This window comes from Magnolia sinica, chromosome 14 (genome assembly GCF_029962835.1).
Source record: "Magnolia sinica isolate HGM2019 chromosome 14, MsV1, whole genome shotgun sequence".
NCBI classification, from domain to species: domain Eukaryota; kingdom Viridiplantae; phylum Streptophyta; class Magnoliopsida; order Magnoliales; family Magnoliaceae; genus Magnolia; species Magnolia sinica.
The window spans coordinates 33,744,739-33,888,917 of record NC_080586.1 but is presented as its reverse complement, the minus strand read 5'-3'; the positions used below and the strand labels follow the sequence as shown (position 1 = coordinate 33,888,917).

Below are 144,179 nucleotides of genomic sequence, written 5' to 3'. Positions count from 1 at the left end.
CGGGTTGTTGAAATTCGTCGGGAAGGATCGCGAAAGTCCACAGAACGGTATGGAATAGGATACGAGCCTTACATGTGGCCCTTGAGTGAGGCCCATGGTGATGTATATTAAGCCCTTGTATGAGGCCATGGGCCCACTATACGTTTGGCTCTATGTGGGCCACTCGTTGAGAGCAATGTTGGTTAAATGTCCACATTGATGGGCAATGATGGTTAAATATCCACATTGTGACCTTCTCTTAGGCCTTTGTTAGGCCCATTCTCATCATTCTCTAAGTGGGTCAACCCAAATTACTAGGCCCCATTGATATCGCATGATTCATCTATTCATATTGGGATATCCCAAGATGTTGGGCCCCCATTGGTTGTTAATAGGATTATTTCTTTTACCTTAGAGCCCACCTTGTGTATGTATTGGGCCCCATAAGGAAGTTCAGTTTATTGTGCGATAAACAGGGTAAGGAAGCTCACTTATCGTACTCAGACTCGGCTCTGCCCTCGGTGGGGGATATTATGACACTCCGTCACTGTTGCACACGTGGGTGGACACTGATGTGAGCGGGGCCTAAGGGCCTAGGCGAGCTACCAGTGACTGACAGGCTACTATACTGGCAGACTACTGTGCACACAATGAAGGCAGAACTTTGTCCCACATCGAAAGCATCGTCCGATGTTGTAGTTGCCATAAGTTAAATTCCTTCCTTAACTGTCGTGACGCGTGTTAAATTAGTGAGCTTTTGTAAAGCAGTCTATATCACCCCTTACCATAGACGGAAGGATATGTAGTATGAGGTTTGGCGTATCCACTGTTTAAAGCCTATCTTGATATTTGGACTAGATCCGCCATCCTTTTGTGGACCCCATCATTCGTATGCATGTTGTGAGGGATGATTGATTAAAGCATATGCCATTGGGCTGAGATGTTTATGGGACTCCTTGTGAGATGGAGTTGCCCACACATAATCGGGCGATACGCGTACGTTTGATGCATGGCTTAGATATGACTAACGGTATTCATGGACTCGTCAGGATTTGCAAATTGCATTTTATCCTCAATATATGATATTTGGCTTACTATGTCTCCACATTGCGTAACAGATCTACATTGCTTCCTTAGTATAGGATATTTGGCTTACTATGTCTCTACATTGCATAACTGATCTACATTGCTTCCTCAGTATATGATATTGGTTTATTATGTTTTGACATCACATAGCCTGGATAAGGCTGATGATAATTATGGACTTACCAATATGTTTCCGCATTGCTCTCATAATGCATCCTGAGCACATTTATATTGCGCACACACTTACACCACCCTCTAAACTTTCTATAGGCTTATGCACGATAAATGCGTGCAGGTGGCGTTAGGTTGTAGCAGCGTTGAGGTTGGAGCATGCAGTGGACTTCTGGAGCTTTGATTTTCGATATATGTATATTTTCCTTTCAGTACTGTATTCAACTGTTTATATTAGTGGATATGTGATGATGATGTTGCGTTTGTGATTTGGGTAAGCTTATGGTTATACTTCTTACGAGATAAATGTACGTTGGAAAATCCTCTTTGTAGGATCTCAGGATCAGAATATGGCGTATGGGCACTGGGAGCCAAGAATGGGATACTACGGAGGCTGTCGGCACCAAATTCGGCGATCGAGAATTCTCTGAGCCTAGTTTCCAAGTTTTGGGCGTGACTTCACTTGGTTTTCTTGGATCTTAGACTCTTGAATTCTTCATTCTTGCCCTCCAAAGATTCATCCTTGCCTCTTGAGTATCAAAAACAAACTTTTAGCATCCTTTTTGTAAGCTTTAGAAATCACCTTGTAGGACAAACCATGCATAAAATAAATTGATTAAACGCTATCATGTTCATAAAACTAAGGTATAAACAAGGTGAATTATGTAATATTTCACACTCAACACCCACCCCCCCCCCCCCCCCCCCCCAAACCAGCATTTTGCTAATCCTAAGCAAAACTTGCATGAAATAATATTCCTAAACTTCTAAAATTCAAATCTTTTCCAGAAAATAAAAGTCTGCGTATTTATGTAGGAATGAGTAAAAGTTCAAGATGAAAGAACGATACTTTGACAATCCAAAGCCTGATCTCGTGAGTAAACAATTGAATTAAGTCTTCCTGTATCAATTAATCAATAGAATGCGTTCATACATCAAGTTCCTAGTGTGCTCAATGAGTCTCAACTCACTTTCCATAGATGATATTATTGTTTCATAATGTCAGCCAGGCTCATCACCTTAAGGTGGATAGATCGACACAAGTACTGATTCCAAACCTATTCCCTTTTCACTTCTTTTTCCCAGCTTCTAGATTTTATATCAGCGGCATTTTTCATATTATTTCTAGTCTTTTCAACAAAATTTCATTGAAACACATACATGTACAGCCTTTTTGTCGATCTTACTATTTTCTGGTTGGTTCTTTTATTCTTTTTCATTATTTTTAAGGGAGATAAGGATCTCCGAACTTGGTTCCTAACACTTTTCAGTGATAAACATGCTGAAATCAGAAATTCTAGTATTCCTCATAGAATATGAGTTAAGTGTGAATGGTGAACTAGATTCAATTGATGTTTAAACTTTCTATTAATCAAATCATTGGGAGAACTTAGCTAATGGTTTACTTAGTTGATTAAACTCAAAATTTTCAAAAATTAAACTCTCTATCTTAACGTAGTGTTGAGTGTCAAATATTGCATATTTTCCCCCATTTATATCTTGGTTTATGAACATGATACTGCTTGATGATATACTTTATGCATGTTTGTACTGCAAAGTGAATTTAAGAGCTTAAATTCAAAAGAATGTTAAAAGCATGGATTTGATGCTTAAAGAACACCAAGACAAAGAACGGATCTATGGAGACCAAGATTGAAGATTTTAAGACCCCAAGATCTAAGAAAACCAAGTGGAGAAGGAAGGAAGGAAGTCGAAAGAACAAAGTGTTGAAATTCACTTCATTATCGTGTCATCGACCACAGTTTGATGACATCAAACACAGGTCGATGACATCAAATTTTTACATGAAAATCAAGTTGGTTGTTGGATATATTGGATACAATTCTCGATGAATCGAAGTCTTGTTCGATGACTCAAAGAGGTTCTCGATGACATCGAAGTCTGTTTGATGGCATCAAATTTATTGAAGAATTTTAAAGCAACTCACTGTATTGTTTTGGACACTTTTTCAATTACTCGAAGATCATTTGATGACATCGAAGGCAGTTCAATGACATCGAAGGAAGGTTCGATGACATAAGAACTTATGCACTGCAGAAAATTACATAGCGTGTAAAGGCGCGACTTCCGAAATTCAACTTACGTTCAATGACATCAAAGGTTGTTCGATGTCATCGAACGAGTTACGCAGAGTTACACAGACTATGTAAATTGAGGCGATTTTACGATCTAGAGTTTTGAGGAGCAGAGCGAAGGGGTAGAGCTGTCATCCAAGAGTTTCTTCTTCCATTTTTCCTAGTTTTTAATGCTTTCTTTTAGGGTTTTGATTTCAATCATGTCTATGATTGGCTAAACCTCTTAGCTAGGGCTAAGAGGTGAAGCTTATAGCGTGTTAGGATGTTGTTCTTGTTTGATTCTTGTTCTTGTTGAACTTCTTTGATTTTAATTTGATATTTAAGGAATAATTTCAGTTTTTAATGGTTTGTTGTGACTCAAATTACAATAGATCTGCAATAGCTTTGAGTATCTTTGTAACATCCTGGATTTTCATTGTTTTGGATTTCCAAAAATCCTCAATTTTTTTAAAATTAACTTATATTATCACTTACTGACCATTAGCACTCAATGTTAGTTTATACACGGGTGGAACTAGTAAAGAACCACACAAGTCCGATTAATCAACCGTAGGAAGCCAACGAATCCGTCCGATCACTTGAACATCAAGTTTAGCCCCATGATTTACTCACATAGGGCCCAAATCTAACCGACACATCGCTAACTAATCAAGACAATCATAATTAAATTAAAGATCTAACCGAAGCCGAGTTAGATAAGGCCCGAATCTTGACTAACAGACCAAATCAACCACGTTACTTTTTTAGCCTAAAACCGATGATTTAAAGTAATCATAACCAAATCTCCACTTTCACTAGTTATAAATAGGCCACACTATGAACATAGTTAATCTAAACCCTAATCATTGCCCACGAGAAATCTCAATACCTAATTTATTCTAGAAAAGCCCTGATTTTCCGAACAAGTTCTAGACGGCTCGTTGGCAGGCCACTAGTTCCAAAACTATAGAATAATGTCCGTCTTATTGGGCTTGACATCCATCACAGAAGTTGGACCTGGGTACTGTCTAGAACTACTCAACTTGAACCAAAGGACAAGTGCATGAGAAGTGCAAATACCCTAAAGAAAGGAGCTAGAACTAAAGTGAATTGGGTCGTCCACTCTTAAGTAAAGTTGAGGATTTCGGACTGTCGGTTTACGACCAAACTTCACACGTGGAGTAAGGATATTTTCCTGCTCATATCCGTATAGCCGCGGCCCCGATCTACCATCGGTGACCGTTGAACAGACTTTTTATCATATCCGTCGATCGGCGCATCCAAATAGCGGGCCAATCATGTCCATACGTGGATCATCATTAGGGCTAACTATTATATGGTGTATATTAATAGGTATGCCCCATAGTGGGCCCTAGAAAAACCCTCCCATGGGGCTAGTATAGTAAAAACCTAACCCATAGGGCCGTTTACACCAACTTTGGTATTATAAAAGGGCCTCATCTGGGCACTCCCTTCTCCCATATGAATTTCATGCCCTACTTTAGGTGGAGGAGAAGAGAAAGAGAAAGAGAGATTGGAGAGAAGATGAAGAGAAAGATAAGAGAGAGAGTGTTTGCCATGAGTGAGGGGAATCTTGATGCTTGTAGGGTTGGTATTTCCTCAACCAAACCAGTGGCTACTACAAAACCTCCACCAAACCCACCCATGCTAAGAAGCAGAGGTAAGAATGGTATATTTTCCCTTCAATAGAGCAACCTAGTGTAGATTTCTAGGCATTAATGTTGTCTTTCTTGATTTTAATTTAGGAATTGGTGGTTTTACCCAAATCCCCAAACCCTAAGATCTCAAAGAATGGAAATCTCCTCTTAAAGTGCGGACTATTATTCTTAGGTGGCCTAGCACCAATTTTAGTATGAATCTAATGATAATGATTGTTTGGTGAAGTATTTGGATAATCTAGAGAAACCCTAGCCAGACCCTACATGATAGATTCCCCAAATGATATGAAATGATTATATATTGCTTGTTGTTCATTAACATGATAGGGCATGAATTTGGTGAATGCATGTTCATTATTGCTTGATTCTTGTGTGATGATTCCCTATGGCTTGTATGTCCTATTAATCCTTGTTGTATATTATGTGTGCTCGCATAAGTCCTCGATATATATTATGCTAGCATTACTCCTTGTTGCATGTGAGTGCTTGAAATGATTTATAGCTCTTGATCCCTCTGCTAACCCCCACAACACACATGCACATTTATTTAGTAATATTGTGTAACGCCCTGAAAATCAAGGGTCGAGCATAGGCCCAACTCCCGAGTTCCAATACATCACTTATGTAATATAGATAATGATGATTAAATGTTGTCTGTATTAGTGCATTAAACATGAATGGGATTATACCAAAACAACATATCATACTCTAGAGACAAGTGAGTTTTGCAAGCGGAAGACTGTAATACATATATAAGATATATGAACTGTAGTAGGTCTCCGAAGTGTGATCATGTTACCAGGTTAAATATATATATGTATACTCCCAAAATGTACAAAATGAATATACATGTGTGCTCCAAAATACAAAATAACAGTGTAAGAGCATCTAGTCAGTGTCCCTGTAGCCCCGGCGATCAGGACACAGCTCACATGAACCCGCCTGATAACTGCATATAGGAGAATGCCTCCTCGTCATCCTCGAAGTCTGGCTCCGCCTCATAGGCATCGCCACCACCTGCAGCTAAAACAGAGTCTAGTTGGTGTGTACAACACCGTCCCAGAACATGGGAGTGAGTGATAAACTCAGTAGAGCTATAAAGCAAAGGTTAACATGTTATCAATTCAGTCAAGCAGTAATGATAAAGCAATACAACAGCATTCCTAAGTACTCTGGTTAATGCAAGAATGTTATGTATTAATGATGTATGCCCTCGCCTACACTCCTTCTGTAAACTTCATCTCACGGTCGCGGCATGCATCCCTTTCACAGTGCTCAATTCCAACGCCAAAGGCACATGCAATGCGGTGCATGAACATGATTACCGAGTTCTTATTAGACCTTTTCATACAGCAAGATTAGGAAGCTAAGGTACCTCCCTTATATCATTTCCCGAACAATGATCCATTCTAGGGTCGTCAGTCCTAGTACATCTCATACAATATTGCGGTTCTAAGTCACTACAAAGGGCTCGTCACCTGATCAGCGTAGGCCTAGTTTATACTCTAGTTGCTACGGAAAGGCTCGTCGCCTCAACGCAGTCTCAAATATGCTCGAGGTCACTACAAATGGCTCGTCACCTGATCAGTGTAGGCCGACAGCTCGAATACAGTGTCCCATACCACCGTATTCGGCTCACAAGGCAGTGTTACTCAATGGTCACTACGGGGAGGTTCGTCGCCCCAGCATAGGCCGACAACTCGACCACGATGTCCCATACCACTATGTCTGGCTCATGAGTCTTGACGGATTGAGGTACCAAGGTTAATGGGGTTTTCACTGGTGAGTTTGGTACCTTAGGTTCAAGCAATAGCGTCCATACATGGTGAACATACATCGGGTCAATCGGGTTACTTTACGAGCTCGACTAGTACGAGCGTACGTTGAGCCGATCGACATGGAGTGCGTAAGCACTCCGTGTGGCCTAACCACTATCGACAACCCAAGTATGACTCGGATTCATCGAACACGTCCGGTGTGGCGAAACAACCTCAGCCACCAATCCAGGACCTGTTACCGATTGCCTGGACTATACCATAGTCCCAAACACACTCCAAATACAATAGGAATACGTATGTGCTAGTCCAAAACAGCATGTAGCAATCAACTTAAATATAAGTCTCATTTGAGCATTTTCATGAACACATAGTGTGCATATTAGCATACATAGGCATTTCAATCATAAAGCATGTAGTAGTGTATAGGATACATAAAGGAAAACTATAACCATGGTTAAGGGAATTGAGAATCCTATCTCAACACCCTTATTACTTGTATTTTAATAAGTAGTTCCTCATTGAGGCATTTTATCAAACACTTAGACTACAGATATTACATACATGTAATAACTTAGTTAAAACGCATGTTATAGCAAATCCTTTCACAAGGAGATGCCACGTATACAACGATCATACATCAAGCATATCAATAAACACATGGAGTTCACTATTTTCAACATAGTTCATGTATATGTGTAAAGTGCAGGAAACATCGCATCTAAGCATGTGGTATCATTCAAGTCAGTCATAAATCATTAACTGACATTACAAACCTTGAAAACCATAACCTAAACATTTATAGTCCATACCTTTTGCCGATAAACTCGTAACAAACTCAGTTTAAAAGCTAAGTCTTTGTCTACGGCACCACAACAACCTATAACAGGGAATAGGTTAGCTATTCCACCATTTACACTATTGAAAACCCTAAAACAGATTAGGGTTAGGTTTTCTTACCTAAGAACGGAATCAGAATCGCCGGAATAGTGACATGAGAAGGGTGGTTAAACACGTGGAGTAAGGGGATTGAATCCCAGGAACAACCTCTAGCTTTCTCTCTCACTTTCTCTCTCTTTCCTTCTCTTTTTCTCTTTTCTCTCCCCTAGGGTTTAAAAATTCATATGGAGTGAGAGAGAGGGGGTTTTAAGCCTTTATATAGGCCCAGGACTAATGGAAATGGCCCTAAGGCCAAGGTATACTTAGGTTATATCTAAAGGGCGTCTGTTTCAGTCCAACGGAGCACTTTTAGTAGCCGCCTTTCAGCATGCGGTCGGACTTAAGCCCCCTAACATTGGATCTAGGTCAAGCTGAGTTTTCAGTCCGATCGGATTTACAGATCGACCGTGGCGGACCAGTTTCAGTTCGACGGTCATCGGTACTCGATCAGGGCCACAAGTGCACCGACATGAGTTGGAAATTTTCCCTGCACCGAGGGTGTACTTGGGTCAGATTCCGATGGTCTGAATCCTTAGATTTAGCCTGCAAGTGAAACGACTCAATTCACTTAAGTCCCAGTTCATTTCCTAAGTATATTCACGTTTCTCACACACTTCGCCCTGGGCTCAAGTTATGCGTTTCTGGGTACTGTTAGGACTTGATTTTCGAGGTGGTGGTCAAGTCCAATAAAGTAGTCATAACCGTATGGTTTCGTAGTAGTTGGACTTTCGACGTGCGGTCCAGGTCCGATACAGAGTCTCAAGGTGCTCCCGAGAGCAACCGGGTTTAGAGATTGATTCTAGATTTCAAGGTAAAGTAGCGTCAATGATTCTACACTTTTTGGGTCTTGCAGATCATATTTAAAGTAATTAGTGCTAATTTCACAGGTACTTTAGTTTAGCACTAGCTAATGCTGGTCTAATTTCTAAAGGATTTGGTCCTTAGTGATTTCTGCCTGAGGTGGTACTCGGGTCTCTGTACAGATTTTTTCGAGACGTTACATATTGTTAGGACTTGCATTTATAGAAAAAATCTAAATTCTCATGTTGATGTATGAGTGCATGACATTATTGAGTTTAGATGATGAACTATGAATTGTTGAAGTGTTACTGAATACCATTAAATCCCTAGGTTGGTCAGGAAACTGAGGGAGTGAAGGTGGTCCCATTGGTAGAACCATCCTATGGCTAAAACGGCAAGTTTGGGCAGATGCAAATGGACGACAGTAGTTGGACTACGTGAGTCGCTTGCGCCGATGTCGTCCGTCACGTACTCACCTGGACTCGCATGGTCTAGCCCAATTACTAACCAACTATGATTGTCAACCATGTCTACTCACACCTGAATGGAACCTCGAACACCCTTCGCCCACTGAAGTCCATTGATAACCATTTAAAACTAATCCACCATCTTGAGAGCCGGGCATGGTGGAATGAGACACTGTGTCCGAGCTGTCAACCTATGCTGGGGTGACGAGCCTCCCCGTAGTGACCGCGAGCGATCCCTTTCCCAGCACTCCCCATGTGCTTGAAATCGGGGATGGGAAACCCAATGGGATCAAGGGTCGCGGGGTCTTGGCCTCGTGCATTGAGGGGCCTTGGCCTCACAACTAGTTAAGGGCATTGATATCGTGGGGTGTACCAGTTTCCACAATCTGTTGGATGAACGGAATTAACTAAATACTCTGTTAACATTATTCATGCATTGCACTAGCTAGAGTTTGGCGACTCAGCAGTTGAGATCGCAATGAGGGAGTGCTGGTCATGTGCGATCGTTAGACAGAGTCGCTCGATGGAGGGTTTTGGCGAGGTCATACATCATATCATTTATCATACATATGCATTAAGAAGATTAGTTAAGGATTTATGAATGTTTGCCTTTTATTAAATTCATAATATAATTGATGTTTGATGCAACTTAAGATTAATAGCACCCACTGAGTTGATCACTCACTCCCACTCTGGGATGGTGTTTTAAAACACCAACCCAACTCTTCAGTAGTTGCAGGTGACGTGGAGTATGAGGAGCCTTTCGGCGCGAGCCTGGATGAGGAGGACGAGCTATCCTATTTCCAGTTGATGGGCAGTTCGCAGTAGATTTCGCAGGCGGACTTGAGTCGCTGAGTAGTGGACTCAGCATACTATTCTTTTGGAGATACTATTCTTTGTATTTTTGTTAGGCGATGCCTTGTGTGTCCTATCGATATTTTTGGACATTGTATATATTTAGCCTTTTCCCTTCCAGTAGACTAGTCGTAAATTATGATTCATATTTCAAGTAATTCCATGCTGCTCATTAGACTAGATTAAATGTAAAATAGTAAAAATTGGCTATAAGTGATACCCAGGAACTTGGGAGCCAAGTGTATACATGACCCTCAATTTTTATGCTGTTACAATCTTCTTTGTCTTATTTTGAGATTGTAGGATTGGTAAATCCTGTTGTTAGCCATTGTCTCCTAGGCATGGTTTGGTGATGGAATCCCTTCCAACCTTCACAATTCTCCTCCATTGAGAATTAGGTCCATGAAAGTTCAAGTTTGATTTTATTGATATATCTTCCAATTGGATAGGATAGGACTCCAATTCCAATTGTGTTCCTTGAATCAAATAAGGAAACATCCTGATAGCTGCAAGTGGATCCTTGGCACCCTAGTTCCCACTTTTTAAATCACTAGTTTTAACTATTTTTTTCACAATTACTCTCTCTACAATTTCAGATTTAGATTCACATCTTTCTCTAATTCTACTTCTAGTTACCTTCAAAAGCGTACAAGTTCAGTCCCTGTGGATTCGACCCCGGTCTCACTGAGATTATTACTACATCGTAACCCCACACTTGGGGTTGTGAATAATTTTTGGTGCCGTTGTCGGGAACTAACGATTACGTTTTTCTGAAACTAACTAGTTTTGAAATTAGGTTAAGATTAGGATTTATTTACTTTCTATTTCAGGTTAGAATTTTTCTTGATTTATTTTTAGAAATTAACTTGTTTTCTGTTTTGTAGGATCTTAACATAGAAATTTCCAATCTAGTAACCTCTTTCTAATTCCCTCTCTTTCTTTTCTAAATTTCTTATTTGTCTTAGGTTTTTTTCTTTTTAGGGTTAGGTTAATTGAGGGCTAAGAGTGTTTCATGCACATGTGGGTCCGTGACAACACTCGACATCTCTTAAGTGAAGGAAGACTGATCGAAGGGTTGCCTATCCATTGCCGGATTAGACACCACTTAAGATCCCCAGAGTTAATTGAAGCTATGGCTGCAAATCAACCTGTAAATCCTCCAAATCCTCCTCAACCTCCAGTTGAGGAAGCTTAGGATGAGAATAAGGTGCATCAAGCACCCTTACCTCATACTTTAGGAAATTATTTACAGCCGGCAGGGGTGAGCGCACCTTCCTACATGATTTTTTCAGAGAATGCAGGAAATATGGATATCAAGGCAGAAGTGATCCAACTCTTTCCAAAGTTTCATGGACTTGAATCTAAAAGTCCATACCTACACATGAAAGAGTTTGATGAGATAATAGCCACTTTATACTTTCCTAATGTGACTGAAGACACAGTCAGGCTGAAACTCTTTCCCTTTTCTTTGAAAGAAAAAGCTAAGACGTGGTTACATTCACTACGTCCATGATCTATTAGTAGATGGAATGACATGACAAGGGAGTTCATAAAGAAATTCTTTCCATGCCATAAAATGAAAATCCTCAGAAAGTCAATCACGAACTTCGCCTAAAAGGAAGATGAAACATTCTTCCAATGCTAGGAGCGGTTCAAGGATCTTGTTAGTTCATTCCCATAACACGGTTTTGAAACGTGATGCATAACAAATTTCTTCTATAATGGACTAACATCTTCCATGCACCAATTGGTCGAGACAATGCACAATGGGGAATTCATGAACAAGAATGTCGATGATGTGTGAGATTATTTTGATAGAATTGCTGAAAATGAACAATCATGGGACATCGCCCCAAAACCCAATACCACTTCTAAGCCAACTCAACCAAAGGAGAGGAGTGGAATTTATATTCTGAAAGAGGAATATGATATAAATGCTAAAGTGGCCAATCTCACAAGAAAACTCGAGGCCATGGAACTTAAGACGGACAAGGCTAAGGAAATGGTTTGCGGTATTTGTGCTTGCAATGTGCACTCCTGAAAATTGCCTAACTATACCTATTTTTCAAGAAATTTTGAATGAGTAATCAAATGCCATAAACAATTACTAGAGGCTTTTCAAAGGGACCACTTCCAATACATTCAACTCCAGCTGGAGAAACCATCCAAATTTCAGTTGGAGGAATGGACAAACTGCTACACCTCAAGGAATCCTTAACCAATTTTTAGAACAAAGGAAACCTCAAGAGGATTCGGTTTCAAAACACATCTAAAATCACAAGCTTTTCAATCAAGGCACATTACAAGCCTTACAAGACCTCACCAGGGCCATTCAACGAATTGAGTCACATTTAACGACTGGGGAGAAAGGGGTGCTTCCAGCCCAACCTCTCCCCAATCCTAAACCACAATGTAAAAATTAGTGACCCAAGCTCTTCAAATTAAATAGAACAAGCTAAGTCCATTACCACTCTTACGAGTGGGAAGATAATTGACAAAACTATTCTACTAAAGGCTGAAAAGCCTAAAGATCCGGAAGTAGATGGGAATGATGGACCTAGCACTACTCCACATGGTTTAAAACCGGGACCTCTAGGTAAGCCAATTGCTCCATTTCCCCAACGGTTGGTCGCACCAAAACCTTTGTCTAACTCTCAGGATATTCTAGAGATGCTTAAGTAAGTGAAGGTCAACATCCCTCTACTGGATGCTGTTAAACAAATTCCTTCATATACCAAATTTCTGAAAGATCTATGCACTACTAAAAGATGATAAAATATACAAAAGAAGATCTTTTGGACAGAAAAAGTGAGTGCATCTTAAATCAAGATGTGCCACAAAATATAAGGATCCGGTAGCCCAACCATTGCTGGTGTAATTGGAACTATCGGATTGAGCATGCATTTCTTGATTTAGGAGAGCGTAAATCTGATTCCTTACTCGGTTTACGAATAACTAGGTCTAGGTGAATTAAAACCTACCAAGACCATCTTACAACTTATCGATCACTCAATTCATGTATTGAGAGGGATAATAGAAGATGTGTTGGTCCAGGTTGACAAATTCTACTATCCAGTAGATTTTATCGTCCTAAACACTCAACCCATCATGGATGTGAGCACTCAAATCCCTGTCATACTAGGTCGTCCATTCCTTCCTACGTCAAATGCAATTATTAATTGTAAGAATGGGGTCATGAGCTTATCTTTCAAGAATATGATATTGGCGCTGAATATATTTTTCAATACAGGCAAACAGTCAGAGGATGATGATGATTCACACGTTATTAACATGATCGATTCTTTCGTGGGAGATAGAGCACTCCTGACTCTATACTCTGACCCTCTAGAGACGTGCTTGGCCCACTCCCCTGATTTAGACAATGATATGATTAGGGAGATGGATGCCTTGCTTAATGCTACGTCAGTACTTGAAGTTAACCAGTGCAGGCCACAATTTGAGAAATTGCCCCGAACCGATGTAGTCCCTCTACCGTCTAGCTTTAATGCACCGAAGCTTGACCAAAAACCTTTGCCCTTTGATCTTAAATATGTGTATTTAGGTTAAGATGAGAATACCCGGTGGTGATTTCTTCCCACCTGGAGCAAGAACAGGAGAGTATGCCTATTTCTACTCTTATTGAGCACAAAGGAGCCCTTGGATGGTCGATTACGGACCTTAAGGTAATTGACCATTTGATTTGTACTCACCACATTCATCTTGAGGATAATGCAAAGACCTCCCGGCAGCCACAACGTAGATTAAATCCAAACATGATTGAAGTGGTTAAGGTCGAGGTTCTTGAGCTATTGGATGTGGGTATCATATACCCTATATCAGATAGTCAATGGGTGAGTCCAACTCGGATGGTTCCTAAGAAGTCAAGAATCACCATCATAGCCAATGTCGAGAATGAACTCGTGCCAACTAGAGTCACTATCGGTTGGAGAATGTGCATTGACTACAGGAAATTGAATACCGTCACAAGGAAGGACCACTTTCCTTTGCCCTTCATTGATCAAATTTTGGAAAGGCTAGCTGGTCACTTCTACTACTGTTTCCTTAACGGGTATTTGGGCTACAATTAGATAGAGATAGCCCTTGAAGATCAAGAAAAAATCACTATCACATATCCCTTTGGCACCTTTGCTTACCGAAGGATGCCATTCGGACTGTGTAATGCCCCCGCCACATTTCAGCGATCCATATTGAGTATTTTCTCTGACATGGTGGGGCAATCTTTAGAGGTCTTCATGGATGATTTCTGTCTTTGGTCTATCCTTCAGCAAGTGTTTAGATAATTTGAGAAATATGCTATAGCGATGTGAGGAAAAGAATTTGGTACTAAATTAGGAGAAGTGTCATTTCATGGTTCATAAGGGAATCGCTCTTGGACATATCATCTCGTCCAAGGGAATAAAGGTAGATGAGGCTAAAATTGACCTTATCTCTAACTTACATCCACCTAAGAGCATACAATACGTGTAATCCTTCTTAGGACATGCTAGATTTTATAGGAGATTCATAAAGGACTTTAGTCACCTCTCTCATCCTTTATGTAATCTACTTCAAAAGGATGTACCATACGAGTGGACTGAGCAATGCTAAGAAGCTTTCTCTAAGCTCAAATGCATGCTAACTATTGCACCTATCATGCAACCACTCGACTGAAACATTTCTTTTGAAATTATGTGTGATACGTCTGACTATGCTATTGGGGTGGTGTTAGGTCAGCGAAAAGAAAGGAAGCCCTACGTCGTTCATTATGCAAGTAGAACTCTAAATTCTGCCTAAGTGAATTACTCTACTCCGAAGAAGGAGCTCTTAGCTATAGTATTCGCCTTAAACAAATTTAGATCCTACTTGATTGGGTTCAAGATCATCATCTACACCGATCATGGGGCGCTCAAGTATCTTCTTTCTAAGAATGATGCTAAGCCCCGCTTAATAAGATGAATCTTTTCACTCCAAGAATTTGACCTAAAAATAAAAGATAAAAAGGGAGTAAAGAATGTAGTGGCTGACTGTTCACACCCCAAGTATAAGGTTGCGATGTAGTAATAATCTCAGTAAGACCGAGGTCGACTCCACAGGGACTAAACCTTGTATGTAATCTGAAAGTAACTTGAACTAGAACTAAGCAAAGATGTAATCTAAATCAGGGAGAATTTAAAGGGAATAATGATGAATAGCTTTAACTAAAACTTGTAAGATTCAAAGGTGGGAAACTAGGGTTTCCAAGGATCCACTTGTAGAGATCAGGGAGATCTATGCTTGATTCAGGAACACAACTAGAAGCAGAGTCCTATCTTCATCCAGTTGGAAGATATTTCATTAAAAATCAATCTGAACATCCTTTGATCTAGTTTTCAAGAGATGAGAGGTATGAGAATTAAAATTGATTCCATCACAAAACCATGCCCATGAGACAAAGCAAACAAAAGAACTTTAACCAATCCACATCCAATCTAAGGAATGTATAATGTTAGGAAGGATTCCATCATCCAAACATGCCCAGGAGACGATAGTGAACAACAAAGTTCCCAAATTTACAAACCCTATAATGAAAAGAACATACTGAAAGCTATCGCAGATCTATTGTAATTTAAGTCACAACAAACCATTAAGAACTATGAATATTCCTTATAATCAAACTATAATCAAAGTCAGTTCAGTAAATGATGAATCAAAGACATAGAACCAATCCCATCACATTACAGCTTCACCTCTTAGCCCTAGTTAAGAGGTTTAGCTCATCACAGGCATGATGAGAGTAAAGTCTGAAGGAAAATGACAAGAAAACTGAAGAAGAAAGACAAAAACTCGTTGCTGGTCCCACGTTCTCCACGTTCTCTCTCCCTTTCTCCCATCCATTTTTCCTCCTTTTTTTTCTCCCCTTCTTGGCCGTGAGAGGCCTCTCTTTATAGGTGTCTGCAAGTCGGTCGAGTGGAGTCAATTATGGCTTACGCACTCCTGCGTAGTGAAATTACGCAGCCAGACTAGATGTTACGCAGTCCCATTTACGGAACCGAGGAGACAGGAATTCCTATCTACTCGTGTATTTGCACACAGGTGCCCTCCTAAAAAGAAACAATGTCCCTCAGTCAATTTTGGACGGCCATTAAATGGACGGTATGGATTATTCAGATATCCATTCACGGTGGCCCACAACTCTCTCCAACAGACGCTGTCTGTTGCGGAAAGAATCTTTTGTTTTGACGCAGGATTTGGTGGGGTCCACTTGTGATGGACTCTTAGCAGATCCACTCCATTTATCTATTTTACAGGGTTATTTTAGGCCATGGGCCAAGATATGGGTTGGATCCAAGCTCCGGGTCGCCCACATATGGAGCAGGTGGATGGGGTAAAACCATCTTTTAATTCGGGTTTTGTCGCCTGCTATCGCAGCATGCGGAAGGACGTTTGTTTAGGTAGTTTGTTCAAAAATAGGTGGGGCCCACTTCTGATGACATTCTGAAAAATCTACTCCACTCATCATCTTCTTCGTAACATGTAGGCCCATGTGTCAAAGTATGAAGTAGATCTGAGCTCTAGGTGGGCCACACCATCCACTTGTGATGAGACAATACCCATCGTTGAAGCAAACCTCTGTTCTCACTTACGTGCATTCATATGGAGTTCCTTAAATTACAGATTTGCCATCATTCTAGCCACCGTCTTCCAAAATGCGTTTTGTTGAAATGCACCATCCGATTTCCTTGAAATTGAGCGGGTATTCCTCATTTTCCGTGCTCTTTTCATCGGTCAAGTTTGGGCCCTAATCTCTCAAGGATGACTAAGATACTCTCTTAATGGTTATTGTCTGATCTTGCCCATCGGGTCACTTATACACTGACCCAAGGACTGAATTTCGACGTGTACGGTTAATTTGGGGTTCTCAGGTTAGATATAAAGTTTCAAGCCGAACAGAATGTGGGAACCCTGTGATCTTGAATTCTAAACGATTTTCAGGCCTCTTTAGTGTGAATGACTTGATTTTCTCAGATCTCTGGCATGTAAATTCTTTGATCTCGGTCCCCTGGGGTCCGTCCCTTGCCTTGGTGATTTATGAGTGTTAAATCCATGCTTTTAGTACCCTTTTTCAATCCAGGCTCTTAAATTCACATTGCAATACAAACACGATTAAAATAGGCCGTTAAACAATATCATGTTCATAGAATCAGGTAATAACTGGGATCTAATATGCAATATTTGACCCTCAACACTAACTATCTTTCATGCTTTGATCTCCCTAACTACCTTGAGACGGCACCCATAAACGACATATTCCCTGACGAACAACTATTTAAACTCTCTCACTTACCTTGGTTTGACGATATTACTAATTATCTTGCTACAGGTTTCACGTCGACACATTAGACTGCACAAGATAAAAAGAAATTTTTTGCTGAGGTACGCAAGTTTTTCTGGGATGATCTATATTTGTTTCAATATCGCCTAGACCAAATTCTGAGGAGATGTGTACCAGATAATGAACACCAAAGTGTCATCTCCTTCTATCATTCTCAAGCTTGTGGTGGTCACTTTTTTGTTAAAAAAACCATGGCCAAAATTCTGCAGTGCGGCTTTTACTGGCCCATTATATTCAAGGACACTCATGAGTTTTGCAAAGCTTATGAGCGTTGTCAAAAATTGGGAGCATTGTCCCATCGAAATATGTTGCCTTTGAACCTAATTCTTATCATTGAAGCTTTTAATTGCCAGGGCATCGATTTCATGGCACCATTCCCCCAATCCTTTAGGAATTTATATATTTTGCTAACAATAGATTATGTTACTAAATGGGTTAAAGCAATCCCGTGCTGGAATAATGACCATCAAATGGTCATTAAATTCTTAAAAGAAAAGATCTTTTCCCGGTTCAGAATGCCTCGGGCCATCATTAGTGATGGAGGCACATAGTTTTGTAATAGGCCATTCAAAAATTTAATGAAGAAATATGGCATCTCTTATAAGGTGAGCACTCCATTCCACCCACAAACAAGTGGGCAAGCTAAGAGTTCCATCAAGGAAATTAAACACATTCTGGAGAAAATGGTTAACCTTGACCGTAAGGATTAGTCAATTCGATTGACCGATGCTTTATAGGCTTACCATACAGCCTTTAAAACCCCCATTGGAATGTCTCCCTTTAGACTTGTCTATGGGAAAGCCTGCCACATGCCTATGGAGTTGGAACATAGAGCCTATTGGGCTGTCAAGAACCTGGACAATGTTGGCTCCCTGCGAAAACATTAGTTAAATGAATTCAAGGAAATCCGAAATGACACATACGAGCACTCGAGAATTTACAAGGATAGAATGAAGGTGTTCCATGACAAGAACATCCTTCAAAAATCATTCTTGACTGGTCAAAAAGTCCTTTTGTATAATTCTTGATTACATATCTTTCTAGGTAAACTCCAACGTCTTTGGACCAGCCCTTTCACTGTTACTGATGTCTATCCTCATGGGGCCGTCGAGATAAAGAATCCAATGAATGGCAATCTTTTTAAAGTTAATGGGCATCGTTTAAAGCCATTTGATGAGAAATTTGATTCAGAGGACATATCCATACCTCTGATGGATCTTATTTACCAGGATTGACCTCCTAGTCTGATGGAGGTGTAGTTAGGTTTATTGCTTTCATATATATTAGGTTTAGGATAGTTTGCTTTCAACTTGTTTTAGTATTCTGGCTAACCCACCTTGACGTAGAGATCCTTGGAAAAAACCTTAGAATTCCTTCTTCAGGTACTATCTTTCCATCACTACCCCTTTCTTTTCGTTACCACTATTGCATTACATGGTTATATATTGTACATTGACAACAATGTAAATTTTAGGTTGGGGGTGTGGATTAGGTAAACTAATCAGTACTTTCTTAGTTTATGAGCAAAAATTGTTGAAACTTTTGAATTTTTCAAAATAAAAACCCATTTGGAAAGCAATAGTTGTGCGCTTAAGGATGTTTTGAGCATGATAATGGGACAGAGAAGTGAATTTTGAATTGTTGGAGTTTGATCAACTAAGTAATCCATCATCTAAAGTTCTTGCATTTAATTTACCATGAGGAAGTTTGATATCATGTTAATCTAAATCATGAGACACATTCAATGTAGCTTCTGTAAGACATGATAGAATTTCTTATTATTAGCATGTGAATCATTGATAGATGGTGAGAATCAATTCTGGAGAATTTTATCCACCATAAAAGAAGAAAAGAACCAGTTAAAAAACAGTGAGATCGATAAAGAGGTCATGAAAAAGAATGAAAAATTTGAAAAAGAGTGGAAGTGAAAAGAAGGAATGAAGATAAATGACCGTCGACATAAAATCAAAAACTGGAAAAAGAAGGAAAAGGGGATAAGTTCGGAATCAGTACTTGATTTTTTAACCAATCTTGAAGTGATGAGCATGGCTAACATTATGAAAGGATAGTATTATTATGGGAAGTAAGTTGATTTGCACTAAGCACATTGAGAAACTTGATATATAAACCTAGGCTTTGATTTAATCGATAAAGAACCTATTTGATTGATTGCTTATGTTATTCAGCTCTAGGTTTTCAAAATCTCACTTTCTCGTCTTAATTCTACTCATTCGTACTTGATTACACAAAAGATTGTTTTCTCAAAAACAAATTTTGAACTTTGAAGATCGAAGAACATTTCATGCATGTTTTGCTCGAGACTACCAAAATGCTTGTTGGGGAGTGTGTTGAGTGTCAACTATTGCATATTTCCCTCATTTATATCTTGGTTTTATGAGCATGATACTACTTAATGGTATACTTTATGCATGTTTGTGTTGCAAGGTGAATTTAAGAGCTTGGATTGAAAAAAATGCTAAAAGCATGGATTTGATGCTTAAAGAACACCATGGCAAAGAACGAATCTTTGGATACTAAGATTAAAGATTTTAAGACCCCAAGATCCAAGAAAACCAAGTGGAGAAGGAAGGAAATAGAAAGAATAAAGTGCTGAAATTTAGTTCATTATCTGTGTCATCGACTATAGTTCGATGACATCGAATTTTTACATGAAAATCAAGTTGGTTGTTGGACATATTGGATACAATTCTCGATGAATCGAAGTCTTATTCGATGAATCGAAGAGGTTCTCGATGGCATCGAATTTATTGAATAATTTTGAAGCAACTCGCTGGACTATTTTGGACACTTTTTCGATTACTTAAAGATCATTCAATGATGTCGAAAGCAATTCGATGACACAAGAACTTACGCAGTGCGAAAAAGTTATGCAGTGTGTAAAAGCACGACTTATGGAATTCAACTTACGTTCAATGACATCAAAGGCTGTTCGAGTCATCGAACACGTTACGTAGACTATGTAAATTTAGGCAGTTTTGCGATCTTACGCGAACTAGGCTATAAATATGGGTTTCCTACAGACTTTTTAAGATAGTTAGGGTTTTGAGGAGCAAAGCAAAGGGGTAGAACCGTCGTCCAAGAGTTTCTTCTTCCCTTCTTCCTAGTTTTTAATGCTTTCTTTTAAAGTTTTGATTCTAATCATGTCTATGATTGGGTAAACCTCTTAGCTAAGGCTAAGAGGTGAAGCTTGTAGCATGTTGTGATGTTGTTCTTGTTAATCTTATTTTATTCTAATTTGATATTTAAGGAATACTATCAATTTTTAATGGTTTATTGTGACTCAAATTACAATAAATCTGCAATAGCTTTGAGTATCTTCTTTGTCTTATTTTGAGATTGTGGGATTGGTAAATCCTGTTGTCAGCCATTATCTCCTAGGCATGGTTTGGTGATGGAATCCTTTTCAACCTTTACAATTCTCCTCCATTGAGAATTAGGTCAATGAAAGTTCAAGTTTGATTTTATTGATATATCTTTCAATTGGATAGGATAGGACTCTAATTCCAATTGTGTTCCTTAAATCAAATAAGGAAGCATCCTGATAGCCGCAAGTGGATCCTTGGCACCCTAGTTCCCACTTTTTAATTCACTAGTTTTAACTATTTTATTCACAATTACTCTTCTACAATTTCATATTTAGATTCATATCTTTCTCTAGTTCTACTTCTAGTTACTTTCAGAAGCGTACAAGTTCAGTCCCTATGGATTCGACCTCGGTCTCACCGAGACTATTACTACATCGTGACCCTACACTTGGGGTTGTGAACACGTAGTACTCAAAACATGCTCAATTACACAAATTCTCTCTATCCAGACAAGTTTTGAAATTAAAAATTTTGAAAATTTTCAAAGATTTTTGCTTAAAATTAGGAAAGCACAAATTAGCCTACCTCATCTCACCCCCCCCCCCCCCGCGCCTAAAATCTAAATTGTCCTCAATGTAAAAGATGTGAGCGATCAATGCGACATAAGATAACAAAAATAATAGAGTGAGGAGAAGATAATATCTGAAGAAGGAGAATTGAAGCAGTTCCAAAGTTGTCATCAAGTAAAGGGAGTTAGCATGAAATCTAAACAAAATAAATTATCCTAATCCTAAATCCTACGAAAGCAAATAATCTACCTGTACCTCCATCAGAATAGGAGGTCAATCTTAGTACACAGGATCAATCAAAGGGATAGACGTATCCTCTTAATCAAACTTCTCAACGAATGATTTGAGATGGTGACTATTCACTTGAAAAACATTACCATTCATTGGATTTTCAATCTTGACAGCCCCGTGAGGATAACTGTTTTGACAATGAAGGAATTGGTCCAATGAGATTTCAGTTTCTCCATAAATAAATGAAGTCTAAAATTGTACAAAAGGACTTTTTGATGTGGTTCGAATGTTTTTTGAAAAATGTTTCGATCATGGAACTTCTTCATCATGTCCTTATAAATTTTGGAACTCTCATATGCATCGTTCCGAATTTCTATAAGTTCATTTATTTGCAATATGCGCAGCAAGCCAGCGTTATCTAAATTAAAGTTTAGATTTTTTATTGCCCAGTAAACCTTATGTTTTAGCTCCACAGGCAAGTGGCAGGCTTTCCCATAGATGAGTCTAAAGGGAGACATTCCTATAGGGTTTTGTATGCAGTACGGTATCCCCATAAAGCATCAATCAATCGAATAGACTAATCTTTATAGTCAGGATTTACCTTTTTCTCCAAAATCTGTTTGATTTCCCTATTTGAGATCTCAACCTAGTCGCTTGTTTGTGGGTGATAGGGGTACTCACCTTGTGTATAATGCCATATTTCTTCATTAAGCTTCTGAATGGCCTATTACAAAAGTGCGACCTGCCATCACTGGTCATGACTCGAGGAGTACAAAACTGAGAAATAATGTTTTCTTTTAGAAATTTAATGATCATGCAATGGTCATTATTTTGGCATGGGATCACTTCGACCCAATTGGTAATATAGTCTACTGTTTGCAAGATGTGGATGCTTCCAAATGATTGGGGGAATGGTACCATGAAATCGATGCCCTAGCAATCAAATGCTTCAATGGTCAGAATGGGGTTTAGTGGCATCATATTTCAACGAGACAATCCACCCAATTTTTTACAGTGCTCCCATGCTTCGCAAAATTCATTGGTGTCCTTGAACAAAGTGGGCTAGTAAAAGCCACACTAAAGATTTTTCTCTGTGGTTTTCTTGGCCAAAAAGTGGCCACCATAGACGTGAGAGTGACAGAAGGAGACGACACTTTGATGTTCGTTATCAGGAACACATCTTCTTATGATCTGATTTGGGTAATATTTAAACAGGTACAGATCATCCTAGATGTACTTGCGCACTTTAGAGAAGAATTTCTTTTTATCTTACTTGGTCCAATATGTCGGCGTGATACTTGCAGCAAGATAATTTGCAATAGCAGAGAACCAGGGTAATTGAGATCCTTTAAAAAGCCTTTCATCAAGGAACATGTCATTGTTATGAGCCGTCTCAATGGAATCAGAGATAACAAGCCTAGATAGGTGATCAGCTACTACGTTTTCTACTCCTTTCTTATCTCTGATTTCTATTTCAAATTCCTAGAGTAGGAGGATCAATCTTAATAATTGGAGCTTAACATCCTTCTTATAAAGAAGGTACTTCAGCGCCGAGTGGTCCGTGAATACTATGATCTTGGATCTGATCAAGTAGGACCTAAACTTGTCCAGTGCAAAGAATAAGGCTAGGAGTTCCTTCTCCGTAGTAGAATAGTTCATCTAAGTAGAGTTTAGATTTCTACTAGTGTAGTAGATGAAATATGATTTTTTTATCTTCGTTGATCAAATATCGCCCCAATAGCATACTCACTCGAAGGCTCCAGTTGGGTAGCTACATGATCAGAGTGCTAGTCAACATGCCCTTAAGCTTGGTAAAATCTTTGTGGCATTCTTCAGACCACTCGAACAGGATATCCTTTTAAAGAAGATTACATAAAGGACGAGATATGTAGCTGAATTCCTTTATGAATCTTCTATAAAACCCGACATGTCCTAAAAAGGAACGCACATCGCGTATGCTTTTGGGTAGAGGTAGGTTAGAGATAAGATCAATTTTGGCTTTATCCATCTCGATTCCGTTGGACGATATGATAGGTCTAAGCACAATTCCCTTACAAACCATAGGTGACATTTCTCTCAGTTGAGCACAAGGTTCTTTTCCTCTATCTTTTCAGCACGTGTTTTAGATTTTCAATGCAAATGTTGAAGGATGAACCAAATACAGAGAAGTCATTCATGAAGACCTCTAAAAATTGCCCCACCATGTTTGAGAAAATACTCAACATGCATCGTTGGAATGTGGCGGGGGTGTTACCTAGACCGAATAGCATCTTTTGGTATGCGAAAGTGCTAAAGGGACATGTAAACATTGTCTTTTCTTGGTCTTCAAGGGCTATCTCTATTTGGTTATAGTCTGAATAACCGTCCAGAAAATAGTAGTATGAATGACCAGCTAACCTTTCTAGAATTTGATCAACAAAAGGCAAAGGAAAGTGGTCTTTCTTCGTGAAGGTATTTAGTTTTTGGTAGTCAATGCACATTCTCCAACTAGTTGTGACTCTAGTTGGCACGAGTTCATTATCGGCATTGGATACGATGGTGATCCCGGACTTCTTGAAAACCACCTGAGTTGGACTCATCCATTGGCTATTGGATATTGGGCATATGATACCCACATCCAATAGCTTATTAAGCACCTCTGCTTTAACCCCCTCTCTCATGTCTGGATTTAATCGGCGTTGTGGTTGTTTAGACATTTTCGCATCATTCTCAAGGTGAATGTGGTAAGTGTAAATCAAATGATTTATTCCCTTGAGGTCTGCGATGGTCCATCTAAGGGCTCCTTTGTGTTCTTTCAAAGTATTTAGGAGCATACTCTCTTGTTTTTCATCTAGGTGGGCAGAAATTATCACCAGATATGTCTCATCTGGACCTAAGTAAGCATATTTAAGATCAATTGACAACGGTTTTAGGTCAAACTTCGGTGTCTTGATGCTTGACGGTAGAGGCTCTGTCTTGTTAATGGGCAATTGTTTAAATTGTGGCCTCTGTCGGTCAACCTCAAGTACCAGTGCCGCATCAAGCAAGGCATCCATCTCCATAATCATGTCATCATCCAAATTAGGGGAGTGGGCTAAGCACGTCTCCAAAGCATTAGAGTATAAAGTCAGGATAGCTCTATATTCCATGAATGAGTTGATTAGATTTATTTCGTGGGCATCGTTAACTTCCTCGGGTTGTTTGCACATATTGAGAATGTTAATCTATAATGTCATGTTCCCGAAAGTTAATTTCATAATCATATTCCTGTAATTGATGATTGCGCTTGATGTGGCTAGGAATGGACGGCCTAAGATGACTGGAATCTGAGTGCTCGTATTTATAATGGGCTATGTATCTAAAATGATAAAGTGTATTGGGTAGTAGAATTTGTCAACTTGGACATGCACGTCCTCGATCATTCCTCTCAATATACGAACCGATCGATCGGCTAATTGAAGTGTGGTCCTGGTGGGTTTTAATTTAACAAGGCCAAGCTATTCGTAGACCGAGTAAGGAATCATATTCACGCTTGCTCCTAAATCAAGAAGTGTGTTCTCAATCAGGTGGTCCCTAATTACACAAGAGACAGTTGGGCTATTTGGATCTTTGTGCTTTTGTGCCACATTTTACTTTAGGATGGCAGTCAGTTTTTCAGTTAAAAGGATTTTCTTTTATATGCTTTGCCTTCTTTTGGTCATGGAAAGGTCTTTCAGGAACTTGGCGCGCATGGATATTTGTTTAATGACATCCAATAGAGGAATGTTGACATTCACCTGTTTTAGAACCTCTAAAATATCCTGGGAATTAGATAGAGGTTTTTGTACAATCAACCATTGGGGGAATGAAGCAATCGGCTTGTACCTTCTTTCTGGTTCTTTTTCTTATGGAGCAATGCTAGGTTCATCATCTCTCTTAGCTTCTTCCATGTCCTTAGGCTTTTTAGTCATCATCGAGATGGTCTTATCAATCGTCTTACCACTTCTGAGAGTGGTGGTAGACTTAGCTTAGTTCGTGTGGTTTGAAAAGCTTGAAATTGTGGTAGAACCGCTACTGTAGAAGTACAAGATGTATGTCCAAGTGTCTTAAAGGGGGGAGGGGGGTGAATAGGACTTTTAAAACTTTAATCATACTTAAAAACTAATGCTAGCAATTTAAACAAAAGTAAGCAGGATTAACATAAAATTATTCATAATCAAAAGACAAGATAGTGAAATATATATGTGTTGCATTATATCAAACATGTAGTGTGCATAAATTAAGGATATCACGAATCAATCACACATGACCAAGAGCAAGCATCACAAACACAATGATATATAGTGGTTCAACTACATGCCTACTCCACTCCCGGCTGACACACTCCACCCTAGAGTGTGCCGGATTTCGCTATCCAATAGTTTTAAGTCAGGTTAACCATAAACCTTCATAACCTACACAAGGTTAACTAAGGAGCTTATACAAGACAACCTTAGGTGCCTACTCAAGGCAAATACACTTTCCTACACAAGGCAATTCAGCATACATAAGGACACAATGTATTCTCCCGTCAGAGGCCTCCGAAAGATCTTGGTGAGTTTGTATAATCAAACTCTGAAACCCTATCCTACATAAGGAAGGGAGTTCAGACACAATGGACTCTAAATACTTACTTGAAAGTAAGTGAGCCCCTTTTTAGCACATACTGAAGATGATCTTCCTTGTTGATGAAGAGTCTTTAGCTCCCTTAATCCGCAACAGCAATAGATGCTCTAATAGAAGTCATCGGGTGTTGGGTCAAGCTATTTTGGTGAATCTTATCTATTGAATGTTGGTCTTTAAGTTTATATAAAATTCTCAAAATTTAGGCATTCACAGGATTCCAACTCAATGATTTGCCAATAAATGAGCTGCTGGAATATCCTCGAATGGTGGAGTTCATTCTTCAATCCAATCCATTGATTTTCCAATGATTGCATTTAAGATAGGGTTGAATGATGAACTCCCATGAGAAAAAGGGATTTAAGATGGTAGGCGGTATTCTTCTAGTAATAACTCTCTCAAATCTCTCTCCTTTTCTCACTTAAGAACCAAGAAGACAAACCCCCAAATATATAAGCAAAAATCCCAACGATAAAAAAATGGGTAGAAATTCATCAAAGGGCTTCGATGTCATCGAGTTTCCTTCGATGTCATCAAATCTCCTTCGATGTTATCTAATCCCTGCACTAAGATTTTCCTATAAGTGTTGTTCAGTTCTGCTCGATGTCATCGAGTAACGTTTGATGCCATTAAAGATGACCTTTGATGTTACCGAATGCTAGCTCGATGTCATTGGGATTTTCTCTAAAATGCTTAGAGCTTGCTGAACAATTTGGTTCACTTTTTTAAAGATTTTATGATTTTCTTTTTAAAAAACTCCCTAGATAGAACTGTCCCTATTTCGATGCAATAGATCAGACCTTCAATGCTGTCGAAATTTGAATTCTGATGTCATCGAACATTCGTCGATGTCTCGAAATAAATCGAATTTTCCTTAAAAGCTTGTTGGACAAACTGGTTCATATTACGATGCCATCGATAACTTACGTTTAATGCCATCGAAAGAGGTTTGATTACATCGAGAGACCTCTAAGGAATTTCAAAGTTGCTGGAGAAAATGGCCAGGGTCGATGTAATCGAAGTGGGTTCGATGCCATCGAACTTCCTTCGATACAATTGACTATTCCCAGCTAATCTTTCAGTTTATTGTTGGACTATTAGGCCTGGTTTTCGATACCATCGAACATTGTTCGATGCCATTGAAGTTTCCCTTGATTGCAACTCGATGCAATCGATAGGATATGAAATTTGCGAATTTGTTTCAATTCTCCAACAACTCTAAGATAACTTAAGACTAAGCTTACCAACATTTTGTAAATACATTTTTGGGTAAGATTAGGATCATTTTAATGGGTCGTATACCTCATAGGGTTTGGTTAGGGAAGTAAGGCTTAATTTACCTATGTGGTGCACTCAAACTTCTACATCTTGATGAGTTTTGGGCTTGAAGTCTTCAATTTGGGGGTCACTTGACAGACTGAGTCAATCATTCACGTATATTGACAAATAAGGGCACTTTCAATCTCCCCATTTGTCAATTACATGACAAAACACTTATCAAACCCTAGACAGTCATACAACTTCAAGTTTTACAAAATTTCATTGTTACAACTCGATTGTTGACATATAAATAATGTTCTTGATGCTCGAGTTGCTGACTTGAGTTGTTATTCTCTTATCTTTTTACTCCCCCTATCTTCTTGCATCACCATTAGCATTTAAAAACAACAAACACGCATAATAGTGCAAGGATTGTTCTTTCCCTTTTTGTCAGTCATTGGTAAACAGTTAGTAAAGCAACATGCCATATATAATTGAAGTTGGAGAAACAATTCACATACAAGCATAGTTGGAAGATAGATTAAAGAATCACATAATTTGAAATAATAAAATGAAGGACAATAATTATGTGAGAATCAACTAAAAGCATGCCACATGTATATATGTATAAAAAACATGCCCAAAAATGGCATGAATATCCCAAAAATATTATCATCCAAAACCCGTAAGCCCAAGTAGGGCACAAATATCCAAAATCAAATATCCCAAAAGGAAACAAACACACACACACACCACCAAACATTTGGTTTAATGATATACAAGGATGGATAAACCAGATGGGCCAGAACATCCAAAAAGATAACTAATGTCACAGGCCTAAGACCCTAATGATTCATTGCTGAACTGGCTTCTAACTAGACGGACCACCCTCAGTTGGGGTGGTATCATCCTGACGACATGTGAGCAGCTCCACAAGATGTTGCGTCGTGCGCTGTAGGGACTCCAACAGTTGCTCCATAGCTGAGAGTCGCGTCTCACACCATCCGAGCTGCTCCTTCATGCTCTCCTGACCATGGAGAAGAGTGTCAACGCAGTCATGTGGCACCAATGTTGATATATGTGCGTCAAGTATAGAGTACTGGGATGGATGGGCCGGGTGTTATCTATCGTGCGTATCTCCTTGTCAGCTCCCTCCGTTTCTCCCTGGATGTCAATGTCCTCCTGATGTGTTGATGTCGAGGCGGTGGTCAGTAATGCAGTCAGATTCATTCAATGAATGTTGAGTTGCGTGAATTTTGGTGCCAATCGAGGATGGTCTCCTATAGGTAGCAGTTCGCATTCCCAAGAAAGAAAGCAAAGTAGATGGGGAAATGGAATATTTGCAGACCGGGTACCAAAGACAACAATTGCAATCTGATAAAGTATAATAGATGAAAGACATAAAGGATGACCCGAAATGACACAATAGAGGATACCTACCATGAATGGGGTCAAATCACTACGATTTGTACCCCTAGGGTACACATTTGAAGATAAAATGGCATGAAGGACTTTATACTTTACTGCCAGGTCTTTGGAGCATACGGCGTTCCCGTCACACTAGGGAACCTCCTTACCATTGCACGGAGCTTTGGTCATGGTGAGACAGATAGTAGGAGAGTCGATGTCAAGGTCCCCCAAACTAGCAGGATAACCTGGTACACGTAGGAGCTATGCAATAGTCCCAGTGGTGATGACCTTAGTGGTTAGTCCAATAGTGACTGAGATGAAAGGGGGTCCCAAGACGGGCGTGTGGCAATATGCCACAATTTGAAATATATGTCCACCATGTATCGTCCCCCCCCCCCCCAAAAGTAAGAAGTTTGGTCCAGCCCATGGCCTCGAGTAGTGCTTGGATTCTAAAAGGCTCAATGCATGCCAGATCCACCTAGCACTTCTGAACGATTAGCTGCCCATGTATTTTTGCAATAGTGTGTCGCTAGGGGGTGGAATCGTTGGGATAGGTATCTTGACTTGCGGGTGCTCTCGAGTTGGCCTTTCGTACTGTGGAACAGGAGATGTGGGTATCAAGGAACTCACTGGAGTCGTTGCCTTGGGCGCAGGGATCATTTTTTTAACCTTTAGGGTTGGGGTTTTTCCTTTTAGACCGGGGCTTCACCTCTCTCCTTAGGCATGACGTACGACTAGGAATACACACAATTTTTTAGGAAAATTAGCCAAGAAGTGCACAAGGGCAAGAAAACCCCAAATTGACCCTAAATACCCTAGAAAAACAACCTAATCGAAAGAAAATGAGAATAGAATATGTAAATAGGATTTCATACTAAAATGGAACACAATAGAGGACGAAGATTAAGTGGAAAACCAACCACTGGACTCCAAGGAAGGTTAGAAGACGACCAGATGCGCAGAGGAGGGAGGAAGAGATGAAAAATGAAAAAATCTCGCCTGCACAAATTATATAGCCCGTGATGTTTCGATGCCATTGAAGCATAAGATTTGATGTCATCGAACTACCTTCGATTCCATCGAAAAGTGTCCAGTTCGGTCAGTGAGATATGAAGGATTCTCGATGCCATCGAACCACCTTCAATGCCATCAAACGGATGTTCGATTCCATCAAAGAACTGTTCGATGCCATTAAAAAAAATCTTTCAGACAATAATATACCAGTTCAGCTTACATCGCCCTATACACTGAGATGTACACTAATATTTACCAATAAATTACCATTTGTAACCCAACCAAAATTCATTAAAAAAAAATGTATATATTTAAAAAAGAATAATGAGGCCAAAAATCCTCAAATATAGCATTTAAACCAAATGGGCCATAGACAAGATTAGACTACACATACTCCAATAGATTTTTGGAGATCTCTGAATCTATTGGCATCCAACGATTTCGTTAAGATATCGGCAAGTTGTCGCTCGGTAGGCACATGATCTAACACTATCACATTTTCCTCTACAAGCTCACGTATAAAATGATGTTGGATGTCAATGTACTTTGTTCTTGAATGTTGAACTGAATTTTTAAAAATATTAATGGCACTAGTGTTGTCACAAAATAGTGTCATTGTTGATTGATCAATCCCATAGTCCAGCAACATTCGCTTCATCCAAAGAAGCTGTGCACAACAACTACCAGCTGCAATGTATTTGGTCTCGATAGTGGACAAAGATATTGAGTTTTACTTTTTTCTATGCCAAGAAATAAGACAGTTGTTGATATAAAGACAACCACCACTGGTTGATTTGCGATCATCAATATTACCAGCCCAATCGGCATCAGAATACCGAGCAATTATGGTAGATGTGTCAAACGGGTACCATAAGCCAAAATCAGTAGTCCCAGCCACATATTTCATGATTCTTTTAAACGTGGTTAAGTGTGAATCTTTAGGATCGGCTTGAAATCTCATGCAAGCTCCTACACTAAAAGCAATGTCCGACCGGCTTGCAGTTAGGTATAGTAAACTCTCTATCATGCTGCAATACAAGTGTTGATCTGCACTCTTCCCATTTGCATCTTTAGAAAGTTTGACTGTGGTGCTCATGGGAGTGTGATGAGTGCAACTAGATTCAAGTCCAAATATTTTTACCAATTCCTTAGCATACTTGTACTGGCACATAAAAATCCTATTTTGCAAATGTTTCAATTGCAACCTCAGAAAGAAGTTGAGTTCACCTACCAAGGTCATGTCAAATTCAAATTTCATTAGTATAGCGAATTCATGAGCAGAATCTTCACAAGTGGATCCAAATATAATGTCATCCGCATAAATTTAGGTAATCAACAAGGTATTCTTGATCTTTTGTGTAAACAATGTTTTATCAACACTCCCCCTACAAAAGTGATGATCTAGCAAAAATTGTGTCAACCACTCATACCATGCACGGGGTGCTTGTTTAAGACCATAGAGCACTTTACTCAATCTGTATACGTATTGAGGATATTTAAGATCAATAAATCCTTTAGGTTGCTCAACGTACACTTCTTCGTCATGTACACCATTGAGGAAGGCGTTCTTCACATCCATTTGAAATAATTTGAATTGCAATGAACATGGGAATTGTTATAGACTTAAGACGTGCTACAGGAGCAAAGGTTTCATCAAAATCAATGCCCTCAATTTGATAGTAACCTTGCGCAACGAATCTTACCTTGTTCCTTACGATATTCCCAGATTTATCGGATTTGTTCTTAAAGATCCATTTGATTCTAATGATATTCGTTTCTAATGGCCTGAGAACTAGCTATCACACCTTATTCCTTTCAAACTATTGCAATTCATCTTGAATTGTGGCAATCCAACATTCATCTTTAAGTGCCTCTACAACATTTTTCTGTTTAATGTTAGAGGTGAAGCATATATGACTAAATGAGGTCTCAAGTTGTCGCCGAGTTTTCACACCAACTTTAGGATCTCTAATGATTTGATTGAGAGGATGATCCTTAATAACCTGTATGTTATCCAACGGTTGAAATTCAGGTAGGGTGGGATTGTTATCAAGTTTACCTATAATGCATGTCTCCACATCATCCTCCACTTCAATAGTAGGACCCTTTTTGTTATGTGGTTGGTCATTAACAACAACATTGATTGATTCTTGTATTGTGAGGGTCCTCAAATTGTAGACTCTATAAGCACGACTATTTAATGAATATCCTAAGAAGATGTCATCATCACTTTTTGAGTCAAATTTACCTAGTTGTTCTCGGTCTCTACGAATATAACATTTGCTACCAAAGACAGGGAAATATTTTACACTAGGTTGTTTTCCAGTCCACAATTCATACGGAGTTTTGTTTAGCCCCACTCTAAGATTACGATTAATAATATAGCAAGCAGTATTAACAACCTTAGCCCAGAAACTTTTTGGCATGTTTTTACTTTTAAGCATTATTGAGCCCATGTCTTGCAACACCCTATTTTTTCTTTCCACTACTCCGTTCTGCTATGGAGTTTTTGTAGCTAAGAATTCATGCTGCATTCCATTTTTGTCACAATATTTCTAAAATCGTTCATTCTCAAATTTACCTCCATGATTACTCCTTATTCTGTCAATAACATATCCTTTTTCAGTTTGGAATCGCTTTGCAAGTTTCTTAAATTCTTCAAATGCGTCCGATTTTTCACAAAGAAACGCGACCCAAGTGAGTCTAGAGTAATTGTCAACTACTACCAAAAAATATCTCTTACCTCCATGGCTCTCAAATCTGGTGGGACCCACTAGATCCATGTGTAACAAATCAAGAGGTTTGGAAGTTTCTATGGTGGTTGCCTTCTTATGTGCAACTTTTGTTTGTTTTCCTTTAAGACAATCACTGCACACAATCTTCTCTTTCTTCCTAATCTTAGAGAGTCCTCTCACCAGGTTTTTGGTGTTGAGATGAGATAAGTTTCGATAGTGTACATGCCCGAGTCTTTGGTGCCACAATCCAAATTCATTATCTCGGGCCATGTTACATCTTATGGACAGGGTATTTTCTCCACTGCTTTCTATCACATAACAGTTATCACTTGTGCGTAGAACTTTTATAATTAATTTAGTTATATGGTCCGAGATCTCACACACATCCTTGGAGAAAGTGACTGAATGTTCTTTCTCACAAATTTAGGAAATGCTTAGGAGGTTGTGTTTCAGTCCCTCAACACAAAGAGCATCCTCAATCTTGGGCAATCCAGGCCCAACTATTGTTCCTCGTCCAATAATCTTGATGGTGCTCCCATCTCCAAAAGTAACTGACCCACCATCAAATTCAGTATAATGGAAAAAGTGGGTCTGGTCACTAGTCATGTGCCCGGAGCAACCACTATCAAGATACCATTTAGAACTACTGCCCGCTTTAAGTGCGGTATGAATCACAAGGCAATTAATTTTATTTTTCACCACCCATTTGATGACAACCTTCTTTGGAGATGAGGTATTCCTTTTTATTTCTCCCTTTGACTGGTTGTTCATGGGTGCTTTGGATTTTTGGGGCAACTGATTCAGATTCTCCTGATTCATCATTTCTTTGGTTTTCTAATTTAGTTGAGCCACTTGCCTAAGCAACTCCTCCATCCTCTTTGTCATTATAAGAGCAGTAGGAAACTTTCCCCTCTCATTTGGAATTTTCTTTGGAGGACTCTTTGGTTTCTGCATTATTCCTCCAGTCGGTTTAAATTTACCTATATTGCCTGAACCGATAGTGGAATGGGGTTGTCTTAATGTAAGAAATTCAAATTTGTAATGCTCCATATCACCATAAGAATGGAAGATGGGAGAAGGTTGTCTTTAGTTCCTAGATGCAATTGTTTTCTTGATCATAGGAGGTGCATTAGAGGAGCTAGCTTTACAAGTTTCATAGCCTAGGCCTTTCTTGTCCCTTAAGTTTCTTCCCATAACTAAGAGTTTTTATAATTTCTTATTTCTTTGGGAAAACCTATGATGAAGTTCAGTTAAATGTTTGAACTTTTCAACATCTAGTTTCAATTTTTCATTTTCAGTCTTTAGTCATTTATTTTCTATTTTTAGTTTTTCATTTTTTGATTATGGATGATTGATCTTTTTGTTCAGGTCTTTTATTTCAAAACCATAAGAAGTTGCTGTCCTTTCAAGTTTGTCATTGTCAACATAGTATTGTTGTAAGTCAGCAACCAAATGTGTATTTACAACAAATGCTTCATCCAAATCTTTTTGCAGTTGCTTGTTTTCATTGTCGGCAATGCCAAGTGTTTAGAAGACATTTATGTTGTGAGTGTAAAGTTGGTCATATGCATCATGTATGCTTTCTCTTTCTTGTTCATTTTCTTCTTCTTCACCTGTTGAGGGAGCCTTTTCAGTTTGATGCTCATCCATCTCCTCATTGTCCCCTAGATTCGGGATGACCGTAGTGGTGGAGGCCATAAAAATTTTCAATGACCTTTGGTCTCCCTCACTTTCAGACTCACTAGTTTCTGAATTGGAGTTTTCATGTCATCCCATGTGGCTGCCATAGTCTTTCCCTTTGATTTCTTTGTGGCACATTCAGTGGATAGATGACCATACTTACAACAATTATACCATTGAGACTCTTTAGACCTTCTAGATGGTTTGCCTATTTGGCGCTTATGGTCTGGGAATCTCCTCATTGAGTTAGAAGTTCTTCCACAGTTCTTGTTGAAGAATTTTTTAAACCGCTTGGCTAAAAGGGCCACCTCTTCATCACTCTCTTTTTCAGATTCAACTTTGCTTTTAGAGCTCTTGAGAACATTATGTTTGGATTTCGATGGGGTTTTGAAATGCAATTTGAAGGTTTGTAAGGAACCTATTAATTTTTCTACTTTCAGTTCATCAATGTTCCTACATTCTTCGATAGTGGTGACTTTTGAATTGAAGCGTTCTGGTAAGGATCTCAAGATTTTCTTATAGATTTAGGTACCGAAACTCTCTCTTCAAGTCCCCATATGAAGTTACATATGTCAATTAACTTAGTATAAAACTCCATGAAGGTCTCATGTTCCTCCATTTTTATGTTCTCAAATTGGACTCTTAAGAGTTGTAGTTTTGAGCATTTTATAGTGCTTGTTCCTTCATGGGTGGTTTCCAATAAGTCTCATGCTTGTTTAGATGTTTCACACATACATATCCGTTTAAATTCTTCTTGTGAAATAGCACAGTAAATCACATTCATTGGCTTAGCATCACACATTTTCCTTTATTTCTCATAATCAATCCAAAATGCTCTTAATTTTGGTTGAGATGTGTTAGGGCCATTTTCATGCACAATTTGTTCCATTGGTGGCCTATAACCATTCTCAACAATGTTCCAAAAGTCATGGTCCAAATATTCCAAGAATATAATCATTCCAGCTTTCCAATACGCATAATTTGAACCATCAAAACTGGGTAGTCTAGAGACCGATGTTCCCTCTCCTTTGGACATCTCTCCAACTTTAGTTAGGATCTTCCTCTACTTGTTAACCCTTCAAGAGGAACCCGCTTTAATACCAATTAAAATCGTGATAGAACCGTTACTATAGAAGTACAGATGTATATCCAAGAGCAAGCATCACAAACATAATGACATATAGTGGTTCGGTTACGTGCTTACTCCACTCCTAGCTGACGCATTCCACCCTAGAGTGTGTCGGATTTCACTAACCAATGGTTTTAAATCAGGTTAACCATAAACATTCACAACCTACACAAGGTTAACTTAGGAGCCTACACAAGACAACCTTAGGTGCCTACACAAGGCAATGCATCCTACATAAGGACACAATATATTCTCCCATTGCAGGCGCCTACGAAAGGTCTTAGCGAGTTTATATAATCAAACTCTGAAACCCTATCCTATACAAGGAAGGGTGTTCAGACATAATGGACTGCAGATACTTGAAAGTGAGTGAGCCACTTTTTAGCATATACTGAAGATGATCTTCTTTGTTGATGAAGAGTCTTCAGCTCCCTTAATCTGCAACAGCAGTAGATGCTCCAATAGAAGTCGTCAAGTGTTAGGTCAAGATATTTTGGTGAATCTTATCTATTGAATGTTGGTCTTTAAGTTTAGATGAGATTCCCAAAAGTTAGGCATTCACAGGATTCCAGCTCAATGATTTTGTAACGCCCCGAATTCCGAGGGTCGAGCAAAGCTCAACTCCCGAGATCCGTCGCATCACTTATGCAACATAGATAATGATGATTAAATGTTGTCTATGTTAGTGCATTAAACATGGATGGGATTATACTAAATCAGATATCATAGTCCAAAGATGATTAAATTTAGCAAGCAGAAGACCGTGATAGATATATAAGGTGTATAAGTGGATATAAACCTCAGAGTATGATCATGTCACCAGGCTGAATAATTACATGTATAGTTCCAAAATTTCCAACATGATAAAGTGCAATATCATCTAATCAGTATCTATGCAACCCCAACGACACAACTCCAGATCTACATAAACCCGCCAGTGAGTTGCATGTAGGAGAACTCCTCCTCATCATCGTAAAAGTCAGGCTCCGCCTCATAAGCCTCACCAATATCTGAAACTAACACAGGGTCTGGTGGGTGTTTTAAAATACCGTCCCAAAGTGGGAGTGAGTGATCAACTCAGTGGAGCTATAAGGCAAAGGTTAACATGTTATCAATTCAGTCAAGCAGTAATGATAAAGCAATACAACAAGCATTCCCTAACTACTCTGGTTAATGCAAGGATAATATGTATTGATGATGCGTGTCCTCGCCTACACTCCCTCTGCGACATCATCTCACGGTCACGCATGTTAAACTCCCACTGTGCTCAACTCCCTCGTCAAAGGCACATGCAATGCACTGCATGGTCGGTTAGCCAAGTTCTTAATTAAACCTATTCATATAATAGATTCAGGAAGCTAAGGTACCTCCCTTTATATCATTTACCTAAACAATGATCCATCTAGGGTTATTAATCCTAGTTAATAACATACGATAGGCGAGTTATAGGGCAACATCACCCCAGATTGAAAAGCAGTGGATAGGCAAGTTCAGGTCGCTACAGAGAGGTTTGTCACCTCAACGTAGGCCTAGTTTATACTCAAGGTGACTACAGAAAGGCTCGTCAACTTAGCGTAGGCCGACAGCTCGAATATAATGTCTCATACTACCGTTTTGGCTCACGACTTTGGGTTGCTCAATGGTCACTACGGGGAGGCTCGTCACCCCAGCGTAAGCCGACAGCTCAACCACGGTGTCCCATACCATCATGTCCAGCTCATGAGTCTTAGCGGATCGTGGTGCCAAGGTTAAACAGGCTTTTCATTGGTAAGTGGTATCTTAAATTCAAGCAGCAGCGTCCATACATGGTAGACACATATTAGGCTAATTGGGTTACTGAACAAGCTCGATTGGTACGAGCGCACGCTAACTTAATCGACATGGAGCGCATACCCACCCCTTGTGCCCTAACCACTGTTGATAATCACCGTACGGCTCGGATTCATCGAACATATCTATTATGGCGAAACTAATTCGGTCACTCGATCGGAAGTCGTTACCGATTGCCTGGACTACGCAATAGTTCCAATCATACTCAAATACAATAGGCATTCATATGTGACAGTCAAAACAGCATTTAACAACCAATTTAAATATAAATCTCATTTGAGCATTTTAACAAACACATAGTGCACATGTTATCATACATAGACATTTCATCCATAAATCACGTAGAGCGAGATAGGTTACATGATGGAAACTGTAACTATAGATAAGATAATTGAGAATCCTATCTCAATACCCTTATTAAATACATTTCAACAAGTAATTTCTCATTCAGACATTTTATCAAACACTTAGATTACACATTTCAACATACATGTAATAAATTAGTTATAATATATATTACGGCAAATCCGTTCACAAAGGAGTTGTCATACATACAACAATCATGTATTCTCAATTAATAATCATGGCAAGTACAAATCATAATTTCATATTCATTCAATCATTTCAACAAACACATGGAATACATTATATGTTCATATAGTTCATACGTAAGTATAATTTATCGAATATGTCGTAACTAAAATCATATGGCAGCAATCAAGTCAGACATAAATCATTGCCGACATTGAAAGCCTTAAAAACCATAACCTAAACGTTTATAATCTGCACCTTTCAATGATACGCCGATTACGAACTCAGTTTGTACACTACGCCTTTGTCTATGGCACAACGGCTACCTAAATCATGAAATAGGTTAGCTATTTTACTGTTTCCTCTATTTAGATTCCTAAAACAGATTAGAGTTAGTATTTCTTACCCAAAAATAGATTCAGTTTCGACGGTGTAGCGACACAGGAGAGATGATTCGGCACGTGGAGTGGTGGGAATGATTCGGCACGTAGAGTGATGTCAATGGCCCTATGGCCATGGTATACTTAGGTTATAGCCAAAAGGCGACTGTTTCTGGCCAGCGGAGCTCATCTGGAGGTTCATTACCTGCATACGGTCTGAAAAAAGTTCCCTAACAATGGATCTATGTCACGTTAAGATTTTGGTCCAATCGGATTAGTGGATCGACTGTGGAGGACCAGTTTCAGTTCAACGATTATCGTCACTCGATCAGGGCCACAAGTACACTGACATGTGTAGAAAAATTTTCCTGATCCAAGGGTATAGTTGGGTCAGAATCTAATAGTCTGAAACCTTAAATTTAGCATGCAAGTAAACGGCCCAAATCACTTGAGTTCATTCTAACAATATTCGCGTTTCTCATACACTTCGCTCTAAGCTCAAGTTGTGCGTTTCTGGATACTATTTAGACTCGATTTCTGTGATGGTTATCAAGCCCAGTAAGGTGGTCATAACCATATAGTTTCGCAGTCTACGACGCACGGTCCAAGTCCGATACAGAGTTTCAATGTGCTCCTATAAGCAACTGAGTTTTGAGATTGATCTTAGGTTTCTAGGTAATGTTGGGTTAGTGATTCTACTGGTTTTGGGTCTTGCAGTTCGTATAGAAAGCGGTTCAAGCTAATCTACCGATTAATTCAGTTTAGTACTTAATTAATTTTCATCTAATTTCTACAGAATTCGATCCTTAGTGATTTTTGCCTGAGGTGGTACTCGGGTCTTTGTATGGATTTTTCCGAGACGTTACAATTTACCCTCCTTAAAGAAAAATTTTATCCTCAAAATTAGTACCTTTTCATACTCCTTGAGAATTTGAGGGTAGTTCTTACGGACCTCGGCCTCTGTTTCCCAAGTAGACTCTTCCTCAGTGTGGTGTGTCCACATTACCTTCACAAGTGGGATAACCTTACTGCACAGCACCTGTTCCTTCCTGTCTAGAATATGCATCGATCGTAGTACATAAGTAGCATCGTCACTCAACTGTACCTGCTCCCATTTGATAATGTGAGAAGTATCAGGAACGTATTTCTTTAGCATCGATACATGGAACACGTTGTGCACGCCTGCGAGTGGTGTGGGCAAAACAAGGCAGTACACTACCACACCCACTCGATCTAGAATCTAGAATGGACCAATAAATCGTGGCGTGAGTTTCCCCTTCTTGCCAAATCAAATGACTCCCTTCATGGGGAAAACCTTAAGAAACACATGGTCCCCAACCTCAAACTTTAGCTGTCGCCATCTCGTATCGGCGTAACTCTTCTGTCTACTCTGTGCTGTAAGAAGTCGACGCCTGATAATGTCGATCTTCTCTGAAGTCGCCTACACTAACTCTGGGCCAATCAAACTCTTCTTGCCAAACTCTGCCCCGCAATGCGGTGCTCGACATGAACGTCCATACAATGCTTCATAGGGAGCCATGCCAATGCTCACCTGAAACTTGTTGTTAGAAGCGAACTCAGCATCAGGAAGATAGTAATCCCAACTATCTTTGAAATCAAGCACACAAGCTTGCAACATATCCTCTAACACCTGATTTACCCATTTCACCTGCCCATCCGTCTATGGGTGGAACGTGGTACTGAATTTTATTTTCACACCCATTGCTTCCTGAATACGAGTCCAGAAGATAGATGTGAATCGCGTGTCTCGATCCGACACGATCTCCATAGGCACTCAATGCAAACGTACTATCTCCTTGATGTAAAGCCTGGCCAAATCGTCTGCTAAGTTTGAGACTTTAATTAGGAGGAAATGAGCCGATTTCGTTAATCGGTCCGCAATCACTCAAATAGAGTCATGTCCCTTCCTCATCTTCGATAACCCTGAAATGAAATCCATAGAGATGAAATCTTATTTCCATTCAGCTATAGGCATGGGCTGAAGTAAACCAGAAGGTCGACGATGTTCGACCTTAACCTACTGGCACGTGAGACAATGGGACACGTAATCTGCTATGTGGGCCTTCATGTTGTCCCACCAGTATGTACGTTTCATATCTCGATACATCTTCGTACTACCAAGATGCATCGCCATCTTCGAATTGTGAGCAACTCGAGAACTTCCCTTCTCAAGTCATGAAGATTTAGGACGCATAGGCAGCCACGATAACGTAAACCCCCATCCAAACCAACTCTCCATTTAGAGTCTTCATCGTCACTATCTCGCTTTCTCAACTCTACCAACCATTCATCTACCCCCTAAGCCACGATGATTCGATCATCGATAAGTGGCTGCACACGAATATGTGCGACGCTCTTGAACAACTCCTTTACCGTAAGTTTCTGCTCAAAATCTCGTACAAATTCTATCATATTCCACTCCTCTATCATCAGCGAAGCCGCAAATGCTATCGTCTTCTTGCGGCTCAATGCGTCACCACAAGGTTGGCCTTGCCAGGATGGTAGGAGACCTCAAACTTGAAATCTTTCAAGGTTTCCCTCCATCGCCGCTGCCTCATATTCAAGTCTCTCTATGTGAATATGTATTTGAAGCTCTTGTGGTCACAAAAGAGCTCGAACTCCTCTCCGTAGAGGTAATGTCTCCAGAGATTTAATGCAAAGATGACGGCCGCTAACTTCAGGTCATGCGTAGGGTAGTTTTCCTCATGTTTTCTCAACTGTCGAGATGGATAGGCAATCACCCTGTCCTTCTGGATAAGGACACATCCCAAACCAACACGAGACGCGTCAATGTATATCATATATTTAACCCCCTGCTCTGTCAATACTAGCACGGGTGCGGACGTCAACTTGTCCTTTAGTTCCCGAAAGGCTGCTTCTGCCTTCTTATTCCAGGCAAACTTAAGATCCTTCCGAGTCAGCTGAGACAACGGTCTGGCTATCTTGGAAAAATTCCTAATGAATCGACGATAGTACCCTGCCAAGCCAAGAAAGCTCCTCACTTCAGTAACCGAACCGGGCTGCTCCCAGTCCTAAATTGCGATCACCTTAGCAAGGTCCACAGGTATCCCTTCCTTGGACACCACATGTCTCAGGAACTTGACTTCTTCTTTCCAGAAATCACACTTCTTGTACTGGGCAAACAACTGGTTCTTCTTGAGAGTATCAAAAACTGCTCGCAGGTATTCCTCGTGTCTTTCCGACTCTTGAAGTATATCAGGATGTCATTTATAAATACGATGATGAATCGGTACAGATACGGCTGAAATACCAGGTTTATCAGGTCTATGAACACGGCGGGTGCGTTTGTGAGTCCAAACGACATCACAAGGAACTCGTAGTGCCCAAAGCTAGTTCTAAACGCTGTTTTCTGCACGTCCTCATCTCTGACGCGCAACTGATGATACCTGGACTGCAAGTCGATCTTCGAGAAATACCGTGCCCCTTTTAATTGGTCGAACAGATCATTTATCCTAGGCAAAGGATACTTGTTCTTTACTGCCAATTGGTTCAACCTGCGATAATCATTACATAACGCAACGACCCATCCTTCTTTTTCACAAACAACACAGGTGCTCCCCAAAGAGACGCACTCAGTCGTATGAAGACCGCACCAGCAGATCATTGATCTGTCTCCTTAGTTTTTCCATTTCACATGGAGGCATGCGATAAGTTGGTAGAGAAATGGGTGTCGCACCAGGCATAAGGTTGATAGTAAAGTCAATCTCGCACCAGGAGGTAGTCCCGGGATCTTCTTGAACACTTCCCAGAAGTCCTGGACCACGGGCGTATTTCCAAGTGTCGGGCCATCAACATTCTCCAATAAGGAAGCGTAACAACTTATACGGCAGACCCGACTGACCTGAACTAGAAAAGTAAAGGTCGTGACATCAGGTGCATAGGCTGTCACCACTCTGATATCGCATTCGATCTCTACCTTCATCTCGATGAGCCAATCCATACCGAGGATAACCTCGTAATGCCATAGTAGGGCAACAATCAGGTCAGCGAGTATTGTCCAGCTTCCTAAGTCTATCGAGCAATCCTTACAAATCCTGGTAACATCTGAAAAGGTCCCTATGGCGGTAAGGATTCTCACCCCCTTCGTAAGAACTGTTTCCAACACTAGTCGCTTGACTATTGCGCATGATATGATTGAGATATTGGACCCGGTGTCCATTAATAAGAAGACTGGTGTACCTTGAATATGTGTTGTGACTTCGAAAGCCATTGGTGCTATAACTACTGTCTCGGATGCCTCGACTGCAAGTGAGTGCACATGAGTTTGTTAAGGACGATTCGGCTATAGTACCATAGGTCACTGAGGCGGCCTAAATTGAGGTACGAGTAGCCGGTAAGAAGGCTATGCAGGCGGTGCTGATCATAGAGGTGGACCCGATATAGCTGGTGGCATCTGACAGTTAATCTTCTGAGGAGGCATGAAGCCATTGTCCCTCATCCTAGTGAAGTAGTAATTGTCAATATGACCTGACCTCTTGCAGTAGGTGCACCATACATCAGGTCGCCTCGGCTGTGTCGATAGAGCCGTAAGCTGAGGAGGAGAATCTACACGTGGCCTCTTGCTGAGAAACGGTCTACTCGGCAAATCTAGTCGAGGCCTCGGAACCATGAGTATGCCCGTATGAGATAGTCTGTCCCCGTCCTGCTCAGCTCGCAGAGACATGTTCACTAGCTCAGCATAGTTGGGAATGTTATCGCAACACATCTTCGTACGTATCTCAGGTCACAGACCCTTAGAAAATCGCCGCATTCGCATCGGCTCGTCTGCTAATATCAAAGGAGCATATCTGGCCAGATCCGTGAACCTGTTCTCATACTCTGCCACCGTCATTCCTCCTTGTCGGAGGCGAAGAAACTCTCTCTCATTCTCATTACAGTAGGTGAGAGGGAAATACTTCCCGTGGAAGCATGTCTCAAAAGCCTCCCATGTCCACACGTAACTAGGAGTAATGGTCCAAAGGATGTTGTCTCACTAGAGACTGGCTTCCTTCTCAAACATGTAGGTGACCAACTCAACCTGCCCTACCTCAGTGCAGCGACTTTAACATCTTAGAGATGCGGTCAAGCCAATACTCGGCCTCCTCGGGTCTGTGAGTACCCGCAAAAGTAGGAGGTCGAAAGCGCTCAAATCGCTCAAATAAGCCGTTGGCACTCATGTTTTCAGCAGGGTGCATAGGTGGTGCAGGGGGAACCACATTTATATTTTGGGCAAGGGCCCCTGCTATGGTGGTCTAAATCTGCTGCTACTACTGCATAAGGAGCATCATCTACTCCAACCTATCAGGAGGAGAAGCCGCTTGAGGCACATGAGGCGTCGAGGTAGACGCATGGTTCTGCTCTGGAACCGGTGGTGCAAAAGGTATTGGCCCATTAATGGGGCCAGTGGCCGGCTATGAATCCGGCATCGTGTCACTGTCAGGGCCCAAGCTAGGGTCCGTGTGGCTATCGCTTAGGGGAGGTGCCCCGTCAATCGATCCGCCAAGTGCTAGACGTGTAGTGTTTTGAGTGGCTTTCGGAGGTATTCCCTATACACAACATAAGGTGCAACACGTGTAAGATTCAGCATAGCAATACTCAACTTGTCAAGCATTCTACACATTCCATAGCAAAGGAGCTTCATACATTTCATTTAACCAAAATCGTCAAAATCCATGAGATGTAGTCTTACATGGATCATGACAGAAGATGCATGTGAGCTAACTTAAACCAAGCTTTAAACACAAAAACACACAAACCACTCTACCATATTACTAAGCCTATCGAGGCTAAAACATAGAAAATAAGAAAACATAGGAAACCCAAAGACGACTACGACATACGACTAGTTGTCCGACTCTGGTGATGGTGGAGGAGCACCCTTGTCCTGCATGTAACACAGGAGGGCCTTCAGAGTGCGGGACATTTTCTTGAATTTCTATTTCATGTAGGCCTTGTTCTCCTTAAGCTCTTACTTTACTTCGGCCTGGGTCTCTTTGACCTCCTGTCTCAGGGTGACTTGGCTCTCCTCAATCTAAGCCAAGTGGGCTTCTAAAACAGCCCGATCAAGGTGATGCTCATGTGTAGTAGGAGGAGGGCCCTCATCAGAGTCTTGGGCCTCCTCTTCTTCTTCCTCACTCCCTTCTTCTGTCTCATTTTCTTCCTCTTCTCCATTTCTCTCTTCCTCTATCTCTTTACTTTCTTCCTCTTCACTTTCTATCTTATCCCCATACTCATCGAGTCGGGCTTGACGTTGTCGAGGGCCAATTCCCATGTTGTTCAGTGTAGTGTCATTTATGAAGTGAATCGGCGCAAGCTCATCCATGTTAAGTCTTTAGCCGAACTCTCGAGCAACCTTGCATATAAGTCGGCCAAATGGAAGTGAGACATCAATCCTAACAGAGCGTACAGTCTGGATTATCTGTAGTAGGGAGAACGTAGGCAGACACAGCTTGTCTCCTTGCCCTGCTCTGTACAGGAAGTCCATCAAATGAGTGCATTCGGTACGGTTGCCCCACCTAGGATACACACTATATGTGAATATGTAGTGGAGCAGGCAAAAAATGTCTGTTAATTTAGTCGATGGGAGCCAGTTGCCTTGCTTCCAGTGAACTAGTCAGGCACAAAGAAACCGCGTACGGCGATCTTTTTCTCCCATACTCTTGAGATGGTATTCCTTAATATGCACTTCACCCCGTGGAATTCCCATAATCCGGGCCATCACATCTACATCGACTATTGCTTCCTACCTTCTTACGGAGATAGTGAACTGTAGAGGCTCCAATAGTGGATCCTGAATGTGGGCATAGAAGGCTCGGACCGTGTTTTCGCACGTGTGAGACTTGCCTTCAAATATAGGACCCCACCCGGAGTCAACAAGAGGTCCATTATTGGATATAGCCCAAATAGCCTTCCGTCCACATCTGCTTTAAATACAACTCTATGGCCACAAAACTTACCTTGTCTGATGCCCACCGGTAGAACTCTTTTGAGTGGAATCTGGGGATTGAGATCTCGCTTCGTCCGTTGCTCTCGTGTGGCGCTTGTGCTTACCTCGGCGCCCGCTTTCTTCCTCGGTCGGCGGCTTCATCCGTGGATGCCCTTCTCTTTTCCATGAGGGAAAGGAGAGTGGAGAGCAAAAAGATGGCAGCCACTAGCTTAAAAAGAGCCTTGGAGTGGAAAATCTTGAGGATAGGGTGGATTTAGAAAGTTTGAAAGTTATGAGATACAAAGATGTAGGCTTGGTGCTCAAATGGGTGAGTAATAGGGAAGATGGGGAGTTGTATGAGATGGGTTTGAGGGAAATGGTGGAGGGAATGGAAAATGTGGAAGAAGATGAAGTTTGGAGGGTATGGGAGAGAGATTGGAAGAGAAAAATCAGATTTTTGAGGGGTTTGGAGGGTTTGGGAGCTTGGAAATGGAAGAAATGAAGCAAAGGGGACAAAATAGAGGGCCCCACACGTGTTTGGATGGCCCCACATATGTGGGAAGGGCGGCAAGTCGCCAGACCCGCGGGCCCGCCGTGGCTCGCTGGAGTGGACCGCGGTGTGCCGCGGTCGGTGCAATGCCGCCTCGGTCCGCTAGACCGGGTGCAGTGCCGCCGCCCCTGGGCGGTGACCAACCCCTCCCGGGGTGCCAAAAATGTGCAGGGGACCCCCTGGGTAGCACCAATTTACGTGGTTTGGGCCCCCTCATCCGTATGAGGTGATTTCGGGTCCCAACAAATGCGTATTCACACTTTTCGGCTCATCTGAGTACGGGATGCGCTGAATTACCATCCAAACCCATCGATTGACGGTCTAGAAAGGAATTGGGATCATTTCACATGATCACAGATGCATACGGGTCACATTTCAAGGGTTAATTTCGCCCGTCAGTGAAACTTGGGATTCTACGATCATTTCTATGTTTTATCGCCCCCACCTAAGTCAAAGTGCGTTAACGAGGGTCGTGTTACCATAACCCTAGTCCAGTTTAATCCAAATCATGCTCTGATACCAACTTGTAATGCCCCGAATTTCGAGGATCGAGTAAAGTTCAAATCCCGAGATCTGTTGCATCACTTATGCAACATGGATAATGATGATTAAATGTTGTCTGTGTTAGTGTATTAAACATAGATAGGATTATACTAAATCAGCATATCCAGAGGTGATTAAATTTAGCAAGCGGAAGACCGTGATAGATATATAAGGTGTATAAGTGGATATAAACCTCAGAGTATGATCATGTCACCAGGCTGAATAATTACATATATAGTTCCAAAATTTACAACATGATAAAGTGCAAAGTCATCTAATTAGTATCCCTGTAACCCCAACAACACAACTCCAGGTCTACATAGACCCGTCAGTGAGTTGCATGTAGGAGAACTCCCCCTCATCGTTGTAAAAGTCAGGCTCCGCCTCGTAAGCCTCGCCAACATCTAAAACTAACATAGGGTCTGGTTAGTATTTTAAAACACCATCCCAGAGTGAGAGTGAGTATCAACTTAATGGAGCTATAAGGTAAATGTTAACATGTTATCAATTCAGTCAAGCAGTAATGATAAAGCAATACAACAAGCATTCCCTAACTACTCTGATTAATGCAAAGATGATATGTATTGATGATGTGTGCCCTCGCCTACACTCCCTCTGCGACATCATCTCGCGGTCACGCATGCTAAACTCTCACTGTGCTCAACTGTAACGCCTCAGAAAAATTCGTACAAGGACCCGAGTACCACCTCAGGCAGAAATCACCCAGGACCAAAACTTTTAGAAATTAGGTTAGTATTAGCAAGTGCTAAACTAGAGTACTTATGAAATTAGCACTGATCACTTTAAATATGATCTGCAAGACCTAAAACATACAGAATCATTAACGCTACATTACCCTGAAATCTAGAATCCATCCCTAAACACGGTTGCTCTCGGGAGCACACTGAAACTCCGTATCGGACCTGGACCGCACATCGAAAGTCCAATTACCCCAAAACTATACGGATATGACCGCATTACTGGACTTGACAACCCCCTCGGAAATCAAGTCTTAATTGTGTTTAGAAATGCACAACTTGAGCCCAGAGCGAAGTATGTGAGAAACGTGAAAATATTTAGAAATAAAATCCGAATTTAAGTAATCTGAGTCGTATCGCTTGCAAGCCAAATATAAGGATTCGGACCATCAGAATCTGACCCAAATACACCCTCGGATCAGGAGAAATGTCCTACACATGTCGGTGTACTTGTGACCCTGATTGAGTGACTGTGGCCATTGAACTGAAACTGGTCCGCCATGGTCGATCTATAAATCTGATCGAAACGAAAACTCAGCCTAACCCAGATCCATGGTTAGGGAGCTTAAGTCCGACCGCACGTGGAAAAGGGGTCACCAGAAGTGCTCCGTTAGACCGGAACAGTCCGTATTTGGGTATAACCTAAGTATACCTTGGCCCTGGGGCGATTTCCATCAGTCCTGGGCCTATATAAGGACCTTAAAACCGTCTCTCTCTCTCACCCCATACGAATTTGAGAAACCCTAGGGGAGAGAGAAGAGAAAAGAGAAGGGAAAAGAAAGAAAGTGAGAGTGAGAGTTGGAGATACTTCCTGAGATCCGATCCCGCTACTCCACGCACTCAACCGCTGTTCCTGTATTGCTATACAGGCGATTTTAACTCTGTACTTGGGTAAGAAAACCTAACCCTAACTTGTCTTAGGATTTTCGACTAGCATATTAGATGAATTAGCTAACCTATTCCCTGGTATAGGTTATTGTGGTGCCGTAGATAAGACTTAACTTTTAAAACTGAGTTCACTACGAGTCTACTAGCGAAAAGTGCGGACTATAAACGTATAGGTTATGGTTTTCAAGGCTTTCAATATCAGTTGATGGTTTATTACTGATGTGGGTGCTATTTCACATGCCAAATGCGATGTCTGTTTCGTGTTTTAGATATATATGAACTATATGGAGTCTAGTGTATTCCATGTATTTGTAGAACGGTTCATATACGTATGGAATTTGAATGTGTGTTTGCCATGATTAATTGTCATGTGTTTATGCTAGTTGTATGTGTAACAACTCCTTGGCGAAAGGATTTGCCCTAAGACGTGTTATCACCAACATACGTCATGTGTGTTGGAACATGTAGTCTAAGTGTTTGTAGAAATGTCTGAATGAACAAATGTGTAATAATTTACACTTTATATGGGCGTTGAGAAGAGATTCTCAACTACCTTAACAATGTGTATGATTTCCTCCATGTAACTTATATTCTTTGTCTATTTTACTTAGGGGCTGCATATGTGTGAATTCATGTTTAAGTTGAAATCCATCAAATGCTCACATGCTTGTAAGATTGGAATTGTGATCCATTACTGTTCTAATAAGCTTGTATGATTATCTGTTGTAATTGAATGTGTTTGGGACTACGGAATAGTCCAGGCAATCGGTAACAGGCATTGAATAGGTGGTTGAGGTTGATTTCGCCACATAGGACGTGATCGATGAATCCGAGCTGTACTTGGGATGTTAGCAGTGGTTAGGCCACACGGAGTGCTTACGCACTTCATGTCGATCAACTCAAGTGCACCCGTACTAGTCGAGCTCGTCAAGTAACCCGATTGACCCGATGTATGTTCACCATGTATGGAAGCTACTGCTTGAATCTAAGGTACCAAACTCACTAGTGAAAACCCTTTAAAACCTTGGTACCTCGATCCGCTTAGACTCATGAGTCGGGCATGGTGGTATGGGACACTGTATTCGAGCTGTCAGCCTACACTAATAAGGTGACAAGCCCTTTGTAGTGACCTCGAGCGTACGCTAAGACTGCGTAGAGGCGACGAGCCTTTACGTAGCAACAGGAGTACACTAGGCCTGCACTGATAAGGTGATGAGCCCTTTGCAGCGACCTAGAACCATATCATCGTATGAGATTTACTAGGATTGATGACCCTAGATTGGATCATCGTTTGGGAATTGATATAAGGGAGGTACCTTAGCTTCCCAATCCTGCTGTATGAAAAGGACTAATAAGAATTTGGTAATCACGTTCATGCATCGCACTACATGTGTCATTTAGCGTTGGGCAGAGCACTGAGGAAGTAACTGACATGCGTGACCGTTAGATGAAGATCGTAGAGGAAGTGCAGACGAGGGCATGCATCATTTATTCATACTATTCTTGCATTAATTAGAGTACTTAGGAATGTTTGATTATATTGTTTTATCATTACTACTTGACTGAATTGAAAACATGTTAACCTTTGCTTTATTGTTCTACTGAGTTGATCACTCACTCCCACGTTTCGGGACGGTGTTATACACACCAACCAGACTCTGTCTTAGTTGCAGATGGAGACCCGACTGATGAGGCAGAGGTGGACTTTGTAGACGATGAGGATGCCTTCTCATATATGCAGTATTCAGGCGGGTTTGCATAGATCGTTCTGATCGGCGAGGCTTCAGAGTCATACTTGTGGTGGACGATTACCTTTTTGACATTTTGTAATTAGAAACAATACATGTAATTATCGACCTGGCAATGCATACATACTTTGGGGACCTATACTGAGTTATAACGCTATACATATTTGAGTAAGTCTTCTGCTTGCGTATTACAACTGTCCCTGGATTATGTTTTGCTGATTTAGCTTAATCTTATTCATGTTTTATGCACTAATATAGACAACATTTAATCATCATCAAATATGTTATATAAGTGATGCGTTGGAACTCGGGAGTTGGACTTCTACTCGACCCCCGATTTTCAGGATGTTACATCAACTCCCTCACCAAAGGCATATGCAATTCGGTGCATGGTCGTGTTAGCCAAGTTCTTAATTAGACCTATTCATACAGCAGATTCGAAAAGCTAAGGTACCTTCCTTTATATCATTTACCCAAACAATAATCCATCTAGGGTCATTAATCCTAATTAATAATATACGATAAGCGAGTTATAGGGCAACATCACCCTTGATTGGAAAGCAGTGAATAGGCAAGCTCAAGTCGCTACGGAGAGGCTCGTTACCTCAACGTAGGCCTAGTTTACACTCGAGGTCACTATGGAAAGGCTCGTCACCTTAGCGTAGGCCGACAACTCAAATACAGTGTCTCATACCACCGTATTCAGCTCACGAGTTTAGGTTGCTCAATGATCACTACGGGAGGCTCGTCACCCCAGCGTAGGCCGATAGCTCGACCACGGTGTCCCATACCACCATGCCCAGCTATGAGTCTTAGCGGATCATGGTACTAAAGTTAAACGGGCTTTTCATTGGTAAGTGGTACCTTAGATTTAAGCAATAGCGTCCATACATGGTAGACACACATTAGGCCAATCGAGTTACTGAACAAACTCGATTAGTACGAGCGCACGCTAACTTAATCGACATAGAGCGCATACGCACTCCTTGTGGCTTAACCACTGTCAATAATCATCGTACAGCTCGAATTCATCGAACATATCTATTGTGGCGAAACTAATTCGACCACTCATTGGAAGTCGTTACCGATTGCCTGGACTACGCAATAGTCCCAATCATACTTAAATACAATAGGTATTCATATGTGACAGTCAAAACAGCATTTAACAGCCAATTCAAATATAAATCTCATTTGAGCATTTTTAACAAACACATAGTGCACATATTATCATACATAGACATTTCAACCATAAATCACGTAGTAGCGAGATAGGTTACATGTAGGAAACTATAACTATAGATGAGATAATTAAGAATCCTATCTCAACACCCTCATTAAATATATTTCAATAAGTAATTTCTCATTCAGACATTTTATCAAACACGTAGACTACACATTTCAACATACATGTAATAAATTACTTATAACATATAATGTGGCAAATTCTTTCACAAAGGAGTTGTCATACATACAACAATTATGTATTCTCAATTAATAATCATGGAAAGCACAAATCATAATTCCATATTCATTCAATCATTTCAACAAACACATGGAATACATTATATGTTCACATAGTTCATACGTAAGTATAATTTACCGAATACGTCATAACTAAGATCATATGGTAGCAATGAAGTCAAACATAACTGATTGCCGACATTGAAAGCCTTAAAAATCATAACTTAAACATTTATAGTCCGCACATTTCGCCGATATGCCGATTACGAACTCAGTTTGTACACTATACCTTTGTCTACGGCACAACGGCTACCTAAATCATGAAATAGCTTAGCTATTTCACCGTTTCCTCTATTCAGATTCCTAAAACAGATTAGGATTAGGATTTCTTATCAAAAATTGGATTCGGATTCGACGGTGTAGCGACACGGGAGAGATGATTCGACACGTGGAGTGGTGGGAATGAATCCCAGCAAGTATCTTTCTCTCTCTCTCTCTCTCTTCTCCTCACTCTTTCCTCCTCTTTTCTCTCTTCTCTCTCCTAGGGTTTTAGAAAATTCGTATGGAATAAGAGAGGGGTGGGTTTAAGGCTTTAAATAGGCCCAGAAGTGATGTCAATGGCCCCAGGGCCATGGTATACTTAGGTTATAGCTAAAAGGCGACTGTTTCGGGCCAGTGGAGCTCATCTGAAGGTTCATTACCTGCATATGGTCTGGAAAAAGTTTCCTGACAATGGATCTATGTCAGGTTAAGATTTCAGTCCGATCAGATTAGTGGATCGACTGTGGAGGACCAGTTTCAGTTCAACGGTTATCGTCACTCGATCAAGGCCACAAGTACATTGACATGTGTTGGGAAATTTCCTTGATCCAAGGGTGTAGTTGGGTCAGAATCTGATGGTCTGAAATCTTAAATTTGGCCTGCAAGCGAACGGCCCAAATCACTTATGTTGAGTTCATTTTCTAACGATATTCGTGTTTCTCATACACTTTGCTCTAAGCTCAAATTGTACGTTTTTGGATACTATTTAGACTCGATTTTCGCGATGGTTGTCAAGCCCAGTAAGGCGGTCATAACTGTATAGTTTCACGGTCATCAGACTTACGACACCCGGTCCAAGTCCGATACGGAGTTTCAATGTGCTCCCATGAGCAACTGGGTTTTGAGATTGAACCTACATTTCTAGGTAATGTTGGGTTAGTGATTCTACTGGTTTTGGATCTTGCAGTTCGTATAAAAAGTGGTTCAAGCTAATCTACCGATTAATTCAGTTTAGTACTTAATTAATTTGTCTAATTTCTACAGAATTCGATCCTTAGTGATTTTTGCTTAAGGTGGTACTCAGGTCTTTGTACGGATTTTTTCGAGACGTTACAGATTTACCAATAAATGAGCTACTGGAAGATCCTTAAATGGTGGAGTTCATTATTCAATCCAATCTATTGATTTTCTAATTATTGCATTTAAGATAGGGTTAAATGATGAACTCACATGAGAAAAAAGGATTTAAGATGGTAAGTGGTATTCTTCTAGCAATAACTCCCTCAAATATCTCTCCTTTTCTCACTTAAGAACCAAGAAAACAAGCCTCCAAATATATAAGCAAAAATCCCAATGGTAAAAAAATGGGTAAAAATTAATTAAGATTCGATGTCATCGAATCTCCTTCGATGTTATTAAATCCCTACACTAAGATTTTCATATAAGTGTTGTTCAGTTCTACTCGATGTCATCAACTAACGTTCGATGCCATTGAAGGTGACCTTCAATGTTACCGAATGCTAGCTCAATGTCATTAGGATTTTCTCTGAAAATGCTTAGAGCTTGATGGACAATTTGGTTCACTTTTTCGATGTCATCGAATGTTCTTTGATGTCATCAAAATTTAAAATTCGATGTCATCGAAGATTTCATGATTTTCTTTTAAAAAAAACTCTATGGATAGAACTGTCCCTATTTTGATGCAATCGATTAGACCTTCAATACTATCGAAATTTGAATTTTAATGCCATTGAATGTCCATCGATGTCATTGAAATAAATCAGATTTTCCTTGAAAGCTTGCTGGACAAACTGGTTCATATAACGATTTGATCGAACTGTCTTCGATGCCATCGAAAGAGGCTTGATTACATCGAGAGACCCCAAGGGAATTTCAAGGTTGCTGGAGAAAGTTGTCAGGGTTGATGTAATCAAAGTGGGTTCAATGCCACTGAAACTTAAGTTTTGATGCCATCGAACTTCCTTCAATACAATCTTCCATTCCCAGCTAATCTTTCAGTTTGTTGCTTGACAGGCTTGGTTTTCGATACCATCGAACATTGTTCAATGCCATCGAAGTTTCCCTCGATTGCAACTCGATGCAATCGACAAGATATGAAATTTGCCAATTTGTTTCAATTCTCCACCAATTCTAAGATAACTTAAGTATAAGCTTACTAAGGTTTTGCAAATACATTTTTTTATAAGATTAGGATCATTTTAATGGGGTCATATACCTCATAGGGTTTGATTAGGGAAGTGAGGCTTAGTTACCTATGTCGTGCACTCGAACTTCTTCATCTTGATGAGTCTTGGGCTTGAAGTCTTCTATTTGGGGGTCACTTGACAGACTGACTCAATCATTCACATACAAATAAGGGCACTTTCAGAGCTCGGATCACTTATCTCACATCGCGGCTTTGGATTAGCTAGAGGTTAGGTTGAAAATCTTTTCTCCCTAATTGCTAAGTGTGATTCAATCCTTTGTATAGACTTAGTAAGGTCCTTGAATGCTTGTAAAGTGCTTTGATTAAAGAGATCTTGGTTTTGTATGTGCTTTAGAACCGGATCCTCTTGTGGTTTTTTATTTGAAAATTGAGGTAGTGCCCCTTGAGAATTTCTGTTTGCACCAACCGTTTGGCCGTTCCTCCAATTAAAGTTGGGATGATTCCTCTAGCTAGGACTGTATGTGTTTGAGATTGAGGTGAGGAATGATCGTTGTTAGTTGTTCACAGCATTCGATTGCTCATGTAATAACTCTTAAAATGCAGGAATTATAGGACAATCTTGCGTCAAGTGTATGTTACTAGCGCAAATACCGCGAACAACTTCCACAGCCTGATCAAGTTTAATAGTTTCTACCTTGTTAAGTTTCATGGCCTCGACTTTTTTGCGAGATTAGCCACCCTTGCCCTCATGTCATCCTCTTCGCTTAAGACGTACATTCATCCCCGTTCTCTTGACTAAGTTGACTTAGAACTGGTGGGCCTTGGGGAAGTGTCCCATGATTACGCATTTTTCGCGAGTAGATCAAGATAATCCCATGCATCATCGGCCTCCTTGTTCATGAATTCACCGTTACACATCATCTCCACAAACTGGCGCATGGGCGAAATCAATTAATTGTAGAAAAAGCTTATTACCTGCCATATTTCATAGTCGTGATATAAACATGAATTCATGAAGTCCTTAAACCTCTCCCAGCATTGGAAGAAGGCTTCTTCCTCTTTTTGGGTGAAATTCATGATTGCTCTCCTTAAAATATTTGTTTTATGAAACGGGAAGAATTTTTTTAAGAAATTCCCAGGTCATCTCAACCCATGTGCCAATAGATCGTGGCATTAAAGAGTGCAATCATGACTTAGCCTACTCCTTCAATAAGAAGGGAAAAAACTTCAATCTTACTATGTCATCAGACATGTTTGGAAAGTGCATTGTGGTGACTATCTCGTCGAATTCTTTTAAGTGCAAGTATGGACTTTTAAAGTCTAATCCATGAAATTTAGGAAGGAGTTGTATCGCTCCTAGTTTAAAATTTCATGTTTCCTGCATTAAGTGGAGACACCATGCAGGAAGGTGCACTCGCCCTCGCTGGTTGTAAATAATCTCATAGAGTTCGAGGCGGGGGAGCATAATGCACTTTAATCTCATTTTGAACTTCCACAACTGGATTTTGAGGTTGATTTGCAACTATCACTTCAATTAACTCAAATGATCTCAAGTGATGTCTAATTCGGTGATGTATAACAGCCCTTTGACTAGTCCTCCTTCGCTCAAGAGACATAAAGTGTTGTCACGAACTCACTTGAGCATGAAACACTCACAGCCTCAAAGTTCTAAAAACTACTCCTACAAATAGAAAATTGGAAACTAGGAATTCTAAAAGAGAAAAAGGTAGAAGGATATTACCGAAGAGAGCTTGCTAAGTTAGATGCTGCAAAACATAAGACTAAGTTAGTATCTAAAAACACATTCAGAAAACTTAAGAAAAATAGGCAAAAAGTTAGTCATAATCCCAACTAATTCTAAAACTTAAATCATTCAGAAAAATATAGTGCAATGTAGTCCCCGGTAACGGCGCCAAAAACTTGTTCACTTGTACCCCAAGTGCAGGGTTGCGATGTAGTAATAATCTCGGTGAGACCAAGGTCATACTTACAGGGACTGAATATGTGCAATCTTCTGAACTAATTAAGAATTAAAACTAGAAGCTAAACTACTTCTGAAAATTGAGTTATTGTTGTGAAGTAAAATTATTAATAAAAGAAACATTAGAGCGCCAAGGATCCACTTATAATTATCTTAATGTCATCTTACTTGATTCAATCAATACTTCAACTGGAATTGACGTCCTAATCTATCCAGTTGGATGTAGAGTGGTTAAAACATCATAAACAATTCTATAACAGATTTTAAGACTCATTGCGTTGGTTCCACATATAATTAATTGTAGAGAGTTCAAAGCATCTACCATGCATGTAGTCAATGGTAGATCAAAGAATTCTAGAAATCAAACAATCACAAAATAAAAGAAAAAGCATTCATGGAGTTTCCAAGCATCTACCGTGCCCGAAGTCGACGATAAATCAAAGTAATAATAAAAAATACTTATTAAATTCAAACCATAAACTATGAATTATTTAACATGAAGTTCATGAACATGAATCAAAGTAAGAAAGACATCAAAATAACTACAAGCTTTACCTCTTAGCTCTAGCTAAGAGATTAGCCAATCAAAGATATGATTAAGCTAAAAACTCTTAAGAAAAACATGAAAAACTAACTAGAGAAGAATAAAGAAATCCTTAGAAGTTGATACACCCCTTGCTCTACTTCTCTAACCCTAATTTGTGCTTAAAATGCCTCAGAGAACCCCCTTAAATATGCTTTGTTCAACCAACTTTGCAAACCGTCTCAAATTTACGTATTCTACGCATCTTTGATGACACCTTCGATGGGACTTCAATGTCATCGAAGGATCAGAGCTGTGTTGTATTCGAATTCGGAAACTTCGTACGTTTTGCACTACGTAGGTCTTCGATGTCATCGACCAACCTTCAATGTCGTCGAACTAGTTGTGATGTCATCGAACACCTCCTTAATGAAATTGAAAATCGTCTAGAACTGTCCAGCAAGTTGAGCTCAAAATTCATGAAATTATCGATGCCATCGAATTGACTTCAATGGCATCGAACTACCTCTTCGATGGGATCGAGAATTGCTCTCAATTGTCCAGCGACCAAACTTGAGAGAGGAACTGCTTGTATTACAATGGAAATTGTCTAGCATATGAGCGTTGACTTGGATTAACGCTACTAATTAGAACTACTGGATTACTATTACTTTTAGTGTAAGATTAAGCTATTGGTTACGCTAAGGAATGTAAAGAAGAATTTATGCTAAGGAACATAAAGGATAATTGAAAGATAGATTTGATTGGACTGGTATGAGACGTTTTGCTTTGTTAAACTCTTTTGCTATTTATAGATCTCCTTATGATAGTCATATAGATGCTTCCTCTCCACGTTCAGTTGATTATAGCGATTGCTTCAACACCACTATCTTTTGGACTCTTCTCAGACACCTATCCCGATAATCACTTCAGCACCACTTGGGTGAAGTCAATGTAACCCATTCTCAAAGGATGAATTCTACCGTTTGATATTCGCTTGATCGTTTTAAACAACATCCTTATGAGTGGCTGAATAAACAATCGGTCTTGTCAGATCCCATTCATATATTGTCAATTTTAACATATCTGTTTATCTTAGTGTTGTTGAGTGTGAAATATTACATATTTCTCTCCCTTATTATGCATTGGTTTTATAAGCACAGGCATGCTTAATTAATCTAATTATATGTGTCTTGTTATGCAAGGTGATTTGGAGAACTAAGATGAAAAGGACGATTGGAGCGATGATTTATTGCTCAAAGAATGATCAAGTGAATAATTGAATTTATGGAAATCAATATTAAAGAATTCAAGTGCTAAAGATGTAAGGAAACTAAATACAAAAAGATGAAAAGTGATGATTCAAACTTAAGTTGCAATCAGAAGAAGTTTAGAGGTGTTTTGTCCCATTGAGTGGAGTTCGAGGGGAGGTCGATGCCATCAAGCATAAATTAAGGAATTCTAGAAGCTTTGCTGAACAAAATTTTGTGTTCCTGCTCAATGCCATCGAAAATTTCTTAAATTTTGAAAAATCATTGCTGGACAGTTTTTGTATTCGTACTTGATCCCTCAAGAAGATCTTCGATGCCATTGAAAACCCATCAACAGTGCAAGCAGCTGTGTAAATTCAATGTCGGTTTAGTGATTTTCCTAATGTGGTGTATAAGACGGCTTATAAATCTTATAAATAGGAGTTTTTATAACGTGTTTAGGTATCAATTTAGGATTTTGAAGAGAGAGCAAGGAGTTACGGAGTGTCTACGAAGCTGTTCTTCCTCTCTAATCTTTTGGTTCTAAGTCGTGTTTTCATGTTTTTCTTAGAGTTTAGTTCAATCATGTCTATGGTTTGCCAAATCTCTTAGTTAGGGCTAAGAGGTAAAGCTTGTAGTGGTTTTTAATGTTCTAATTTACTTTGATTCAAGTTATTTGATTTGAATGTTGAACAATTCAATTACTTTGGTTTGAATAAAGTTTCAGTTTTAGTTTACTTTGATTCATTATCGACTTCGGGCAGTTTGAATGCATAGGAAGACTAAGATTAATTGCTTATCTAGTTTGTAAAGGATTGGATAGTAAAATTCATTGATTTATCGTAGACTAATAGCATGATAGATGCTTTAAATTTACTATGATCAATACTTTAATGCCTTGTGTGAGAACTGAATCAATTGAAGTCAGATCTATTTTGGCTTATGAATTATGAATTAACCACTTCATTATCTGTCCAAATAGGATATGATTTTGATTTTAGTTGAGTTATATAATTGAATCAAGTAAATTAGGCATTAGGAATGGCTAGAAGTAGATACTTGGCACTCTAGTATTTTTCTTTAAATTATTTAAATTCAATCATTACTTCTCCTAATTCAATTTCATAGTTTGTTTTAGTTTTAATTTTAGTTATAAAGTGTTTTAGAAAATGCGCAAATATAAGTTCATGTAGATTCAATATCGGTCTCACCGAATTAAAAATACATCGTAACCCTGCACTTGGGGTTATGATCCGTTTGGATAGATCAAGTTTTTTACACCATTGCCAAGGACTTCGGCTACAATTTCCTTGAAATACTTTATGATTAGAATTTATGTAGGGTTATGATTAGTTTTATATGCATTTCTATATTAGGATACACACACACACACACATATGTATATATAAATATATATATATATATATATCTATATCTATATATATATATATATATATATGTATATGTATATACATATATATATATATATATATATATATATATATATATATATATATATATATATATATATATATATATATATATATATATATATATATACACACATACATATATATATATATATATACAAACATATATATATGTATGTATAATATATATATATATATATATATATATATATATATATATATAGTTGTGTGTGTGTGTGTGTGTGTGTGTGTGTGTGTGTGTGTGTGTGTGTGTGTGTGTGTAATATCTAATTGATGGTTCTATTTTAGATTCTGTGAAACAAACAAATAATGTTAGTACCTGAAATATATATATCCTTTCAACCTTATTACTTTAGTTTATTTCAGATTTTTATTTCTTTATAAAAAATTTTATTTTACTATAGAAGTAGGTTTATACTTAGAATTAGGTTTTGAGTGGTTCATGTCCAAGTTGGTTCGTGACAACACTGTTCGTCTCTTAAGTGAATGAGAACTAGTTGAAGGATTGTTTATTCATTGCTTTGTTGGGTAATACCTTCCTCTGAATTGGCCGAGAGCATGGCTGAGCATCAACCCCATTGGCATGCCAAAGAACAATAAGATGAGAATGATGTGCACGATGATCTTCTAGCTAGAATCGTACATGGTCATTTATAACCAGTTAGGACGAGCACCCCTTCTTGCATGATTTTTTCATATAATGCATGAAACTTGGATTTTAAACTAAGAGTAATCTAACTACTTTTGAAATTCCACGGACTAGATTCCGAGAGTCCATATCTACATCTCAAGGAGTTTGATGAGATTTTAGCTACCCATACACTTTAACAATGTGTCAGATGACACCTTAAGATTAAAATTGTTTCTTTATATATATATATATATATATATATATATATATATATATATATATATATATATATATATATATATATATATATATTGAAGGAGGATGCTAAGTCATGACTTCGCCTTTTAAGGCTGAGATCGATTGGGACATGGGTTGAGATGAACCGAGAGTTCCTTAAAAATTTTTGTTTGGTTCATAAGAGTAACACCTTTAAAAGGGTCATCATGAACTTTTTATATAAAGATGAAGAAACCTTCTTTCAATGTTAAAAAATGTTTAAAGATCTTCTAAGTGCATGCCCACATCATGCTTATGAAATTTGGAGGGTCATAAGCTTCTTATTATTATTCTTCTTCTTTCTATTTATTTATTTATTTATTTTTAATGATGGACTAACTTCACCCATGTGCCAATTCCCTCGATCATGTCTTACTTTCGGGCTTTTTGATCACGCTCCGTCTATTGATGACGTGTAACGCCCTAATTAGTGTCAGTTATAATTCTACAATATGCATTTGAAATATTTTCAAAGATTTTAGATGTGATATATACTTCTCGTGGAATGACACATGTCCCTTCCTAATTGGCTATATCAAGAACGGTAAAAAATAAGGTATAATTGTCTCTTAATAACCCAATCAAACAAATTAAAAATTTCCACAATCCTTTATGTTTCTTAACATAATCTATCATTTACATTCCTTAACTTAACTAGTAGCTTAATCTTACATTAGAAGTAACAATAATTTAATAATTGTAATCCTTAGCTCTAATCCAAGTCTATGCTCATATGCCGGATGATTTTCATCAAAATATAGATTTCTTCTTTCAGAAAGGTACTTTATAGTTACTATTTAAAGTCGATTATAAGTATTCCATTTTTTTTGTTTTACTTTTGTATCTAAAAACCCTTTTGTACGGAAGGCAAAGTGTAATACATTATTGAAATATGAACCATACATGCTTGGGGTCAAAATTGTTTAGTTGAAATCAAGTTGCATAGTCGGTTCTGACACGCTTACAAATTTTACACGTGACCAAATCTGAAAAGAGGAGAGAGAACCTATCCAAAACTTCTGTGCCCAAAAAGTTTTCATCGGTGGGTGTTTAATCCCCACTGTGTGGTCCACTTGAGGCTTGGATCTACCTCAATTTTGGCATTATACTCTAAAATGATATGGAAAAATAGATGAATGGTTTGGATAAAGCCCATACATCAGGGTGGCCCCTCAGAGCCCCTGTCCGTTCCTTGCCAACGATGGGCGGTGTTAGCACTCAATCCGCCTCCTCGTTCGTTGGGTGGAAAAGGTCATCTTTCCCGACCTCGTCGGGTAAGGGCCTCGACTTTGATCTTGAAATATAGGGCGGAGGCGTGTGCCGGGTGATATCAGAGCCAATGATGAATATCTAAGCCCAACACATTGGCCGGTTCCAGTTATCAAGTGCCCCACCATTGTAGAAAGAAATAATGTTTGAAACAATTTCCATCCAACCGTACTTATGTGGTTTAAAGACATTAATCTAGGTCAAGTTTCAATGATCCAAGCCGTTTAAAAGATGAGAGCTATATATATGACTATGATTTTTTTTTTTCCCTCTTTAGATTGAACTATATTTCAATTATCAGTCTCTTTTTCATATAAAGCCATGGCAAGGACTTTTTCAGACAGTTTAGGGGCCACCTCTGAGCTTATTTGGGCTTAGCCCGGCTCATTTTCAAGTGCACCACTTTGCATTTATATGTACTCATTGCATACATGTATAATATCCAATCCGTCCATTGGTAGGGCTCCACTTTTGATCGAGAGAACTACGTAGTGGTGGATGATTGATGATCGACTCGGAAGCGTTTTCACATGGTTTGCGGAGAGTACCAACAAAGTGGAACCGCTCGATTGCACGTCCAATTTATCTGAAAGAAAAACTATGCTACTCTGGAATTCGTTGACAGCTATACGCATGCAAAAAAAACATAAACCTAGCATACATGGATCAAACCATCTGAATCGTAGGATATACTTTTTATGGGAACCATTAAAAGGAATCAACTTAAATTCGTACTCTAAATGGTATATTTGTGTACATCTATTGGACCGTAAAAGAGAAAGATATTGCATGGTCCGTATTAACATATCAATCAATCAAAAGTTATAAAATATCTAAATAGATATTATTTTGAAATAAAAAGTAAATTAGGTTTTCTGATGAAATGGACCGTTCGTTTAGGTTAAAATATTTTTAATGTATACATTTTCTTAGAGGATGTGCATGGACGTTACACAACGCTGTGCTAGAGTATCAAATTACTCCAGCGCGTCTAATAAAGTAAACCGATTGGCATCCCCTTCCCGCCATGATCGCAGAGCGCCACTTGGTACTATTTGGTGCGTACGTGCCGCTTATTCATCCTGCGTACCCTTGCGCTTTTTAACTCGACGCTTCTCCTACCTCCTCCTGCAGATTCAACCAACGAGTCTCTCTCTCTCTCTCTCTCTCTCTCCCCCCAAATGATCCGGTCTAGAGTTAGGGTTTTTCTGCTCTCGATCTGGCTCCTCTTTCATGAATCTTCAAGCACCTCGCATTCTTCTTCCTCATTGACCATTTCTTCCAATAGAGTCGAACAGATCTCATGGAAACCCAGGTCACTTCTAGATTCCTCTCGGCATTTTGTTCAGTTCTTTTTTCTTTTCTTTTTTTTAATAAAATTTTAATCGGATAATCTGGCAGAGCTTTCGTCTATGAAGGATTCCTCACTGATGAAGAATGTGATCATATGATATCTATTGTAAGTATCCTTAATTTATACTACTTTTCTTCACTTCGTATGAAAAGAAATCGAACTTGACCGAATTTCTACAATTCATTTGATTTTTTTTTTTTCTTGAAAAGGTTGGAATTCGAGTGAATGTCCAGAATTCATTAATTCTGGAAAATTTATTAGGTGGATTTTTCTACGTGGCCGCCTGCCTTTTGGGCTATGTACCAAAAACCTCCTACTTTAATTTCCGAAAGCCCCTTGCCGTTATTTACCTATACCAAAGATCTTTTTATTTTCGTATTGACCAAATTGCCCACACTTTAAAGTCCACCGAACTCTCAGTTAACAGGTTCGCCACCGACGTTTGATTGACGTGCGATCCCACTCCTACCGCAGGTGGGGCTCACCATGATGTTCCTGAGAAATCCATCCGGTCCATCCGTGTTGCTATTTCATTTGAGGATATGAGATAGATCCAAAAATCAAGTGGGCCACACGACAGCAAACAGTGGGTATGGAAATGCCTACTGTTGAAACCTTTTTGGGGTCCATTGTGATGTTTGTATGCCATCCAAACTGGTCATAATGTCATTCCCACTTAGATGAACGGAAAACACAAAAATACTAGCATGATTCAAACCTTTTGCAACCCGAAGAGTGTTTCAACGGTGGCCATTCAATCCCCACTGTTTCCAGTTGTGTGGTCCACTTGAGTTTTGGATTTGCCTCATTTCTGAGGTCGTCCTAACATGAGGCGGCAAAACGGATGGACAGGGTGGATTTCTTAGAAACATCATGGTGGGCCCCAAAATGTTTAAACTATGGCCGTTTCGCACTTTTTCCTACTGTATGGCCCACTTGAGTTGATCTGTCTCATTTTTGGGCTTACCCTATAATATGAGCTGGCAAAACTGATGTGCATAATGGTTTTCTCAAATACATCACAGGAGGCCTCACGAATGATTGAACAGTCGGTGTTCAAAAGGCACTATGCGGCACACTTGAGCTTTGGATTTGCCTGCTCAAGTGGACCGCACCAACAAAATGGTGGGGATAATGACCCCCACCATTGTAACTTTCCTACTGTGATGTTTTTGAAAAATCTACTGAGTCCATTTGATTTGCCAGTGCAGGTTGAGGGGTAGGCCCAAAAATGAGGCAATCTAAAACTCAAGTGGGCCACACTTCATGATACAACAAAGAGGGAGATGCCTACCCATTGAAACCTTCCTAGGTCTATTGAGATGTTTATATGCCATCTAAATGGTTGACCAAAAGCAGGGCCCACCATGATGGATGTTGAGAAGTACACGCCATCCATCCATTTTTCCAGCTCATGTTAGTGGGTGGGCCCAAAAATGGGGTAGATCTAAAGCTTAATTAGACCACACTGAAGGAAACATTGGAGATTGAACGGCCACCATTGAAATCTTTCTGGGGCCCACTTGAATATTAGATTTGCCTCATAATTGGGCCCACAACCTAAAATGATATGATGGAAATGGTGAATAGGGTGGAATTTTTTTTTTTTTTTTTTAAACATCATGGTAGGCCACAAATGTTTCAAAATGTGGGATGGTGTATGATTAATGGTTGACGTTCAATACCACTATTTCAAGTCGTGTGGCCCATTGGAGTGTTGGATCTATCTCATATTTGGGCTCACCATCTAAAATGAGATATGAAAATGGTGGACAAGGTGGATTTCTCAAAAACCTCACGGTGGGCCACACGAGTTTTTGGAGCTTTTATGTTTTAATGGTTGGCTTTGGAAGCCATGCGGCCCACTTGAGTTTTGGATCTTCATCATATTTGGGCCCACCAACAAAAATGAGCTGGCAAACTAGTGGACTGGGTGGATTTCTCAAAACATCATGGTGGGCCACATGAGTCTTAACTGGTGGTGGTGCAATGTCAACAATAGGGACTCAATACTAGTTTTGCAAGTCGTGTGGCCCATTTGAGTGTTGGATTTGCTTCATATTTGGGCACACTGCCTAAATCGAGTTGATGAAAATAGTGTACGGGGTGGATTTATCAAAAACATCATGATGGGCCACGAATGTTTCAACGGTGGACTGATGTTGTCTCAGCGGTGGGTGTTTAATACTACTGTTTCAAGTAGTGTGGCCCACTTGAGTGTTGGATCAGCCTCATATTTAGGTGCACCCCTTAAAATAAGTTGACCAAAAAGGTGGATAGGGTGGATTTCTAAAAAACATCACGGTGGGCCACATGAATTTTTGGAGCTCCGCCATTCTATTAGTGGGTGTTGAATACCACTGTTTCAAGCCTCTCCTCCATTCTAACAGTGGGTGTCGAATACCATTGTTTCAAGCCATGTGGCCCACTTGAGTTTTGGATATTCATCATATTTGGGCGCACCGACTAAAATGAGCTAGAAAAACATGGATGGGGTGGATTTCTCAAAAACATCATGGTGGGCCACATGGGTTTTAAGGATGCACTAACATTATTTCAATAGTGGGCATTCAATACCATTGTTGCAAGTTGTGTGGCATAGTTGAGTGTTGGATTTGCCTCATATTTAGGCTCGTCCCCTAAAATGAGTGAAAGAAAATGGTGGACGGGGTGGATTTGTCATTTTTTTTTCAACGGTCGGTTGAATGGACAACCGCCCAAAAAGGCTAATGCACACACGTGGCCCATGATGATAATGATGTTTATTTGCCATCCAACTTGTTCATAAGTTCACACAAACCTAAATGAAGGGAACACACAAATATTAGTTTGATCCAAAACTTCTGTGGCCCAGAAGATTTTAACAATAAGTGTCCAATCACGGTTGTTTCGATGGTGTAGTCCACTAATGATGCCTTTGTGACATTTGCTCTGTCCATCCAATTCATGATCTGGTGGAAGGGTGGGAGCCCAAAAACCTGCCAAATCCAATGCTTGGGTGGGCCACCACACCATAGTTTCAAATATTGGTAACGTATCGGCTGATACGGGTGTATTGTATTCGTATCGGCTCGATAGGATACGCGATACGGCCCTGTATCGGCCGCATTGGTCAAAACCGGCCCCTTTCTTTCCCCTTTTTGCTCTCTCTCTCTCTCTCTCTCTCTCTCTCTCTCATTTCCATGGTATTTTATATTGGTAACGGTGGTCATAATAGTCATCACCATTATTGGTACGGGTTTCCGCTGTGCGTTATGTTAGGGGACTGCAGAAGCAAACCCCGAATTCAAATTAAACACGTGAAAGATAAACACAACAAATCATGCATAGCAACACATGATCTTTATGCGGAAAACCTTTATGGGAAAAAACCACGGCACAAAGTGACAACAAAATCCACTATGAAAATGAATTACAAGAGATAGATCTTACTTACAGATGCGACACCCTTCAGAAAACCCTAGCTTCCCCCTAGAACAAGCTCTTTTGTCTCTTCAATACCCTAATCCTGCATTACACCTATATTTATAGTATAACAACCATAATAGGAAACAATTCACGCAATTACACAAAATTGCCCGCACCGTCGATCTAAGCATCGATTTAGCAACCCTTGATCGATTGAGCTCCCGTGTTTGATCAATCGAACATGCTCAAAATTGTTTAGAGATTTTACAAGTATTTTCCGAATTGTGTCGATCGCTTGAAACCCCCAAGGTCAATCGATTAAACCTGTTCAAAACTGTCCAGAGACCAATCTCTATAACCCGAGGTTCACTTGATCGATTGATTCTGTCCCTCAATTGCTCGAGACCCTTGTTTCTGAACAAATTGAAGACATCCAGACAATAATATCCACTGTGACTTCAATGAACATGAACCACAACTCCAAGCTCCGTATCTAATCGCCTTCATCATAGCTTCCTCATCGCCGTCACTTCTCGTGCATACTTCTTCATCATCAAACCTTTGCCAGACCTAGAGAAGTTGAGCAAAACTTGAACTTCTCTGTGAGAACCACCTTCATAAGCATATCTACCGGATTCATGCTTGTGTGGATCTTCTGAAGAATAATTCCTTCCTAAAGCACCTGTTGGATAAAATGATGACGAACATCAATATGTCTAGTTCTCGAATGGTAAATCAAATTATTTACCAAGTTAACCGCGCATTCGCTGTCATAATTAACGGCACGATCTCTTGCTGAAGCCTCAACTCATTCATCATTTCACACAACCAAACACTTTCCTTGAAAGCCTCTATCACTGCCATATATTCAACTTCGGTTGTAGAAAGAGCAACCACAGACTAAAACTTTGACATCGAACTGATTTCTCCACTCGCTAACACAAACGAGTAATCGGAAGTTGACCTTCCGTTGTCCACGTTTCCGGCGTAATCGACGTCCACATAGCCTACCAATTTTCCCTTTGATTTTTCAAATGTCAAGACGTAGTCCGCTGTACCTCGTAGATAACTAAGTAGCCATTTTGCTGCCTCTCAATGCTGCTTACCGAGGTTTGACATGTATTTGCTCACAACACCAATTGCATGTGAAATATCCTGTCTCGTAGAGACCATGAAATACATTAAACTATCAACCGCGCTCGAGTAGGGCATATGAGATACCGTTTTTCTTCATCTATAATGGGACATTGCTCTGAAGAAAGCTGAAAATGAGTAGCATGGGGTGTGCTAACTGGTTTAGCTTTGTCCATCCTAAACTTGACTAACGCCTTCTCAAGGTAATCTGCCTGAGACTAATGTTTTAAATATTGACGATATTGGCCGATATATCCCACGATATATCTTGTATCCTACCCGTGCTATACGAAACACACAGGTAGTGCCGATATATCCCACATGTTCAATTCGGTGAACATTTTCAATTTCCAATCTTTTTTTTTTTCTGAAATTATGTTAAATCGGTGTCAAGTGGTTACAAATCTATTGGTTTTTCATGTTTTTAATGAAAAATTATGATGTTGGAGCTTTGATTTCGATATTCATTGGTTCTTCATGTTCTCCATGGTTTTTTTTTTTTTTATATAAAAATTTTCCTTCGACCAACTATCAATTGAGACTAATTTCGAAGTATTTAGGAGTATTTGATAAAATGATAATCACATACACTCTAGTTTTGAAATTTGAGTGTAGGTGGTCTGATTTGGGGAAATTTTGAAAATTCTCTAATTTCTCCCAAATTGCTTGCAATGTTGCACTCCAAACATGAAATCATGTATGAGGGTTGATCTATTGATTTGTTAAGTCCTTGTCAATTTTCAGAAAATAAAAATAAATTTTAATTAAAAATTAATAAAAAATATTATGTTTTTTGAAATTTCCCTTCAACCAACTATCAATTTACACCAATTTCGAAGTATTTAGGATTGTTTGATGGAATGATCATCACATACACTCTAAATGTTATGTATTCCATTTGAATATAGTTGCATTAATTTAGTCATACAACTCATAGCTTAGGACACTTCTTTTTTGAGATGTTATGATTTAAAAGTATTTATTAAGGTCTTTTTTAATAGTCCATGAAGTTTCATTGAAAAACTCAATCATTTTCTTGATGTTTCCCCATGTTTCCTAATAAGTGCGATAAATTACCTGATACAAACGATATATCCCGTGCGATAACCGATATGTATCTGTATCACAAGGTTGCGATACGTAATGTGATATCGATATTTCGAACACTGCCTGAGACAACTGTAACCTGCTCTTCTCCGTATCTCTGTATATCTCAATGCTAAGAATCCTCTTTGCAGCCCCCAAATCTTTCATTTTGAATGTCCCTGAGAACTGAGTCTTTAATATATTGATCTTAGACATGCTATGGCTGGCAATAAGTATGTTATCATCAACATATAATACTAGTTAGATGAATTCCTCATCGCTTAATAACTTAAAGTAGACATAATGATCATATTCACTTATGGTAAATTGGCGACTTACTATGGAAGTATTAAATTTCTTTTACCACTGCTTATACGACTGTTTCAGGCCGTTCAATGACCTCCTCAACTTGCAAACCTTATTATTTGATCCCTGCACTTTGAACCCCTCTGGTTGCTTCATGTAGATTTTCTCTTCCAATTCTCCATGTAGGAAAGTAGTCTTTATATCCATTTGTTCCAGTTCTTTGTTGTATTAGGCAACCGTTACCAACACAAATCTAATAGATACCTTCTTGACAACCGGTGCGAATATCTCACTAAAGTTGACGCCTTCTTTCTAAGCATACCCCTTCACAACCAATCTCGCTTTGTATCTGTCATATTTCTTCTTGTAAATCCACTTGCATCTAACAGCTTCACGCCCAACGAGAAGCTCCACCAGCTCCCATGTATCATTCTTATACAAAGAATTCATCTCATCTTGCATGGTTGTTATCCACTTCTCAGCATCTGGATCATCCAGTGCTTCCTAAAAGGTAGACAGTCCTCATTCATAATGAGAGTGAATGCAATATTCGAATCATCTCTGTATCTCGTCAGTAATCTACGATCTCTCGGTGGATTTCTCCTCACTGGTGGCTGCTCCACTTGCTTCTGTGCCTTATCCTGCGGCTCGACCTCTATCTGTGTCTCACCTTTTTCAACTTCAACATCAATAACTACTAATTTTTCTATTTCCTTGTATTTAACCTTGTGGAACAGGGAATCCTCAACAAATATGGCGTCACGGCTAATTGTGATATTCCGTGTGACCCGGTCATACAGCCTGTATCCCTTCACGCCATCACCATATCCAACAAAAGTGTACTTCTTCGCAACTAAATACTCACAACCCTTAGTAGTCAACTTCATGACTACTCCACTCTTTTGGAATTTTACAATTTATGCGTGTAGATGAGAACTGATTCACTAGGTAGCAAGCTGTGTTAATGGCCTTAGTTCATAGGTCCATGCCTAATCTAATATTGCTTAACATACTTCGGGCTCTCTCCAAGTAAGTCCGATTCATATATTCCGCCACACCGTTCTGCTCTTGTGTGTGTCTAATTGTGTTATGCCGTACGATCCCCTCATTGTTACAACATTGAGTGAATTCTTTCGAAATGATTTCTCCACCATTATTTGTCCTTAACACTTTCAATTTTCGCTTTGATTGCTTTTGTACCATCGCCTTCCACACGTTAAAGGTGGCGAAAACATTGGATTTATACTTCATGAAGTAAACTTAAACCTTTTTAGAATAGTCATCTATGAATAAGACAAAACGATGACCCCTCTTCAGAAACAACAGGCAACGACCCCCACACATTAAAATGCACATAATCTAGAACACTCTTACATGTTTTCTATATTTAAAAGATAACCGTGATTGTTTATTATATATATAATGTTTGCATTTATTAAAATCAACACTTCTAAAAGCAGGAATCAAGCAATGATTAGAAATTACATTCATACCGCGCTCGTTCATGTGGCTTAGACGTGCATGCCATAAACGTATTGATATAGACTCCGCTACAGACGTTGTAGCTCCACCTGTTGCAGTATTCTTGATCAACTTGTAAAGGTTATCGCTCCACTGCACTTTCATCACTATGAGTGCCCCCTTTGAAACCTTCATGACACGATCAAATCCGGTGAACTTGCACTCAAGTGCATCGAGAGCTACCAGAGATATCAGATTCTTCCTCAGTTCAGGAATGTGTCTCACATTCATCAGGATACGCTCTGTTCCATCAAACATCTTAATGCACACCGATTCAATTCTAACAACCTTATAACTGGTTAACTAACTTTGTTGAAAAGTTATGTGGTATGAAGCCTCCAAATCCAAAATCCAATCATTGCTGAGATACTCGGATTTGGATGTGGTCAGAACCTCACAATCACCTCGTTGGATTCCGATGCGTTGACCTCCTTCGGTGTTTCATCTCATTTTTCTTCCTTTTGGGCTTTAGGATTCCAACAATCCTTCTTCGTATGCTCATCTCTCACAGTTCCGGCACTTCATCTTTCCCTTGTCCTTAGACTTGGACCAAGATTGCAAGTTTCCCTTCTCTCTTTCAGAATTTCTTCCCCTAGCTACCAACGTATCCATAGAGGAACCACTGCTACTGTTCTTCTTTCTCAACTGATTTGAATGAAGGGTTGAGATGACAATTTCAACGTTTATGGTCTCCCTACCGTGACACAGTGTCTACGAGACTCTCGTAAGACTTTGAAAGAGTTCAACAGAATTAGGGCTTGGTCTTCCTCGTCAATATTCACTTCCACACTCTTCAAACATGCTGATGTGTTCATTAATATCAGACCCTTCTGCCATCTTTAGGTTATATAATTTCTTTTTCAAATACAAACGATTCGATAAAGATTTCATCATATAAAAGCCTTCTTACTTCTTTTAAAGCCTTGCGGTTGTCTTTTGATCAAGGGCATTATAAAGGATGTCATTGGATAGGCATAATTGAATCTTGGTTTTTGCTATCTCATCCAATTCTCCCCACTCTTCTTCGGTCATAGTTTCAGGACGCTTCGCTACACCAAGGAATGCCTGTTGCAATCCTTGCCGAAATAGAATGCCTCTCATCTTCACCTTCCGTAGTTCAAAAATATTTTCCCCCGTAAACTTCTCAGTTTCATACTTAACGTTAGATCCTTTCATCGACATGTTTCCAATTCAAACTCGAATCCCAATGTATTGCTCTGATACCACTTGTTGGGGGATCGTTGAAGTAAACCCTAAAATTGAACTAAAAACGTGAAAGATAAATGTAACAAAGCGTGCACGGGAACACATGATCTTTACGTGGAAAACCCTTGTAAGAGAAAACCATGACACGAAGATACAATAAAATCCACTATGAAAATGAATTACAAGAGATGGATCTTACTTACAGATGCGAAACCCTTTAAAAAATCCCAGTCTCCCTCTAGAACAAGCCCTTTTGCTTTTGTCTCTTTGATACCCTAATCTCGCATTACACCCATATTTATAGTATAACAACTGGAATAGGAAACAATTCGTGCAATTATGCAAAACTGCGCACGCCGTCAATCTAAGCATTGATCAAGTAACCCTTAATCGATTGAGCTCCCATGTTCGATCAATCCAACATGCTCAAAACTGTCTAGAGATTTTACAAGTATTTTCCGAATTGAGTCGATCGCTCGAAGCCCCCAAGGTCGATCAATCGAACCTGTACAAAAATGTCCAGAGACCAATCCGTATAATATGGTGTTCACTCAATCGATCGACTGTGTCCCTCGATCACTCGAGACCCCCGTTTCTACATATATTGAAGACATCCAGACAACATGTAACGACTGTTAGGACCCCCATAACGGTTACAAATTTTCTTTTGCCTGAAAAATTCTTAAAACATATTTAGAAAATTCAGAATAATATAAATATTCCAAATATGTATTATTCTTCTTCTCCTCTCTCTCTCTCTCTCGGGTTTTTTTTTTTTTTTTTTTTTGAACAGTGTAACGGTGCACTCTTTGGTGAGAGTGTTGTATCAGGCTGTCTAGTGAATTTGTGAACACGATTATACATATCTAATGTTTATACATCACAATCAAGCATTAGAACTAGAAATTTTTTTTAAAAAAGGCATAAATACTACTTTTTGATTTGATTTTATTTTATTTAAAGGCCCTTGGAGCTTCTATTCACTCAAATCACTTAAATCTATTGTTTTAATCTTAGAAATTATAGTAAGAGTGGTCGAAATTTGTTGTAAAATGATTTAAGAGAGTTTTTGGAATGAGATGAGAAAAATGGATTTAAATAGAAAAAAGAGGAGAAAAAGCCATTTTTCGACCGTTATGGGGTAACGGTCCTTATGCCATATAACGGCCTTTATGGCCATCGTAATGGCCGATGCTGTCCCAAAAAACCAATTGCCCCGTTTCACCCCCATGTCGCGTAACGATCATTGTCGTTACCTATACGTATCGGCCTTTGGGGGCGTATCGCAACGGATACGAAACACCTCGATGAGTCCTCCAATCTTTAAAATACCTCGAATACATCAATCTTAAGTGCTTTTCGGTACCATTAACAACAATTGGAGGATCAAAACATCGGATTTCAGCCGATTTGAAGGATTGAAACCATTTGGGGCTGGTTTTAAAAAAACTCAAAAAATAGGTTAAAAAAAATCCTTTTTTGCTGGTTATCTTTCTTCTAATCCATATGTATGTTTATTATACCCCTAGATCTACCAAAAAAAAAAAAAAGCAGTTTTGGAGACCGATTTGAGCTTTTTTGGGATTTTTTTAATTTTTAGGGCATTTACGTTGATTTTTGTATATTTTTCAATTTCTTCATTTTTTGAATTTGATCTCAGATTTGTACTCTCTAGCCATTTCCGATCAGATCTAGATCTGATAAAAAAAAGTTTATTTATTTATTTATATTAATCTATTGAAAAATATGTAAATTTCAGATTTTTTTAATCTGATGATTATGATCATAGATCTGGAGAGGCCATGCATTTTCAAATATATTGTTTTGGGTTTGTTTATTTATTTATTTATTATTATTATATCAAATCTGAGTAGTTTGGTTACAAATTTTCAAATATTATATCTAATTTTCAATTTTTTTGTTAATTTTTTTAAAATTTATGTTGAAACTTGAAATGTAATGCATGTCTAGGGGGATATGGTGAGTTGATTGGAGAGTTTTTATTAAGAATTAAGAGTAATCTTTTTTAGAGATTATTCACATTTAAGGAAATTTGCAAGTACTAAGTATTTCTACACTTACATTGTTACATACAGTGTTTAAGTTATCGGCAAAAAGTTGATAATATCGGTGTCGCCAGCTTTGCGACATCGAAAACTCCTCTTTTCGTTTCTCTGCCAGCTGTAGGCGAATTATCGGCGATTTTTTTTTATTTTTATTTTTATTTTTTATTTTTTATTTTTTTTTCAGTTTTTGCGACAATCAGAGTTGTCGGGCGACAAATTCGCTGTAGCTACCTAATCGAGTCACGATCTACACTGTAGCCAACCACACTTTTCGCCGATAAAAAGGCAGCATTGGAAATTTTGGGGAGAGCATCGTAATTATGAAAAAAATAAAAAAAAAAAGAAAGAAAAAACTTGTAAGAAGGTGATTTCAGTACCTGTAGAAGAGGTACACTTGATCAGAAGAAGAATTTGGTGGGCCAATCGATCGATCAACAATAGTTGTGCGTCAATCTTCCGCAGGTACGAAAAAACCTCCCATTTTCTTTTCTTTCTTCGAATATATGAAAATTTTCAGGATTCCGACAAATAACCCGTGATATTCAGACGAATAATCTGCGATATTGCTTGTGTATTCTGGTTCAATTTGGGGATTTGGGTTCGAAACAAAAAACCCTTCAATTGGGATTTGGGTTCAAAACAGAAATGGGAAACCTTATTCCCCTTTTTGGAAATGGCATCGGACCTCCTTTTTTTAGAAGGGACATGGATGACGCTGGTATAGCGTGCGAGTGGCAAGTCGTGGCTACTATCGATAGTGTGGGCGCCACTACGATGTAATATATTTTATGTGCCGTCCATCTATTTTGGACGGTCGTTTTATGGAATGAGCTAAAAAATGAGTTTGATCCACATTTCAGGTGGACCACACCAAATGAAACGGTGGTGATTGAACGCTTACCATTAAAAAATTCTTAGGGCCCACTATACTATTTATTTTCCATCCAACCCCTTCATTAGGTTCACACAGACCTGGATGAAGGGAAAACACAAATATCAGGCTGATCAAAACTTCTGGGCCCCCCAAGAAGCTTTTTATGGTGGCCATTCAATGACCACTGTTTTCTATGGTGTGGTCCACTTCAAAATTGGATCCCACTCATTTTGTGGCCCATGCGCTAAAATAATTTGCCAAAATGAATGGATGGTGTAGATATACATCTCATATCACCGATGTAGCCCTCCGGTCAAGGTCCCACCCAATAACGGACTGTGAGGAAATCTCACTGCGTACTAAGTTATTTGTGCGCTTTTATCATATAGGGTAAATTGTTTTGGGCCCACCGTGAATGTATGTGGTTTATCCATGTTGTCCATCTGTTTTTCGAGCTCATTTTAGGGGTTGGGCCCAAAATTGAAGCAAATCCAAGGTTCAATTGGACCACACCACAGTAAACAATAGGAATTATGATTTCCACTGTTGAAACCTTACTAGGGCCCATGGTGATGTTTATTTGTCATCCAACCTGTTCATAAGATCATAAAGACATGGATGAAGGGAAAATACAAATATTAGCTTCATCTAAAACTTCTATGGCCCTCGAGAATGGTTCAACGGTTAACATTCAATTCACATTGTTTCCTATGGTGTGGTCCACTTGAGCTTTGGATATGCTTCATTTTTTTGGATAATGCCCTAAAATTGTCTAGTAAAATGGATGGGTAGAGTGGATAAAATACATAAATAATGGTGGACCCCATGGAGTTTACTCTATACGTTAAGAGTTACTCGGTCTGCAATCCACTTTTGATTTTAAGGACGCCTGCGAAAGCCTTCAAAGAAGGATTTGCCATGGATGGTAGGTGGGGTCCATCATGATATTTGTGAGAAATCCACCTCGTCCATTTGTTTTTCTAGATCATGTTAGGACATGGGCTAAAAAATGAGGCAGATCAAAAACTCAAGTGGGCCGCATGACATGAAGCAATGCGAATTGAACCTCCACCGTAGAAACATTTGTGGGGCCACAAAAGTTTTGGATTGGGTTTTTTTTTTTTTTTTTCGTGCCTTTAGTTTATCCCACTGGAAATGATCTTATGAACGGTATGGATGGCCTATAAACATCACGGTGGACCCTAGGGAGGTTTAAACGGTAAGCATTTCCCTAAACATTGTTTCCTATCATGCAGCCCACTTGAGTATTGGATCTGCGTCAATTTTTTTGGCCTGTTTCCTAACATGAGCTGGAAAAACAGATGGACGGGGTGGATTTATCTCAATCATCATGATGGCCCCACCTAGCTTCGTCTCAAGCCTCTCCTTGGAGTGCAATTTGTGCCCTTTTGGGAGTGCGGATTGGGCACTAGCCTCACCAAGACCTAGCTAGAGATTGACGGTCCTGTTAGGGCTATGTGGGGCCCATCGTTATACGTGTTTTATCCAAACCGTCTATCCGTATTGAAAGATTATTTTAGGTCATGATTCCAGAAAGGAGTTAGATTGAAGTCTCAAGTGGACCACACCACAAGAAGCAGTTGTGATAATGACCCTACCGTTGAAACTTTTCTAGGGCCCACCGTGATGTTTATTTGCTATCGAACCTATTCATAAGGTCACATAGACCTGGATGAAGGGAAAACATAAACATGAATTTGTTGATCCAAAACTTTTGTGGCCCTTAACAAGTTTTCAAAGGTAGGCATTCAATCCCCACTATTTCTTTTGGTGTGGTTCACTTGAGCCTTCGATTTGCTTCCTTTTTAAGCTCATGCCCTTAAATGATCTGCAAGATGGATGGATGGTGTGGATAAAACACATCCATCAAGGTGTGCCCCACAAACCCCTGCCAGAACTGTTCATCTCTAGCTAGGTGTGGGGGTAGTATACAATCCATGTCCTTTTGTCCCCCTTTTCTTTTAGTGGCCCATCTAATGTTGGTTGTTTGATAGCAACAATTGCATGATCCAAGCCATCCGTACAAGGGAGGTAAAAAAACGACCTTGTCTCAAAGTCATCCGGAAATGCGTACTTTGAATTAATTTACTTTTACATGTCTTAATTATTGTATGCTAGCTACATTTATATTATATAAACTTATTTTGGTTTCTATTAGTGATTTCTTACATCAGCGCATGCTTTTTTGAGCTCCATTAAAGAAAACTTACTATTTAATGCATTCTTTTTGTAAATTTTTATTCCTAAATATGCAAATATGTATATTAAGGCATGTCTTGAAGTTTCATTGAAAAATTCCACCGTTTTCCCGCATTTCCAGTTATCGGCGATATTATTGGCGATAACAATATTATATCTTTATCTCCAGCCAGCGAAACTTGTAGCGATACCGATAACTCGAACATTGGTTACATATGCCTCACTTGTCACACACATTCTCCAAGCAAGCACATACGTACTAGTGAATAGACTGGTGAGTACTGAGTAGTGATACTTCTTGGACATACTAGACTATTAGCAATATATGATATCAATTTATGACATATATCAACCATTTATATAAAGAAAAAAAATCAACACTAGGACTTATCACAGGTCAACCCATTAGGACAACATTCTTACCAAAGAATGGTTCGAAACATCATTGAATACATGGTTAAAATTCAAAAAAGAAGAAGAAGATAGATTCGTGAATATCTCATTTTATCCTATCCTATTTTTTTTTGAGATATATATATTTGCTTCAAGAAAAAATTATGATTGATACGGGCTGATAGGTGCCCGATTCCGATACATGACGCCGTACTGTATCATTTTTCCTCGGGGCCGACACGGCGGCCAATCCTGTCATTCAAAACCATGCACCACATGCAAAAGTATTTGAATGGTTTACATTCAGTCCCATTGTGTCTTGTGGTGTGGCCCACCTAGGTTTTGGATGTCACTAATTTTTTGGCCTCATGTCCTTCCAGGACCTCTCGAAAAGGATGGATGGATTGAATGTCACAAGACACTATAGTGGGCCCACCAAACTTGCCCGTACCACCTGTCTGACCAGTGGCTCTTATGTATGCATGAACGTGAAGCGGCCTACAACACCCGCTGGTGGCACGACTCTATAGGGTCCACGTGGTATATATGTGTTTCATCCACATTGTCCATCCATTTTGTCATCTCATTTTAGGGCATGAGCCCAAAAATGAGGTTGATCCAACGCTCAAGTGGACCACACCATCGGAAACAGTGGGGATGATGACACCCACTGTTGAAACCTACCTTAGGCCCACCGTGAGGTTTATTTTCCATCCAACCTATTCATAAGGTCATAGACTTGGATGAAGGGAAAACACAAATATCAGCTTGATCCAAAACTTTCATGGCCCCCAAGAAGTTTTGAGCGGCATGCATTCAATCCTCGTTGTTTTGTGCAATATGGTCCACGAATGTACCCTTGTGACATCTACTTTGTCCATTTGATTCGTGATCTGGTGAAAGGGCGGGAGCCTAAAAAGTAGACAGATCTAACGCTGAAGTGGGTCATCACACATGCAAAAGTATTTTAAATTGTTTGCGTTCATTCCCACTATTTTTGTGGTGTGTCCCACCTAATTTTTGGATGAGGCTAATATTTTGGCATTAGGTCTTTCCATTAGCTCTCAAAAAGGATGAACTTAGTGGATGTCACATGATCACTACAATGGGCCCCAACAAACTCACTATTACCACTTGTATTCTTCTCACCTCAAAAATAGTAGATGACGCTGGTTTTTGTCGAGAGGAGAAGCCTCCTCTATAGAGTAGGGTGGATGTGTGAAAAGTCACCTCTACAAGGGTTAAATGGTCATTTTTGAACTTACGAACCACTTTTCCTCACAGTCCATTGGTCAAAGTCAACATAGGTGCTATTCGTCCGTATCTTAAAAAGTAGGTATTTTTTTCAGATATAATTTTAAAGTAGGAGGTTTTCGGTTCATAGCCTAAAAGGCAGGCGGCTAGATGGAAAAATCCCTTTTTATGGGTATCCTTAATTCACACTTTTCTTCAGTTTGTATGAAAAAAAATAAAATCGAATTTGACTGAATTTCTACAGTTCATTGATTTTTTTTTGTTGGAAAGGTTGGAATTCGATTGAATTTCCACAATTCATCAATTTCCTTTGGTATTGGAAACTTTTTGTTATTTATCAGTAGACAGTCAAATGAAAAACCAAAAAATGCTTTAGGTTGGATGAGCATTTTTTCTTTTTTGGGTTTGAACTAGTATCCGATAATCCATTCCCCACCTTTTGATGATCAATTCCATCAGATGATCCAAGGGTTTGATCAGGGAGCCTTTCCAAATCACATATGGACTGTTTGTTATGTCCTATAACTGTCCATTTGCATGCCTATGATACAATGGCTAGCATTGTACATCAGGGGGTTTTCTCGCAGCATCACTTGCTTGCTGTGGGACCTGCCAGATGAATGGATGTCCTTTTCTGGGGTTTTGCAGGCGAAGTCGGATCTCAAGAGATCAGCAGTTGCAGATAATGTGTCGGGAAAAAGCCATCTCAGTGAGGTCCGCACAAGCTCTGGGATGTTTGTACCTAAGGGAAAGGTTTGTCTTTCATCCCACAATTTGGTTCATATGAAATGTGGTTGAATTAAAATCTAGAATTCATGGCTAGAAGGTGATGGGCATGTTTGTTGTCTCCCTTCGATGACAAGTAGAAGATCGTTGAAATGGGTTTATAACTGTAGCTCTCTTTTTGAAAGATAGAACTCTAACAAAGAATGGCCGTTTAGCTAGATGAATTATTACCATTGAGTTTGTACTTGCGTGGCCTATGGTTTGGTGATCCAGATTGTTGATCTGATGACCCTCCTCGTGGATGGATGATGCTGCCCCAAAAAATTCATGAGGAGACAATCCTAATCCCCTAATGGGTTGCCTGAAAATAGGAGGCTAAGAGAAAATTACCGCAGTTATCGATGTTCTATGGAATAAAAAGGACCAAGGATTGGATAGAGCCATTCTGCATGATTTTGGGAACATGGTCTATCTAAGGTGGGAATCACAAAATCAACTATTTGGATCATCCAACAACAGACCTTGAATTTACAAACTGAAGAATGCACAATTGGATTGAAAGATGAATGAAAAGTACATCAAAACAGGATGAGAAATTGGATTCACGATATCTTCTAATCTTGTGAGAGTTTTGGTCATGTTCCAAGGTGGGGCCGTGCGATCACCAATCTCAATCATCTAACAGGGGACAATGCAGATACAAACTGAATGCTCGGGAGGAGTGTTTGGAAGGACCAATGTATGCAGATACAATCTCAGTCAGAAGTGAAAAACATCAGGAATGGGGCTTTTAGGGTGTTGAAAAGGGTCACCTTGTCTAGTTGCCAAATGCATTCAATTATCTAATATGCTTTGAATTGAACTTTTCTTTTTTGAAAGGTAATAATGCAATTTAATAACAAGAGCACCAAAAGGCTTGAAAATGCAAACAACAATTACATCCAAAACAAAGACCAATCACTCTGGTCGAAGCCCTTTATATAAGAGACCCATAAGAAACCCACCTTATAAAATCCAACTCCGCTCTCTTATACACATCCGACTCCAACCCACAATTGTTTCAGAAGCACTGGTTATTCCTCTCCCCCCAAATTGTCCAAATATCAGCCATTAAAACCAACCTCTAGACCACAATCTCTTTTTTTTTTTTTTCCAATTCCCTCCATGCCATGCTAGGAATAGACCATCAATAGACCTTGGCATCACCCAAGGCTATCTAATGAAGTCAAGGAATTTCTTCCGTACCCTTCGAATAAACAAGTAATGGATGAACACGTGATCTACTGACTCTGAGTCCCTCACATGCATTGCACAGCAGTTAGTAATCATCATCGGTCATTTCTGGAGATTGTCAATTATGAGAATCATGTTTCTTCTGAAGGGGGGAGGCACAACATCTTGTAAAAAGATAAGACCAAGAACTATCCTGACTTCTCCATAACCCAAACCAGCGGGTCCTCTCTCCCAATGATGGCTTGGAAAACTGAAGCCATTCCAAAAGCCGAATTTAGTCCACTACTCCATTTGGCATATTCCTTTAGAAGGGGGGAGATCGTACAACCACATCACTTGAGATGGAATAGTAGCAATCGATAGTCTCATCCAAATCCGTAGTAAGCCTAGCTAATCTCAGGAAAGCTATTTAGAGTGAACATTCCCCAATCCATAAATCTACCTTGAATTTGACACATAGTGACCCCCGCCTTTTGTGCTCCACCAGAGCACCCAGAATGTCGTAACCCTCAACTCTACGAAGGATTCCGTCGTTGGATCAGTTGCTACCATCTCCCTAGAACAAGACCTTATCACCGTAAAAGCTTATAGGAACCAAAGCTCCAAAGGGAGTCCCCACACCTGAAACTGATATGTCTTCTAACCCAAATACCGAACAGTCAGCTTACCTACAAAGAGCTACCACTGGACCATCGTTGAACAGAGACCCCATGAGGATGACTATCCAGAGTCTTTGATGGCCTTAAAGATATCCACACCTCAAAATCACTTAAGAGGCTTGAGGATGCAATATTCCTTCTTGGTGCCAAAGTAGGAGGCTAGCCAATTACCCACGTCAACCACCTTAGCTCCATCTCTCGTAGATGCTACTAGACACCATTGAAGGATCAACTAAGAGTTCTCCACCATGCTCGGAGGATCTACACCTCCAATCCTTAGCTCAACATGTCCTTCCACACCCACTTTCCCTTGATTTGTTACTCCAAAGTTTTAAAAAACGGTAATGGTGGTGACCATTACACGTTATGGGGTCGTAATGGCCCCGACATCTTTTAAAAGGCAATAACGGCCACTACGGCTTGTATTGTTACCATTATTGAGCATCTTATTTGCATTGCCTTGATTCTTCCTCCCTCGAGAGTTTCTGGCATTGCATTGCCATGGGAACACCCTAAGCCTTGACCCTTATTGTTATGCCTTCAATGTGTCTAGACCCTGACTAATTCAACTCCCCTCTTCTACTTCTATGTTCTCCACTTTCTTGAGAGTCACTTGATTTACAACCTTAGGGCCATACCAAGTCTTCTTCACCAAGAGCCTTCTCCCCCTAAAACTTCTACCATTCGACATAGCCACAACTTCACCAGTCACTCCTTGATTCTCCATCGTCCCAAACGTGAAGCCCCTTATAGTTGCCAATCCCTTACTTTGGGGGATGGCGATCTCGATAACCTTGAGTTTTCGAAGACCCTAGAAAATTGCCACTTTGTCCAATCCTTTGAGAAATTTCTCCATGTACAACATCGAGAGCTCCGAAAGGGGCCCAAGCGCTTGTTCCTTTTTGCTAGCTAGAATAGATTTGCACTGTCTCCCAACCTTAATCCATTTTTCCAAATCACCTGGCTTAGCAACACTCCCTCTCTCTTCGAAATCTCTCTTCCTGTCATTCTTAAAACTCCTCTCTACCCCTTCTCCTTGCTGGCATCTAGAACCGCCTCCCTCATTGATGCTCCCTCCTTCTGCAAAGATCTTTGTCGATGCCACCCTCTTTCCCCAATACACTCCCACCCCCACTCTCTGCTTCCCCCCGGTGTTCTCTCCCCCTCCCTCTTCCCCGCTACCAATTTTCCCCTTTTCTCCCCTAATACTCTCTATCCCTCTATCGCTTCCGATGCTTTCTCCCTTGTTCGTCCTCTACCCCCATGCTCTCCCTTTGTTTTCAACTATGTCTTCAACTTCGTCTTCATATACTAACTTTTTTCATGAATCTATTTACTATTCAACAAATACCAGTTTGTTGCTTTTTGTAAGTTGGGTTAATCATATTATGGTCCTAACTTACCATATGCACCTGTATCGTTTTCTTCCTTGGGAATGTGGGCTACTTGGTTCTTACTTTGATAGTTAAGAATCTTCAGTCTCTCAACGAATTAAGAGTGAAGTCACCAAGGATAGCCTTAACTTACAATGTTAATATTTTATGATATTGTAAAATTTCTCTCGAATGGTTGTAGGCATCGATGGAAGGCTGGAAAGATTCCAACACTTGTAAGGGAGGATTTGTTTTTCATTCTGTGGACGTTGGATTGGTTTTTGTGAGGCCAAATGATACTGATCATTTGCCTTCTCTCGTAAGAAGTCACCCGAGTCCTTTTCTGTAAATGCACCTTTGTTGTAGCCATTGTTCAGAGTATCTCCGATATTATTAAATATCCTCGATATTATTTGTATCTCTAGCTTGACGATACAGATAACACTAGTTGTGATATCAATAATACTGGTAGTATAAAAAATTCTAGTTCTAGGTATCGGTGATATATTTCTAAGTATCGCCAATGTATCACCAATATTTTCAACTGTGCAAATTCCAGGTGTCTCTTATATCACCAGTGTACTGATATCGTCAATATTTTCAATTGTGTAAATTCTAGGTGTGGCTTGTATCGCTAGTGTATCAGTGATGTTTCAATAATATCCAATGTTGTTAAATCGTATATACGATCATGTGCGATCGCATATGCCTATGCACATGCGATTGCACAATCGCATATGCGACCGCATTTTTTTTTGAAAAATTAAAAAAAAAATGAAAAATTATAAAGTAAACAAATATAAGGAAACTTTTCTTAGTAGATAAGTAATTTTACATATTTAAAATACATTTGAGAGAAATAAAATCAATTAAACAATGAATTAAACATCAAGTCATCAACATTCGACAATATAGCTAACAAGTACATGAAGTAGCAACAAAATTAACAAGCGGTTTATTTATTATTGTAGAAAATGAAAATATTATTTACAAGTTATACTTGTACACTAACAAAATAATATTAAATGCTATATACATTGATCTAATTGCCATTGTGGCATTTGATCACCACCATCGTCATCATCATTGTTATCATCAAAGTTATCTCCTTCTTCCACATGTACTTTTATCTTCTTCTGTTTCTTCATCATTTGCAAGTACTAATACTTCATCAACATCTTGTGCTGATTGCTACTGATTGTCCCCCCTCCACTTTCGAGCGAAAGTACGTTTCTATGTGCCGATCTGTATACGTCATCTTCAACATGGGGCCCATGTCAGTTTCTCGCTAGCAAAGACCGGGTCTTCTGTCTCTACGAGCTACTCATTATCTGCATCCAACTCATCTAAGCAGATATGGTTATAGAAATTGGGCTTTTCTTGCCTAGACTGGAATCATTCTTGCAATTTCTGATTGTATTGGACAAACACTAAGTCGTTGAGCTTCTTTTATTCAAGAGGATTCCTTTTATTGGTGTGAATCTACCTGAAAGAAAATGTATTCAACATTAGCTCACTTAGACTTGAACTTATTTATAAATTATCCCAAACTATAACATTTTCATTTTTCCAAACTTACCGCCTCCAATGTGCTCCAGTTGCGCTCATAACTACTAACAGAACATGTGAGTCCAAGAATCCTCATGGCCAGCTTTTTTAGAGTTGGATCATTCCTGTTCTGGTCCACTCCATAGGTAACCCACCAGTCAGCTGAGAAAAACAATTTCAGTAGGTTAGACTTTGTAAATTAGATCGTAACAAACAATTTTTAAGGGAGTAAGAGTCTAAGACAATAAGAGACATACTACTTACTGGGTAATTTCATTGTCCAATGCCTGATGACTATATCTCTTGATAATATGCCCTCACTATTTGTTTAGAAGTCCAATAGAGCTAAGATCCTGTCATGTTCTTTTCTATTTGAAACCATTCTCACTGGGTTACGGATGTAAGCAACTGAATACAATGGAGATGATGTTTGGCTGCTCCTTCTTTCTATAATATTTAAAATGGGCCCCTAATCACGCTCTCTATAGTTAAATGGTCATGATTTTATTTCTCGCCTTCTTCATCGCATCATATATGTAACCCATTGGTGGCTTCTCATCTCCGTCCACCAATCGCAACACAGTGACTAAGGGTTTAGACACTTTTAGTGCCTTTACTACTTATGTCCAAATTTTTTGCAAAAAGATGATTTTTGAACTTGCTGCCCTTCAGTCTTCTTTGACCAAGGCCCATTTGTTTAATCGGCCGATGTCACAATGCTTCTAAGTTTGGATTTTTTTTAATGCAATCTTTGTAGTGTTAAGAAGCTATAGCGAAACGGGTGGTGGTTGGACCTAGCAAGTTACACCCAATGTGTTTTCTTATTAGACGGAGAAGAAGGGCGTGTTTGTACATAAAAACCGTGATTCTTCTAACCCTTGCAATCACTTTTAAGAATAACCTACGTATATCTTCTAACATACGATCAACACAATGGGCCGCACAAAGGGTCCAAAATAAACGACGCTTCTTCTCTATAAGCAGACAACCGACAACTACATATGAGGATGTGTTATTTGTAATTACCTGAGCAATGTATTCCTCTCGTACTTCCTCAACTACACAATCTAGTAATTTAAACGAGTAATCTCCAGTATGAGGATGCTCGATGCATGCACGGACTTCAATAACATTGTCCTAGTTGGCATGGTTCTAAATGACGGTATCGGCTGCCATATCGACTAGAGGTGTACACGAATCGAGCTAGCATGCTCGACTCGACTCGACTAGAAAAAGCTCGATTAAACTCGGTTCGAAGCTGAGTTCGAGCCGAGTCCAACTGATTTTTTGAGCTCGAAAATGAGTCCGAGCTGGCCCCAGCTCGACTCGACTTGGATCGAACCCAGGTTGAATTGATCTCGGATCGAACCAGTTCGGTGACTCGGTTACTTTGATATTGTTGTTGTTCATCAAGTGTTTGATGAAATGACTCAAAGAAGTGTGGCTGGTGGCAAGGAAGGTATGTATATGAAACCAACACCCTTTTTTTTTCCTTGATTTTTATGTTTCTTAGGAGGTGTTTGATAAAATACTTGTAAAACCATTGCTGCTGTCTCAAATACAGTGAGATTTTGAAGTTGCAGTCCAGGTGTTTGTGAAAATGCTGCGATGGCGAACTCGACTCAATCTTGGCTCGAACTGGCCCAAGCTGTTGACCGAACCGAGCCGAGCTGGCCAGTCAGGCTCGAGGACCAAGCCGAGCCGAGTTGAGCTGAGGTCAGCTAGTGGTTGAGCTGAGTCGAGCTGAGGCCAACTTGACTCGGTTTAACTCGATGTACACCCCTAATATCGACCCCACGGAAAAATGATACAATTTGTCGTCGCGTATCGGAAAAAATAGGATAAAATGAGATATTCAAGAATCTATCTTCTTCTTCTTCTTCTTCTTCTTCTTCTTTTTTGGACCATGCATTCAATGGTGTATCGGACCATTATTTGGTAAGAATGTTGTCTTAGCGGGTTGGCCTACTGTAAGTTATGGTGTTTATTTTTTTCTTTACAAAAATTGTTGATATGTCATAAATTGATATCATATATTTCTAATAGTCTAATATGTCCAAGAAGTATCACTACTTAGTACTCACTAGTCTATTCACTAGCACGTACGTGCTTGCTTAGAGAATGTGTGTGACAGGTGAGGTGTATGTAGCAATGTAAGTGTAGAAAGACGTGATACTTACCAATTTTCTTAAATGTGAATAATCTCTAAAATACAGTAGTCTTAAAGTCTTAATAAAAACTCACTAATCACCTCACCATCCCCTTAGACATGCATTATATTTCAAGTTTCCAACATAATATTAAAAAAAAAAAAAAAAAAAACAAAAAAAAAAATGAAATTGAGACATAATATTTGAAAAATGGTAACTAAACTATTCAGATCTGATTAAAAAAAACAGCCCAAAACAACAAACCTCCCCCCCCCCCCCCCCGAAATCTCGAAATTCCAAAAATAAATAAACAAACTTTTTTTTATTTTTTATATCACATCTGATGTAGATCTGATCGAAAATTCATGGCCTCTCTAGATCTGATGATTCATAATCTGGAATTTACATAATTTTCGACAAATTTACTATAAATATATATATATTTTTTCTATTTTATCAAATCTATATAGATCTGATCGGAAATGGCTGGAGAGTATAGATATGAGATCATATTAAAAAAATGATTGTTGAAAAATATACAAAAATCAGGCAGAAATGCCCCGAAAATTTAAAAAAACCTAAGAAAGCTCAAATCAATATGAAAAAATTGTTAGTTTTTTTGTAGATCTAGGGGGTATAATAAACATACATACAGTGTTTTAAATAGCGGTAGCGTGTTGCGTAGCGTTCAACCCTCCGTAGCGTGTAGCGAAATAGCATAGCGTGTAGCGTAAGCTACACAATACTTCTATTTTTTAATTTTAATATATATATATATATGATAAATATTAAATAGTAAGAAGTTAATGGATAAGGTCTTATTATTTTTAAGTTAAAACATGTCTCGTGTACAATTTTTTAAGGGCCCGAATTAGGCGGGACTCGGATTGTGAAGTGTAGCACACAAGTGTCAAAGTTTTTTGGGCCCCACTGTGATAAATGTGTTATATCCACACCGTCCATCTATTTTGCCAAATAATTATAGGGCATGAGCCTGAAAATGAGGCAAATCCAAAGCTCGGGTGGACTGCACCATAAGAAACAACAATAATTAAACATCCACCATTAAAAATTTATTGGGGGCTACAAAAGTATTAGATCAAGCTGACATGTGTGTTTGCCCTTCATCCATGTCAATGTGACCTAATTAACAGGTTAGATGGAAAATAAACATTACAGGGAACCGTGTAACAAAATAGTGCAACTGCACTGTTCAACGTGCACCGCAGAACACAAAAATAATAATAATAATAATAAGTGCGTGGCTGTCAGTCTATTCCATTTTTGATGCCGGAAATGAAAAAGAAGAGGGGGAAAGGAGAGAGAGAGAGAGAGAGAGAGAGAGAGAGAGAGAGAGAGAGAGAAGAAGAAGAAGAAGAAGAAGAAGAAGAATCTTGCATATCTAATTTTTCCCTTTCATCTGATATTTTCCTTAATTCTTTGGCTTAAAAATTTTCGATTGGTACAGGGTAGAAAAAAAGAAAAAGAAAAAAAGGAAGGAGCGCACCTATTTTTGTCTCAAGATGAGATTGAATCGCTGAAAACTGAAAATATTGAAGCTCCACAGCGATCGGTTTGCCTCTGGAAGTAGTTTTTCCAACTCACGATTGAAAAGTGGGGAGGAGCCAGTGTTCGAGTTGTCGGTATCGCTACAAGTTTCGCTAAGTAGAGATAAAGATATATTATCGTTATCGCCGATAACTGGAAATGCGAAAAAAAAATGACGAATAATGGGAAAAATGATGGAATTTTTTAGTAAAACTTCAGGGCATGCCTAAATACACATATTTGCATATTTAGGAATAAAAAAATTACAAAAAAAAATGCATTAAATAATAAGTTTTCATTTAATGGGACCCAAAAAGCATATGTTGCCATAAGAAATCGCTCCAATTGTAATCAAAATGAGTTCATATAATACAAATGCAGTTAACATATAATAATTAGGACATGTAAAAGTTAATGAACTAAAAAAGTACACCTTTTTTGGGACATGGAATCTATATATTGGTGTGCTTGGTGATTGATGGCTTGGATATGGCACTTGTTTGACATATTGACGCATCCATTCAATTTTCCAGATCATTTTATGGTATAAGCCCAAAAAATAGATAGATCCAAATCTTAAGTGAACCACATCACAGGATAGTGTTGATTGAATGCACACCATTAAAAACTTCTCAAGGGCCACAAATTTTATATCAAACTAGTTTGTATAACCTAATTAACAAGTTGGATGTCAAATAAACATTACATTGAACCCTGGGAGGTTTTTAATGGTGGACATTCAATTGCTACTATTTCTTGTGGTGTGGTCCACTTGAGAGTTATACATGCCTGATGTTTTGGATCAAGATCTAAAATGATCTGAAAAAATAGATGGACAACATGGATCAAATAAATACATCATGATTAGGCCCACATAGCACCAACCATTAGCCATCTTGACAGTGGCAACGTCACTAGCCAAATCAAGTCCTCTAGGTGGTGTAAGGACTTTGTGGTACCCACCGTATCCCATGTGTTTTATGATGCTATGAATAACGAGGTGGCTACTGGAGAGTGTTCCGTGGGCCCACCATGATATATGCGAGAAATCAACTCCATTAATCCATTTCAGCATATCATTTTAGTACATGGTCCAAAAAATGAGGTAGTTCCAAATCTCAAGTGGACCACATCAAAGGGAACAACCGCTATTAAATCCCACCATTAAATTGGAAGCACATTCCATTCCCTTAAAATTGGAAGCAGATTGGCTGATGTACCACACACCAGCTATATAGCTGCTGCAGGTTCGTGTAGTGCGAAGACGTGCACTGACGCTGCTCGAGCTCCGAGTTGTACGAACGGTTCAAAGGAGATCAAAGTTACATGGGCCCCACAGTGATGTATTTATTATATCTACATCGTTCATCTATTTTTAGAGATCTTTTAAGAGCATTATCCAAAAAATGAATCATGTCCAAAGATCATTTGGACCACACCACAAATAGTAGCAGAGATAATGATTTTCACCGTTAAAAAATACGTAGGGCCCACCATAACGTTTATTTTCCATCCAATCTGTTCATAAGGTCACAAAGACCTGAATGAAGAATAAAAACAAATTTCATATTGATCTAAAACTTTTGTGACCCCAAAAAGGGTTTCAATGGTAGACGTTCAATCTCCCACCGCTTTTTGCAGTGTGATCCACTTGATAGTTAGATCTGTTTTATTTTTCGTCTCAAGCCTTAAGAGAGCTCGCCAAATTGATGGACGGTTTTGATATAACAAATACCCTGTGATCAGACCCACAGAACTTGCTTACGTATACAGCAACTATACAGCGGGTGTGAGAGGACGCGGATTAGATGGATACTAACAAGTTGAGTAGCCAGTCGGCTACTGACGTGACGTCACCAAGTTATGTGGCCCCACTATGATGTATATGTTATATCCACACCGTCCATCCATTTTTAGATATCATTTTAGGGTATGAACCAAAGAATGAATCAAATAAAAATCTGTTGTGGACCCCACCAAAGAAAACAACGGGGAGAGTGATTCCCACCGTTGAAACTATCCTAAGGCCCATCATCATGTTTATTTGAAATCCAACCTGTTTAAAAGTTAAAAAAGACATTAAATAAGGGAAAACACAAATATCAGCTTGATCTAAAACTTTTGTGGCCTTTAGAAGTTTTTAACGGTAGGTGTCACTGTCCCACTGTTTTCTATGCTGGGGTCCACTGGATCTTTGGATTTAACTCGTTCTTTGGATATTGCCCTAAAATGATCTCTCCAAATGGATGGAAGGTGTGGATGCAAAACATACATCATGGTGGGGCGCACGGAACTTGCCGACGTCACTTCAGTAGCTAGTCTCGCGACTCAACCTGTGAGTATAGTCAACCCGTCAGTAGCTAATCCCCTCCCGGACGCGAGAGAAATTTCGTTTTTACGAAATTCTCTCCTCTTCTCCGGAAAATCGCAATCAATCTCATCTTCCGTAAAAAACTTTCCAGAAATTTATCTTTTTCTTTTTCAAATCCGAACCGAAATCTCCGTAAATCTCGGTGAAATCAAGTTCGCTTTCAAATCTCTTTCTTGGAAGAAAACAAAAGGGTTTTTTAAAAGGGTTTTCTTATCTCGGATAATTCAGAGCTATCAACAGCGATTTGCCACTAAATCTAGCCGAAATCCACTTCCGCGGGTAGATCGGGAGAAAAAGAAGGTAAGAGATCTTTTTTGTATATATTTTTTGTATTTATTTCAATTTTTTTTCAATAATAAGGAGAACGATAGCTATTTTTTCGATAAAATCGAAAATATCGCCGATATTTCGTCAATATTTGGAAGAGAAACGAAAACTTGGGGTTTCGGTATCGCCAGTTCAGCGACACCGATAATATCGCCGATATTATCGATTTCTCGTCGACAATTCAAACACTGGGAGGAGCAATGTCAGTAGCTTCGGTTTGCGCTTGGCAGCTAACTTTCGACCACAACATTGAAGGGTGGGGAGAGAATCAGCGTCGGCAGTGTCGGATCTGCTCTCGGAGAAGATTTTGGGTCTCCAAATGCAAGGGTGGGGAGAGCAGCTGCGTCGGCTGCTGCGGTTTGGGGGTGGAAGCCCTTTAGAATTAGGTTTTTTAACTTAAGTTTGCTTGTGGTGTGAGTTCACCACTGTTTCCTGCACTGGAAAAAAAAATAATACAAAACAGGTAGCGTACGCTACCTGCACTACACGCTACGACCCCTGTAGGGCACGCTACAGGGGAAAAACGCTATTTCTGACGCTACATAGCGAAATCGCTACGCTACGCTACGTAGCGTATGCTACCGCTACGCTACGAACGCTATTTGATACACTGCATACATATGGATTAAAAGAAAGATCAACAACAAAAAATAGATTTTTTAACCTATTTTTCAATTTTTTTGAAAACTGGCCCCAAATGGTTTTGTTCCTTCAAATCGGCTGAAATCTGATGTTTTGATCCTCCAAGTTGCTGTTCATGGTGCTGAAAATCACATAGGATTGATGTATTCGAGGAATTTCAAATATTAGAGGAGAAATTTGGGGGGAGGGGACTGTTTTGCCCTTTTTTGTCGTATCAGCTAGACCGATACAGGTACGTAATATATGACCTAATACGGACCGTATCAGCCCATATAGCCTGATATAGGCCAACGGATACCGATATAGGGTCGTATCGCATATCGTATTGAGCCGATACGAATATGATACACCCGTATCAGTCGATACGCTACCGACATTTGGAACTATGCCAATAGGACAATTAACCAAAAAATTTATACGAGTCTGACCAGATTTATCAGTTCATTCGTCGGCCATGAGTGAACAACCATATGTTTTCCACGATTTCTTATATTTGACTATGAAGGATCGTGTATAATCAACCTCAACTTTGAGGCATGTCTCCCTCATTTCATGATATGAAGGAGATTCAAGTCCATGTCCAAATTGACCTATTGCCTCACCATAACTTTGAAGCTTTTCATTTTTACCGTGTTGAAAGCAATACCGGCTTAGTAAAACCACTTAGCGATGTATTAAATAATGGTTTTTCTATTTTTTTGTTTATATCGGTTTTCTAGTGTTATTTGAGTGCGCTCTTTGCCCGACTCCTTTGGTCGGCCACATCCTTGGGGCGTGGTCTACACCATCTATTCATAGGTCCATGTCCACGAGCTCTTTTCGAGACTGGTGGTCTAGACTTGCCTGTTGATGTAAGGGGGTAGGGCTAGCTTCATCATTTGCATAACTACATTTATATCCTTGTACGTTTCTTGTTCCATAAATTCCTCTTGATATAGGGCATTATCGCATTTCTTTCTTGATTGTTTATCCATATACTCCAAGATTTTCCTTTGGATCTCTAGAGTAATTTTATCGCATGCTCTTGCATTTGACCCTGGTGCATGTACAAGGTGTTGCTTGTGCCGCACAATGCCACCAGAACTCACATACCCACATAAATCACATTCTATATGAGTCTTTTCCGTAGCATTACGATAGTGCTCGTACTTCTAACCTGGGTCATTTGACTTGGGTTTCAAAGAAGAAGCTTGGGAAGAAGACATGGTGTATTGGTGTTCTAACTTCTAACTTCTAAGTGCTAATCTAAGATGTAAAGACTAAAGAATAAATGAGAGAGAGAATCTAAGATGTAAAGACTAAAGAATAAATGAGAGAGAGAGAGAGAGAGAGAGAGAGAGAGAGAGAGAGAGAGAGTACACAATTCCACAAACACAAATACACAATTACATTAAAAAAAAGAATCTAAATTCTTCAATCTTGTCTTGAATCTTGTAGTTGTAGTCTTGTAGAATGTAGATTCTTGATTTTTGAACTCTTGATTCTTGAAAGTTGAATCTTATCTTGTAACTTATAAGTTGTAAAAATGTCTTGAATATATAGAAAGAGAGATACAATGTGTGTATAATGAATGAATGTAGACTAGAGAATGTAGAAACTAGAAAGAGATATAGAAATGTAGAACAGATTCAATATAATGAATGCATAGATTCGATTAGAGAATGTAGAATACTAGAATGTAGAGAAAGATAAAAATGTAGAATAGAATGAGAATGAATGAGTGCAGACGATAGATTGTAGAGATTAAAGAATGTAAAATGTATAGAAAGAGAGAGAATGTATGAATGCATGATTGTATGTAACATGTAACTAATTAACTATGTGGAATGAATGAATGAATGTAAGTTATGTAACCATCTAGTATCTAGAGAGAATGAATGTAAGAGAAAGACAAAAATGTAGAAGAAAGAGATAGATGTAGAAAATGAGAGAGTTGAAACTTGATGAGATTATGACTTAAGAGAGAGAAATGTAGTTGTAGGAATCTTCAATGTATTTTTGCTTCTTGAATCTTGAATCTTGATTGAAACTTGAAACTTGAAAGTAGGAGAGTTGGAGTTTGGAGGCTTGGAAGTTGGAACTTTAGAGTTGAAAGTTGGAGAATGTAGGAGAATGAGAGATTTGACAGTATGAGAGTAAAGGAGAGTTTAGAGTGAACGTAAGTTGCAAATGGAGGGCACTTGAATGCTTTTTTATTTATAGAAAAAAAGTCAAAATTTTGCAAGAACAAAAAAATAAATAAAATCCAACGGTCAGATTTCTGATTGTTGGCACTTATGCTATTGCATATGCACAGTGATTGCATATGCCACCATTCCGTATGCTATCTTCTTGGAAATATGTGCATATGCGATCACATTTGACAACACCGGTAATATCACCAATGTATCGATATTGCTAAAAATCTGTTTATTAAAAAAAAATTCATTTCAATTTTTTTATGGGCGCATTGTTGTATGATGAAATGCATGTGTGTATGTGTGCATATGTATGCATGCATGCATGGATGGATGGACCGATGTGTGTATATGTGTGTGTGCACACATGCATGCATGGATGGATGGATAGATGTGTGTATATGTGTGTGTGCACACATGCATGGATGGATCATGAATGTGTGTCCTTAATTAAATTGATAGGTCAATTTGAGGCAACCCCTAATGACAGTAGCCTATCACCTACTTATTGGATTGACAGTTGTTGGTGCTTGTGGGACTGGGGGGTTGCCCTGCCCTATGCATGTATGTGCATGCATGGATGAATGGATGGATGGATGGATGGATCTACCATTTGCCCCATGTTTCCTCTATGTTTCTATGAGTTAACGATACATGCTTTTGGGTCCCATTAAAGAGAAACTTATTATTTGATTCCTAAATATGCAAATATGCATCTTTTTCACTATTATTTGATTCTTAAATATGCAAATATGTGAATTTTAGGATCTCCTGAAGTTTCACTGAAAAATTCCACTGCTTTCCTTATGTTTCCCTACATTTCCGGGAATCAGTGATGATGATATTGTTTTTGTATTCCCAGCCACTGGAACTTGTAGCAATATCGATACTTCAAACATTGGTTGTAGCACTTAGTTACCAGAATCAGTAGGACATGGCAGCAGGGAGTAGCAATGAACAATAGAGATTATGTCATTTTGTCATCTAAAGTGTGTAACGATTGTATGGTTCGAAAGATGGAGCATTTCTTTAAGTTGAAGATTTCTTGGGAAATGGCTTTGGATGTGTGGGTCTGAGGAGGGAAGGTTGTGGGGGGAGATCATTGTGAGCAAATATGGGATTCACAAAGGCGGATGGGAGGTGAAGCGTTCGCCTTTATATCAGGCTTTTAGTTTGTAGAAAGCGGTATCTTCGGTTGAGCATTTGTTCTATAAAGGTATATCCTTCTCGTTGGGGAACGAGAGTCAGATTTGCTTTTGGACCAATGTTTTTGCTGCAGAGATCGGGCGCTCTATCTAATGTTCCCTCATTAAGTTTGCATCGCTTCAGACAGAGATGTCTTGGTGAAGGATTGTTATTCAATTTCTGGCGGATCAGTGGTGTGGTCTCCCCCTTGTAGGAGGAATATGTCAGATGAAGAGATCACGGAGATAGCGGAGCTTCCTGGTCTCTTAAAGAACATGATTCCTGCAGTCTAGGAAGAAGACACATTGTTTTGGCATGTCCATAGTTTGGGTTGGTTTTTGGTTAGATCCTTTAATGGCCTGATTCATGGTGCACTTTGTAACCACATATTCCCATCTCATTCTTGGTTTTATGGAGCTTCTTTTCGTGTGGTGGCGTTTGGTTGGTTAGTGGGAAGAAAGAGAGTGCTTACCTTTGATAACTTGCAAAGAAGCTCTCTTCTTCTCCCCAACATTTGCCTGATGTGTATGGAAGCAGTGGAGTCGGTCGATCACCTTTCCTTTCATTGTTCGTAAGGTGTGTGGCCATTTTTTAGTGTTCCATATTGCCTAGGTGATGCTGAGTTCGATTGTGGTGCTTTTGTGGGCTTGGCATGCAGGGGGGAGTGGAAAAAGTTGGTAAAGTGATATGGAGCCTACTCATTTTGGGATTTTTATTTTTTATTTTTAATTTTTTTATTTGGGTTATTTGGGGGAACCACAATAGGAGGTGCTTCCAAAATAGAAGTTATTCAGTCCAAGAGGTTATTAAGGAGATCAAGTATAATGTCTTGGATTGGGCTCAGTAGGTAAAAGCAGTTAAATATGCTAATTTAGCTCTTTGGCGCACTTTTCTAATAAATTGCTGTTCTCTCTCTAAGTTCCTATTTGTGATCAGGGAAAGCCAGAATATGAATTTGGTAAATCCATGAACTTGTCAAATTCATGGATTTGCATTTGATTTGGATTTGGCAAATCCTAAAGGCCATTGTTTGGGAATCAAACTACAAATCCATGGATTTGGGTACGTCATAGTGTTTACTGCAAATTTTCTGTGGAATTAAACTTTTATTGCTTTCGAGAAAGTCTCTCATTTAGTGGTTTTGATAAGTCTTTAGTTTTTTTGGGCGACTTGGATATGTCACAAATCCATGGGTTTATGGGGGTCCGGATTTGGGAAACCCAAGGATTTGGCAAAGCCCTAATAAAAAGACAAACAGGGGAGATTAGAAAGAAATCTGTAGCTCTCCTTGGAGCAAGTTTATGGTCTTGAGGGTGAATGATCAGAAAATGAGCATTTTGGGATGAGTTTCATGAGAATGCTTTCTATGACACTTGGACACCTCCTGTTCATGGTTTTAATACAGCAAGTTTAAGAATTTTCCATTTTAATGTACTGAAAATTTGTATGATTTGGAAATGTCGAACATTGTGAATGTCTAGGTATTATGGAGTGCTTCCACCGTAGGCAAGTTTATGACAAGCAAGAATATCTAGTCCAGGTGCTCTTATTTATTGAAAAGTTCAAAAAAAAAATAAAAATAATCAGGCAGAGGAACTAGAAGACCTTCCCCAATATTATGTATCAAATCATAGAAACACATTCTTGAAGTCTTGAGAAAGTCCTAGTTAACATCAATCATCTATATCACTCGTTTCCCATGAATGCAGGATGTACTACTTATTTCTTGCTCAATTAGTCAAGGATGGTGTCTCCTATGCAAGGGCCGTTCCACCTAGCATTAATCCTTGGCCTAACTATTACATGCAAACCCCAAAGGGCAAGCAAAGTAGGGTCATGGAGGGGCAATGGCCAAGCAAACAGCCAATCATGAAACACGAACACACATGAACTCAAGTAGTTGGCTGCACAAAATAGCATGGAACCCACAAATGCATGATTATGAATGCAACTTAGATGCAAACACTGTCAAGCCTCAAACTGAACCTTAGAAAAACTATTGTGCTACCCATATAGGGGAATTTGCAGACAATTGATGTATAGAGCATGTAGTGCTAGTCATATAGGAGATGCAACATGATAGATCTATTCAACGTTTTAAATATTGACGATATCGGCCGATATATCCCACGATATATCTTGTATCCCACTTGTGCGATACGAAACACCCAAGTAGTGCCAATATATCTCAAATGTTCAATCCGGTGAGCATTTTCAAATTTCAATCCTTTTTTGTTGAAACTATGTTAAATTGGCGTCAAATGGTTATAAATCCATTAGTTCTTCATGTTTTGCATGAAAAATCATGGAGTTGGAGCTTTGATTTCGATATCCATTGGTTCTTCATGTTCTCCATTTTTTTTTTTGTTTCAAAATTTTCCTTCAACCAGCTATCAATTGAGACTAATTTCGAAGTATTTAGGAGTATTTGATGAAATGATCATCACATACACTCTAATTTTGAAATTTGAGTGCAGGTGGTTCAATTTGGGGAAAATTCGAAATTTCCCCAATTTCTCCCAAATTGCTTGCAATGTTGCACTCCAAACATGAAATCAAGCGTGTATGAGGGCTGATCTACTGATTTGTTAAGTCTTGTCAATTTTCGAAAAATAAAAATCAATAAAAAAAATTATTAAAATATTTTTTTTTTTTTCAAAATTTCCTTCAACCAGCTGTCAATTAAGACTAATTTTGAAGTATATAGGAGTGTTTGATGAAATAATCATCACATACATTCTAAATGTTATGCATTCAATTTGAACATAGTTGCATTAGTTTAGTCAAACAGCGCATAGTTTAGGACCCTAGACAAAGAAAGCCTATTACGTGAACTTCTTTTTTGAGATGTTATTATTTAAAAGTGTGTATTAAGGTCTTTTTTAACAATCCTTGAAGTTTCATTGAAAATTTCAACAAAATTTCCAATGTTTCCCCATGTTTCCCAAAAAGTGCAATAAATTACCTGATACAAACGATATATCCCGTGCGATAACTGATACGTATTTGTATCCCGAGGATGATATACATAATGCGATACTGATATTTCGAACATTGTATCTATTAAATACTTGACTTCCAGATGCGTCTAATTGCATGATTAGAATAATGGATATTATGATTTTAGCACTTACATTTTTATTATCTGTTGGAAGTACTTTTATCAAGATCGTGCTTCTGTTGTGTTGTGCTAACTGGGATCTATCGGTTTCATTTAGAATTTTTAACTTTGTTTTAAAATCGCTATTTGTTTTGGTACTTGATAATTCTATTCATATAATGAGAATTGGCTACTTCTATTATAGGACATGGTTGTTGCAAGAATAGAAGACAAGATTGCAGCCTGGACGTTTCTCCCTGTAGGTGGGCTATCTGTTGAATTTATAGCCATACTCTGTCTTAAGTTCTTTACTGCATTTTTTTCTTCAGTTGTGGATCATTCGTGCTGTATAAAATCTTTTTTAAGTCAGCATTGTCATCATCATCATATCATCATCATCTAAACCTTTTCCCAACTAATTGGGGTCATCTACATAAATTTGTTTTTGAATAACATACAAATTGTTTTCCCAACTAATTGGGGTCATCTACATAAATTTGTCACGTTCTTCTTCTTCTTCTTCTTCTTCTTGAGCATAAAAATAAAATTAGATTTGTAAAGAAAATGCCTAGAAACATAAGAATCAAGGAAAGTATAAAAAGAACATAACATATTCTAGTAAAGCTGATTAGTAGAAGTCTAAACTAACAAATAATCAATCAACGAATAGCAAGAATCATGCAATGATCATCTTGTTGAAGGAACGCCTCCAGCCAGCTCATCTGCAGAAATCTCTCCTCCGTAATCTCTGTAATCTCTCCTCTGTAAATCTCTGTAGATCATAATCTCTCCTCTGTAATCTCTGCAGATCCTCCTCCTTCACTGTTTTCTATATTTGCTTTCCTCCATTCTTGTATAAATATTGGTTGTGTGCGGCTCTAAGAATATAAGCTTCTTCTTTCCCAAATCATGTATTTTATCACATCTTTGGAAGTGGTAGTTTGTATGAACTTTTCAATCCATTCTCTCTTAAAAATTTACAGATTTGCAACGAGAAAAAGCAAAAAGAAAAAAGAAAAAAAAAGAAGAAAAGAAGAAGAACAAGACTCAAGCTGTTTAGCATGACCTTTCATTTGCGCAAGTGCTTTTTCCTTGGTAGCTAACTTGGTAATTGCCCCTCCATGACTCCACTTTGCATGCTCACTCGCCCTTTGGGGCATGAGTTATGCTGGGGAATCCTCTAAGTGGCTCTATCTCACTTCCAAATTGCCACCACCACTTTGAAAGAAGAGCTCACATTTTTCCCTCATGTCCCTCATGTTGTCAACATCATGTCCTCCTTTTCTCAGCTGACTACTTTACAAGATGATATTGGTGTTTTTCCACTGTCCTTTTCGAAGAAGGAACCTTTTCCAACCTTCTTGATCCACATGGTAATGTTCACCAAACACTTGCCCAATACTAGGAAATGATATATGAATAGTGAAGGCAAGCGATTAGAGTTTGATGATTGAAATGGTCGGTTTAACCTCTCAATGACAACAAAACCTTGGGGGTTCTCATGTCATGGTATTTTCAGTGAGAATGGTGAGAATGCATGACACCACTGCAAGGAGTGAGGACCTTATGAAGATTGAAATTCTTATAGAAACTTCATGCCTCCAGTAATAAAAAGAGAAGACCTTAGTTTTTTCTAACAACTATCCTCCAAATGCTTCCACAAGTCTACTCTCCAATATCATCAGGGGAACTCTTGCAAATTGGTTGACAACCAACTTTCATCTCTTAGTTCTAGGGGCTTTTGTTTAGGGTAATTGGGCACCAAATTTTGGTTGGAATTCTTATAGCTAATGAATGTATCTATTTGTGGGTGCTAGTGGGGGTTTCTGTATTGTTTTGTAGAATGTGTATGACCTTGTGGGATGGAATTTGCATCTCATCTAACTAAAAAGGATGGGATTAAAAGAATAGTGGAGAAGACGGATTAGGAATGCATCTCCACTCCATTGTTCTTGATCTTTTGCTTAATAGATCTTTTGTTAATACCTTCAAGAGCTTGAGGGTTCTTTACTAGGGTGACCCTATTTCACTACTCATGTTCGTGATTTTTACAAAAGGATCGATTAGATTATTTATTTGAGGAAAAGAGCCTGGTATGCTAAAAGGTTTCGAAGTTGAGAGTGGATATTTGCCTTCCTAAATTTCCAACTCACAGATGACACTTTGGTCCCATGAGCTTGGCAGTGCAAGTTAACAATCTTAACATCATTTTTGATGCTTTGAGGTGGTGTCTGGGTTGCATGAACCTCAACAAGTGGACCATGTGTACAGTGGTCATGGTATCCAAAAACGACTATTATGTAACGGTAACGGTGGGTACCATTACGCGTTACAAGGCCATGATGTCCGTTACTGAAAAATGGGCTGTTATGGGACTGATGGGGACATCACATCACATGCGCTTCTACACGTATGTGATGCGCTTCTACACGTATCAGAGGAGGCAGGCCCTAGTCTCTCTATGGCTTGGTAAGTGCCCGTTTTGAAAACCCCATATGGCAAGTACGCACATCTGGAAGACCCGACGCTAGGAAGATGCATGTGGGCTGCTATAGGACGACATTTGGACCATTGGATTTGATGGACACGACGATCGGACTATCGAATAGCATGGATGACTTGATCAGACTGTTGATTGTAGGCCATAATTGATTTTAGGATTTGGCATTACTTTGTTATTTTAGTGGTTTGGATTACATGTACTGTGGTTATTTGCTTTTATTTTGAGTTTTATTACGTTATTTAAGAGATGGGACCTAATTGGAAACAAAAAGAACTGAGAGGGCATTTTGGTCGTTGTGTCGCCCCCACCTGCTATGTTTTTTATTTTTAAAATATTCTTTGAAGCATATTGAATTAAAAAAACAAAACCAAAAGTTCTCTTTCTCTCTAAATTCTCTATGAGATTGCTATATGTGTGAAGCCTTCCTTGGTGAATCCACAAACTTCTCTCTTTCTCTCTTCATCCCTACAAGGATCCACAAACTTCCCTCTTTTCATCCCTACAAGGTATTCTCCATAATCCCTAATCTTTTCTTCTTCCATCTTTCTTTTCTTTTTCTTTCTTCTTCAATCCATCAACCTTAACCCATCCCTCTCATTCCCCACTAACCCACACACCCATCTCCTTCACCCGTTCCCATGCACGCATGCACACGCACACGTGCGCACATGCACAAGCATAACCAGCCATGTGTGGCTGCCCCATTGAACCCCCCTTGTTCCCCTTTGTTTCTCCATCCCTATTAGGCCAAAACCCCCCAAACCCCCAAAATCCCTAACCCTATAACCCTAATTTCCCCCCAAATCGAAAACCCTAACCCTAAATCCCCAAACTCCCCTTTAAATCCAAAATCCCTAACCCTAATTTCAGTTTTTTCTCTTTTCCTTCAAATTCCTAAACCTATTTTAACCTATACTTTAACCTGCACCTAATTCCTTTAGGGAACTAGTGAGGCCCTTTGATTTATGGCCTAACCCGAGTTTCTCAATTCCATTGGGACCTAATTCTTCAATCTCTTATTAGTTCCTAACGTCATGCATGTATTAGCCTAGGATTTAGCATAATTTCTATTTGTTATTATTTGGATTTGCATGTAGTTGCTGAAGTTTAATTGTTCTTGCTCACGCCAACTGGAATTTGATTTTTATTATCCTCCTAGGGTAGAAAAGCACAGGCCTGCATCAAATTTTGGTATTAGAGACAGGTTAACATAAGGTAGGTTCATCTTAGGCTTAGCCTTTGATGGTATGAGAAGGGAAGATATTTTTCTTTCATCTCTTCCCTATGAGAAGGGTGTTCATCATCATATTTAGCATAGGTTTGATTTTGCATCTTACATGTTTGTAGAAATTCCTGCATACTAGGTGTTTAATCAAATTTCTGCATGACTACACTACATATATCTGAATTTCTGCACAAACAGCTGCTGAAAATCTAATTTTCTGCATAACAATTTCTGTGAAACTGATTGTCAGCAGTTTGATAGTCAGTAATCTGAAAATCTGATTTTCAGCAGGCTGAATTTCAGTGGGCTGATTTTCAGCATACCTTTGAAGTTGGCGTCGTCTGAAATTAATTGTTATCACAACAGATTGAGTCCTTTATCATACGCAGTGTCATTCATCATATTGTGGTATTCTAGAGGTAGTTATTCCCATATGTACACTGCTGAAATTTTTGGTACTAGTTAATTCACATACTGCATTGCTGGAATTTTCGAGTGTTAGTCATATCTCAAGGTACAGTGCTGAATTTTAGTGCTAGTGTTTCTTTTGACCTATTGCTGGAAATTTAGCACTATTATTTCCCTTATCCCTTTGCTGAATTTTTCTAACACATTAATTCTTCTTGGCACATTGCTGAATTTTAGTACTAGATATTTCACTAGTTACATTTCTGGAATTTTAGGGAAAATTGTTTCTTTGGTCATATAGAGTCATATAGGGTCATCTAGAGTTGTCTAGGATCATATAGGGTCGTATAGAGTCTTCACATTAGGTTTCCCTGTGCATGCCCACGTGATCTGGACGTGGATTTGGTCTTCACCCCATGATGATTCTAGAACAACTCACCGTGCTCATTCAAACTATGAACACTAGTCTAATAACCATAGAGGCGCAGGGTAGAGCCAACAATAATAAACTGACAACCCAAAATAACCGTTTAGAGCAGATACAGACCTTTTGTAAGTAGAGCCAACAATAATAAACTGACAACCCAAAATAATTGTTTAGAGCAGATACAGACCTCTCTACAAGCCAACCCCAACACCGGGGAGGATGACCAATCCCAAGTGGGAGGCCCAATGCATATTGACGTAGGAGGTCTTGCTGGAGGATGTGGACGAGGCTGTGGCCGAGTCGGCGGCTGTGGTGGTGCTCATTTTCAAGCACCCTAGAGAGAGTTCTATGACCACTATGATCCATATGAGTGAGTCATGAAGAGCGTGAAGGTAGATGTACCGAATTTTGATGGTCGCCTGGACCCCAAAGCATTCCTTGACTGGATGGTGGCCATGGACCACTACTTTGAGTGGTATAACATGTCTAATGCCCGTCGTGTGAGGTTTGCCATGATGAAATTGGTGGGGCTAGGCCAAATTGTTTTGGGTCAACACTGAGCAAAAGATTGATAGGTCCGGAGGTGCCCCAATAGCACAATGGGAAGAGATGAAAGAAAAATATCTTCCCTTCTCATACCATCAAAGGCTTATATGGATTAGTGGCAATCCTGTTGCCAGGGGACCATGCTTGTGTCAGATTACATCGTTAAGTTTGAAGAATACATGATGCGATGTGATATTGAGAACCCAATGATCATTCTTTCTCGATTTAAAAGAAGCCTCTGGGTCAACATTCAATGAAAACTTCTCTCGCGATGTCAGTACCCTAGAACAAATGCACCAAGCGGTGCTAGACATCGAGAAGTACCTCGAGCCGCAATTTGGGAGACGATTTGACTTTCGAGATTCCAATACTAAGACTACTACTCATGGAGCTAAGTCTAACTTTGGAGGTCAATCCAATGCTCTTACTGGTTCTCAATCCAACCCTAAGGACGTTAAAGACAAAGGAGTCGCCGGTACTAGTTTGCGAGGAGGCGAATGTGGGTGGTTTTATAACTATCAAGGATTCGGCCATTTCACTTGTGAGTGTGTTACAAAAGAGCGCACAAGGACCCTCATGATTGGAGGGCAGGAGGAAGGTGAAGGTGACTAAGGTGACTATGAGGTAGAAGAATATCACCCTATGATTGGTGCTAGTGATGAAGAAGACGAAAAAGAGGAGACTATATCACTTGCAGTTGTTAGGTGCGCCTTACCTTAGGCTAAGGGAGCTGACGATTGGCATAGGAATACCATCTTCTATACTTATTTCAAATGTGGTGAAAAGAACTATAAAGTGATCATTGATAGTGGCAGTTGTGCCAATGTGGTATCTAAAAGCATTATTTCTTGGTTGGGCTTGAATCCTAGTCCTCACCGTCGTCCTTATAGAGTTTCATGGGTTGATGAGTCCTCTATGCTAGTCTCCCAGCATTGTCTTGTTCCCATCTAGTTTGCATCTTATAAAAACTCATCGTGGTGTGATGTCTTGCCTATGGATGTAAGCCACATCATCTTGGGCAGGCCTTGGCTCTTTCATCCTGATGTAACAATATTCGATCGTTCGAATATTTGTTCATTTGTGCATGAGGACAAGAAGATAAAGTTGAATCCTCTTTCGCGCAAGAACACCCCAGAGGTTAAGGAGGACGTTAGAATGGTCCAACACTACGAGCTTGCAGTTTCTTAATGATTCCATGTAGAAACCATGCTGGCCTAATACGGACTATCACATGATCACCTGTCTGATTGTCTTTTAACCGGCAATGAGAGTCGGCAGAAAGTTTATAATGTTCATTGCTCATATTGATCCTTTGTCTGATTTTGGTATGCAAATGCATTAATGTGTTGTGCAAATGATTCTGCAGACTTTGATGGCCTATATGATAATGAAATGGGAATGAGGTCGATAGGTTTTCTAGGCTTATAACAGTGTACAACTTCGAATGGACTCATGCCTACTGACCTATTAACCGAATTGTTATATGCTCGCTCTGTAAGCATCATCATACGCCAAATAACGGAATCTTCCTTAAGTAGATTCCTTTCTGATGAGGACATTATGTTACGTACACCCTTACGTACGAATCAAAGGAAGTGGGCTACACCGATTTTCCCGTGGCTAGGTGAGTACCCATGATAGTACTGAAGACCCCATGTGTATGTGCGAGCATCTGGAAGACCCCACACTGGGAAGATGCATATGGGTTGCTTTATGGAGTGATCCAGAGGATCGGAGGGACGCGACGATCGAGCCATTGGATCGCATGGATCACATGATCGGGCCATTGATCGTTAATCATACACATCAACTTTAAACTTTTATCATATTTTAGGATTTAGTTTTTTATTATTTTATATTTGGACACATTATGAGTATTTTAGTTGATTTTATTTAGACGAGGGCTATTTTCGTTAAAAATTTCACAAGACAGGGATTATTGTAATTTTTGAAACTTCTTTGGGGGGGAGGGGGGCTCTCTCCCATTGAATTTTGTGATAAAAAAAAGAAGAGAAAAACTCTTGCTTTCTTCTCCCATCTTCACGCGATTTGAAGATACTTCCATGTGATTTGGAAGGAAGATTGATGTGAGGCTAATCTTCATCAACAGAGGTGCGAGGTCTCCATCTATCCCTACACCATCTTCTCTTTTCTCCCCCATTCAGGTATTTTCTTCAGGTTCTTAATTATCTCATCCCAGATATTCGTATTCTCCCAAACCCAACTTTCCCATACTCATCCACAATCCAAATCCTAATCGACATAAACCCATCCTCCCACGCCACACGTGTGAACGTACGACCACACGTGCGAATCCCACCTGCCCCTTTTGGTTTCCCACCGTCATTATCAGAACCCCTTTCTTCCATCCCCGAAACCCTAACCTTAAACCTAAAATTCATAATTTTTCCATCCCCGAAACCCTAACCTTAAACCTAAAATTCATAATTTTCCTACTTTCCTAAATTACCCAAACCCCTAATTTTCACCTTAGGTTGTATTAGGTTTCCTATTTTGAAATAAACTATGCCCTATGCTAATTGAATGTCCTTACATCCATTAGATTCTAATTTCTTTTTATTTAATGATCTTGTATTACGATGTTGGTAGCTTAGGTCAGGATTATGCACGACTCTCTTTTAATTTTCATAATATTTATGATGAATATAGCAATGTTTGTGTTTTTTATTAAATATCTTAATTCGGTTATTTGATCTCACATGTTACTTAGTTCATGGATCGGTCCTGCATCACTTTTATTCCATACCCGAAAGAGAGCTACTAAGGAAGACATAACACAATATGCTTCAAACATAGCCAAGACTGCAACCCGCACTTGAATTGCAAAGGAACAATGAATAAAGTGGTTGTTAATCGCTTTTGCATTATTCATACACATAAGGCATATATTCAGGACCATAGATCATTTTTGGAGGTTGTCTATGGTTAAGACTATCTTCCTACCTACCAACCATGCGAATGCTGTCAACTTGGTTGGTGCTCCATAAAACCAAAACCCCTAGAAAAACTCAACCTGGGGAGGATGCCGTTATTCGGATCACCTATAATGGGCAATATTTCTTATGATGACAAGTTTTACATATCCATTCTGATTGTTATGTTAAGCTTTTGCAAAATCATCTTACATCCCAGGTTACCTCATCAATATTATCATCATTACTTGGATTAAAATGTTCATTAAGAATTTTAAGGGAAAAGAAAAAATAAAAAACCTATGGCCAAAGTTTAATGCCAGCTACCAACCTAACATGATCCACCTTTATCCAAACTTGGGATTGACAAGGAGAGTATAAAACTTCCACTGGTCATAGAGAGGATATTTGTAAATGAAGTAGGAAAAGATAGTAATGTGTATGAAACAGTACGTAGAGAATATGATTTTGGGAGTAGAAATGAGATGGGGAATGGTATCTTGATGTTGCTATGGCATACGATCTATCTCTAACAAACACATACTTTAAAAAGAGAGATTACTAGTTTATGCCCTTCAAGCCATATAGGACAATCGATATATGATGATTGCAAGATATACTCGTAGAGAGTTTGACTATGCAACATAAATTTATGAGAGATGGAAGAAAGGTAGTGAGATTAATAGGTTTCCTAAAAACTGAGGTGCTAGAATTTAAATGGAGAGAGAAGGATGTTATTTGGTGATAAATTAATGGAAGAAGGAAAATTGGAATTTTGAGAAGTCAATGTTATGGGAATACGATGGATGAGTCACTAAGAAAGGAACGTAAGAAGTTTTAGGAGTATCTAGATGGAGAAGTGATGCACGACAAGTGATTTAACCATTTAGAAGTAGGAGATTATTAATGGGTTAATCAAAGTAAGTCAAATATGATAACATGCCATTCTACCATGATTAAAAGAGTGCTAGATAGATAATAAAATTCAGATTTACCTTAATTCACAAGCCCACATAAGCATAAATCACATAAACATGAAAATCTAAGGCCCAATGAGAGATTAGAACTCTTATGTTAGCACAAGTATTATTCTAATTCAATGGGCAGATTTGTGCAATTCTAGGGTTAGGGTTTCATGGGATTTTGGAAATTGTGGGGAAAATGGGAGATTTAGGATTTGGGAATTAAGGATTTAGGGTTTAGTAGGGAATTGGGAGATTAGGGTTTTGTAGCGAATTGGGGATTAGGGTTTTAGGCTAGGGTTTATTAGATAGGAAGTTGGATTGAAGAAGGAGAAGAAAATGAAGGGAAGGGCCTGATTGTACGGTCATACAACCCTATCCGTATGTGTGGGGTTGGTGGTGATGAGTTGGGTTTGGTGGAGTGATGGCTAGGAAAAGATGGATTTAGGAACGGGTTTAAGTTTAGAAGGAAAGATTTGAGATGAGATGAGAAAAAAAAAACATTTTAGAAGAGAATAAGATAGATGAAAATGATAACTAGGCCTCATACTTATGGATTCACACCAAATAGTCTCTTTTCACAAGAGAATATCAAATCACATGAGAGAAAGAGCTTTTTCAAGCATAAGAGTTGTTTTTCATTCCACCATTATAGGCTAGTTCTAGACATCCCCCCTCCCGCTCTTTATAGTCTTAACACATGTTTTGACAAAAATATCTGTCACTTAATAAAAACATACATCACATGTCCCATGATGCAATAAACTGAAAATAACTCATCCAAAAATTATAAATAACCACTAAAAAAATCTGAAATCAGCTTATCCTAATACTAATGACAAAAGTGATGAAGGATCACAATGATCCAACCGCCGGTTGAAGGATCCACATGATCCAACGATCCGATCATCGTGTCTTCGTGATATAATGGTAAAAAACTCTTCAACGAAGCAACCCACATGCATATTCCTAGTGGAAGATGCACGATCATGCATGTGGGGTCTTTAAGTCCTTAGTGCGGCCCACCTATGCCCATGTATAACTCATTGAGCCAACAAAGTGAACGTTGGGCCGACTTCCTCCTCCTCTGGTATACTCTAAATGGTCGGATGTCCTCATCAACTCCCTCCTGACTGAGAAGATTTCGCCTCTGGCGAAATAAAGCTGCGATACCACTCCAAAAGATTCGGGTTGTAAGTCGCTGAAGATCCGCCTTTATGAGCCACATGCAATATGAAACTGGTCGATGTTTCCACTTGACTAAATATTTCTAAAAGCCTCCATGTCGAGTGGAAACCACTCGTTCATCCAAAATACCCTCTATCTCTTCTCTGCTCGTAGGTATGTATTGTAAATGTGTTAGAGGCTGAGAAGAGGGTTCAAGTAAGGTCCATGGGCAATAGGGAAAATCGAGTGTGTCATCATCTGGGTCAGGAGAGGGGTCCTGGAAAGGCACGAGATCTTCCACATTAATGTAGCACTAATACCCATGCTAGGTGGAAGATTTACCAAGTATGCATTGGGACCCAATCATTTTAAAATCTTGTATGGTCCAACACAGTGGGCTTGTTATTTTTTTAAGGTCCCTTATGGAAACCGTTCATGCCTTGTCCTTTTCATCACTTTATCGCCTATCTTGTATTTTATGAACCTACAGTGAGAGTTAGCAAGTTTCTTATATTTTTCATTGCTTGCGTTAATCCGTTTTCTAATCTTTGCATGCAAGTCATGAATGTGGCGTGGAAATGCATTTGCAAACTCTGAAGGCCTATGGGAGACTGACATGGGAATAAGGTCTATAGTTTTTCCAGGCTTATAACCAAATACAACTGAAAAGGGACTCATGCCAATTGACCTATTGACTAAACTATTATATGTAAACTCGGCTACAAGTAAGACCGTGTTCCAAGTCCTGGTATGGTTACCCACAAGACATCATAACATGTTCCCTAAACTCCTATTGACTACTTTTGTCTAACTGTCAGTCTGAGGATGGTATGCCGATAAAAATTGTAATCTCATGCCTATCATGTGCCAATGTGTCTTCCAAAAATCGCTCATAAACCTAACATCCCTCTCAGACATGATGATTTTCGGCAAACCATGTAAACGAACCACCTCCGGAAAGAATAGCTTCGCGATGTTGGAGGCATTGGACGTCTTAGAACATGGTAGGAAATGGGCAATTAAAAAAAAAAAAAAGAAGGGTCCATTACCACGAATATAGAATTGTGCTTCTTGATTGTCTTGGGAAGCCCAAGCACTAAGTCCATGCTGAGGTCTTGCCACGGAGTGTGTGACACTGACAAAGGTGTATATAAGCCCGTGTTCTTCTTTTTCTGCTTGGCTAGCTGACAAGTCCGACATTTCCCTATAATTTTGACTACATCTCGCTTGAGATTTGGCAAATAAAACCTGTCCTCTACAAGGGCAATAGTCTTATAACGACCAAAATTACCGGCTACTCTACCGGTGTGAAGCTCCCAAACAAAGAAATCCTATAAGGATACATGGGGAACGTAGAGTCTGTCTCTTTTGAATAGAAAATTATCAATTAGGACAAACCCACCATTATTCCTCTAACCATCCAAAAGTGATGCATATACTTTCCCTATGTCTGGGCATGTGGGATATTCATCCTTCAAGCTCTCGAATCTAATGACTCCAATGCACATAGATTGAAGTAATGTCATTCTATGACTAAGGGCATCAATAGGTTTGTTCTTGACCTTGGCCTTGTGTTTTAGAACAAATGAGTACCTTTGAAGAAACTCAACCCACTTGGCATGCCTTGGGTTTAATTTCTTTTAGGAGTTAAGATAACATATGGTCTCGTGGTCTGAGAACAAGATGAACTCTTGCGATAGTAAATAATGTCGCCAATGACGTAAAGACTGGACTACCGCGTAGAATTCCTTTTCATAACTCTTTGCTTCATTTAACTTCTCACTAAAGAAAGCAACAGGGTATCCATCTTGGCTAAGTAGTCCACCTATACCTATTCCAGAGGCGTCACAACCAACCTCAAAGACTTTAGAAAAGTTAGGAAGGCACATGATAGGAGCATCTATCATCTTGCCCTTGATCTCCTTAAATGCTTTTGACGCGACTTTAGTCCATTTGAACTCCCCTTTCTTTATGCAATCTGTGATGGGGGCCATAATGGAAGTAAAGCCTCTGATGAACCACCTATAGAAGGTAGTTAAGCCGTGAAAGTTACATATCTCATGGATGTTCTGCGGTTCAGGCGATAGTTGAAAATATTGACGATTATATTAACGATATTGATACGTTAGCGATACATTGCTAATACGTGGAAGTTCCGATACTACTAGAGTCGCCAGCGTTCGAATTATCTTCGATATTATCGAAATATCTCTGATATTATCTTTATCTCCAACTCAGCGATACCGATAACATTGGTACCGATACCGATAATGCTGGTATTATAAAAAATTCAAGGTATTAGCAATGTATCGCTAAGTATCGCCAACGTATCAATATCGCTAATGTAATCGCCAATATTTTCAATTATGTAAATTCTAGGTGTTGCTTGTATTACCAATGCATCAATATTGCAAATGTATCACCAATATTTTGACTATGTAAATTCTAGGTAATGCTTGTATCATAAGTGTATTGACGATATTTCAATAATATCGCCAACAAATTGATATCATTAAAATTTTGTTTATTAAAAAAAAATTATTTCAATTTTTTTCATGGGACATGGTTGTATGTAGTGTTCAATTTGTCATTGATAATGTTGATAGTATCTCGATATTATCGATATCGTAACATGCGCGATATTGAGACCACAATCTTTCGTTTCCTTTCCAATTATTTATGATTTCTTGGTGAAATATCACGTGTTGTTGATATTTTGCAATATCAATAAAAGGTTGGATGGAAAGTTGGATGGTTAAATAGGCCGGATGGGATGGTTGGACTGATTTCTTACAACAACACATGCTTTTAAGGCCCCATTAAATGGAAACTTGTTATGTATGCATTCTTTTTTACAATTTTTTTTTTTTTTAAATTTCTAAATATGCAAATACGTACATTTTAACATCTCTTGAAGTTTCGCTAAAAATTCCATCATTTTTCCCATGTTTCCCCGCATTTCCAGTTATTAACGATATTATCGGCGATATCGGTATTGTTTCCATATCCCTAGCCAGCGAAACTTGTAGCAATACCGATACTTCGAACACTGGGTAGTGACTACCAGTGTTATCGGTATCGCTGAGTTGGAGGTAAAGATAATATCAGAGATATTTTGATAATATCGAAGATAATTTGAACATTGGGCCCTCACAATGGCCTTGATTTCTCGAGATCCATAGATATGCCTTTTGGTGAAACTACGAAACCTAAGAAGATAACTCTAACTGACATGAACGAACACTTCTTGAGGTTTGCATATAACTTCTCAGCCCTGCAAACTTGCCTCAGATGGTGGAGGTGTAGTTCTCTGGAGGTACTATAAATGAGAATATCGTCGAAGTACATCACCATGAACTTCTCTATAAAGAGCCTCAATACCTGGGTCATCACACGCATGAATGTACTAGGAGCATTAGTCAAACCAAAAGGCATGACCAACCACTCGTAGAGCCCATCCTTCATTTTGAAGGCCGTTTTCAATTTATCCCCTAGGCGAATATGTATTTGGTGGTTACCCACTCTTAAGGTCTATCTTTGAGAAAATCTTAGCACTTGCCATCATGTCTAACACATCATCGAGTCACGGTATGGAAATCGATACTTGACTGTGATTTTGTTGATGACCTAACTATCCATGGACATGCGCCAAGTGCCATCTTTCTTATGCATGAAAAGTGCTGGTACGACACAGACTCAAACTTTCCTGAATGAAACCCTTTTTAAGGAGCTCATCTACATGCTTCTTTAACTTCGCATGCTTCGCATGATTTATTCGATAATGAAGAAGGTTTGGTAGAGTCGATCCAGGGACAAGATCAATGGCATGTTGAATGTCTCTCATGGGTGGAAGCTCATTCGGTTAACTCAGGAAAAACATCACTAAACTCCTCCACTACCGGACTCACCTCGGGTGTCAACTCTACACTAACTCCACTACTGGACTCACCTCTCTAGCCACGAGGGCATACACCATTGAATCCGCCTTAGTCTCTCGCTCAAACTCTTTGGTGTTTAATGTGGAGAGACTTGGGTTGTGATTTTCTCGCATCCTTTTGTCCACCCTTTTTAACTTTCTCTTTCTTAAATTTCGGGGTGCTCTTGGGCGGAAGAGGATTTAACTTCATTTTCTTGCCCTCATGCATGAAGGAACAAACATTGGAGTGACCGAATATTGTTACATCACGATCAAAGAGCCAAGGTCTGCCCAAGATGATGTGGCCTACATCCATAGGCAAAACATCACACCACAGCGAGTCTTTATAAGATGTGAACTGGATGGGAACAAGACAACGTTGTGAGAATGGCATAGGAGATGCATCAACCCATGAAACTCTATAGGGTCGAGGGTGAGGAGTGGGCTTCAGGCCTAAACGAGAGATAATGCTATTGGAGACCACATTTGTACAACTGCCACTATCGACAACCACTTTGCAGTTCTTCCCACCACACTTGGCGTAAGTATAGAAAATGGTATTCATGCACCAATCATCAATCCCCTTAGCTTGAGTTAAGGCGCATCTGACAAATGAAAGTGGCATGGCCTCTTCTTCTTCTTCATCACTAGCACCAATTACAGGGTGATATTCTTCTTCTTCACAATCACCCTAGTCATCTTCATCTTCCTCATGCTCTCCAATCACAAGGGCTATATGTCGCTCTTTTGCGGGACACTCATAAGCAAAATGACCATATCATTGGCAATTATAGCACTACTTGCGTTCGTCTCCTTGCGAGCTGGTATTGGCGACTCATTTACCCTTGAAGTCCTTTTGGTTACTTTAAGTGCCAGAAAAAGGGTTTAAGTTGACTCCCAAAGTTAGACTTAGCTCCCTAGGGAGTAGTCTTAACATTGGACTCACGAGAGTCAAATCGTTTCCCAAATTGCGGTAAGTACTACTCAAGTTCTTGCACTACCTGATAGGGATGCTCAAGGGTGCCAACATCATGAGAGAGCAGCTTGCCTTGAATATCAGATCGGAGGCCCATCCTAAAACAAGAAAGAGTCACTATTGGGCCCTCCACGACGTTACATCGCATCATGTATTCTTTGAATTTGGTGATGTAATTCGTCATGGGCATTGTTTCCTAGCGAAGGGTTTGCCATTGATCCAAAATTTCCGGCGATGCGAGAGAGGAAGATATTTTTCCTTCATTGCTTCCTTCATCTTGACCCAATTTATGATCGGGTCTTGCCCAGACCTTTCTAACTTGCACTCAAGATTTGTCCAAAACAATTTATCTTAGCCCACCAACTTCATCTTGGTGAACCTCACACGACGCCGATCATACATCTCATACCACTCAAATTAGTGGTCCATGTCCGCAAGCCAGTCAAGGAAAGCCTTTGGGTCCAGATGACCATCAAAGCTAAGGGCCTTGACCTTGACACTTTTCAAAATGTGCTCATCTGGATCATAACAATCGTGATACTCTCCAAGGGGTGGTTGGATACGCACCCCATTATGGCCAACACCTCGGCCACGACTCATTCCACGTCCTCCAACGTGACCTCCCACATGAGCTTCCTTTGCAACTCCCACTTGAGATTGACCATTTTCTCCATTGTCGGGGTTTGCCTGAAGAGAAGTCTCCAATTGAGCTTTACAATTGTTAGTCATTGTCGGTTGTTGGTGCTTCTGCTTTGAGCCTCAAGGGTTTCCAGTCGTTTAGCTATGGCATTAAGAGTTTCATGAATTTGATCTCGGCTCATGGTGGTAGGGTGAAGACCAAAACCTCTCCTAGTATGCATGGGCATAAACAAGGGACAAACTAAGGGGCTTAAGCCTTAAGACTCTTTAAGTATTATGTTGTAGCAAAGGAAAGGTACCTAAACCTAGAGGCCACAAATGTAAACCTAAACTCTATATGCAATGAATGCGCTAACAAGACTCTAGATGTGATGAATGTGCTGACCCTATGTATACCTATGCTAAAATCCTTGCTCTGATACCAAAATTTGATGCAGGACATGTGATTTAACCATTTGGAAGCAGGAGATTATTAACCGGTTAATCAAAGTAAGTCAAATATAATAACATGCCATTCTACCATGATTAAAAGAGTTCCAAATAGATGATAAAATTCAGATTTACGTTAATTCACAAGCCCACACAAGCACAAACCACATAAACATGAAAATCTAAGGCCCAATGAGAGATTAGAACTCTCACATTAGCTAAGTATGATTCTAATTCAATGGGCAGATTTGTGCAAGTCTGGGGTTAGGGTTTGAATGGGTTTTGGAATTTTGGGGAAAATGGGAGATTTAGGACTTAGGGTTTCATAGGGAATTGGGGGATTAGGGTTTTAGGCTAGGTTTTATAAGATTGGAAGTTGGATTGAAGAAGGGGAAGAAAACAGAGGGAAGGGGCATACCGTACGAACGTATGGCCCTATATGTACATTTGGGGCTGCTGGTGATGGGTTGGGTTTGGTTGAGTGGTGGATAGGAAAAGATGGATTTAAGTAACGGGTTTAGGTTTAAAAGGAAAGGGTAAAGTTCTTTAGGGTTTATAGAAAAAAGTGGTAGAGAAGAAAGATATGAGAAGTACCACTCGGGTTATTAACAAAAAAAAAATAAAAAAATTGTAATAAACTCATTCACTTCATCAGTCCAACCATCGGACATTCCTTACTAATTTCAATAGACTTCTCTATCGATTCAGCCTTCATCATCAAAATTTTGTTCTTTCATGATATGACAGAAGCTTCAACCCTTTCCCAAATGCAGCAACCTTTTCCATCATAGTGCGAAGAATGGACTACTTACAAGATTAAAAGGTAGAGCGTTCGAATACATGAATTGAGAAATGGAAAGGCATACACTATCTCTATCTCACTTATTTTAAATTTTGTTTAGAGTGGCTTGTTGACTTTTCTTTCGGCCCACTTTTTCTTCCGACAAATTCATTCAGTCTTTTTCCTTTTTCCTCCACCCATTTCCTCCACATCATCAATAATGGGAACTCTTCCAACATCGTACACCATTTCTTTTTTTCATTTACATTACCATCCAACAACTTTTTGAATTTTTCCATGACGCTACATTCATCTTGTTCAGGCAAGGTGATGTTTCATCCATCTCCAATATGCCTTCCCACAAAAATTACATTTTAGATGAAGATTATTGTTCTCATCCATCTTATAACAATAATTCCAAGTAGAGTCATTATCCTTGGACTTTGACTTCTTTCTCATCTCCAAGACTTCAACAAAAATCACTACCCAAGCAGACAATTATTTAGGCTAACATAAACATAATATTATAAATAATTAAGAAAATGACAAAATTCTTGAAATAAATGAAGAAAAAAGGTATTTCACCCAAATGGAAGAATGGAAAAAGAAAAGATTAAAGAACTATTTTGTATTTATTCATTCCTATTTTGATGTAGAAATCGAATGAAACAAGCGGTGTTCAATTCCGTTGACCGACGAAAAAGATATGACAACTTCTCTCTCTCTCTCTCTCTCTGATATTCTAATGCAGGTGGACCCTGAATGAGTTTTAGAAACAAGATCTAAAAAAATGCAAAAAACAGATTTAACATTTTAATTTTGAAATTTTTTTTCCAGAAATTTCTGGTATTTACGCAATACAATTGAATCATACGTTTTTAAATATGATTCACGATTATGCTCCAATTGTGATTTTCATATATGATTCAAATTGTATACATGTACGATATGATTTGAATTGTACAATTCAAATCGTGAATCGTACGATATTAATAACACTGGTTTTAGGTTACATCGTTCCCATTGGTGTGGCCCATCTGAGTTCTTTATCAGGCTGATCTTCCATATGTGTAGTGGATGTTAGGGTTCTTACTTGATGGACACAGTGGATTTTACATACACGACATGGTGGGCTGATAGAGCTTGGCTGTTTTATGTTGCTGTAGATGATTATGCTAAAATGGTAGACGATTCGTACACTTCCCCTTTTGAAGGTGGGTGCGAGGGTATTTTTTAAATGTATCAAGAGTATTTTGGTCATGTGGAAGTCCTGAAAAAAAAAAGAGTATACAGATAAATGTGTGTGTGTGTGTGTGTGTGTGTGTGTGTGTGTGTGTGTGTGTGTGTATTTGAAGAATAAAATAATATGTTTTCTTTCTAAAAAAACCTCTAAATATACTTCACAGTTCAACCACATGGACCATATAAAAAAACCGATTGATCAGACCACCATGTGGGGCCCACTAACTGCAAGGGCAGTTTTTGGAGCCCACGTCAGTGATTTGATGTATCATGGAGCAGAGTTCACTGATCGGACAGATGGTAGTGCCCACCCTGAACTTTATCACTCAGTGCTGACAAGACTGCAAACACGTGGGATTCAACTTCAATTATTGTGCATGGATGTGCTACAGTTGGGTGTGTGCACATGCAATCATGCTTGCAAGCACTTGTGTGGATGTGTGGCTTTTCACATGTGCATGTATGCGTAATGAAACATCTCTCTTTTAAGTTTTTCATGGCAGCCTTAGGCACCATAATGCCATTGAACATATTGATTTACAAGTTTACTTGAAGTCAGCAATCTTGAGACTTTTGGCAGGAGAGCTAAAATTTAGTTTGTTCTTCCTCAGAAAATGGTGAAGACATACAGGTACTAAGATATGAGCATGGTCAAAAATACGATCCTCACTACGATTACTTCTCTGACAAGGTTAATATTGTTCGGGGTGGGCACCGTATTGCCACTGTACTCATGTATCTTTCCAATGTCACAAAAGGCGGCGAAACTGTATTTCCATCAGCAGAGGTTAGTTAAAGTATTCCGATTCACACCGTTTCCCATTCAAACAAACAGAGTTCGGTTATTAAATAAGGTTTGAGATCATATGTGGTGGCGATGGGTCGGACTAGGGCTGGGCCAAGGTGGACCTGGTCCAGTCCTAATCGAATGAGTGCTGGCCCTCTGGGATTATGTCCGGGCAGGGCCTAGGGGTGGCATTGCATCAGGCAGCCCAGCTTGGGACCATAAGCTTGGCCCGGGAGCTAGTTGTGGGGTAATAATCAATGGCCCAGCCAGTGGGCTCAATGCAGTGATTGAGTGAGCCACCATTACAATGGTTTAAAGACACTTGTTAATGGATCCCATTTGATGTACATGTGCAATTTACAGACAATAGATGTATCCGGAGTCATGTTTCAATGATCCAAACCATTTTATGTGTAGGATTTTTATCTTGGATGGAAATTATAAAAAATCATAAATTGGACTTATTTCAAACATTTGATCACATAACTCTTTTCCGTACAAGGCTGGCTTTATAAGGCCAGGGCTAAGGTTGAAGGGATTAGGGCTGGGCTAGGACCAACATTGGCTCGGCCATAGCCTGGCCCATTGCCACCTTTACCAAGGCTTCACTCAGGCCATGCCAGATGCTTGAAAATTTATTCGAAAAATTTGAGCCCATGATTTTTTATTTTTTATTTTTTACTTCTTTGATGTGAACTAATGTACCAATGCATTATATTAATATTATTGTCTTATGGACTATCTTAAGTGGGTTCCACTAACTGGATGGTTTGATTGTATTAACGTACCCACTAAGGCATTATATTATTATAATTATTGTTTTATAAACTATCTTAAGTGGGTCGCACTAATTGGATGGTTTGATTTGAGTTATAAATTGCCACATCTACAGTTTTGTTGTGCTCATGTATCATTGATCACACACTCTGCCAGGGTATGAAATCTCCTCCTACGTACCATATTTTGTGGGGAGAGTTTTGCTATGAAAGCTTGTCCAAATATGCCTGTGCAAACATTTCATCTCATCGCATCTACACGTGTCATGTAGCATGTGTAGAAAATCCAAGCGTTCCATGAGATGGACCAAATTTCTTAGACACCAGGGCCATTTGCTCTCAGGCAGATCAAACTAATATGAAATAAATTGACCATTAGAAAAATAAGCCCTAGATTCCAAATTCAATCTACACCTGGCTCACTTGGTGAGCGTACTAGCTTGATTTTTGGTATACAGCATGCTGATGGTGCCCACTAGCTGATGAATGGCCTGGATGTCTGACATGTGTCCTTCTCACCTTGATGTTTGCCATGTGCTCCGCCCCATCAAGCCATCACATGAACGCCCCTCATTGAATCACCACCAGAACATGACAGCTGTACACTATTTAATTTAAGCGGGGAAGTTAATTTATACTCCAGCTGTTTGGTGCTTGATATGCTGGCAGTTACAAATGATACATGTGGCAAAGGTTCACTCAAATTAAAGTGACGAAATTGTGAAAGCCACTGATGCTAAATTACAGGCCAAAGTTCTAACCTCTAATTCATGGACACTTGTTCTTTGAAATAAGACCATTGGATATTTTTCATTTTTAGCCATCCAATAAATGCCCAGCAATCTACTAATTAGATAACCAAATAAAAGTACTTTTGGTTCATAATACATCTATAAACTAATGCATTGTTTGGATGGCTTAGGTTGAAATACTTGTAGACCATGTATGCAATTTCTCAGTAACTTATAACTGCCTTTCGCATCACCCATGTCAAAGTATTACTCTTTCAAGTACACAATCAAGCCAACGGGCCTAGATTTCAACCCATGCCTCGGCTTTAGGCCACATTTAAGGGCCCAGGCCATTGCCACCACTATTGCACATCCGGTACCATTTTAAAAATGGTATTTGCTAACACAATGCAAACCCCTTGATTACTGCACCTTAATGATGGCTCCAGTCCGTCCAATTACTGGATCGCCTCTTGGACAAGCCCTAACCTGAAAATTGCGCCAACTGGAAGTTCTAACAATCCAATCTATCCCCCTTCTTTGGCGGTCAGGCAAAGTTTAGGGCAAAAAGTCCAGAAAAGGGTCCTTAGATCATATGGTTTAGACAACCAGCCCCATTTTTTTCTGGGATTAGGCTTGGATGGAAATGGTTAGACACACCATATACAGCAACCTTTTACTGTTGGCCCATTCATGAGGGTGCTATCAGTTGGTAGGTCTGGATTGATTGAGATATCTATTAGGGTTGACACCATTTACTAAACAGTAATCAACCTGCATGGGTACTGTCTTATTTAAACCTTTGTTGGTAAATTTTCTTACTTTGTGAAGTGAAGAAATGGAATGGCATCGTTTTCCTTTTTCTTGATAAATGGTCTTTTTTTTTTGTTTTTTTCTTCTGTTAGGGGGAGTCCCCGCATAAGGATGAGGATTTATCGGAATGTGCGAGAAAGGGAATTGCAGGTGAGTAAACTCATGCATGGATTTTAAATTTGTTTTTGCAGTTTATCCTATCTATGGTTCAGAAACCTGACTTGACTCGATGACTATCTGGGTTTGGTTGACTCGAAGATTCATCTGGGCATTTAAATTTTAAAATATTATATGTACACATTAATTTAACATATTAATGTGGTTGAATTGCTTGAAAAGGTTCATGATGAAATAGTGCATTAGAAAGCTAAAGCACAAACTATTTTCCCATCTAAAATGATTAAACTGAACCTGCAAGTTCTGCATGCAACTGTGTCAAGTGGGACCCAGCTGAATTCCGAGTCAACAAGTTCTATAACTAGTTGGTCATGACTCAGGCGGACCTTTTTTTCTGAGTGGCCATTAATGTAGTGTTTACTGTCTACTTCCTCTTGCAAAATGCTCAGTAAAACCAAAAAGAGGGAATGCACTTCTTTTCTTCAACCTCAAGGCAAACGGCACACCAGATCCTCTGAGTCTCCATGCTGGATGTCCAGTGATAGAAGGTGAGAAATGGTCGGCAACAAAGTGGATACATGTTAGCTCGTTTGACAAGATCATAGATGCTGGTGATTGCAAAGATGAGAACGAACATTGTGAGAGGTGGGCCGCGCTTGGAGAGTGCTGGAAGAACCAGGAATATATGGTGGGGTCTACAGAGGTTCCTGGTGCGTGTAGGAGGAGCTGTAAGGTGTGTTAGGGAAGAGTTCTTTTTGGTTTTCCTCATGGAGCATGTGTCGTAGTTTTCTCATGGGTTGTTAATCTATTGTTTTTTTTTTTTTTTCCTGTGGCGAGTTCCAGTGCTGCTGGCTGGTCCACCTTGTAGTGGTAAGAATATATGACCTTGCCAATAATGTTTTTCATTACCACCTTTTTTTTTTTTTTTGTTGTTGCTCTGGCCTGATGATTGATGTAGTTTAGGCAGAAGAGATGCTTATTTTTTTTGGAGTGAGCTAATTTCTTCACTGAGGTGCAATCACCACCAAACATTGCTATCTGAGCTGCTGATCTGGCACCGGTGACCAAATGGACCTGCAGTTTTGCCCAAAGATGTGTGGACCACAAGCTGAATTATGACACGTGGGATATGTGCAAGTGCTAGAGAATTCAAATAAAATTCTAGATTTTTTATTTATTTTTTTATTTTTTTTATTTTTTTTATTTTTTTTGTTCCAGGTTTTCTTATGAAACCATGTATCAAGCAAGCAAATTAATCATTTCTTAGGAAATACTAGGCCAACTCTAACAATATGCAATACCAATGTGGTGTTAACTAAAATGAGATGGAACTCATTTCTAAGACTACCATAATAGTGCCTTAAAATTCCTCATTTAAAAAAATAAAAAATAAAATCCAGGTAATGTATTCCTCAGAAACCAAATGGCCCCTACTGTAATTTTTGTTTTTATTTTATTTTATATAGGTAGCGAAAGGTCTACATCCATTAGAGTGGACGTGTGGTTTTTATACGCTTATTTTTATAATTTCATGTTTCCGAAGAAGAGGAGGACAGCACTTAAAACTTTAATTTTCTTATCAAATCAAGATTCCATGTGTTTGTTGGTTAAAATAAAGCCGTTGGTGTGGCAACTCATCGTTGATACGTTGCATCTCATTCAGGACACCTCAGACATCGCATTTTTATTTTCTTGGTGGCGTGGTCCATATTATTACGTGATCCTTGGCCCGAGGTATGCAAGTGGGCCCATTATCCATGATTCATTTCTGGCGAACCTCTATGGATGGTTCCTCAAAAGTCGCCCAGATTTTATCACATCAGATCCACCTTTAGTGTATGTGTGTGTGTGTGTGTGTATATATATATATATATATATATATGGAAAAGGTACTATGCGCTCGACCTCACCGTAAGCTCCCGTGAGGTCGAGCTGTGTGGGCCCCACGGTGATGCGTGTCGACCATCACCACCGTGCATTTGATGGGTCCCTTTTAAATTATGGGATATTCCAAAAATCAGCCGTATATGGAACTCAGGTGGGCCATACCATCTAAAATCATGTGAAGACACCGTTAAAACATATAAAAGCATTTGGTGGGCCCCACCTGAGTTTTGAATGCTGCTGAAACTTGGTCTGAACCCTCATCCAAGTGGGACACACATAATGGATGGGCTGGATTTGCAAACCACATCTCGGTGGGCCCAAAAAATGATTATGAATGTTTTAATGGTGCACGGTCTCTCTCCACTTCTGTATGTGGTGTGGCCCACCCAAGTCACAGATTGACTTGATTTTTGAGACCTAAGCCCACGATGGAATGGTGCATCTGACTGATGGGGTAGATGTTCGAAACCCCTCACAGTGGGGCCCACACAGCTCGACCTCATGCGACAGAGTCGTGAGGTCGCATAGAAAATTGTAGGTAGAATAAAGTTCTCCATGTAAAAAAAAAAATTATATATGGGAAAAGGTACTATGCGCTCGACCTCACAATAAGCTCCCGTGAGGTCGAGCTGTGTGGGCCCCACCGTGATGCGTGTCGACCATCAACACCGTGCATTTGATGGGTCCCCTTTAAATTATGGGATATCCCAAAAATCAGCCGTATACGGAACTCAGGTGGGCCATACCATTTAAAATCATGTGAAGACACCGTTAAAACATATAAAAACATTTGGTGGGCCCCACCTGAGTTTTGAATGCTGCTGAAACTTGGTCTGAACCCTCATCCAAGTGGGACACACATAATGGATGGGCTGAATTTGCAAACCACATCTCAGTGGGCCCAAAAAATGATTATGAATGTTTTAATGGTGCACACCCCTCCCCACTTCTGTATGTGGTGTGGCCCACGCAAGTCAAGGATTGACTTGATTTTTGAGACCTAGCCCACGATGGAATGGTGCATCTGACTGATGGGGTAGATGTTCGAAACGCATCATGGTGGGGCCCACACAGCTCGACCTCATGGGACAGACTTGTGAGGTCGAGCGCATAGTACCTTCCCGCCCCCCCGCCCCACCACGCGCACGCGCGCACACACACACACACACATATATATATATATATATATATATAGTAATGGGTAAAAATCAATAAAAGAAAATGCAGGTTGGCTGGGAAAAGAGTGCGGTGGATTGTGAGTTGTGTGACAGGTGACCATGTTTGGTCGCGAGGGCACAGTATCTTTATCTATGCGTACAATCAATTTTCATCCGTCCACGTACAGGCCTTCTTTTGTCCATTCTCAATCTCTGCTAATGTATTCTCTAACAAGATCAAATTATTCCCGTGGATGATCATAACCATCCAGATGGTCCCAAATGATCCCAATCAAAAATTCCCTAGAACATTGTGGTAGGCCATATCTTAGTTGAATCGTACGAGATTTTAAGCCGAGTAACAAGGAAACGCATTCTTGCTGCTTGCTGTCACTGCTGACTGAGTCAACTCGGAGACTCAGCCATGAGTACAACCAAGTGAGTCTGCAGGGAAAGAATACCCGAGATGCAACAGGCATTGTTGTTGCCATTTTAAATAACAATAATAAGGTATTTGCAAATGACCACCTTAATTAGCTTTGTTGTGATGTGATGGTAAATTGAAATGAGCTCTCAATATATATATATACACACACACACACACACACACACACACACACTTGTCCAAGAAAATTATGCAGTATGTTCACAGTACACGTGCCATCTGATGGTGGGAACCAGACACATCATGGGCCCTACATTGTATTAAAACCATAAGAAAAACCATTACTCAATGAGGTCAATCATGGTCTCCTTCAAGCATAACTACTTCAAATCTATGAAATTTATTTGGACTCCTTAGAGAGGCTTTTTGAATTCACAAGTAAAAAATAAAAAAATAAAAATAATATTCATGAAAATTTGTAAATTGATTGACAGATTATGCGCCCCATAACAATACCCGATCAAAAGTTATGATTAATTTACAATCCACTTTCTTTTGGTCCAACTATGCTAGGAATATATATGTGTCATGTTTTACATCACTTAGACGAGTCATTCCATCCTGAATTTGGGGTGCTTCTTGCCTGAGTTAGGGGTGACTCATCTTGACCTAAGTACAAGTTGACTCAGACAAGTGGCAATCCATGGTGTAGGCTCCAACTTGAAATTATGTTACTTCAAGCTTGGATTAGAAAAAGGAAATGTAAGTTGAATTAAGAGGAGAGAACTGAGTACTCCCTTCCTTGTTATGACCAAGCAAATATCATTAATTTCCATCTCACCATTTGCAATTTAATTCTTTTTTGCATCCAAACGGTGCACATTGCAAATTTATTAGAAGCATGTGTCATAAAACAACTACTTGTCACAAGCGTACCATGGCAACGCGTGATATGGTGCCAATAATGGTGTGGCCCCCACATGCACGACGCTGTGATGGGTGGACTCAGACAACACACGTAGGCCATCCTGATTTTACAAGTGCCACATACGCCACTAACATGGTGACACGTGTAATATTACTGACCGTGGCACATGTACACATTTGCTTTCATGTTTTTTTTTTTTTTTTTTTAAAAGGGTTATTGTAAGGGCATGTGCCTAAGAAATTGCAATAGCCATTGAATAAATTACCACAGCCACAAAAAATAAACGGTGGGATAGTAATCTCGAATCTCAATGCAAAGACGACAGTCTATCACTATCAAAATATTTTAGAAGACATGAGATTAAAATGACGGGTCATAGGTCCACGTTTTGATGCATTCTAGCTTCTTCACGTGAATGGGTTCATAACCACATGGGGCTTCACACTTTAATAATTTCTCTTTCCTGTTTTAACGTGTGCTTCAAGATTTTCTCACATGGGCTATTCCCCATACTTGGATTTCATGTCCTCCTATCCTCTCTATCACAACTACCTACGTGGCATCTCTGTGAGATCCCGACCGTTCGATCGATGGGCCTAAATGGGTTATGTGCTATGGCCTGAAAATTAATCTGGTCCATTCATCATGGATTGCATGTTCCGCAATCCTTTTCAGTTGTCCACTATTTATTGGACTATGTGACCCAACTGATGACTGGATGGACCTGATTCTCGGGTTTTTTTATTTTTATTTTTTAACATATCAGCAGCACCCAATTGATGAATGTCTGGGTTTTACTTTAGGACGCACGTGCGGCAGTGGCACATCCAGCAAAGTCCTACTCTCGCGAGTATCCCACCCTCTCCACACGTGTCAATGCAGCATGCGTATGAGATCCGCACCGTTCCTTAGATGGGATCCGTGGAAATCAGGTTTGTCCAAGAATCAGTTGGGTGACGTATGTCCGTCGATTGTGTAGTTGGATCGTACATGTACGCCCATTGTGGATTCTTGGTCAACTCTTTTTGAAAGTTCGTTTTTTATTCGACAGGTGTACCCCAACTGATCACGAGATGGGCATGAATTTCAGGCCATTGAATCAATCCATCAGTGCTCACCTAATGAACGTCCAGGATCTCACACTCGTGGAACAAATTGGCACATAGAACAAAGTCCTACTTCCGCGAGTATAGCTTTTTAAATTACAACTCCTCTCAGTCTGTAAGTTGTGTCGTATGGCAAAGAACAAAGGGACGATTCCAAGAAATGGAATCATATTGGAATCATATGGGAATGGTTTTCTTTTTAAGTACGTTTTGTGTGGGCATCGAACATTCATCTTCCTGTCTCCATTTATTGCTTTTGTACCCACACTCAACCTCCCCTTTCTATTCTTACGTGACTTCCTTTTCCTTTTAACGGCAATTGATGGCATCCAAACTGCTTTTTTATTTTTATTTTTTTATGGACCCCACTAATATTCCATGATGGCCCTGCCATTTCTTACTCCGGTTGCCAATGATGTTTGATGCTCAGGCACGCACTCTAAAACTGTAGACAGCATATGCATTAGCTCAAATTAAACTGACAAAACTGTGGGACTCACCAGGGTTAAGTCGTTGTCCCAAAATCAGATTGACCCAATAATCCTAACGACACACTTGTTTCTTGAAGTCGGGAACATTGGATTTTTTTTTTTTTTTTTTTACACTGTCAAATAAATCAAATAGTCATTTAATTAAATTAAGCATGTTTTTGGGTCATGGTGCATCTAAGCTGAGGCCCGCAATTTGGACGGTTTAATTTGAGTGGTGGGCATTCCATATGTGCGATTTCTTAGTGATTTATAAATGTTTGTGTATCATCCATCTCGGGCTACCTGAGTATCAAGTTCTTCTCTTCCATGATTAATGTCTTCAAGTAAGTCCTTTGCAGACTTGCACTTCATTTTCTTTACACTGGCTTGACACAGCCCAGCTTGATAAGTATGAAGTTACCACGTATAGCATACTTGTATAAAAATATAAGAAAAATATATTGACAATAATTAAATTTTAAAATAAAAATAAAAAATCCTAGATACCTATTTTCTAAGGACACCTATCCTATTAGGTAGGCCAGGTGTCAAAGATGTATGCACAACTAAGGTGGACGTCTATCTTATGATATGTAATTAACAGACAATGCAAGGCACGTTCAACCTATAAAGGCTTGTTTGGGAGCCTGGATTCAAAACCCATTAGATTTGAACCCCCCTGGATTTGAAATCTTCTTATTATGCTTGGCACCCTTGATTGATAATCAACTTTAATCCAAAAGTAGCTATGCATGGTATATTTATAGGGCATTGAATTTAATTACTTAATCAACTTTAATATCTTAATTAGTGATGTATATAATGTTTGACACAATGGTTATAATAAGTCTGCTGAAATACATGCTTTGCCCGAAAATAATGAAATTCCAAGTCTCGGATGGGCTACGAGTACAAGATCATGTCCGAGTGACTAACCAACGATTTTTAACCGTTGATTTATATGGACAATGCTTGGACAATATTGATAATTATATTAAAATAATTATAGTGATGCAATTAATAATCTAATTGTTTTGGAATATCATTAGTGGGCCATGTGCCCAATAGATTAATAGTCCAGTGACATACATGTTACACATGAAACTCTTAAAAGGATTTTAGATGTAATCAAAGCTCTTATTGTCGATTTCAAACCCCCTATTTGAGGGGATTTGAACCCCCGCTTACTTTACGGTGCCAAACAACCTGACGATTTGAAATCCCCCCAAATCCATGGTACCAAATGACCCCTAATGTATAAGGTAAGTTTCACCAAAGACTTGTCTTTATTGGACTTCCATTTTGCCAAAATAACATGACATGACCATTGTAGAACTTTTTATCTTTTATTTTTCAGATAGAGATATCTCAGGAGAACATCCAAGACCCCTCTAGAAAAGTACAAAATCGGATGTAAGAGCAAGAACTCATTTAAAATTAGTTATCGTCCCTCATGTTATTAGAAAAGCCATTACCTAATTTAAAAATTGTCGAGAAAGTTACAAAATCTTACACATGGCCATCACCGTTTCAAAATTATAAAAGCAGCATATGGATTAAAAAATAAATAAAAAATCTTAGGGCCTTAAGCAAATATAATTACATAAACCTTTTAATGGGTCATGGTGTATGTTCACGACCTACTAATCATACACCATGACCAACTAATATCTGCCAGGACTACTATCGTTTCATGAGCACAAATTGTTGTGGATAAGATCTTTTACTTGTTTACTTTTTTCTTTTACCAATTGTACTTATATTCATATTCATATTAATAAAATTGATGGTGCGTCAAGGTAAAAATGATCAACTAGAAAGAAATAAAGGCTGTTATTTAATTTCAAGGTAAAAATGATCCATTAGAAAGACATGAATGCTTGATTGCTTTAAAAGTGGATGGTTTAATAATCAATTCAATCTTCATGGTTCTAATCCTAATTCAGTTAATTTAGAGATACAAGTCATTTAATTTTATTCCAGTCGAGTACAACTCTGACAGGCATACATTTCATTACGTGTATAGCTTTTTATTCAAAATGGACAGCAACACATTAATTTTACACCTGTTAATTTTGGGGACCGGCCCCTAACTGACGATAATCCATAGTCGGCGGGCCCACCAACCCAATTCGCTGTGCTACTCCAATGGATCGGATCCGTTGCCGATTGACCTTTTGATTACGTGTGGCCCACTAAAGAAGGGCCAATCAAAGAAAGACATTAGGCATTTGTCTATCCTCAAAAGGCAACAATAGTAGGAAGGAAAGAAAGAAAACAAAAGAGAGTGGAATTTCACCCCACATGCAGTCCATCATAAACCTAAAGAAACCTCCCCTTTCTAGACCTATCATTGTTCATTTGAATACAAATGCGGCTAGTGCAGGAGACCCATTCTATGGTGTTCTATCTACCAGACACGTGTCCAATCCCAGGACTACACAACCCCACTTCAAACACAAAATTCTACCTTTGTGATGAATGCAACACCTGAAGCGGATTAGGTATGGTCCCGGTTCCACCCAGGAAGGTGCGGCCCTTAGTGTGGGGCCCACCTTGATGCATGTATTCTTTATCCACACCGTCTATCCGTTTCGCCAGATCATTTTAGGGGAATTATCCTTTTTAAAAAAAAAAAAAGAAGGAGATCCCAATCTCAGGTGGACTACACCGAAGGAAACAATGGTGATTGATTATTAAAAACTTATTATCTGCCGATAAAGTTTTGGATCAAGCTGTTATTTGTGTTTTATTTTTTACTTCATCCATGTTTATATAACGTTATCAACTGGTTGGATGGCAAATAAACATTATGGGAACATTAATGTGGGCCCTAATAAGTTTTTAACGGTGGGGCGATCAACCTGAGATTGGATCTACTTCATTTTTGGAATCAATACCTAAAATGATCTCAAAAAATTGATGGATGGTGTGGATATGGTATACATGCACCAAGGTGGGACCCACGGTGAGGGCCACACCGTCTTGGGTGAGGCCGGGGCCGTCCGTTCTTAGGAAATCTATTCCTACGTCCCCGTTGCAGTGTCTTGAACGAGCGAAAGAAAGCACGTGTACCATGTAAGTGTATAGTACTATACCTGATAATATGAATAGGATACCTGGGTTTTCAGTTTGTACAAGTGGGGCCCACGGTTCATTGATCCAGAACATTGGCCTGCTCGGCCCAACTAAGATGGACAGTGTCCCAAAAAAGTACTCAAATCGGAAATCATAATTTTCAATTTATGGCCCACAAATAAACGGCTGATAAGAGAATGCAGCAATGGTGCCCATTCAGCTGATAAAAAGGCCCAATATTAACTGGTAGGATTTTCTGCATTGGATCGTGTCAATCCTTTGCTTAATGTTTGCAGTGTAAGGGGAATTTCAGTTCTAACTAATGGGGCCATGCACCATTTGACGGTTTGTGGACGTTCGGTTTTACCATTTCTGTCTAATTACAAGTGACTGACTGCGTGAGAGAATTGAATTTGCGGCCCAACTCAGACCAAACCGAGCAACTACTACTCCAAGCACCAGCATATGCATATACATGGTATGTGACCCAGATCAAATGAGATTGGTCCTATATTCATCCATTTGCAGAGTATATTAAAGGATCTTAGTTAATTCGTAAAATTTGTTAAAGTAAGGTAATATTTAAAAGGTAGGGTTCATCATCTGATAATATGTTATGCATTTACCTTCCATACAAAAGAACTTTTCAATTCAGATAAAAGAACAAGAAAGGAATTCTTAATCAGTCGACTCGCAGAGAATAGGTGTAAAATACATTCCTGAATGGAGAACTTTGATTGATACTCCGACTAAATCCAGCATATGAGTGTAGATCCAAATTAAAGTTAAAATTAACAACTACTTTATTAATGTTACATATTACACTAAGGAATGTACACTGTTATCGCTTGAATCTGGTTGAACCCATAACTCCACCTATAGGCCGCTAGATACCTGCACTTAATGAAAAAATGAATGAACATTGGGGGCGTTAGTTGTGGCCCGGGACCCTCCGATGCCTAAATCAGGTAAATGAACCTAAGGTAGGTATAGCTGGAGTTAGAATTTTTGTCTTTACCTCTTTCCTTCGGCAGAGTGATGTATTTATAGGTTTTCTAGGCAGTTTGCATATCTGGGTGGATCCATAGATACATTGGAGGAACCCGTATTATAGTAGGAATCTGTCCCCGAAAATATCTCCGATTTTTCCCTGATTGACGTGATTTTTAGTTAGGATCTCGTCGGATCGATCATGCTCTTATATGACATGAGATTCTCTTTGGATATTTTTGTTCCGAGGTTGAGGTCAGTATTTGAGGCTGACTTCTATTAGACAACTTAATCGAAATGATCAGGTCAGTCGATGAATTTATTATCGAGCTCGGTTGACTAGTTCAGCTTAGCCATCGAGTCCTTTGCTCAGCTCGACTTCCCTAGTGGTCGACATATCAATGGCTGGGAGAGATTGCTTTATTGGATCTTTGTCATGTGTCTTATATGGCTAGTCAAATCAATTTTCCCCATAACAGTTGTCTCCTACTTCCAAGTTCCATGTACATGAGCTAGGGAAGTAAGGATTTGAATTGTTGTATGAGCACAAGATTTTAAAATTCTAATTGTGGGTGGTTAGCTCAGTTCAGTTGTTTTCTTCGATTTTGTCATCTAGTGATAAAGGCGGGAATCGAAAAGGACAGTGCATGTCATGGGGATTAAGGAAGATTTTAAGGCAATTTCGTCGTACGAGGAGTTGTGTGTAAAGTGACGAGTGTCGTTTCGTCTTCTAGGTGACTCACAATCAGACACTTGTCCATGCTTCATTAATGCTACTTTTGGGCAAATCTCGTATTGCTACGTGGTGGAGATTGTGCGTCGATGCGTCTTTTCAAGCCTTCATGAATGATGCTAGCATTAAAGGCATTCCCCCCTTAGATGTTTATAAATATTTATTATTCCTTCATTGTTTGCTCACTATTTTAGCGAAGTTTGAGCTATGTCGACCTGTTTCCTTCTTTCTCTACCCACTCTTGTAGTCTTGACTAGAGACTTGATCTTTTCGATACGTTTTCCCCGCGTCTCTCTTCTCCTCAAGTGTACATAACTAGTGATCTGGTGCAGATTATACTGCAATAAGAGATTTTTTCAAGGACGCCTGACTCATATATGCACAATTTTGTTCTTTTTAGTTTTTTTTTTTTGGTTGAATGTTGATGTCGATGCAGATGCAGATGTAAATGTGCGAGAACTGGTATTCTTCAGGAATTCGTAAGATATTGCTTTTCAAGTCAGGTCACGACTAGAGTGACTAGTTAAACGCTAGCAGAGTCATTATTTTATGGATGCTAGAAGATTTCTCAAGGGATAGGTGATTAGCTCACGTTTTCATAGGTTAACTCACTCCAATTACTTCGAATCTATAGTCGGTTACACTACGCTAAAACTGGGAAAAAAGGACGGTTGAAAACCGTCTCAAAAGACAATAAAGGACGGTTTTGGACCATCACAAGGGCCGTCTTATTTTAGGGCATCATATTACTTAAATGATGGTCATGAACTGTCATTTCTATGGACATTTAAAAGATGGTTATGGACCGTCTATAAAGAAGGACAGTCATGGACCATCAATAAATATAGATGTTATAAGGTCTCTGATGAACCTTGAAAGGACGGTCATGGACCGTCCTTAAAAAGGACTGTTATGAGCCGTCTCTGATGAACCTTGAAGGACGGTCATGGACCGTCCTTAAAAAGAACCGTTATGAGCCGTCTCTGATGAACCTTAAAAGGACGGTTATGGACCGTCTCAGATTTGAATATTTTTGAAAAATATGGACGGCCTAAAGTCGTTAGGAAATTTCTTGCATAAAAAAAAATAGAAAAAAAAAAATCAGTAACAATTTTCATTTTGTCTTTCACCCAATAAAAGAATATTCAACCAACAAAACATTATAATTCGGAATTATGAAGAATTGCAGAAACTTCATTTGTGTTTTTTTTTTTTTCCAAAAAAGTGGACACTTTTTAAAAATAAAATTGTCATTTAAATAAAACTAATGCAAGCAAATAATGCAAAAAAGTGTTTCAATTCAAGTTAATAGAAACAACAACAAAAATTAAAGCTTTGTAAAAAGGGGCATGTGTTGAAGGGATACATCCTTAATTCCCATGCATGAAAGTCCAATGATGATGAGAACAAGAATCGTAGCACAAGGGCCCATAAATACGACAATGTTATCTTGCAAAGGAATAGGATAGTATTAGATGTTAATGCACTTGATTAGATTGCACATAAAGTTCCGATTAGAGTTACAGTTTAGTAAAGGTTTGCAGTGCTATGCATGGATGATAAGGAAGCTTAAAAGAACTCAAAAACTAAGCCCTTCTCTTTTCTGTTGCAACAGATTATGTACAATCTTATTGAAACTAAGCAATGAATTAAAAGAGAGTTTTAAAAAATATAGAAACAACAATAGGTTAAGTTTAGGTTATAAGTTATAGGTTTAGGTTATAGGTTAAAGGTTTAGGTTATAGGTTTTGGTTTAGGTTTAGGTTAAGGTTTAGGTTTAGGTTATAGGTTTACGTTAAGGTTTAGCTTTAGGTTATAGGTTATAGCTTTCGAGAATTGAGAATAGGTTAAGGTTTAGGTTTTGGAAATCGAGTTCGAGTTCAGGATCGGGTTTAGGTTTGGGTTTTCAAGTTTAGGTTTAAGTTTAGGTTAAGGAGTTGAGATTAGGATTAGGTGTAGGTTTAGGTTTAGGGATTTGAGAATACATTTAGGTTTTAGGTTTAGGTTTAGGTTTTAGATTTAGGTTTATGTTATAGGTTTAGGTTATAAGTGTAGGTTAGGTTTAGGTTTAGGTTAGGTTATAGGTTAAGGTTTAGGGAATTGACTTTAGGTTATAGGTTATAGGTTTAGGTTATAGGTTATACGTTATAGGTTAAGGTTTAGGTTTAGGTTTAAGTTATAGGTTTTGGGATTTGAGAATAGGTTTAGGTTAATGTTGTAGGTTATAGGTTTAGGTTTAGGGGTTTGAGAATACATTTAGGTTTTAGGTTTAGGTTTAGGTTTTACGTTTATATTATAGGTTTAGGTTTAGGTTATAAGTGTAGGTTATAGGTTTAAGTTTAGGTTAGGTTATAGGTTAAGGTTTAAGGAATTGAGAATAGGTTAAGGTTTATGTTTAGGAAATCAGGTTCGGGTTCAGGTTTTCAAGTTTAGGTTTAGGTTAAGTAGTTGTGATTAGGATTAGGTGTAGGTTTAGGTTTAGGGATTTGAAAATACATTTAGATTTTAGGTTTAAGTTAAGGTTATAGGTTTAGGTTTAGGTTTAGGTTTAGGTTTAAGTTATAGGTTATAGCTTTAGGGAATTGAGAATAGTTTAAGGTTTAGGTTTAGGAAATCAGGTTTGGGATCGGGTTTAGGTTTTAGGTTTTAGGTTTTAGGTTTAGGTTATAGGTTAAGGTTAAGGTTTAGGTTTAGGTTAAGGTTATAGGTTTAGGTTTGGGTTTAGGTTATAGGTTATAGGTTAAAGGTTTACGTTTAGGTTATAGGTTTAGGAATTTGAGAATAGGTTTAGGTTTAGGTTTAGGTTATAGGTTTAGTGATTTGAGAATAGGTTTAGGTTATAGGTTTAGGTTTAGGTTAGGTTATAGGTTATAGGTTTAGTTTAAGGTTATAGGTTAAGGTTATAGGTTATAGGTTTAGGTTTAGGTTTAGGAATTCAGGTTCAGGTTCGGGTTCGGGTTATATGTTTCGGTTAAGGTGTAGGTTTAAGTTAAGTGAATTAAGTTTAGTTTATAAGTTTAGGTTTAGGTTTAGACTAAGGGTTTAGGGATTCAGATTCGGGTTCAGGATCAGGTTTAGGTTTACGTTAGGGAGTTGAGATTAGGATTAGGTGTAAGTTTAGGTTTAGGGATTTGAGATTAGGATTAGGTATAGGTTTAGGTTTAAGGATTTGAGAATACGTTTAGGTTTTAGGTTTAGGTTTAGGTTTTAGGTTTTAGGTTTAGGTTAAGGTTTAGGTTTAGATTTAGGTTATAGATTTAGGGAATTGAGAATAGGTTAAGGTTTAGGTTTAAGAAATTGGGTTTGGGTTCGGGTTCTGGATCGGGTTTAGGTTTGGGTTTTCAAGTTTAGGTTTAGGTTAAGGAGTTGAGATTAGGATTAGGTGTAGGTTTAAGTTTAAGGATTTGAGAATACATTTAGATTTTAGGTTTAGGTTTAGGTTTTAGGTTTAGGTTATAGGTTAAGGTTTAGGTTTGGGTTTAGATTATAGGTTTAGGTTAAGGTTTGGGTTTAGGTTATAGGTTATAGGTTTAGGTTATAGGTTATAGGTTATAGGTTATAGGTTAAAGTTTAGGTTATAGGTTAAGGTTTAAGTTTAGGTTATAGGTTTAGGTTTAGGTTTAGGTTTAGGTTTAGGTTATAGATTTAGGGAATTGAGAATAGGTTAAGGTTTATGTTAAGAAATTGGCTTCGGGTTCAGGATCAGGTTTAGGTTTAGGTTTTCAAATTTAGGTTTAGGTTTAGGTTAGGGAGTTGAGATTAGGATTAGGTGTAGGTTTAAGTTTAGGGATTTGAGAATACGTTAAGGTTTAGGTTTAGGAAATCGGGTTCGGGTATGGGATCGGGTTTAGTTTGGGTTTTAGGCTTAGGTTTTAGGTTTAGATTATAGTTAGGTTATAAGTGTAGGTTATAAGTTTAGGTTTAGGTTAGGTTATGGGTTAAGGTTTAGAGAATTGCATTTAGGTTATAGGTTATAGGTTAAGGTTTAAGGAATTGAGTTTAGGTTATAAGTTATAGGTTTAGGTTATAGGTTATAGGTTATAGGTTAAGGTTTAGGGAATTGAGTTTAGGTTATAGGTTATAGGTTATAGGTATGGTTATAGGTTATAGGTTAGGTTATAGGTTAAGTTTTAGGTTTAGGTTATAGGTTTTGGGATTTGAGAATAGGTTTAAGTTAAGGTTAGAAGTTTAGGTTAAGGTTATAACTATAGGTTTAGGTTAGAGGTTAAGGTTTAGGTTATAAGTATAGGTTTTGGGATTTAAGAATAGGTTTTGGTTAAGGTTATAAGTATAGGTTTAGGTTATAGGTTAAGGTTTAGGTTATAAGTATATGTTTTGGGATTTGAGAATAGGTTTTGGTTAAGGTTATAAGTTTAGATTAAGGTTAAAAGTATAGGTTTAGGTTATAGGTTAAGGTTTAGGTTTAGGTTATAAGTATAGATTTTGGAATTTGTGTAAGTGTTATGGTCTCATGCTCCTTTGATTGTCAAATTTTGTTGTGCCAAAACCTCTATTTGTGTCTTGTGTTTGTATGTTGATATGTAGATCAAGACACTGTATCACAATGGTTCAAGACTTGTACAGTGCCCTGCTTCAAGAAATGAAAAGTCATGTACTTTAAGTATCTATGTTCAGAGCTACATCGATAAGAAAAGTACATTTCAAGACTCAAGTACAACTCAAGATGAAGTTTAATTTCAAGCTTTAGAAGATCTCAAGATCAAGCTACATCAAGTAGAGATCTCAAGCTTCATAAGGTTCAAAGGTCAACCATTATCTGAAAAGGATGAAGTTCAATGTTCATACTTCATGTCCTAGGTATGATAGACCTTAGATTGACCTTAGGGTAGGTCATTTTGTATACATAATTCAAAATGAATCTATTTATATGAATTGGTCTGTTCTAAGACTAGTCCTGGACCTTGTTCGACTAGTCCTATCACTGGTTCGACTAGTCCAAGAAATTCCACGACCAGTCCTATGTTGTTGAAGATTTTTGAAATTTTTTGGTTATTCTACGACCAGTCCTGGAAACTGTTCGACCGGTCGTAGGGAGGTCACGACTCGACCTTTGACCAGTCCTAGAACTATGACTCAAACTCTAGTAACCAAGCCTGGTTGTCTACGACCAGTCCTGGGTCAGCTACGACTGGTTGTAGGTGGTCCACGACTAGTCGTAGACTCCTTAAGATCAGTCGTGAACGGGTCTCAAAGAACACGCTTAATAATTCAAAATGTCGTTGAAGTTACGACCAGTCAAAGGGTTCTTAAGACCAGTCGTAGATGTGATCTTTTCATTTATAAATTGAACATGAATTTTAGAGTTTTTTATCAATTAATTTTAAGAAAATTCAAGCCTCCACTCTGAGATAAGTTTGTTCATTTTAAGCTACGCTGTGCATATTTAATATTTTTTTTGTTAGCTTTTGCTTATTTGATTTTATTCTTATATTCCAATCTTATTTGAAAAGAGGAATTGTCGTATTCCTTCTTCTTGGAATCAAAATCGAATAGAGCTACGCCCATTTGATTTAATTTAAAATCAATTAGAACTTAGAACCATTGTAAAGTGAGTATTGGACATTGAACGTTGATTCGAACATCTACTCTGATTGATTCTACCGGGCTACTACAAAAAGGAGAAATTCAGGTATTTTACGTTTATGTAAAATTTCTATTCTTTTGGTTTTTGTTTGAAATTCGCCAGAAAAATCTCATTGTGTGGTTATCTGAGGAGAGCCAGAAAACTCAGACAGTGTGGTTTTTTGGATTGTGTAAGCCCAAGTTAAAAAGGCACAATTGTGAAGGTTTTAGGTGAACCTGTGAAACCTATTTTGTTAGTGAACGCTAATATCCCCTGTGTGAGGATATTAGGAGTGGAGTAGCATTCTATGTGGCTGTTGTTAAACAGTTGATGTACACACAGGAAAGCCACTATAATTCTTTGTCTTGTGGTTTGAATGCTTGCTTAAGTTTTATATCTTTTATCATTCAGATTTGTGGAATGTATGTGTGGATGTGAATGTTATAAAATTTACATTTCAAGCACAGTGGGAATGTTGTAATAATTTAGATTTAAATTCCTTGCTATTTATTTATTCCTCTCCAGTTTGAGTTTTTGATAGAAAGGACGTTCTAGAAATAAGGTTGTCCTGCCATAAACCCTTAGTTTTTATGGTGTAAGGTTGTCCTTAGAACTGAATTCGTATCAACCTCTCAATTCTTGTTTATTGAGGTTGCTTTTATTTCAGTATTGTGAATTGATTTATTTTATTTGGTTATCATATTCGTTTATTCCGCTGTTAAAGTTTTATTTTGGCATCGTCCTATTCACCCCCCCTCTAGGACATATAGCTAGGCCATTTCAAGTGGTATCAGAGCCTAATAGCTCGTTTTTAAATTCTTTATTTGTGGATTCATTTCCTGAGCTAACGATCTAAGCTATATTTAAGATGTCAAATTTTGATAGCCTATCAGTCACTAGGCCTCCACCCTTTGATGGCTCCAACCATGCCTATTGGAGAGTCAGGATGAGGATCGTCCTCAAATCAATGGATGAGAGTGTGTAGCAAGCCACAGTGACTGAATGAAACCCACCTACCACTGAAGTGACTGGTATCAATGGTTCAAAATCTATGAGAGTAACACCATATTTCTCATGGACCACTCTTTAGAAAACTGAGAGTAGTGCCAATGCAAAAGCATTAAACGCAATCACTTGCACACTATCACTGAATGAATTCAAAAGAATTATATCCTATGATACTGCAAAGCAAGCTTGGGACATTTTAGAAATGACACACGAGGGTACATCAATTGTCAAGAAATCTAAGGTCCAACTCCTTACAACCAAAATTGAGAAAATTCATATGGAGGAAAATGAAATATTTATAGACTTTTGCACAAGATTAAATGATATTGTAAACTCAATGTGGGGTCTTGGCGATAAAATTCCAGTAAGTAAAGTGTGTACAAAGATACTACGCTCACTTCCTGAACGGTTTAACTCTAAGGTAACTGCGATCCAGGAACTTCGTGATACGGACAATATGAGGGTAGAAGAACTAGTTGGTTCTTTACAAACCTATGAGTTAAACTTTAAAGCTCCTAAAGGTAAATCTATCGCTCTTAAATCTTCTAAAGAAAACTCTGATTCTGAAGATGATATGGCTCTTTCAGCGAAAAAGTTTTACAAGATTTTCAAGAGTAAAAAGAGGGATGATTTTCAAAAATCAAATGATAAGAAAAGATCAAATCCTAAATCTAAAACTTGGAAGTCTTTGAAAGATAGTCAATGTTACAACTGCCAAGAATATGGGCATTTAGCAAGCAAATGTCCTAAAAAGGACAAACCCAAAAAGAAGGGTATGTTGGCTACTTGGGATGAATTGTCTGATTTTGAAGCTTCTTCTGAATCAGAAGATTCTGAAACCGAGTCGGGCAGTGAAGTTAAAGCCCTTATGACTCTAGCCAAATTCACTTTTTCAGACCATGATGATTCAACTAGCGAAGAAAATTTGAATAGTGATTATGAAAATGAAGATGATCTTCAAGACGCTTACAATGCCTTAAACAAGGAAAGTTGTAAAATTGTTGTCAAACTTAAACTTCAAAAAGAAAAGTTTTTTAAACTCAAAGAATATTTTGAATCTCTTGTTCTAGAAAAATCTCAAATTTCAGATTGTTTTGAAAAATCAAAATGCGATTTAGAATTCAAAACCTCCCTGATTGAAAATCTGAAATCTGAAAATGAGAAACTTAAAAATGAAGTATCTTCTCTTCTGAGTTTGAAAGATACATGGAGGTATGCCCAAAGAGATTTAAAGTTAGAAAAACTTTTATCTAAATCTAGAAAATGTGGTGACAGATCCGCGTTGGGCTATGATAAAAATGTTCCTCCTAAACAAAAGTATACTCCTCCTAAGTTTGTGAAAGGAGAGTCCTCTAACTCAAAAGGAAAAAATACTAGTCAAGGTTTTTCTAAAAATATAAAAGCTTTTCAAAAACCTAAAAGTAGCTATGTTAACTTCAAAAATCAGAACAGAAACCCACTAGCTGAAAAGATAATTGATTTACTTAAGGAGCTCTTAAAATCTTACTCAACGGGTCATTCTTACAATTACAAAAACAAAAAGACCAACTATACTCCTAAACTCAAAACAGTTATGAAATAGGTTCCTAAGGTTACCTGCTTAGTTGCCCACACCACTTTTAAAGTCATTCGAAGTGGTACCTTGATAGTGAGTGCTCCAGGCATATGACATGCGACAAGGCTTTATTCACTGACCTTAAAGATATGACTGATGGATCAGTCACATTTGGTGATGGTAGCAACTGCAAAATTATTGGCCAAGGTACGGTTCAACTCTATAACCTCCCCTTATTTAAGAATGTATGTTAAGGGACTAAAACACAACCTGTTAAGCATATCTCAAATATGCGATAACAATCATAGTGTGAAATTTTCTAATCAAGGTTGTGAAATCATAAACAAAAAGGGTTTTGTAATATTAACTGGTCGCAAAACTTCTAAAAACTGCTATATTGTAAGCGATGGTAGCTCATCTAATCAACAGTGTTACATGGTTCATACAGATGAGACAAAATTATGGCATAAACACCTTGGACATATACATTACCGAAATTTATACAGATTGAGCAAAGGAGAACTAATAAGAGGTCTATCTAAATTACAAAAAGTAGACAAAATATGTGGTGAATGCCAATATGGCAACCAAACAAGGAGCTCTCAAAAAAAGGTGAACTCCAATGCCACATTAAGACCACTCGAGCTACTCCACATGGATCTTGTAGGACCAACCAGAACGGAGAGTCGAGGTGGTAAAAAATACATCTTAGTTATCGTAGATGATTATACCAGATTCACTTGGGTTATATTTTTAAGGGACAAATCAGAAACCCTTGATGAAGGAAAAAAGATCATCAAACGTATCCAAATTGAAAAAGGCTCTCATGTCAGTAAGATCCGTAGTGATCATGGATCTGAATTCGAGAATAGTAGTTTTGAGAAATTCTGTAGCGATCAGGGAATATCGCATGAATTATCTGTGCCCAAAACACCACAACAAAATAGAATTATGGAAAGGAAAAATAGAGTACTTTAAGAAATGAGAAACGTAATATTAAATAGTATGAAGCTCCCTAGAAATTTTTGAGCTAAAGTAGTGAATACCGCCCGCTATATTATTAACCAGGTTTATACTTGTAAATCTAATAATAAAATGGCTTACGAACTTTGGTTTGATAAGAAGCCTACTGTCAAATACTTTCGAGTTTTTGGTAGTAAGTGCTATATTTTACGTGACCGTGAAAATTTGAAAAAGTTTGACACTAAAAGTGACGAAGGGATCTTTTTAAGATACTCTTTAAACTGTCAGGCATATCGTGTACTAAACAACAGGACTGGTGTGATTTAAGAGTCCATTAATGTGGTCATTGATAATCACTCGAATACACCTGCCCCAAGTTCAGATAATGATGAAGTACTTTTAATTGACAAACCAGATACTTCATCAAATCAAGTTAATTCTAAATTAAGGACTGTTAAAGATCATCCAACTGCTCAGATTCTTGGAAACCCTCTCACTGGCGTGCGCACTCGTAGACAATTAGAAGACATGTAATTACGTGTGCTTTACTTCCCAGATAGAACCGGTGAACGTAAAAGAAGCTCTTTCTGACGAAAACTGGATAGTTGCCATGCAGGAAGAACTTAATCAATTTGTTCGTAATGATGTCTGGTATCTCGTTCCTAGACCTAAAGATAAACACATTATCAGAACAAAATGGATTTTCAAAAATAAGTCTGATGAACTTGGAAATATAATTCAAAACAAGGCAAGACTGGTTGTACAAGGGTACACTCAAATAGAGGGCATTGATTATGATGAAACTTTTGCCCCAGTTGCTCGCCTTGAATCAATCAGACTTTTTATATCCATTGCATGCTATAGAAAATTTAAGATTTATCAAATGGATGTAAAGAGTGCTTTTTTAAATGGTGATTTACATGAAGAGGTATATGTTGAACAACCTATAGGGTTTGAAGACCCTAAGTTTACTGATCATGTATACCGTCTTAAAAAGGCTCTCTATGGTCTAAAACGAGCTCCCAGAGTATGGTATGAGAAATTGACTAAGTTTTAGTCATAATTTTCAAATGACAGTGTCGATAAGACGCTTTTTGTTAAGAAAAACAATAATGATGTTTTAATGGTTCAGATCTATGTTGATGATATTATTTATAAATCAACTTATACTAACATGACTATTGAGTTTGCAGATTTAATGAAATCTAAGTTTGAGATGAGCATGGTTAGGGAATTACATTATTTCCTAGGATTGCAAGTAAAACAACCTGATGAAATTTTTATTTCTCAAACCAAGTATGCTTTGAACTTGATTAAAAGGTTCGGATTTGAGAATGGTAAGAATTTTGATACTCCTATGAGTACATCTTTAAGACTCTCAAAAGACTCTACAGGTAAAGATGTAGATCCTAAATTGTATCGTAGCATGATTGACAGTTTGCTTTATTTAACTGCTAGTAGACCTGATATAGCTTTCAATGTTAGTATTTGTGCTAGATATCAGTCTAATCCTAAAGAATCTCATTTAATTGCTGTTAAGAGGATTATTAGATATGTTGTAAGTTCTGTGCATTTGGGTCTTTGGTATCCATATGATACCAGTGTCCAGTTGGCTGGGTACTTAAATACTGATTGGGCTGGTAATATTGATGATAGAAAATCAAACAGTGATGGTTATTTTTATATTGGAAATTGCTTGGTTTCTTGGTTTAGCAAGAAGTAAAGTTCTATATCGCTCTCAACTGCTGAGGCTGAATACATTGCAGCTGGAAATGCATGTACTCAGCTTGTTTAGATGAAACGTATGTTAAGCGATTATGGAATTACACAGGACTTAATGGTTTTATATTGTAATAATTCTAGTGTAATAAATATTTCTAAAAACCTAATCCAGCATTCACGTATCAAGCACATTAACATTAGGTATCATTATATTCGTGAATTAGTGGAAGAAAAAATAGTATCTTTGGAATATATTCATACTGAGACTTAACTTGCGGATATTTTCACTAAACCTCTTGACAAAAGTAGGTTTAATAAATTAAAGTTTAATCTTGGTATGTGCAATTTAAATTGAATATTCTTGCATTATTGTATCATATTATATATATGTTTATTTATCTTTTTGGTTGGATTTTTAAATTAGTTGTAAAATGCATTTTTGGCCGGTACTCGACCAGTCGTGAGTATACATGACCAGTCTTAGTACGACCGGTCGTCTATATCCACGACCAGTCGTGAAACTCATGAAATCACTTTAAATTGGAGAAAAGTTTCTTCTTCTTCATTTCCATTTCACTCTCCAACGAGCCTAAGCCCGATCGGTCGAAACCACCATCATTTTCCTTCAAGGTTAGTGGTTCTTTTGCATTTTTCTTGTAGAATCTTGCTTATTCTATCTCATTTTTCACTCTTGTGCACTTTATTTGGTCTTTCAGTGCAAGATTGGGGTTCTTCTTTTCAAAAATCTGATCTATCAAAACTCATTCCATATTTTTTGAATCTAGTTGTTTTCTTGTATCTGGTATTGCAAATGGATCCCAAAGGGAAAAAGAAATTTTTCCATGGTCCATCTTCTTCTAGATCAACTCTTATCACACAACGCCATCTTCGGTCTCCTGAAAATGATCCATTCAATGTATGGGATTTGCGTATGCGCAATGTCATCGTTGAACGTCCAGTTGATCTTAACCACATTGCTCACTTTGGTATCCTACCTCTACTCCAATCTGTAGGTTGGGATAACATCTTACATTGGGGTGAGCCTGCATACCAGTCTATTGCTCAATCCATGTTAGCATGCATCTCTGATTTTTCATATGAGAATTTAACGTTTAAAATTGATACTAGAGAAGGTCTATTTGAAGTAGATCGACATTTAATAACTGGTCTCATGGAAATTCCTGTTAATAATGAGGGTATTCCCATTCATACATTATCTGAAAAACCTTCTGAATCATAAAAACAGATGCTCACTAGAGATTTATGCAATATGGAAGTGCAATGGACCCATAAAGGAAATGCACTCCCCTTAAGGTATTTGTTACCCAGATACAGGTTTTTCGTAGAATCTTTATCTCAAATCTGTATCCGCGGTCTGGCAACAAAACAAAACTAACTGCCTTTATGGTTCGTGTTTTGCATTGTGTCATTACTGGTGTAAAGATCTGTCTACCTTCTTTAATTTGTCATTCCATCATTCAGTTTCAAATCCATCCTGGTCATAGTGATCTTCCATTTGTCTATCTTATGACTGTTTTAGCTACTCACATGCTCGTGGCTATGCCTGTTGGAGAGGCCCCTATTCATCATCTTATTTTTAACAATTCAAATATTAACAAGATGAAATTGGGATTGGCTCTTGGCCAAGTGGATGTTGGTGGTAGTGGTACTAAAGCTGGGAATGAAGTAGAAGATGCTGACAATCTTCCTGATGATGTTGATATGAATGATATTTTCGATGAACTTGATTCAGATTCTGGAAATGATCCTGACTATGAGCCATCTGAGTTTGATACTTGTCTTCGTGTTTTAGAGGAGAAAGTAGAGAATATGAATGTTGCCCATGATCTTCAGTTTAAATATATGCGCAAGTATCTTAGGCGCTTGAACAAGGGGATGCATAAACTTGATCCTACCATTCTTGCTCCATCTTCAGGATCTGATTGAATGATTTTAATTCTTGGTCTATATTAACTTTCATACTTATGGTGGATTGTGCACTTTAGTTAGTTTGCTAACTTTTTAGTTAAACTAGTAAATGGATTGTGAACTTTTACTTGCTTATATATTGTCGATTAAATCCATCTATTACTCCATCTTTTAATCCTTTACATTGTTTCTTCCTTTATCATTTTGTGACAAAAAGGGGGAGAAGGCTTTTGGAAGCTTATGGTTTGATTGCTTATGGATATGAGTAGTACTATAATATGTATAGCAATCATTATATTTTTCATATGTGTGCTACTCAGGGGGAGTAAGTATAGATGAATGTTGTGTGCTTGCTAGTTTATGACAACTGGTGCATGATTCTTTATTATGCATGTGGTGCTTCTCTTATTTTTATATGAGTGTGTTTTGTCACAAATTTGACAAAGGGGGAGATTGTAAGTGCTGTGGTCTCATGCTCTTTTGATTGTCAAATTTTGTTGTGCCAAGACCTCTATCTGTGTCTTGTGTTTGTATGTTGATATGTATATGATCAAGACACTGCATCATAATGGTTCAAGACTTGTACGGTGCTCTGCTTCAAGAAATGAAAAGTCATGTACTTTAAGCATCTATGTTCAGAGCTACATCGATAAGAAGAGTACATTTCAAGACTCAAGTACAACTCAAGATGAAGTTTAATTTCAAGCTTTAGAAGATCTCAAGATCAAGCTACATTAAGTAGAGATCTCAAGCTTCATAAGGTTCAAAGGTCAACCATTGTCTGAAAATGATGAAGTTCAATGTTCATACTTCATGTCCCAGGTATGATAGACCTTAGATTGACCTTAGGATAGGTCATTTTGTATACATAATTCAAAATGAATCTATTTATATGAATTAGTCTGTTCTAAGACTAGTCCTGGACCTTGTTCGACTAGTCCTAGCACTGGTTCGACCAGTCCAAGAAATTTCACGACCAGTCCTATGTTGTTGAAGATTTTTAAAATTTTTTGGTTACTCTACGACCAGTCCTGGAGACTGTTCGACCGGTCATAGGGAGGTCACGACTCGACCTTCGACCAGTCTTAAAACTACGACTCCAACTCTAGCAACCAAGCCTGGTTGTTTACGACCAGTCCTGGGTCAGCTACGATCGGTCGTAGGTGATCCACGACCAGTCGTAGACTCCTTAATATCAGTTGTAGAACGGTTTTCAAAGATCGCGCTTAATAATTCAAAGTGTTGATGAAGCTACAACCAGTCGAAGGGTTCCTAAGACCAGTCGTAGATGTGATCTTTTCATCTATAAATTGAACATGAATTTTAGAGTTTTTTATCAATTAATTTTAAGAAAATTCAAGCCTCCACTTTGAGATAAGTTTGTTCATTTTAAGCTACGCGGTGCATATTTAATATTCTTTTTATTAGCTTTTCTTATTTGATTTTATTCCTATATTTCAATCTTATTTGAAAAGAGGAATTGCTGTATTCCTTCTTCTTGGAATCAAAATCAAATAGAGCTACGCCCATTTGATTTAATTTAAAATCAATTAGAACTTAGAACCATTATAAAGTGAGTATTGGACATTGAACGTTGATTCGAACATCTACTCCGATTGGTTCTACTGGGCTACTACAAAAAGGAGAAATCCAGGTATTTTACGTTTATGTAAAATTTCTATTCTTTTAATTTTTGTTTGAGATTCGCCAGAAAAATCTCATTGTGTGGTTATCTGAGGAGAGTAAGAAAACTCAGACTGTGTGGGTTTTTTGGATTGTGTAAGCCCAAGTTAAAAAGACACAATTGTGAAGGTTTTAGGTGAACATGTGAAACCTATTTTGTTAGTGAACGTTAATATCCCCTATGTGAGGATATTAGGAGTGGAGTAGCATTCTGTATGGCTGTTGTTGAACAGTTGGTGTACATACAGGCGAATCACTATAATTCTTTGTCTTGTGGTTTGAATGCTTGATTAAGTTTTATATCTTTTATCATTCAGATTTGTGGAATGTATGTGTGGATGTGAATGTTGTAAAATTTACATTTCAAGCACAGTGGGAATGTTGTAATAATTTATATTTAAATTCCTTACTATTTATTTATTCTTCTCCGGTTTGAGTTTTTAATACAAAGGATGTTCTAGAAATAAGGTTGTCATGCCATAAACCCTTAGTTTTTATGGTGTAAGGTTGTCCTTAGAACTGAATTCGTATCAACCTCTCAATTCTTGTTTATTGAGGTTGCTTTTATTTCAGCATTGTGAATTGATTTATTTTATTTGGTTATCATATTCGTTTATTCCACTGTTAAAGTTTTATTTTGGCTTCGTCCTATTCACCCCTCCCCCCCCCCCCCCTTTGTCCTTAGAACTGAATTCGTATCAACCTCTCAATTCTTGTTTATTGAGGTTGCTTTTATTTTAGCATTGTGAATTGATTTATTTTATTTGGTTATCATATTCGTTTATTCCACTGTTAAAGTTTAATTTTGGCTTCATCCTATTCACCCCTCCTCCCCTCCCCCCCCTTAGGACGTATAGCTAGGCCATTTCAATTTGAGAATAGGTTTTGGTTAAGGTTATAAGTATAGGTTTAGGTTATAGGTTAAGGTTTCGGTTATAAGTATAGGTTTTGGTTAAGGTTATAAGTTTAGGTTAAGGTTATAAGTATAGGTTTTGGTTATAGGTTAAGGTTTAGGTTTTGGTTATAAGTATAGGTTTAGGTTAGGGTGTAGGTTAAGGTTTAGGGAATTGAGTTTAGGTTATAGGTTATAGGTTTTTGGTTAAGGTTTAGGTTATAGTTATAGCTTTTGGGATTTGAGAATAGGT

General features: G+C 38.8%; 1 protein-coding gene and 1 non-coding gene across 4 annotated transcripts; one reads left to right on the top strand and one right to left on the bottom strand.

The window, feature by feature from the left end:
* Positions 1-11,409: 11,409 nt before the first annotated feature.
* Positions 11,410-11,516, bottom strand: LOC131226509 (small nucleolar RNA R71). The gene has a single exon (XR_009161886.1). It is a non-coding gene; the product is annotated as a small nucleolar RNA R71 (small nucleolar RNA).
* A 50,126-nt stretch (positions 11,517-61,642) lies between these two features.
* LOC131224841 (probable prolyl 4-hydroxylase 4) lies at positions 61,643-119,033 on the top strand. 3 transcript variants are annotated; one of them, XR_009161194.1, is made up of 8 exons: positions 61,644-61,932; positions 62,019-62,076; positions 78,088-78,192; positions 96,684-96,741; positions 115,244-115,419; positions 117,832-117,889; positions 118,306-118,726; positions 118,848-119,033. XR_009161194.1 is itself a non-coding variant. In XM_058220255.1 (7 exons), the coding sequence occupies exons 1-7, from the start codon at positions 61,799-61,801 to the stop codon at positions 118,596-118,598; spliced, it is 882 nt and encodes a 293-aa protein (XP_058076238.1). In that variant the 5' UTR covers positions 61,644-61,798; the 3' UTR covers positions 118,599-118,769. The 3 variants fall into 3 exon arrangements, 2 of the variants coding, with proteins under 2 accessions (XP_058076239.1, XP_058076238.1); XM_058220255.1 differs by lacking the exon at positions 118,848-119,033 and having other exon boundaries at positions 118,306-118,769; XM_058220256.1 differs by lacking the exons at positions 78,088-78,192; positions 118,848-119,033 and having other exon boundaries at positions 61,643-61,932; positions 118,306-118,769.
* Positions 119,034-144,179: the final 25,146 nt, after the last annotated feature.

What these genes read in the sequence shown, in the direction of transcription:
- LOC131224841 (XM_058220255.1), top strand. Translation starts at nt 61,799, where the DNA reads ATGATCCGGTCTAGAGTTAGGGTTTTTCTGCTCTCGATCTGGCTCCTC. An exon ending in TGTTTGTACCTAAGGGAAAG is followed by an intron (nt 78,193 to 96,683) that starts GTTTGTCTTTCA and finishes CTTCTATTATAG; the next exon opens with GACATGGTTGTTGCAAGAAT. An exon ending in CTGGACGTTTCTCCCTGTAG is followed by an intron (nt 96,742 to 115,243) that starts GTGGGCTATCTG and finishes GTTCTTCCTCAG; the next exon opens with AAAATGGTGAAGACATACAG.